General features: G+C 39.1%; 2 protein-coding genes and 2 pseudogenes across 2 annotated transcripts; 2 read left to right on the top strand and 2 right to left on the bottom strand.

The window, feature by feature from the left end:
* Positions 1 to 13,002: 13,002 nt before the first annotated feature.
* Positions 13,003 to 13,719, bottom strand: LOC119803810 (annotated as a pseudogene).
* A 22-nt stretch (positions 13,720 to 13,741) lies between these two features.
* LOC119803837 (zinc finger protein 431-like) lies at positions 13,742 to 16,715 on the top strand. The gene is made up of 4 exons (XM_042054266.1): positions 13,742 to 13,753; positions 13,795 to 13,918; positions 14,118 to 14,178; positions 15,761 to 16,715. Exons 1-4 carry the CDS (start codon positions 13,742 to 13,744, stop codon positions 16,713 to 16,715), a joined length of 1,152 nt encoding a protein of 383 aa, XP_041910200.1.
* Positions 16,716 to 26,220: 9,505 nt separating this feature from the next.
* LOC119803843 (60S ribosomal protein L27a-like) lies at positions 26,221 to 26,715 on the bottom strand. Its single transcript, XM_038315274.1, has one exon. It carries the CDS (start codon positions 26,708 to 26,710, stop codon positions 26,264 to 26,266), a length of 447 nt encoding a protein of 148 aa, XP_038171202.1. The 5' UTR covers positions 26,711 to 26,715; the 3' UTR covers positions 26,221 to 26,263.
* A 33,835-nt stretch (positions 26,716 to 60,550) lies between these two features.
* LOC119803809 lies at positions 60,551 to 121,302 on the top strand (annotated as a pseudogene).
* Positions 121,303 to 132,464: the final 11,162 nt, after the last annotated feature.

Here is a 132,464-nt window from a genome sequence, read left to right as displayed (position 1 = left end):
CTTGCCCTTGGCTACAAAACCAGACAACGTCACAATCTTGCACTCCACAGGAACTTTCCCTTTTTCCTTCAGAACACACTGTGGCTCGCTGGCTTGTACTGTGCACTGTGCTTCTCTAGGTGGGTGTAGTGATTTCCTGTTCCAGAGGGAAAAAGATGTCCAGAATATTAACAGCTAAAGAGAATTTTAAGGTAACAAAAAATGATTGTCATGGTGTTAAAAGTGTGCACTGCCACCAAGCAGTTAAAGATGGTCATATCGTCTCAAATTATACAGATTAATGGAGGTTAGGCATGGTGATACCTCCAGAAGTTTCATTACTGTACAGGATATTTTGGCTATCCTGGGTGTTTTGTTATCCACTTCCTTCCCTGATATTAATTTGAGTAGTGTGCTTTCAAGGTCTGTGAAGATGTTGGGATGTTTTAAATTATTTATGGCTATTGTAAATGGTTATGCTCCTCTGATTTCTTTCTCGGCTTCTTTATTGTTTGTATGTAGGAGGGCTACTGATTTTTTGAGCTGATCTTGTATCCTGATACCTTACTAAAGGTATTCATGGCTTGTAGGAGTTCCCTGATAGAGTGTGTGAGGTCACTTATGTTACTATTATTTCATCTGCGAATAGCAAAAGCTTGACTTCATCCTTTCCAGTTTGGATTCCCATGACCTGCATTTATTTTCTCTTTGCTCTAGCTAGAGCTTCAAGGACGATGTTTACTAGGTATGGTGAGAGTAGACAGCCTTGTATTGTTCCTGATTTAGTGGGATCATTTTGTGTTTCTCCCCATTTTTTTACGTTTGCTGTAGACTTTCTGACTATTCCTTTCATTATGTTACGATACCTTCCGTGTATCCCTGATCTCTCGGGGACCTTTATCATGAAGGGGTGTTGGATTTTGTCAAATGCTTCTCAGCATCTAATGAGATGATTATATTTTTTCTTTCAATTTATTTATATGGTGAATTACATTGCCAGACTTTCATATGTTAAACCATTCTGCATCTCTAAGATGAAGCCAGTTTCATCATGGTGAATAATTTTTTTGGTGTATTCCTAGATCCAGTTTGTCAGTATTTCACTGGATAATTTTGCATTAATGATCATGAGGGAGACTGGTATGTAATTCTCCTTTTTTATGCTTTGTGTGGGATTAGTATCAGGGTAACTGTAACATCATAAAATGGATATGTTTGTATGGAAATGTTCCTTTTCTTTTTAATTTGTGTTACAATTTGAGGAGTACAGTTGTTTCCTCTTCTTTGAAGTTCTGGTAGAATTCTTCACTGAAACTATCAAGTCCAGGATTTTTTTGGAAGAAGGCTGTTGATGTCTAATTCTATTAACTTGAAGGTTACAGGTGTATTTAAATTGTTCACTGTGCCTTGATTTAATTTTGGTATGTGGTACCTATTCAAAAAATTGTTCATTCACTTTATATTTTCCAAGTTTGTGGAATACAAGTTTTGAGGTATGATCAAATGACTCTCTGAATTTTCTCAGTGTCTGTTGCTCTGCCCTCCTTTTTATTTATGATTTTGTTAATTTGGATGTTCTCTCTCTGCCTTTTGGTTAACTTGTATAAGGGTTTGTCTATCTTCTTGATTTTTTTATAGAACCAGCTCTTTTTTACATTAATTTTTTTATAGTCTTTTCCTTGTTTCTATTTTATTGACTTCACACCTAAATTTGATTATTTCCTGTCATCTGCTCATCCATGGTGAGTCTGCATCTTTTGTTCTGGATTTTTCAGGTGTGCTGTTAACTCACTAGTGTGAGATTTCCCCACTTTCTTTATGCAGGCACTTAGTGCTATGACCTTTCTTCACAGCACTGCTTTCGTAGTGTCCCATAGGTTTGGCTATGTTGTGCCTTCATTTTCATTGTATTCTAGAAAGTCTTTCATGTCTTTCCTTCTTTCTTCTTTGACCCATTGTTGATTCAACTGAGTACTATTTACTTGCCAAGGGTTTGTAGACTTTCTGTGATTAGTGTCCTTGTTGAATTCTAACTTTAAAACATGGTGATCTGATAAGACACAGGTGGTTATTATAATTTTTTGTGTCTGTTGAGGTTTTCTTTTTTTTCTTTTTTTTTTTTTTGGTTTTTTGAGACAGGGTTTCTCTGTAGCTTTGGAGCTGGTCCTGGAACTAGCTCTTGTAGACCAGGCTGGTCTCGAAATCCCAGAGATCCGCCTGCCTCTGCCTCCCGAGTGCTGGGATTAAAGGCGTGCGCCACCACCGCCCGGCGAGGTTTTCTTTATTACCATGTATGGGGTCAATTTTAGAGAAGGTCCATGAGGTGCTGAGAAGAATGTATATTCTTTTGTGATGGGGAGGAATGTTCTCTAGATGTCTGTTAAGTCCATTTCAGTCCTGACATCTGTTAGTTGTCTTATTTCTCTGTTAAGTTTCTGTGTGGTTGACCTTGCCACTGGCGAGAGTGGGGTGTTGAAGTCTCCTACTATTAGTGTGTAGGGTTTGACTGTGATTTAAGCTTTAGCACTGTTTCTTTTACATATGTGTTTTCTCTTGTATTTCAGGCATAGATGTTCAGAATTGGGATTTGGTCTTGATGGATTTTTTCCTGTGATAACCATGAAGTGTACTTCCCCATCTCTTCTGATTGATTTTAATTTGAAGTCTGTTTTGTCAGATATTAGGGTAGCTATATCTGCTTGTTTCTTAGGTTCATTTTATTGAAAATCATTTCCCAACCCTTTACTCTGAGGCAATGTCTGTCCTTGAGGTTGAGGTGTGTTTCTTATATACAGCAGAAGGATATATTCTGTTTTCATATCCATTCTCTTAGCCTGTGTGTGTCTTTTTATAGGTGAATTGAGTCCAATAATATTTGGAGATATTAATAACCAGTGATTGATAATTCCTGTTATTTTTGGTGGTAGTGCTTGTGTTTCCTTTCTTTGGGGTTTGCTGATAAGGGGTTATCTGTTGCTTGTGTTTTTGTGGGTACAGTTAGCTTTCTTGAGTTGGAGTTTTTCTTCTATTTCTTTCTTTATGGGAGAATTTGTGGATAATTATTGTTTAAATCTGGGTTTGTCGTGGAATATTATGTTTTCTCCATCGATGGTGATTTAAATATTTGCTGGGGCTAATTGTCTGTGTTCTATCCATGGTCTCTTAGTGTCTACAGCACATTTGTCCAGGACCTTCTGGCTTTCATGGTTTCAATTAAGAATTCAGGTGTAACTCTGATAGGTCTGCCTTCATATATGACTTGGCCTTTTTCTTTTGCAGGTCTCAATATTCTCTCTCTATTCTGTATGCTCTGCATTTTGATTATTATTTGGTGAGGGGAATTGTTTTTGCTTCAGTCTATTTGGTGTTCTGTAAGCTTCTTCTACCTTCATAGTGATGTACTTCTCTAGGTGGGAAAGTGTTCTTCAACGATTTTGCTGAATATGTATTCTGTGCCCTCGAGCTGGAGAAGTTTTCCTTCTTCCTTCCCTGTTATTCTTAGGTTTGAATTTTTCACGATGTCCCAGATTTCCTTGATGTTTTGTGATAAAAATTTTTGAATTTAAAATCTTCACTGACCAAGGTTTATATTTCTTTATTAGTACCTTCAGCTCCTGATATTCTTCCATCTTTTCTATTTTGTTAGGTATGTGTGCATCTGTTGTTCCCATTTGTTTAAATGGATTTTTCATTTCTAGAATTCCCCTTTTTGGTGTTTTCTTTATTGCCTTCATTTCAGGTTTCAAGTCTTGAAGTGTTTCACCTCTTTGCTTCACATGTTTGATTATTTTTTTCTTGGTTTTCTTTAAGAGCTTTGTTGATTTCTTCCATTTTTGTTTGCCTTTTCCCCTGTTTCTTTAAGTGAATTTTTTATTTCTTCTTTAAATCTGTCCTTCATCCTCTTAAAGTTATGTTTAAAATGATTTCTTTCTGCCTCTTCTGGGTTAGGCTGGTCAAGTCTTCCTGTAGTATTTCTATTGGGTTCTGTTGTTACCATGTTGCTTTTTAGGTTGTTGAATAAGCTCTTCCATTGGTACTTACTCATCTCTTCCTCCAACTGTTGCTAACAGAGTCTTTGCCTCTTGGTACAATCATTGCAGTTACTGTCTGTGTCTTTGGGGGCTGTTTTTACATGCTCTGTACTGACATTGTTTGTGTCTTAGGGAGTGACTTAGGACTCTCTTGGCCTTCTGTCTTGGTCCACTGTCTTGGTCTGCTCTCTTGATATTCTCTGTGCAGTAGTAGTCTCTGTTTCAGAGTTCCTCTGAGGCCATGCAGGACAGAGGTTTTGGGGCCAGAGGAGGACTTTTTGTTTGAAGGCTCCTACTCTGAGAGTTTTGGAGCAGCCAAACTGCTAGAAGTTTGTCTGCTGACTGGATGGATGACAAGAACCTTACTGTACTGGGGGCTTAGAGAGTGGGGTATCTAGCTGGGTGGGTGTTCACTCACCTCTTTGCCTGCTGGACACTGATATGAATAACTGGGAAAAGAGGCTGACTGTACACGGAAGAGTCATCCTGTCTGATTGTGTCTTGACCTCCTCCTCAGCTGAATCCACCTTTTGATCAGCATTTACATGGAATACAAGGATCTTTATACTCCTTTTCCCATTTGCAGAGATTTTCACATTCTCCTTCCTCAGATGTCTTCTCTCACCAATTTTCTAATCGTGCTCTTTACTAATCCCTCAGCATCCAGTCAACCCACTGGATAAAGTTCATCAATCAGTTCATCGCTAGTTGTAGATTAGACCATTTCTCCTTCCAAATAAACTGCATTCAAGTGTGCATTGCTTGATTTTCTGCCCACTGCGGACATTTCCTTTCACAAGCATCTTTCAGGGTTGTCCCAACCAGGAATTGTAATCCTGCAGCTGCCTAATTCTGGGTGGTTCGTGCATGATGTATTGAACCATCAGCCAGGGCCTAGTCATCTATTTCTCATTCAACCAATCATAGGGAATAGGCTATAGGTGTATTATTGACAGCAGAAGGCATTGTAACATGAGTAGAAACCATTGGAAGTTGGGCATCTCTTCATGTAGCTTCCTTGTGTCTTCAGGACCGACTTGGTCCTGATCTCTAATATCTAATAACCACTTCCATTGGATAACAGGTTGAAGCTGTAAATGTCCTACTTTATAACTTGATAGATCCAGAAATACCCAGCTCATGATGGGCATTTCACATCACTTGGTATGGTGGTGACTGTAACGATTTCAGCCACATATGGTTGATACTCCTAGGTTCTAGGGGTCATGTAGGGCCAGACAAGCCCTCAGGCACCCGGGGATATTAAAGGCTCCCTCCTGCATGATCCACATATAATTCAGCTAAGCCCTTGCCCGCTTACATGAGCCCCATCACCTGCATATGATGTAGCCATGCCAACCCCTGTGTGCATGCACCGGGCAGCTTTTAAAAGCTGGGTGAGCCATCTTCCTCCCTCTCTCTGCACACTGACTTCCCACGCCTGTGCACGTCCCCTCTAATAAACTCCTAAGAGTGTTTGATGTGTGTTCTGTGTTTCCTTCTTCTTAAGACAAAATCCTAAGATTGCGCAGCTCTGCTAGCACATAGAAGTCCAATCAATTAGGTGAAATGAAACCAAATCAAAATGCCCATCATTTTATAAAGTACAGTGTCCTCTGGTGGCCGATCCCATGTTGGAAGACAGGACAGAGGGGAGCCCATGCAAACTGGGAACCAAGTGTTTCTCCTCTAGGATCCCACCTAAATACGCTGTGGGAGTGGTCCTGACTCCTCCCTGGGGGGGGGTTACCTGGCATGCTGGGATTTGTAGTCCAGGCTAATGCAGCTCTTAGTCCAGGGAGTGTGGGGATGAATGCCAGGGGCTGGAGGCTAAGCTCCAGACTTAACACTTCTCATTTGTGCCAAGTAATTTCAGTGACCCCCCTGTCAAATGTTCAGTTTTTTCCCAGTGAATTCAATTAATTGTATGTGTTTGCATATTTGACTATATTTATTTTTGCAAATGATTTTATGTTCAGCAGTGGCAGACACTTGGAATGAATTTAAAAGCTGATATTGTTCCAATTCTCCAGTGATCCTTTTCTTGAATGTTATTCAGGTTTCTTGTTCTCCTGGGTTGTGTGATTTTTTTTTTTGTTTGTAGACTATGTAGCAGCTGTGGCCTTTGCCTAGTCAGCCTGTTCAAAGCAAAATCAGCTTTCCCTGAGAAGAATAGAGATCATCATAACTGTTCCTCCAGAAGCACTGTCTAGAGGGCTGTTAGGTGACTTTCCCTTGATGTTTTCTGGTTTTGTGTTCTCTATCTTCTGTGTTTGTGAAAATTATGGTGTTGGTGAAGTTATCTTTTAGAATAAGCATCAAGATTGATAATTGACTTTTCACAGTGTCATCCACTTGAATTTCAAGCAAGACCTTATGGTACAGTATGAACATGCCAGAGGCATTTCTTCCCATCGTCTGTCTCATTTACATTTGTTCCTACATGATTTTGAGGTAAGAACGTCCCTAAATGTCTCCGCTTTTACATTGCGATTATTGTTAACGTGGATTTGTTAACTGAGCATGCTTAAGGAAAGGGAGAACATTGCATGAGCAGGTTCAGACTCCCTATGTAAAATCTCCATGCTTCATTTGTTGAGGAAAAACACTGTTTTGAAAACAACTCCTACGCTCTTTATGCCTCCAGCAGGCAAGAATTTTTTCTCATTTCATCTGTCTTGGCTGTTGAAATGTCTGGCTATTTTTGTTAGTTAAAACTGACTACCTCTGGGATCATCTGATACACAAAGAATTGATTATACCTGAGAGAGATTTTACTTAAAGGTTTTTGAAATGGGAAAATCCTCCATTAATCTGTATAATTTGAGATGATAGGACCCACCTTAAGCTGCTTGGTGTCTGTGCACACTTAACCAGTGAGCCATCTCTCCAGCCCGTGTCTGTGCACAGTTTTAACACCGTCCCTCATGAGCAGAGGCAGTGGGGTTTTCTGCATTTGACACCAGTCTGGCCTACAGAATGTGTTCTACAACTACACAGAAAAATTCTGTCTTGAGTCACACAAACACACACACACACACACACACACACACACACAAACCCTGAATCAAACAAAGACTATGACCCAACTTTAATCAGCATCTTACATTCTGGCAGCAGCAGTCACATATAAAGTATTTTGAAAAAGAAAAGTCTTTTTTTTTTTTGCCTCTGTGCTCTAGCTCTGGCTGGTTACCAAACTCATTCCTTTACTAGCTCTAGCTCCTACTTCATTGTAATTTTGGTGAATACTTAAAACCAGCTGAGTCCCAGAGCCTTGTGGGCAGAACAGCTACTGGATTCTTCACTTGACCTTAGACAAAAGGCTGAGAAACAAGCTATTGGATTCTGCAATTGCCATTGGTCGGCAGCTGTTCGTAAGTTTCCTGGACCACAGCTTGTGAGACATTCTAATACGCCTACTTTTTACATACATGGTGAGATTCATTCTACCTGTCCTGTTGATGTAGAGAATCTTAAATACTGCAGCTGTATATTTTATTCACCTGACCATGGAGGAAGATGTGCTGGCTAACAATAGTGCTCACGAAGACATTCTTTCTAGCTCCATTATTCTCTACATATTCAAATTTCCATGAACACTACTCTTTTTATTATTATTCATTTGCCTGGAGTTTGCTTCGAATTTAAGGAATAAAACCCATAAAACAATGGAGCCATCATCCAGCTTTTTGATGGGGGGAAAGACCAATCATCTTGATTGAGATCTGGTTCCTGCTTTTCTTTTTCCTGTTGTGTGAAATCCCTGTGAAAACCTTGTAAAAAGTATCTTCAGTTCATCTGACCCCAGCATGAAGCCACAGAGCAAATATTTAATTTCGTAACTTTAAAACTCTCTTTAGTTGTTAGTATTCTAGGCATCCTTAAACAGCGGGACAGAAACTACTTCAACCACCTAGCGCAGTGCACCGTACAAGTCACGCAGTGTGCCTGAAGAAAAATAGAAAGTTCCTACGAGTGCAAGAAGATGACATTGATTGCTTTTGTAGGCAGGGGCAAGTGCTATTGAAATGTATATGTTCTCAGATCTGGAGAAGTTCTCTGTTGGTGTGAATGGAATGGACAGGAACCAGTATTCTGTCTCTTTAAGCACACTATAGCCCTATGGAAGGTGCTCTTGCCACTCAGGAATCTCTAGCCAATCATGCACTCCAGGTGACCTGCCAGTCAGAAGCAGGGCAGGTCTCTTCCGGGCAGCCGCCTTCAGTCTTGGCTTTGAAGAGGAGCTGGCGCCAGTGGATTCCTGTTCTCGGGTGCAGTTGCTGTTGCAGAGAGATGATGAGCTGAGAACTTTGGTAAAATGGAGAAGCACAACATGGTGAGTGAGGGAACGCTGTCTCCTGATGCGGAGGAGCAGATGGTGAGGTGCGGAAGACCCAGACTTGGGTCTGGGTGGGAACCTGCTGCCATGTTTCCTGTATTGTGAAGTCCCTCGTTGTCCCTGCTAACTCCTGGGCCTTGGGTCAGGCCTCTGAATAACTTTGCTCTGTGGCTTCATCTGCTTAGAGTATCGGGAGCAGAACGCTGTGTGTACAAACACCTTCCTAGTCAACTTCAACAGGGTTGATGCATTCATGGAAACAAGTTGCTAAACTCAGAGAAACCTAGTTTCTCCAATATCTTCTCAATCTTGAGCACTTTGCATTTAAGCTTTAGGTATAATCTGAATTTATATTTAAATTTGTGGAGGTTATCAATGGCATCTCACGTGTAGTGTAGCTCTCTCCACTATACCATAATGTAGAAAAGTAGAATTGGTGATACAGTAGATTGACCAATGCTTAAAAAATATTAAGTCTCACAAAGTAGAATTTAGCAGAGGGAGAACTGTGTCTAAAACACCCAAACTGTAAGTATATGCTAATGATGGCTGGTAGAGATTAGAATGCCCGGGTATATATTGTATACCAGGATTGTCCAGATATTTGACTCCAAACCATTTCAAAGAAGCCTTTACTGATTTAAAAATAAAGTCACTGCTGGGTAGTGGTGGTGCATGCCTTTTGTTCCAGCACTCGAGGCAGAGGTGGGTGGAATTCTGTGAGTTCAAGGCCAGCCTGATCTACAAGAGTGAGTTCCAGGACAGGCTCCAAAGCTACAGAGAAACCTTGTCTTGAAAAATAAAAAAAAAAAAATCACTAGGCCCATCCTAATATCAAAGAACAGGTCTCTTACCAAGCTGCTCAAGGAGGCACTACAGGGTCACAACCAACCTTAAGGCCTGGCATGTCATAAAGTTCCACTTTTATTTTTGAGGAAAGCATAGTTCTGTCACATGAGCAATATGACACCAGGTTACAGACATATATTTGAAATGTAAAACACTGTTGTGTGAATGACTCAATCAAGGCTGATCAATCAAGGCCTGATCAATCAAGGCTTTCATTTAGGACCTCAGGCAGGGAGGAGGGACATTCTTGCAGACCTAGTAACAGCCTGGGGCATAAGCCTTGTGCATTTCCCTAAAGACCTGATGTATTGATAATAAAACAGAGCTCCTTCTCTAACACCAGGACTATGCATTGGAGAGCCCATAATGGTCTGATGCCCAGGCCTTTGTGGAGGGTTGCTTCAGTTCTTGACAATTCACCCCTTCCCACCATATGGCGCTATGGTTTCAGTACCAATGTGCTCTGCAGTTAGCCAAGATTTCGAGATACCATATGTACCCTTTGTGTAGAATTGTTGGACTAGCCTCTTCCTAAATTTGTCTCATTGTATCATAGTTTCTGCTGACTTCATATAATTCTTTCATTTCCCCCTAGGAAGTAGTAGACCAGGCTGGCCTTGAATTCACAGAGAGGCACAGGGCTCTTCTCCCTTTGTCTTGGGATTAAAAGGCATATGCCACCACCACCTGGCAAGATGCTATTTTTCTTTTTTCTTTTCTTTTCTGGGTTTTTTTTTTTTTTTTTTTTTTTTTTTTTTTTTTTTTTTTTTTTTTTTTTTGGTTTTTCAAGTCAGGGTTTCTCTCTAGCTTTTCAGACTATCCTGGAACTAGCTCTTGTAGACCAGACTGGCCTTGAACTCACAGAGATCTGCTGGTAGGGATTAAAGGCGTGCCCCACCACCACCCAGCTAAGATGCTATTTTTCTTAAGAAACTTACTAGGCATGGGACATTCTTCTGCCACACCTCCCCACCCTATCTTTTTTACCTTTTACTTGTCCAGTCTTTCTCCTCCCATGTGATCTTCACATTAGAACCCTGTCAGTGAAGAATGACCTGCGGTAACAGGTCACTGGCATACTTGAGAAAATATTCTGAGAATATTTTTGCCTAAATATTTAGACTGGCAAGTTACCTGTTTCTATTTCAGTTGTTCAAAGTATAATCTGCACCATTATCCTAAGGGATACTTAAGGATAAGTGTAGTGATGGGAGCTGCAGGCTGCATTCCCGCCCGGCTCCTGGCTGCCTGGGTAGCTTATGCCCCGAAATAACAACACACAAACTGTATTCATTTAAACACTGCCTGGCCCATTAGTCCAGCCTCTTACTCACATCTTGATTAACCCATATTTAATAATCTGTGTAGCACCACGAAGTGGTGCCTTACTGGGAAGATTCTAGCGTACATCCATCTTGGGTTGGAGCTTCATCGTGTCAGACCCAGAGAAGAGAGGCATGGCATCTGTCTCACTTAGGAGAGGCGTGACATCTGACTGAGCCATCTACTTCACTTCCTTCTTCCTGTTCTGTCTACTCCACCCACCTAAGGGCGGGCCTATTAAATGGGCCAAGGCAGTTTCTTTATTAACCAATGAAATCAGCTCCAACAGAAATTCTCCCACATCAGATAACAGCATATATTGAATGCAAAATCTATCTAACCTAGAGCTCCCCTTGAGCATTGGACAGAGATCAATGCATAACATCATTAAAGAGACTTTTCTTTATTAATCTTCTAAGTGTGTGATGTTATTTCTCAGTGGAAAGACATATTAATTCTAGAAGAACTGCATTTCCATCCTGATAGAAATATTGTTTCTGAGACAACTTCTGTTAAATCCCTATTCTCTGGAGCACATGGCTATAAAGCCTATTTCAACTTTTCAAAATAATTTTTGAGATTAAAACTACATCATCTCTACATTGTCTTTGCTTCCTCCCAGCCCTAACATGATCCTGATTGTTTTCTAATTCATGGTCTGTTTTTGTTTAACAACAGTTACAAAGTAACCACAGTTACACAGGAACAGTGATTACTTTATGAATGTGACCCGTGTTTTTCTGCAGGATTTCCCATCTCTGAGCCGATGGGATGGCAGCACTGGAAAGTGAGTGTGCAATGGAATGTGCACCCTGTGCTTTGGATGAGTAACAGGATGTGCTCTAGGGGAGTGGAATAATGTGTACTAATTACAAACTTTCTAAACTGGGGCCCTGTCTGCTGGGCTGGGTGGGAGGGCAGAACTGGAAGGACTGTGCTGTCTGAGTCATTTGATCTCTGATCCTCCTATAGAGGAGCTGCTAATATTGTGAGACCAAGCTGGGTTGCCCTAGCCAGTGAGGGATTCTGGGAAGGGTTAGAAATGGGGAGTACTAGTGGCAGTTTGTGGGCTCTTTCCATGATTCTATTCTGCCTCTGCAGTAAGAGTAGTAAGGAAGATCATAAGCTATACCGTGGTGAGTGTTGGGTGTTCAGGTCTGTTGAACTGTCATTTCTGCTGTGACTTGGACTGATCATGAGCCAGAATGTAGTTATGTTGGTCCATGTGGTTCATGTTGGCAGTGGCCCTTGTCCTCTGAGCCTCCCCATGTATGAATTTACTGGGGCAGGGGAGACTCTGGAACTGGAGGATATGATGCTAATTGTCCAGAGTACACACATGGGCACTGCTCTTGGTGTGCAGTGGGAAGAGAGATTAGAAAACTGAATGTCTAAATTCCAGAAGTTCTCAATATTGCATTCCAATTTCAAATTTGTGTTATAAAGATTACAAATAGTTTAGGACCTGGTAGGAAATGATAATATTGATCTTCTAGCAATGCATGATTAGAATGCTTTTAATGTGATGCTGCCACTAGCTGCAATGGTGTGATCCAGTGAAGCTTAGTTCCAGGGGACAAAGGAGTTTCTGATCTGCAGAGATTTTTCAGGTGTGCATTGTGTTGGGCAAGTAGATAAAGCATAATCCACATCTTGGGTCATAATCCATGTAGCAGAAAATAAATTTTAAATCATTTTTCTTTTTTTCCATAAACAACTTTCTTCATGACACATTATTTTAAAAAACCTCATCCCTTGTAAATGAGTTTTAAAAAATAAACAAAATCTAGCTCCCACCTCATTTTCAGTTCTTCCCATTCTCTCTAAATAATAGGGAAAAATGCAAAGAAAAAATAAAGCAAGAACACCTGATAAACAAACAAACAAACAAACAAAAACCAATACTGCAAAACTTCCCAAAACAAAGTAGTGTATTTTTCCGGGGATAAGTGGAATTTACACTGAATCCACTGAGAGTGAGTTCTTTCTGCAACAAAATCCTGCAATGAAAGATACTCAAGACAGAAAAATAAACATAAAAGCAACAATAGTTCACCAGACAAATTGGAGAGGCAGGAGCCAGTATGAAAGAAAGGCAGAGTGTGCCTAGACCTGGAAGGACAGGAGCAGGCAGGCAGGTCTGCAAAAGGCAGGGAGAAGATAAGGGTAGGAAACAAGCTGAACAGATTGGTGCCCTTCCAGAGCTCTGGGTGAAAAAGCCCTCCTACCACCCATGCACACCTATCCAGAAGAGAGTGGAGTGGAGCAGGCAAACAGGGAGCAGGTTGAACATTTGAGAAGTGTCCATATCGAATCTCCAGAGGGAACATGTCACTGCTGCCCCACTCTTTGGGCCTACCCTACTACACAGAGCAGGTCCCTCCTAAGTTAGTTATGGGATTCTCCCCCTTCCACAGTATATTTTCCCATCTTCTGTTTTTCTTTCTTTTCTTTTAATTCTTGTTTTTGTTCCCAGAATCAAGACTGCGAGCTGTTGTAATTGGCAGTTCGGGCACAGTATTGGGCACATGGGAAACCCATCTGTTGTGCTGATGGGAATCACTTTGATCTGTCTCCCTCTAAACAGGGACTCATCTAAAAGCCAGGGAAGTCCTCACTGACTCTTTGTTTAACAATTCTACGTATGCAAACCCTTTGGCAAGGCCACTAAATTTGTCACAGACTGTAGTAACATGATCGCCTAAACACAGCCATGAAAGTGAGCTTCCAGCTCTTCTGCTGTTGCACCATAGTCCACATTGCCAACATAGATGGAACTGGCATCGGCCTGCATCTTCTCAAGATTCTTGATCACTGAGCCAGCGTTGCCTGGGGTTGTTCTCTTCTTCATCTGCTTCTCTATATCATTTTGTAGCTCCTTTAACTTCTTATCCTCTTCCTCTATCTCCCTGACTCCCTGAAGCTTTGATCACTTCTAGCTCTGGGTCCTCAATGATGCTGTCCCTGGGGTTCACCTCAACCAGTCCTGGCTCTTCCTCCTCCTTCTGGCTGCCAGGGACTCCCCAGGGTAATGTTGATCTTTCCTCTTTATCTCTCGCTGTGAATAGATATTGCTCTTATGAGGTGGTATCCCTTACAAAGGGCACAGAAATAACAGAATTGATTCTCCTTTTCAATTTCTTTCTAAAGTGATTGTTTATGTCATGGAACAAGAATGGGGAACACCAGAATCATAAAACTATACTTTCAAAGAAGTATGCATTTCACTGTCATGCTTACATTGTACACATGTGTGATATATTTACAAAGGCAGTGACCTATGATGATGTGCATATCAACTTCACTAAGGAAGAGTGGGATTTGCTGAATCCTTTCCAGAAGAATCTCTACAAAGATGTGATGCTGGAGACCTACAGGAACCTAACTACTGTAGGTAAAAATGAATTTCCTTCATGTTTCAAAATATGGAGACAACTTTTCCTTGGTTTATGATTTTGTTCTGTAATTTGTTTTAGAGAAAGAAGAATGAGGTGAATAACACAGTCATAGTTCTTATGTGCACTTAAGATAATAAGCCAATTTTTGCACAATGTTAAATAATATAACATACATATTCTCATACTGTATTTTAGGATACATTTGGGAAGACCTTAACACCGAAGAACATTGTCAATGTTCTAGGAGACATGCAAGGTAATTTTCTTTTGCAAGTTCATAACAATATCCCTTGGACAGTTTGTAATGTGTTCTGGAACTTTTAAACAAAAGCAACAGTATAAATAAGCACACCTTTAAATGCATTGATGGTTATTTAATTCTCACAAATCCATATACCTCAATTTCATGTATGTGAATTGCAAAAGCCTTCATTTAAGAAAAAGTCTCGGAAGCAATGCCTAAACAGATATCACCATTTGATTCATAGCACCATGAGAGCTATGTTGTAGAACTGCCGGTCCATTTGTTTCTAGCTACTCATGACAGAAAATGTATACACATTTCAGTGATGATGAGTAGAGCCGCAAACTTTCTACTAAAACAATAGCCCATGGTAAGCCTTTTATTACTCATATACTTTTTGTGACTGTGCTAAGTTTAATGAAAGCAGATGAGTCAAGGGTCAAGGGACAGTTGTTGTGGAGAAACCTTAATATCTATAGCACAAGTCTGTGAAAGTCAAACCTTGAGGTTTCATTGTGGAAATCTTTTATTCACTATTCTTCCTTTACTATACAAATGATATGTCACTCTTGACACAAGTGTATGAGCATAGGGATATGGAAAGGTGTAGCATCCCTCTCCTTAAGAACAATCAAGAAGAAAAACTGTAGTTCTCATGTAGAATGTACATGTTGAATTTGATCCAAAAATACAAAGTTGTTTTCTACCATCATGGTTAATACATAAATACAAACTTACATTACAAAAAAACCCCAAAACCATGAGTTCTAGGTCTATGCATATACTTCCGGATGTCTTAGTTCACTTGCCAAATGTATAATGATTCATAATATAGTAAAATTATGAATGCAGTAAAGTTGGTAAAGCACTCAGTATATGCAGTTCTCTTCAAAAATGTAAAAAATAGCCTAGAAAAAATATAGGTATAGTTATAGATGGAAAGATAAGCCATGACATAGAGGTATTTATCATCACAGATATTTTTCCAGATGCAAAATGACCCCTAATGAGACAACAAAACATGATTGTAAACAAAGTTATAAAACCTTGATATTTGATTCCTTTTTACAAGTGGAAAAAAATATGAAATTAATTCATATAGATATGAGGTTCAACAGTGCATTGAATGTGGTAAAGCTTTTACATGTGTAAATTATCCTTGCAGGATTGAAAGAAATCAAACTGCAATGATGTTTTCATTATATCCTTACTGTGCTAAAGCCCTATCTTATAACATTCATCTTCTAAAGAATGAAAAAACACATAGCGGAGAAAAATGCTGTGAAATTAAGCAATGTGAGGAAGTCTTTTCTTATCACAATCATCTTGAAATGCATAAAAAAACACACACTGGAGAGAAACCCTATGAATATAGTCAAGATAATAAAGACTTTGTTCTTTATGAAACTCATCAAAGTCATAAACGAACACATACTGGAGAGAAATCATATGAATGTAATCTGCATGGTAAGGTCTTTGCTGATCACAGTCATCTTCAAAAGAATAAAAGAATACATAATAGAGAGACACTGTATGAATATAATCAGGGTGGTAAAGCCTTTGCTCAATGCACTGTTTTTCAAACACATAAAAGAATACAAACTGGAGAAAAAGTCTATGAATGTAATCAGTGTGGTAAGGCCTTTGCTCATCACACTCATCTTCAATTGCATATAAGAACACACACTGGAGAGAAACCCTATGAATGTAATCAGTGTGGTAAATACTTTGCACGTCAGGATCATCTTCAAAGACATAAAAGAACACACACTGGAGAGAAACCCTATGAATGTAATCAGTGTGGCAAGGCCTTTGCTCAAAACTCTGTTCTACAAAATCATAAGAGAACACACACTGGAGAGAAACCCTATGAATGTAATCAGTGTGGTAAATACTTTGCACGTCAGGATCATCTTCAAAGACATAACAGAACACATACTGGAGAGAAACCCTATGAATGTAATCAGTGTGGTAAGACCTTTGCTGCTCAGAGTAGTCTTCAAAAGCATAAAAGAACACATACTGGAGAGAAACCCTATGCATGTAATAACTGTGGTAAGGCCTTTTCCCAATACACTCATCTTCAAGTACATAACAGAACACATACTGGAGAGAAACCCTATGCATGTAATCAGTGTGGTAAAGCCTTTGCACGTCTCAGTCATCTTCAAGTGCATAAAAGAATACATACTGGAGAGAAACCCTATGAATGTCATCAGTGTGGTAAGGCCTTTGCCCAGCACAGTTATCTTCAATTGCATAAAAGAACTCATACTGGAGAGAAACCCCATGAATGTCATCAGTGTGGTAAGGCCTTTGCCCAGCACAGTTATCTTCAATTGCATAAAAGACCTCATACTGGAGAGAAACGCTATGAATGTAATCAGTGTGGTAAGGCCTTTACCAAGCACAGTCCTCTTCAAGTACATAAAAGAACACATACTGGAGAGAAACCCTATGTATGTAATCACTGTGGTAAGGCCTTTTCCCAATACACTCATCTTCAAGTACATAACAGAACACATACTGGAGAGAAACCCTATGCATGAAATCTGTGGTAAATCGTTTTTTACAATCATCTCCAAATACATAATATGAGCCCTCCTGTAGAGAAACTCTGAAGTTAATTTGTGTATTCTTCAAAAACATGAGTAAAAAATCATTCTGTAGTGAAACTCTATAAATTAATTCAATGTCATAATGTTTTGTGCTTCATATTACAGTAAGGCTTTGTCTGTAATCATCTGAGAAAGCTTGTGCATATTATCATAATTTTTTGGACCTGAGGAAAAAACTGGGGGCTTATTTTAAATTGTTCTTTAAGATATGAAGCCACTTACAGTTAGTTAACCAAAACCAGTTATTGTGAAGAAAAACTTTTGATCGTGTCAACAATCTGTTTAAGCATCATGATACCTCTTTTTATTTTAGTTTGAACCAGAAAAGTAATGGATAAAACCTTATTGGTTACAGAAAGGGTATTCCAACCTTGGTCCTCAAACCAGAGCCAACGAAAAGAACTTTGCCTCTGAATCTAGAACTAGATTAAGAAACAACATCTCCCTGAAAACAGCCAAAACATTAAAAAGGCATAGTGAAAGAAACACAATTTGGCTCTCAAACAAGAACCATAATATCCTAAAAGTTTCAACAATGTTTTTAAGCCCAAAGGATAACATTAAGTGAAATATGAGAGGCATGAAGAATCAAATCTCTCATATGTTTACTTGAATGTTTTGTATAAAAGTTCCTTTAGAAGTTGTGGGTATAATTATGGTTATCAGAAGATTGGCGGTGGTCATAAGGAAGGTAAATAGAAGGTAGTTACAAGGAATATTTTTGAAAAAGAAAGATGGCTTGAATTGGTACTGTGAGAGATGGCTCAGCAGTTAAGAGCATTGCCTGCTCTTCCAAAGGTCCTGAGTTCAGTTCCCAGCAACCACATGGTGGCTCACAACCATCTGTAGTGAGGTCTGATGCCCTGTTCTGACTACAGGCATACATGCAGATAGCATATTGTATGCATAATAAATAAATATTTAAAAATAAGAAATCTTAAAAATGGCTTGAATTAATAAACATCACCATTAACAATAGCCACAAATAATATAAAATATTATGGAATAACCAACTAAAGAAGTGAAAGGACTGTAGGAAAAGAACATTAAATCTTTGAAGAAGACACCAGAGAATCAGAAGATGTCCCTTGCCCTTGTTAGGTAGAAGTCAACATAATAAAAGTGAAAACCTTTCCAAAAGCAATCTACAGGCTCAATACCATTCCCATGTAAATATCAGAAAAGTTCTTCACAGACCTCAAAATAAAAACTCAACTTCATATAGAAAAGCCAAAAAAATGCAGGATAGCCAAAACAATCCTATATAAAACATAATTTCTGGAGGTGTTGCATTCCCTGACTTCAGTCGACTACAGAGCTACAGTACTGAAGAGAGCCTGGTTTGGGCACAAAAACAGACAGGAGGACAAATGGAACTGATTCTAAGAGCCAGATATCAATCCACTCACCTACTACACCTGATTTTTGACAAAGCACCAAAAAATATAAAATGGAGAAAGAAAGCATATTTAACAAATGGTGCTAGCCTAAATGAATATCAATGTGGGGAAGAATAAAAGTAGATCCACATCTATCATCATGAACAAAACTCAAGTCCAAATGGATCAAAGACCATAACATAAAGCCAAACACACTGAACCACATAAAACAGAATATCAGAAGTACACTTGAACACATTGTTAAAGAAGACCACTTTCAAATTATCATCAGCATCACAGACACTGAGAAAAGTAATAAATAATATCTCCTGAAGCAAGTTTCTGTAATTCAAAGGACATGAACAGCAATACAAAACAGGCAACCTATAGTATGGGAAAAAACTTTCACCTACCCCACAATGGACAGAGGACTGATCTTCAAAACATACAAAGAACTAAAAAAAAAAAAAGGTCATTAAAAGAACAAATAATCCAAAAAAAATGGAGTACAGACCTAAACAAAAAACTTTCAACATATGAATCTAAAATGACTGAGAGACACTTAGGGAACTTTCCAAACTCCTTAGCCATTAGAGAAATGAAAATCAAAACAACTCAGATTCCCTCTTATATCTGTAACAATAGGCAAGATCAAAAACACTGATGACAACTTAAGCTGGAGGGGATGTGGGGTTAAGGGAACACTGCTCCATTGCTGATGGGGTTACAAACTCAGCTACCTTGGATATCAGTATGTTTATTCCTCAGAAAATTAGAAAGCAAACTGCCTGGTTGTGAGGCATGGCTTTAATCCCTGCACTTGGGAGTCAGAGACAGATCTCTGTGACTTCAAGGCTGCGTGGTGTACAAGAGCTAGTTCCAGGACAGGCTCCAAAGCTAAAGAGAAACCGTGTCTTGGAAAACTAAAAATTTTAAAAAAAGAAAAGAATGAAAGAAAATTAGGAAAAACCTATCTTAAAACCCAGCAATACCACTTTGGGTATGTACCCAATGGATGGTCAAACTTACCACAAGGACAAGTGCTCAATTATGTTCACAGCAACATTATTTGTTCAGAGCCACAACCTGAAAACATCCCCTCCACTGAAGAAAGGACAAAGAATTTGTGGAATATTTACACAATGGAGTACTACACAGTGGATAAAAACAATTACATTTTGAAATTTCTGTGCAAATTTATAGATCTAGAAAACATCATAAAAGAGTGAGTTAACCCAGACCCAGAAAGAAAAATATAGTGTGTACTCACTCCTAAGTGGCTTTTAGATATAAAACAGCACAGCCAGCCTACAATTCACAATGCCAGAGAACATATACAACGAAGAGGAAACAGAGTCATATATAAACCTATTCTGTATAGGACATAGAGAAAGACAAGATCTTACTAAACATGGAGCATGTGGATCATGGGAGAAGGGGAGGGGGGAAGAAGGGAGAGTAGTGGATAAATATACAGTTGAATAAAAACAGTTTAAAAAAATCCTTGATGCACAGCTGTTCATGGGTGAATTATACAAGGTGATAGTAAATGTATAGCTGAAATTTGGAACTTTGCTTAATTTTGTAGCTGAATAAAATACTTCCTATTGTTAAGGCAGATGGATTTATGATATTTAATTTAAAAAATCCACACATTTTGTGAAAGAAAATGAAAGATTTATACCATATCTCCCCATGTTCCTAAATCTATAATCACATATAAACACATGAGAGAGAAGTATTTGATTTTACTTAATATAGCTGCATTCATTCTAAATTCATCATTCAACATTGAGTTCATGTTTATATGATGACTTTTGAAGGCTGAGTTCCAGACCCTGAACTATGCGGGTACTACTTGAATCTTTGGTTTTTGAAAACGCCAAGTTAGAGTGTAAGAATATCTTGGGCTTTTATAGGTCCAATGAGCACCTACATAGTAATGGATCTTGTATACAATAAATCTAGCAGCCAGAATCATGAGCTGGATTCAAGAAAGTGACCACACACTTTACAGATTCATTTATAGTGTAAGAGACCATGCCCAAGTGGATTGGTATCTTAAAGCTGTTGACTCTCACAGCACCTACTACTTTAGCTTAAATAAGAAATTCCAAACCCAGTACAAAACTATGTACACAAGAAACAGATGTCAAGTATAAAGTTAGAATTACAACCAGCATAAACAATATTAAGGAAGGAATACATCCTAATGTTTTGATAAATATTCTATCCTAAGGAGTCTATGTCTTGTAGTAGGAATGATTTGGCTAGATCATAATAAGATGGTAACTAGGATTATCTGATCTTCAACCCCATCAAAGGCCTGAGAAGAGCAATAATATTACTTGAGTAGGCAGGTAGTGAAGTCTAGGCAGAGACAAATGACTGCCTGAGCAATCATCCAAAGTCTCATTACAATGTTGAAGATTAAGACTTCATATCAGAATATAAAACAATCTTTAAACAACCATGCAGTTAATCAGGACAATGACCTCAAAATGTAAACAATGTATAAGTATCTTGATCAGAGGTAGTTATATAATGCAATATGATAAATATACCATAAAATTGTATCAATAAAAAATGTTTTAAACATGTAGAATCATGCATATATACAGTCTGACAAAATAACTGCATAGGTGTTACAAATATTCTAAACAAAAATAGGCACATTTTCTATATAAGTTTAATTTGAATTTTTATCAATATACAAGATCTATACCAATGTAAATTATTCATAAAAGCTCACAGTCATTTTATTACTCACTATTATTATTAGTGTGAGTAGGTAATCTACCTATTATCCCATTCAATTTTCCCTCTTTTTTGAGATTTCTGGGTATACATAATTTTACCCAACCCCTAACCCTATATGAGTAATAATCAAGTCTTGTGCCTGACCGAAATGACAACTGTTGGGAGAGGGGATGGCGTCTTCTAGAATTGCTTCCAAATGTCATGGGGGCAATGTTCTTTCTATGGGATATTATAAAAGTAAAATGATGGTTAAATTTCAAGATTGCCGTTTTGCATAGTTGCAAATGGTTTCTGAGTATTTGATAGGGTTATTCTGAAGTTCTTATTTGGAATTCTGGCCAGAACGTTGTAAGAAGGTGTACCGTATCTGCAGCTTGTACCCATAAATCAGTCTCATATTAGTGGTATCAGCATCATGCCTTCATATCAAACAAGTAGAGACATTGTAGGGCTCCGATGTCTTCTTCTTGGAAGCTGGTCATTGTTGAAAATGTAAGCATTATTCACGTAGACATATATTCATTGAAAGATAAGATATAGACAAAATGGGCATGAAGGAAAGTAAAATATTCCTTTAAAATCTATCTTCTTGCCGGGCGGTGGTGGCACACGCCTTTAATCCCAGCACTCGGGAGGCAGAGGCAGGCGGATCTCTGTGAGTTCGAGGCCAGCCTGGTCTACAAGAGCTAGTTCCAGGACAGGCTCTTAAAAAGCTGCAGAGAAACCCTGTCTCGAAAAACAAACAAACAAAAAAAAAAATCTATCTTCTTTCTGACCCAAACCAGAAAGCTGATGACATGAGACAGAAATTCTGAATTTTTCTTTTAACATCATGCTTGGATTTAGAGAAGGATAGTCATTGTCTAATTCTAAAACCATTTCTGATTCTGAAGTCGAGATGTAAACACAAAGGAGACAACTTCTAAAGCTGTAGCCAATACAAAGCACCTAACAGATTATCTCTCTGGGGTGTGCCTACACATAGGTTTATAGGTCAGTAGCTGGCTCCCTTCCTGAGACACAAAGCGTGCAGTGTGGCAACCAGAACCTGAAGAGACAGATCAGCTACTACAGGTGAGGGAAAAATGAGAACATTCCAGATAGTCACAACAGTGTAAGCCATGGCTTAGAGGCTGCGGCAGAGTCAGGAGGACCTTTAGAGACATTCACCCCTGTGCTAGGAGAGCAGCAACAGCACACATCTGACCTAAACCAGAAGCTCTGGATGGAAAAAACACTGTGTTTTGACAGTCTTCCAAATAATTCCAGTATGTGTGTAAGTTTGAGGACCTCTCAAATGCTGTTTGCAGGTCTCTTGTCTGTGATACGTTAAGAGGTGAGGTGGATGTAGGTGCAGATAAATTTGGAAGTACATAATCTACATTGCTTTTCGAGAACTACCAATTAACAATAGCCATTTAAAGGTTTTAAGAAGTCCTACAGGGAGCTGGAGAGATGGCTCAGAGGTTGAGAGCATTGCCTGCTCTCCCAAAGGTCCTGAGTTCAATTCCCAGCAACCACATGGTGGCTCACAACCATCTGTAATGGGGTCTGGTGCCCTCTTCTGGCCTGCAGACATATAGGCAGAATATTGTATACACAATAAATAAATATTTAAAAAAAGAAGTCCTTCAGTAAAGACCTTCATTTCTCATTCAGCATTGGCTCTCTATAATTCTTCAGGCTGCCTATTTATACTTCCATAAATACCTTCTTAGGGATATCATCCTCAATATTCACATGGATGCGCTGTAACCTATAGAAGATGAGGAGACTGTCCCCAAGCCACAGAATGTGTTTCCATGTTGGAAAAGACCTTAACAACTTTTGTGTTCTCAATACCCTGCATCCTCTGTCCTTCTACTCTGCTTCGTATCCAAGCATAACTCTGCATTATGTAGCTCAGAAGCATGAGAAAAGTCTCTGAGTTTATCTTGAAGGAATTTTCTGGCTACTCATCCCTGGAGCCCCTACTCTTTCCTCTGTGCTCAGTTATGTTCCTGGCAACACTGCTTGGAACACTGCCTTCATGACCGTGTGCATGCTGGATCCCTGCCCACACACACCCATATACAATTTTTGAGTAATATTTCCTCTTAGAAAATCTGCTACACATCTACTTTTGTGCCTCTGATGCTGTTCCACCTACTGTCATCCCAGAAAACCATCTTCTCTAAGGCTGTGACATCCAGATACATTTAAGACTTTCCACGGGCTCCACAGAGTACCTGCTGCTTGTCATCATGGCCTGTGACCACTACCTTGCTATTTGTCAGCAACGCTGCTACCTGTGCACATGAGCCACAGGTTTTTCTTGATGCTTGTGAGAGCCTTCTGGGTATTCTGCCTCTTTAGGTTGTTGACAGAAATAGTCATTGCCATGAGACTGCCATTGTATGGCCACCAAGTATTCAGACACTTCACCTGCAAGGTCCTGAGTGTGCTGAAGCTGGCCTGTGGTGACACATCAGTCAGCAATGACTTTGTCCTTATGGGTGCCAGCCTTCTGTTGCCTCTACTCAAGTTCCTCATTTGCCTTTCCGACATGCCAATCCTGGTCACCTTCCTAAAGGTGCCCTCAGCCACCAGGCCCTGCAAATGCTTTTCCACTTGCTTGGAACACCTTGCTTTGGTCCTATTTTTCTATAGCATCATCGTGTTCATGTACGTAAAAACCTATGAACACAAAGGTCTATATCTCTAACATAGTCTTTACAGTCCAAGGCATTGTTGATGTGGGAGGGTCTTCTGTTTTAATAAAGAAACTGCCTTGGCCAGCCCTTAGGTGGGTGGAGTAGACAGAACAGGAAGAAGGAAGTGAGGTAGATGGCTCAGTCAGATGCCACACCTCTCCTAAATTAGTCAGACTGCCGTGCCTCTCCTCAGGGAGAGAGATGCGATGGAGCCAGCTACCAGGTCAGACATGCTGAATCTTTCCCGGTAAGACACCATTCATGGTGTTTCATAGATTATTAGATATGGGTTAGTCAAGATGTGAGTAAGAGCCTGAAAATAATGGGCCAGGCAGTATTTAAAAGAATACAATTTGTGTGTTGTTATTTCGGGGCATAAGCTAGCTGGTGGCCTGGAGCCGGGTGGCGGGAATGCGGCCCACAGCTCCACACTACACATTGTGGTCACACCCATGATGCAGGCAGTGATCTGCAAGGAAAGAGATCTTGACTTTCTGAGTCTCAGATGCCAATACCAATGCAGAATAAATTATAGAACTATTTGGATCTCCACTGCAGAGACACAGACTAAGTCTCACTAAAATTGTCAATGTGACTCCCCAATTCTTCTGTCCTGAACTTGTATGAGCCAGTGCCCAGCACCTTAATCTGATCTAATCTCAAGACTTCAGCCTTGGCCAGGTTCCTTCATCCACAACTATAATACCAGCATTTATGAGGCTAAGGCAGATTGATGGTTAAATTAATGTCATCCTGTGCTACATAGTATGACCAGTACCAAGAAAATAAATAGATAATAGAAATTAGTGTTGCTTTTCTTAATGTGTCGTCAGTGGGGCACTGGGAGTACCACTTTAAGAACTACTTAAGACTGCATCATTCCCTGACTGACAGTCACAAATGGCTCCTAACTACTCTCAAGATGAAAAAGATGCTCATCAGCAGGACCTCACAGATGTCTGCCTGCCTGCCTAGATCCCAGCCTTCCATAGCCACACACAATTGCCAAATGTGTGTTTCGATCTTCCCTAAACTCCCAACCCCACAAACTCTTCTTGTGAGGCAGTTATTTTCAGCCCTCACTCAAGAGCAGTTGAACTTTCGTTCCCCTTAGGCTCAAAGCCGTTTTCTCCTCTCATTAGCTCCCTCCTGTGTCCTTGGTTTCTGATGTTTTTTTTCTTTTTGCTCATTCCTTCTTTATTTCCTTCTTTTTTTTTTTTTTTTTTTTTTTTTTTTTTTTTTTTTTTTTTTTTTTTTGGTTTTTCGAGACAGGGTCTCTCTGTGGCTTTGGAGCCTGTCCTGGAACTAGCTCTTGTAGACCAGGCTGGTCTCGAACTCACAGAGATCCGCCTGCCTCTGCCTCCCGAGTGCTGGGATTAAAGGCGTGCGCCACCACCGCCCGGCTTATTTCCTTCTTTTTTTATTTTTCCATTCAAATATTTATACTTCCTTCCCTCCTCCCAATCCCCTACTGCTCCCCCACTCCTCCTCTTCCTTCCCCCTCCCTGCTTGAGAGGGGAAAGGAAGCCCTGCCCTGTGGGAAGTCCGCTACATCCAGGCCTAGCGAGCTGTGCATCCAGATAGACTAGGATCCTAAAAAGCCAGAACATGCCATAAAACAAGTCCCAGTGCCTTTACCAATGGCTTCTCAGTCAGCCCTCATTGTCAGCCACATTCAGAGAGTCTGGTTTGATCACATGCTCATTCAGACCTGGTCCAGCTGGATTTGGTGAGCTCCCATTAGAACAGGCACACTGTTTCAGTGGGTGGACCAACACCTCTCGGTCCAGACTTCCCTGCTCATGTTCTCCCTCCTGCCTTTCAGCTGGACCTTGGGAGCTCAGTCCATTGTTCTGATGAGGGTCTCTGTCTCTATCTCCATCTGTCTCCGGCCGAAGGAAGATTCTATGGTGATATTCGAGAAAACCATGTGTGATAGTTGGGTAAGGACAGTTCAGGCACCTTCTCCTCTGCTGTTCAAGGACCTAGCTGGGGACATCCCCATGGACACCTAGGATCTCCTCTAGAGGCAAGTCTTTTGCCACCCCTAAAATGGATTCTTTTTTTTTTTTTGACAGTTTTGCAATTTTATGTCAGACATAGTGGTTTTATACTCCAAAACTTAAATGAACCCTTTGGTCAGTTCAACATTCCAAAAGTTTTACAGGTATAGACAGTTTTAAGACCAAGGCACTCTTAACAAAAGCTCTCATCTTTTGGACAGTTTAGACTTTGGGAAGTGAGGAAGTGGCACCTGTGACACCTCCTAAGGGATGTGGCCATAATACTGTACAGAGCAGGCTGGCCTCAAATCCAAGACCCACCTACCTCTGCTTCCAGAGTGCTAGGATTAAGGCATGTGTTGCCATGTTAGAATTTTTCTTTACATTTTCAACTAAAAGTAATGGTGCTCAGGGACATAGGAATTTATGGCTGCTGGAATCTAAGCCACTTGAGTACACACACATACAGGCGTGCGCTTTGAGATGACCACACTGGGACTGTATGAAATCCATACCTCACATCTTCCTAGGACCTATTAGACAGGTCCCAGCATACTAACAAGGACGAATAGAAACGAAACCGAAGAACCTACACTCAAACCACCTGGAAAATGTTAGCATTTAATTGGCCTCCCTGAATGGCTTCAAGCCACCAGAACACAGGCACCTCCAACACCCTTTATCTTCTCTTCAGCTCTTCTGCTGAAAAATTTGGCTTTCACGATGACAGGCTGCTTAGGAAGCTTTCCCTTCCCCAGAACTTTGTAGTAGCCCGATTGCACGATGTCAATGATGGGAGCAACTCCAGTCTTGTTCTTGGCAGCGTTGACCCGGGTCTGCTCACTGACCAGTGTCCACAGTTTATCCAGGTTGACAGTCGGGCAGAAGCTCTGGTTCCTCTTTAAGTGGTAATGCCTCATACCAACTTTCCCGAAGTAACCTGGATGATATTTGTCGAAGTTGATCCTGTGATGATGCATGCCTCCAGCGTTCCCGCGTCCTCCTGGATGCTTGCGGTGTTTACCGATGCGGCCATGGCCATGGCTCACGTGGCCCCGGAGTTTCCGGGTCTTCCTCAGTCTGGATGGCATGGCGGTGGCAGAAAGGAAAAGCTAAAATGGATTCTTTAATGTAGATATCTTCTTCCCTGCTCCTATCCTTCATCCATCCATCCATGCCCTTCCTCCATCTCCACCCTTCCCCTCCCCCAAGTTCTTGCCAGTCCTTCCCTTCTCCCTTCCCTCTTCCCCTCTCTCCTTCCCCCAACCACACTCCCACCCCTGCCCCCACGCTCATCCTCACAACTTTTGCCTGGAAATCTTGTTTGCTTCCAATTTCCAGGAGGATCTATATATGTTTTTCTTTGGGTTCACCTTGTTATTTGGCTTCTCTAGGGTTGTGAACTATAGGCTTAATGTCCATGGTTTATTGCTAGAGTTCACAAATGAGTGAGTACATACCAAATTCATTTTTTTGGGTCTGGGTTATTGAGATAGTCTTTTCTATTTCCATCCATTTGCATGCAAAATTCAAGATGTCATTGTTTTTTACTGCTGAGTAGTACTCTAATGCATATATATTCCACACATTCTTTATCCATTCTTCCATTGAGAAGCACCTAGGTTGTTTCCAGGTTCTGGCTATTACAAATAGTGCTGCTATGAACATAGTTGAACATATGCTTTTGTAGTATGATTGGGCATCTCTTGGGTATATTCCCAAGAATGGTATTGCTGGATCCTGAGGTAGGTTGATTCCCAATTTCCTGAGAAACTGCCACACTGATTTCCAAAGTGGTTGCACAAGTTTGCATTCTCACCAGCAATGGATGAGCGTTTCCCTTAGTCCACATCCTCTCCAGCATAGGCTATCATTGGTGGTTTGATTTTAGGCATTCTGACAGGTGTAAGATTGTATCTCAAAGTTGTTTTGAATTGCATTTACCTGATCACTAAGGAAGCTAGACATGACCTTAAGTGTCTTTTGGCCATTTGAACTTCTTCTGTTGAGAATTCTCTTTTCAGTTCAGTTCACTTTTAAACTGGGTTAATTAGAATTTTAATGTCTAGTTTCTTGAGTTCTTTATATATTTTGGAAATCAGACCTTTGTCTGATACAGGGTTGGTGAAGATCTTCTCCCAGTCAGTAGGATGCCTTTTTGTCTTAATGAGAGTGTCCTTTGCTTTACAGAAGCGTCTCAGTTTCAGGAGGTCCCATTTATTCATTGTTGCTCTCATTGTCTGTGCTACTGGGGTTTCTAATATTTTTTATGGCCAGATGATATTTTTAGGAATGTATTTTTATTGATTTTTTTGAGATCTACATTGCTCTTTACCCCCCTTTCTGTATTTTCCCTATCCCTTTCAACACTCTCCCAATGTCCCTATGATCACAATTTACTCAGGACATCCTGTCTTTCTCTACTTCCCATGTAGATTAGATCTATGTAAGTCCCTCCTAATGTCCTCATTGTTGTCTAAGTTCCCTGGGATTGTGGTTTGTAGGCTAGTTTTCTTTGCTTTATGTTTAAAACCCACCTATGAGTGAGTATATGTGTTAATTTTCTTTCTTTGTCTGGGTTAATTTTTTTGTCTGGATGACCTGTCCAGTGGTGAGAGGGGAACACTGAAGTTTCCACTATTAGTGTGTGGGATTTTATGTATGTTTTAAGCTTTAGAAGTGTTTCTTTTACATATGAGCGTGGCCTTATATTTGGGACATTGATGTTCAGTAATGAGATTTCTCTTGATGGATTTTTCTTATGACTAATATGAAATGACCTTCTTGTCTCTTCTGATCAATTTTAGCTTGAAGTCTATCTTGTTAGATATTAGGATGTCTACAGCCATTTGTTTCTTAGGTCCATTTGATTGGAATACTTTTTTCCAACCCTTTACTCTGAGACAATGTCTGTCTTTGAGGTTGAGATGTGTTTCTTTTATGCAGGAGGAGGATGGATTCTGTATCTGTATCTAATCTGTTAGCCTGTGTCTTTATATAGGTGAGTTGAGTCCATTTATATTAAGAGATATTAATGACCAGTGATTGCTCTCTCCTGTTAATTTAGTTTTCATTGTTGGTGATATTAATTTGTGCCTTTCCCCTTCTTTTGGATTTACTGCTATGAGACCATTAATTGTCTGTGTTTTTGTTGGTTAACCTAACTTTCTTCAGATGGAGTTTTCCTTTTAATATTTTATGTATGTCTGAGTTTGTGGCTAGGTACTGGTTAAATCTAGTTTTGTCCTAGAATATCTTGTTTTGTCCTTCTACGGTGATTGAAAGTTTTTTTGGGTATAGTAGTCTGGGCTGGCATCCGTGGTCTCTTAATGTCTGCAAGATGCTTGACCATGACCTTCTGGCTTTTATTGTCTTTAATGAGAAGTCAGGTGTAATTCTGATAGGTCTGCCTTTATATGGTACTTGGCCTTTTTCCTTTACAGCTCTTAATATTCTTTCTTTACTCTGTATGTTTAGTCTTTAGATTATTATGTGGTGAGGGGACCCAAAAAGATAAATATGGTAAGTACTACCTCATTAATGGATTCTAGCCATGAACAAAGGTCATTGAGCCTATAGTTTATGATCCTAGAGAAGCTAAATAACAAGGTGAATCCAAAGAAAAGCATATAGATCCTCCTTGGAAATTGGAAGCAGACAACATCACCAAGCAAAAGTTGGGTGCATGGGGATGGGGTTGGAGTGGAGGGAAGGGGAGAGAGGAAGAGAGAAGGGGGAAGGGGAGGATTAGGGAGATCTTAGGGACTGGGAGGGTTTAGATGGAGGAAGGGTGGATATGGGAGCAGGGAAGAAGATATCTTAATTAAGGGAGCCATTTTAGGGTTGGCAAGAGACTTGCCTCTAGAGGGCTTCCCAGGTTTCCAAGGGGATGTCCCTAGCTAGGTCCTTGGGCAGTAGAGGAAAGGGTGCCTGAACTGGCCTTGTCCCACAGTCACATTGATGAACATCTTGAATATCACCATAGAACCTTCATTGGGCAATGGATGGAGATAGAGACAGAGACCCACATTGGAGCACTGGACTGAGCTGCCAAGGCACAGATGAAGAGCAGAAGGAGGAAGAATATAAGAAAGGAAGGCAGGACTGCGAGGGGTGCGTCCTCCCATGGAGACTGTGGAACCGATCTAGTGGGAGCTCATCAAGGCCAGTTGGACTGGGTCTGAATGAGCATGTTATCAGACCAGACTCTCTGAACATGGCTGACAATGAGGGCGGACTGAGAAGCCAATGATAATGACACTGGATTTTAAGTAAAAAGTACACATATTTCTATGATGACACTGGATTTTGATTCTACTCCATGTACTTCCTTTTTGGGAGCCTAGTCTGTTTGGATGCACACCTTCCTAGGATGGAGGAGGGGCCTTGGACTTCCCACAAGGCAGGGTACCCTGACTTCTCTTAGGACTGGAGAGTGAGTGGGAGGGGGAGTGGGGAGAGGAGGAGGGAAATGGGAAGATGGGAGGAGGTGGAAATTTTAAATCAATCAATAAATAAATTTTAAAAAATAAAAAAATAAAATGTTCTGTCAGTCTTAAAAAACAAAACAAAATTTAGTTAATTACTTAAGAACAGCACATCCCCATACAGGCTGGTTTTGGGCAGAATATCAAGGAACATAGAGCTTGCAGACAGCTGTGAGCCTTGAGGTTACAGAACAAAGCTTGGGCCAGGCATTCGCTGATCTAAAATGCAAGCTGGAGCAGCCCCTCCTCCCAGAGTCAGAGCTCAGTCTTATCAGAGTAGGGCTGGCAGAAGCCAGAGAAGCTGGAAGCTGCAGAGGAGTTTCAGCAAAAAGCCACAAGCAGCAGTAAGTCAGCCACTTAGTAGGAGGGACTAAGCCACGTGGGCATAGGAGGAAGGAAATTGTAAAGTTGTCTTCCAGGAGGCCAACTAAATGGTGCGCAGCTGTGTGCCAGAGGGGAGGTAGTTAAGTTGCATAGAGGTAGTTCAGCTGTGTGTGGTGGGAGAGGCGGCAGGAGAGACCCAGCAATAGTGAGGATTCTGGCCGTATGGTCACCAATTTGTTGCTGTACAAAGAGTTCCTAAGTAGTCCAGAATAGAGATAACAAAGGTTTACTCATCTGGAAATAAACTAACAGAAAATAATAGCAATCCAGAGCCTTCTGTGAGCAATGGGAATGGGAACCAAATCCAACAGCCAAAGAGGCTTTGTCTGTATTTATTGTACATGAAACTATGCCCAAGGTGGGCAGGTATCTTAAAAGCTATTGACTGAAGGAGTTCGCAAGTACAGGCTACCTCTGTTGCACATATTTTTTACACCACAGTAGATGGTAGTAGTATCTCTACCCATCCAAGAAATCGCCTGATGTCCACAGTCTTCCCTCTTCCTCACCCTTTTCTCAGATGGCAAATAGTAAAGGCAAATTGTATATTCTATCCCACATATGTCCTTCTCCCAACTATTTTATTTATCCCTGTCAATATTTCCTACTTTTATTTTTGACCCTCTCTCTCTCTCTCTGTCTTTCCACATGGCTGAGATTGCATCACCTTACACCCTAATGGAGCCCATAGGTCTGGAGCAAGGTGTCCCCTGCCTTCTTAAAAAGAATACCATCAGGGGCTGGAGAGTTGCTCAGAGGTTAAGAGCACTGCCTGCTCTTCCAAAGGTCCTGAGTTCAATTCCCAGCAACCATATGGTGGCTCATAACCATCTCTAATGGGGTCTGGTGCCCTCTTCTGGCCTGCAGGCATACACACAGACAGAATATTGTATACATAATAAATAAATATTTTTTAAAAAAGAATACCATCATTTCTTTGGTCCAAGGTCATATTTATTTAGAAATATCTAACATTACTAAAAAGGTGAAAAAGAAGAGTAGTTATCTGTAACCACACTGCCCAGAAAGGAAGCAACTATTAGTATCTCACCACAATTTTCCAGAATGTTCTAGACTTAAACATATATCCATAGGACAAATAATATTAAAAAATAAGATTAGGACAGAAGTGAATGCAATGTTTTATGGTCGGCATATTTACCCTCCCATTGATTACATCATGATAATTTCCTATAATCCAATATTTCTTTAAAAATGTTTTCTCATATCTATTGCATTTCACCATTGTACTGCACAGAAATTTATTTAAACATTTCTGTTCTACTTGAACATCAAGTTTGCAATGTTTTTGTAACTTGGATTAATGTATTTTGTGCTATAGGTAAAATTTGTACATATTACTCTTTAACTGTACCATATTTTTCTTATATCCTTGTGTGTATGTATGTTCACCTGTGGGTGTATGTGTATGTGAATGTATTGCATGTTTCCCAGGCTGATCTTAATCTTGCTTTGTGTTCGAGGTGTGCCTTCAACTTCTGATCTCCCTGTTTCTGTCTCCTAAGTGCTAGGATTGTAGGTATGCACCACCATGATATAGATGTGCCATTCATTTTTCTTAAACTAGATTCCTAGTGCTGGCAGTGAAGGATTAATAGATCTGACATTTAAGGACCCTGTTTCCAATTACTATATAAGAGGTTTATATTGATTTATTACCCCTCCAACTCCTTATTTAACAATATGCACAAGATCAAGAAAAGCTGATACACTAAGTGTAAGGGAAGATGATATCCTGTCAGAGATTGAATTAAAAGTAGCATAGCCAAACTGATGCCAGCCCTGACTCATGAATGCTCAGAAGATGTCTCTGAGCCCTGATAACTTCCCTTTCACCTCGGTTTGTATCAACTTCAGTGGCAGATTCAGTCCAGCATTGCTATCAATGCCTTGAGAAGAGTCCTATTTAGGAACCACCACTTGAGTAAAATTGAATCCTTGGCTACACCACAGAAAAATATTTCAGCAAAAGCCAAAGAGACATTGAGAGGGGAAGTCTGTACACCTTAAATAGGTACTAAATAGAGAGAGACACTGTGCTTAGGTGTCTTTACAAAAGATACATAAATACTTGTCACATATCTTAAAGGATGTAATTCATAGCTAAGCATAGTGGCATGAGCCTTTAATACCAGCACTTGGTGGTGTCTTTCTCCTGTGGTGGTTACAAGGCTTCTCTTCTGATTATGCCTACTCTCTATATATCTTTTCCAGTCTGGCTACATTCTGTTAAGCCATTGGCTGAAAGCAGCTTCTTTATTCATTAACCATCATAAGCAAAACATATACAAAGGGACTTCCCATACCACAGAGGCAGGCAGACTGCTGGTCAACATCGTGAGTTCCAGACAAGGCATAAGACCTTGTCTCAAAAAAGAATAAATAAAAATAATGTAATTTATAAGATTTAAAGATTTAGTATAAATTGAAAGTAGAAGTATATGATTTTAATATATATATATTGTTTTATGTATATTAATATTTGCCTGCTTATCTATATATTTATCCATATGTGTGCAGTGTCCATGGAGGTCGGAAAAAGGCATTGGGTCGCCTGGACCTGAGTTGTGAGCTGCCATGTGCATATGGATCCTCTGCACGAACAGTAAGTGCTCTTAACTGCTGAGCTAATATCCTTCCAGCTATTATTCTTCATCCTCAAGTATTTCCTTTGTAAATGAAATTGTAATGTGTATTATTTAGATTTAGAGATCAGTATGGTATGCTAACACAGTTGAATGCAAGGCACAGACACTCTGGCACTAATTAAATAGAATCGTTTATTGGGTTTTGGACAGTTTTTGTTCATTTATCATTTTCCCCAAGATTGGGTTTCTCTGTGTAACCACTCTGGCGGTCCCAAAACTTTCTTTGTAGAACAGTCTGGCCTCAAAGTCAGAGATTCACCTGCCTCTGCCTCCTGAGTGCTGGGATTGAAGGCATACACCCTTATTCCCCCATTGCCCATCTTGAGTTCTTGATCATTTTGAATATTCTCTTTGATATATCTTTGGGAAGATCTGCAGAAAACCTGTTGTTCTTTATCACTGTGTTGAAGTTTCTTTTTTAAAAAATATTTATTTATTCATTATGTATACAATATTCTGTGTGTATGTCTGCAGGCCAGAAGAGAGCACCAGACCCCATTACAGATGGCTGTGAGCCACCATGTGGTTGCTGGGAATTGAACTCAGGACCTTTGGAAGAGCAGGCAATGCTCTTAACCTCTGAGCCATCTCTCCAGCCTCGTGTTGAAGTTTCTTGAATCTTGGTGAGCCAGACATACCAATTAGACCTCAGGGGGCACAGCTTCTTTCACTTGCCCTCCTCCTTAATTTTCTCTCTTTCTAGTCTGTCTCACTGAGAGTCCCAGAGGAGACAAGAAGTTCCAATAGGGCAGAGAGAGGACATTTGTGGAGCTGTGGCCAGCAGTCAGCTAGCAGGAGGGCCAGACTGATGTTTTGCATTTAATCCAGTGACTGTACCTCAAGCAACTGCTGTCTCAACCCACGATTGCAACTCCACATTTGCCTGCAGCTGTTTGGCCCTTGGTCTCCAGCCTCACACTCATAGAGGCATGAGATAGGGATGCTGTGAAAGCGAGTAAGGAACTACATATCTAAGTCTCTATCCTTCTATAGAACTCAGGACAAAAGTTGAGGTGAAGTATTCAAAGACATTGACTAGCAACCTAATATGTTCTCATTGCTTGCATTCCCCCCAAAATGTGTCGTCCTTCTACTCAGCCCCCACTTAAGAACTCTTGCTACTTAGTTTCTCCCTACAACTTCTTGTCAGTTGATTGCTGATGCAGCCTCTTGACCCCAGGTTCATTCTATTTAATCAAAAACTACCATGCTTGCACCATTTTAGAAAGTAGTAGAAAAATGTAGCACACCTTTACAAAGTTAAAATAATATTCCACAACAGCAGACCACTGTTAGAGCTCGGGTCTACCTCACTATGATGGGGATGATGTGTAAATGGAGACTGCACTTGCTTCCTGACCACCCAAACGTGAATAATCACACAAAACAATGTTAATTACAACACCTATTTTGCCAACAGCTCAAGTTTATTCCGATCTAGTTCTTGCATCTTAAATTAACCCATTTCCATTATTTTATATTTTACCACGAGGCACATGGTTGGATACTTCACATCATGAGTATCGGGAAGATTGAAACTCACATTTGGTTAGTTATTGCATTAACTATGAACGTGTGTGGAGAAGCTGGGAGCTAGGGAGTCAGGCAGACAGCCGTGAGGCCCTGCTGATGAGCATCTTCTTCATCTCGAGAGTAAGGAGGAGCCATTTGTGGATGTCAGGCAGCAGACTGATGCAATCTTAATTGGTAATGAAAATGGTACTCCTGATGCTGGACTGAGGAGACACTGAAGAGAGCAATACTAATGAGCAGTATCTATTTATTTACTTGGTACTGGGTCATACAATACAGCACAGGCTGACATCAAGTTTGCCAACATCTTGCCTCAGCCTCATAAACACTGGTATTATAGGTGTGACTGAAGGCACCTAGCCAAGGCTACATGGAATTGTTTCAAAACACCAAAACCAAAGAGTGAGGCCAAAAACCTGAAGTTGTGTGGGGCTGGGAAGACAGGTGAGCCTGTCTTGTGAGCCTAAGAAAATCCATTTGAGGCCCAGAATCCATGCTGAAGAGAAAAAGAAAAAAAAGTATGGTCACAAGGACTTTTAATACTGTACTGGGACACAGAGAATATTGGGTACATAGTGCTTGTTGGCCAGCTAGCCTAGTCTACTTGGAAAGTCACAGAGTAATCAGAGACTCTATCTCAAAAGAAATAACAAATAAGTTTGGGAAAATCAGAGGAATAACACCAGAGTTTCTCTTGTATTCCACACATATATACATGCATGTTGTGAATTAGCTCGATATGGGAAATAACCAGGTCAGCTTAAGGATAAGAATTATATTTTTAATGGTTACAATGGGAAACTCACACCACAAGAATGGGGAGAACATCCTCTGTGTCGGTGAGAATTATGCAGAGAGAGCAAGCAGCTGGTAAGTCCCAGTTTTCTTCCTGGGTTCCAGCTAGCCATGTCTTAACTAGGCATGATTGGTTAATAGAGCTTCCCCATCATAAACACATACACAATCACACGCATACATACATCTTGCACCTACAAATATACATACAAATCAATACTAACTTTGCTTGTGTAGCTTTCTAAATGTTTACGTATGCCTATTTATATTTGTAACATGAACATTCCCAGCTATTGAGTAGGTTTTACAGAAAAATGAAGTCACAGTACCATGAGTACCAAATAATGCTTGCCTAGAGATGAGAGGCTGGAGGGTAACCACTAGTGGACCAGAGGATCTGGCAGGAAGTAGCTCATGCCTTTAATTCCAGCATTTGGGAGATGAGGACAAGAATATAAGATGGGTGGGGACAGGATCTCATCCCCCATTTGGTCCAAGGATTTGGAGAGCTAACAAGTGAATTTGGCTGCTGGATTGCTTCTCTGTTCTGTCCGATTTTCCCCAATATCTTACTCTGGAATTTTATTAATACTAATTTAGGATCATGCTTCAATCAATCTAATAGGCTCCTTATTTTTAATGTGGCTGCTTAGTTGCTTCTTTGTTCTGTCAGTTTTACCCCCATATCATATCTGACTCAGGAATTTTATTAATAATACTAATTCAGCTCACACTTTAATCAATCAACTTAACTACTTATTTCAAATAGGCACTACTTTCAAAAAAGGTAAGTTTTTATGCTCCTTCTTGTCTATGCCTTTTTGTGCTGGGACTTCATATGCTTTAAATTTGGCCATTGACTCAATTCTTACACAGGAGCACACTCATTTACTGCTCAATTTTTCCTTCGCACTGCTCAGTAAGGCCCAGCCTTGAAGCAGTTGCTGGGTTTTCTTTCTGGCACTGGGCATCTGAAGCAGGATTATGAGTTTAATGGAATTCTCAAACTGCTTAGTGTAAGACAAGCAGGAGACATTGCTCTAAACAGGAATAAATAATCAACATAACTTGAGAAAACAAGAAAGAAATTGTTAATGACCTGGAAACAATGGGTAACAGAAAGAAATAAGAGATTAGAGCAAGGATAAATTTAAAGGAATTCAGATTTAAAAATTGAAACTCATAATTGCTATTAAAAGAGCAAATATGACTTTGCAAAAGAGAAAATCATTCCCTGGCAGAGGGAATGGCTTTAATAAAATATTAATTTAACCTGCGCTTATATGTAATGTTAGCTGCTGAGACCTTTCACCTGAAATATGAAGTTACAGAAAATGGAAATAACAAGGACAGAAAGAGTGAACATATCTGTATATGAAAGTTCTTTCTTAGAAATTCCATATTAATTGGCTTAATTAACCTTCCCACATTGTATACAGAAATCTGGCCTGACTTCATTTACATGAAATGGATCAATACATGCTCAGAAATAACAAAATCATATATCTATCTACAGCCATATCAAACTATTTCAACTATTAAGGTCTGAAGGAAGAAATCATGCTCCACACACAAATGCTTTTTCTAATACTGAAATGGATAGTTGACCACATGACTCAAATTTGTAATTTTATAACTGAGTGGTGATTGAGTTATTTAATCTAAGAATTTAGTTGGTATAATCATGAGGAGAACAAGGTCATTTCCCTGGAGAACAATGCAGTGGGATCAAGCCTACATGATCCAACATAAGAACATTTGATTCAGAAACATTTTTCTACAAACTGGAGATAATGATGTTCTAGAATTAATATGCCTTCCTATGTATAAATCATTCCATAAACTTAACAGATTTGCATTCCACATAAGCTATCATCTTGAAGTCTCTTTTGGGTTTAGGCCAAAGGTTATACTGTGAACAATTTTTAAAATGATGGGAAAACCCAGGCAGTGGTGGTGCATGTCTTTAATCCCAGCAGCACTCAAGAGGCAGAGAGACTTCAAGGCCACCCTGGTTTACAAGAGCTAATTTCAGGACAGGATCCAAGGCTACAAAAAATGGGACAGGAGAAGGCATGTCTAACCATTAGGCAGATGGAGGTTTACAAAGCAAAGCTATCTTTTTGATCATGCATGATCAGAAATTCAAAAGGAACCAAGTTAGTTTCTGGTGCTATCAATCTTATTTCTTCTGGGTCATCAAGCCTGAGGAAAAGATGAACTTATTTATTATATCTGCCTTTTACACCTCACTGTTATTAATGACATGTTCATGAGGCTGAATAGAAAACTCAACACTTAGAACACCGATGACTCATCCACAGGGCCTAACATTGAGAACTCACAACTGTCTGTACTTCCAGTTACAGAGGATTAGATACCAACTTCTGGTCACCACTAGGACCTGGGATAACCTTGGTATACTCACTAGTCAAATTCCTACATCTAAATTAAATTTCATCCTTTTTGAAGATAACAGACACAGGAAGAATACCTGTTTAAAATACAAAGTCAAAAAAATATGTACCTTTCTTTTCAGCATTTGCATATCTGGTACTCTAGGAGGTCAGAATGATGTACCAGATCTTCAGGGTCTGCAATGACAGCGATTTCTGACCAGTCAGATGTGGTGATATGAATTGAACTTGAGTACTCGAGAGGATCAGTACTCCTGAGACAACTCTCCAGTTCCCACATGTCATTATAAAGCTGAAGGTGAAGGTGTCCCCCTGTTCCTTCTGTCTCCTAGCACTTGAAGGATCTAAATGTCCTCTAGATGGTTGTCAAATGATTTCATGTACTGAACATGAATGGAATTTCTATATTGCTTATGTTTATTGTTATCACAGTTCTATGTGAGTAAAGATAAAAAATTTTGGTTGAAATCAATCTGAGTCCAGCCAGATTTTATGAACATAAGATCCATAATTTAAGCTTTTTTTTTAATTCCTGAGACAGGATACCTCCACATAGCCATGGATGCCAGGAATTTATTTTGGGGAACAAGCTGGCCTCACTGAAATCAGCCCTGTGTGTTGTAATTATAGCCATGCAATTCTATGTCCAGTTACAATATGTGTTTTTAAATGAATTGAATTTTAATTTAATTGGATTGAATCAGAGAAATGATAAAATAAGATATAAAATGGAGCATCATTGTTTTGATGAATAGCAATGTTTCTTGAAATTCTATAATTTAAATGGCCAAATTATTTCATATGGTCTCAGTAATTTGATATTTTCTTTGCATTGTTAATTCCATCTATTTAAAATGTTTGGTGTGTGTTTGTGTGAATACCCCTGTGCCATGCTGGGTATGTAGCACTGACAGGAAAGCTAGCAGGGGTCAATGATTTACTTCTGCTTTGTGAGTTCTAGCGATTAAACCTATGGAGACATTTGACTACAAATGACCTCAATGGCACTTCTTTGCGTTTAAAAATTATTCATGGATGAGCTGTTAGAGGAGTGTGTATGGGTAACTGCTAAAGTAAAGAAATATGAGAAAATTTGTAAAAGTATTGTGCATAACCCAGAGATAGAGCCCAGGTCATCAGACTTAGCAGCAATGATCTTTACTAAATGAGGCAATTTCCTGGTGTTTAATTTTGGTTCTGAGAAAGTGTTAGAAATAAATGTCTACTCCTCAAAATGAACATATTTTACTATTGTAATATTTATTCAAATTGAATTTGAGCACCAGTGAAATGGTTCAATGGGAAAGGTCTGATGTGAGCAAGACTAAAAACGTTACCTCAATTCCTATAGAACATCAAGCTATGGTATTACATACACAGATGTTTGCTGATTCTCATAAATTATTACATTCATATCAGATAAATGAAAATACTTATTTGAATACACACATGGGGTATTTAATGTTTCATACAATTTTTATCAGTCTTTTAAACATAACATTGTTAAATTCTCTGGAAAACACAGCAAATTGGTAGTTCATCGTCTACCCTTGGACTTGTACTCAAGAGTAAGACAAATGAGCATCATTGAGTTCAAATGTATCCCTGAATCATTACTGACATCCAAGGTAAGATGGATATCAAACACCAAAATTTCAATGAAATGTGTGAAAAGATGAAAAATCAAAACCAGAAAGACAATCCACCACACATATGTGAAAAGTGAGATCAAACATGGCCTGATATTTCAATAACCACTGGGAAAATGATATGATAGAGGCTCCATTATATACATTACAGCAGAAAAACCTATCACAACAGAACATGAAAGATGAAAACAGAAGATGAAAAAAGTCATAGAAGGAATATAAGGACTACAAAATAAACTTCACTAAATGGATTTGCCACACATACAGCACATTCTAGTGACCACCTCAAATGTTTCAAAATGGAAACCACCATGCAATGATCTCCTCCATCAGTTTTGACTGAACATGGTACGTAATTTACTTCTTGCAAGGCTATGATGAAAAATTCTTTTTCTTGAAGCTAAAGAAATCTGTGATGTCTAAAGCCATTAACATTTTTTCATGAATAGGAACATCTTCACCATGAGTTAGTTCCTATTTCAGACTTAAAAGTGAGCTAAATGGAATTAAAAATATTTACAACACTAGAGTCATTGCTAGGTGACTAAGAAATGTTCATTCCCACGACTAAGGTCAAATTTTTAACAGCTTCGTGTAATTCCTGCTACAGGAAGATCCAAAGTGTTAATTTTCTCAGGATACAGAATGCACATTTAAATACACACACCCACACACCACATATTTACAATTTTAAACAACTTTTTGATCAAATTATTTTTTTACTCATGAACATTTTTCTCCTGTAAGCATTCATTACTGTAAAAGTAAAGTCAAGGCATCTGACAGCTCACTTAGAGTTTTTCTTCATGAACTGGTTCATGTAAAGAGACAGCAAATTTAAGCTTGAAGTAAGAAAAATTAGTCCTTCTATGTTGGTGATATCATTTGGGAAGGTTTAGGACATGCTGTCCTAAATAAATACAAAACTATCTCTCTTCATTAATGTCTTTTCGTCACAGAGATCAGCAGTCAATGGTGAGTTTGAAACTTCTTCTCCCTAGATGCCTAAGACAGGAGGCTTGCATATATAAATGTCTGTTCCATAAACGGGAAAATTTGGGTAAACCAAGAGTTCTTTGCCCAAGCCAGGCGTGTTCATTCTGTCCTGTTGCCAAAGCACAGGTTTCATTAAAAATTAGTAAGAGAGAGTGGATTGTAGGCCCCCATTTCTATATGGTGTGGCAGCTAGTCTTTAAAGCCACAGGCCCCACCTGACGTGGCCTCCAGACAGGCTATCACTGCCCTAACAAAGTTCTGCTCCTTTCTTTGTAATTTGGAGGATGCCTAATAGAGATGCTGATTCAAGCCTACGTGCAAGCAGAATAAAAAGCATGCAGGTAGTTGTGCTCATGACTAAAACCCATTCACCTTGTTACTTAGGAGACAGAATGCTAATATATTTACACCTCAGTTTATGTTTTTTTTTTTTTTTTTGGTTTTTCGAGACAGGGTTTCTTTTTTTGGTATAAAAGCTGTTTGTAGAATAAAGCAAGAGGAATTCTTCAGCACGTGAACGCAGGACTTCATGAGGGATCACTGAAATCGCCCTCCCAATACAGCCAAAAAAATGTGTTTATAATTTGAAATAGAGATTATATTAAAATAAAAAAGACCCAAAGGTGGGTGGTGGTGGTTCACATCTTTAGTCCCAACACTTGGGAGGCAGGGGAGGATGGATCTCTGTGAGTTCAAGGTGAGCCTAGTAGTTCCAGGACAGGCTCCAAAGCTACAGAGAAACCCTGTCTTGAAAAACAAAACAAAACAAAAGACCCGAGTACCTATCCATAAATATTTATACCTGAATTACTTTTGCCTTGCAATTGAAGAGAAGTATACAATCTAAAAGGGTTTCATTATCATTCAGATTCATAGCACAAGAGTTACAGTTCTGGAGGGAAAGGTACCCTTACTGCCTGAAGTCAGGACACACCTACAGTTGTGAAGAGAAGGGCACCCCACTAGATGAGGGAATAATGTTCCTCTCTGACAGAGAGCCATCACAGCTGAGATCTGCTCCATTCTTCTAAGAGAGTTGCCCAGCAGACATGTCTGTTACTGATCTGCTCCACTCCCCTAACGGAGTGCTTCAAAAGAGGTGTCCATTGCTGCTGTGCTCCTCTGGGTTAAATGAGTTTCCAAGTAGAAGTATCAATTATATCTCAATTCAACTCCACTAGGGAGTTTCGGATCCATTCCAGTGAAAGAAGGTCTTCACAGAAATCTCAATCAAGAGCTTTATTTGGGTGGGAAGAGAGTGACAGCCTCTGCCAGGGTGGAAAGGACCAGCTGCCAACTGAATGAGCATATGGCTCATATAGGGCTTCTTAAAACCAGATCTAAGGAGATTTTGAAGGTGGGAATTGGTCAGATTTCAGTCCCTGAGTTTGAACAAGCTGAGACATGGGCAGAATTCTGTGCTCAGAGATTGGTTGCTTTGGTGCTCAGTTGAACAAGGAAAGAGTGTGTTTCTTTGGCTCTGGATTGAGAGCACAAGTGTGTTTTCTTCACTGGCCCTTTTATCTTTTTGGTTCTCTTTTCAGGGTGATGTTGTTTCCATAACCAGTTCTAGATTTAGGGCCAAAGTGTTTTCCTTTGGATCTCATTTCAGGATCAGGGTGTGATTCTTTGACTGGGAATTTCTCCTCCCCATAGGACTTCATAAATTCAAGAATTATGTTTGTCCATTAGTTTGCTGGTGCAAACAAAATAAAGAGGTATCATACTGAACAGATTATTGACACTATCAAATTTTTTTCTACAGAATGAATGCTGTTAGTTAGCTGACTGTAGGGATCTTGAAAAATAATTTTGAATAAGCCCTCAGGTTTTTCTTTAGGTAACCAAAAGATACTGTAATTTGCAGAAGCTTTATCAGATTGACTATACACAAAAAGATTTGCTCCTGCATAAAATACAAAACATTAGCGTAATGGATTTATTCAGAGAGTTTCACTGCAGTATGACTTTTAAAAATCTTTTTGAAGACTGTACTCATTAAATTCATAGTTTCATTCCGGGATGGTTTGGTTAATGTATTTTGAGATTATTGTGACAAAGGATTTACCACATAGATTCCACTCATGGTTTCTATCCTGTAGGTGCACATATATGCATTTGAAGAGGAATAAGACATGAAAAGGCTTTATTATGCTGATTTCATTCAAACAGTTTCTTGTTCTTTTAAGCCTTTGAAGATTACTGAAATACATCCATGGGGTTTCTCTCTTTTGTGTGTGCTTTTATGTGTTTGAAGATGACTCTGCTGTTCAAAGCTCTTACCACACTGATTACGTTCATAGAGTTTCTATCTAGAGTGACATCTTTTATGCCTTTTAAGAGTACTGCCATCTGCAAATGCCTTACCACACTGATTACATTCATACGGTTTCTCTCCAGTGTGTGTTCTTTTATGGTATTGAAGAGCAAAGTACTGTGCAAAAGCCTTACCACACTGACTACATTCATAGGGTTTCTCTCCAGTATGTGTTCTTTTATGGTTCTGAAAACAACTGTGAGCAGCAAAGGCCTTCCCACACTGATTACATTCATAGGGTTTTTCTCCAGTATGTGTTCTTTTATGGGTTTGAAGAGTACTGTGGTGTGCAAACGCCTTACCACACTGACCACATTCATAGGGTTTCTCTCCAGTATGTATTCTTTTATGGCTTTTCAGACTACGGTGGTGTGTAAAGGCCTTGCCACACTGATTACATTCATAGGGTTTCTCTCCAGTATGTGTTCTTTTATGGTTTTGAAGAGTACTGTGAGCTGTAAAGGCCTTACCACACAGATTACATCTATAGGGCTTCTCTTTGGTACGTGTTCTTTCATTCCATTTAAGGTGACTGTCATATGTCAAGGGTTTACCATGTTGAAAATATACTGAAGGTTTCTCTCCAGTTTGAATTCTCTCAATCCTGCAAGAATAATTGGCACATGTAAAAGCTTTGCCACATTCAACGCACTGTTGTGCCTACACATTTCTATGAATTTTATATTATGTTCCAATTATAAAGAGGAATCAGATACTAACTTTTTATAACTGTGTCTAAACTCATGTTTTGCTCTTTAATTAGGCACTGTTTTGCAACTTAGAAGATACCTCCGATGGTCAATTCCTTTCTATTATGGCTTACCTTTTTACCCTCACAGAAACTTTTTTATATGATATTTTACACATATGTGAAGAAAACTGGATAAACCCAGAGCTTTAACATTCATGAATTCTCCTATACTGTGAATCATATTGCATATGCAATGTGAACTAGGACACCTAGAATCATTAGCACAGTTCTAGAACTCATAGGGCTTTCTTGTAGTGTGAGTTTGTTCATGTATTAACAATGATGGTGGAAAACCAATTACTTGTATACTTGAATCAAATTCAACAAGTATGTATGCGTATGTATGAGTAATACAAGATTTACTATGGGCTATTGGTTTAGTACATAACTTTGCAGAAATACTTATCATCTCTTCAATGTTATACTTTTGTATCATGAGTAGCAAGAAAGAAATTTATTTGCAGATCTACAACAAAACTCTCATGGTGCTATGCCTTAAAAGGTGATATCTATTATCAGCTTGCACATGAAAATTACCTTTCATGTCTTCTAGAAAATTGACAATGTTCTTCACTATTATGGTCTTCCCAAATGCATTCTAAAATATAATACCAGAAAATGTATGTTATATTATTGAAAACTGTACAATATTTAAGCTGTTATCTTAAGGGACCCTTAGAACTATGACTGCTTTATTCAACTCATTCTTATTCTTTCTACATGATACACGTATCATGTATCAAATTACAGAAGAACATCATTAACCAAGAAAAAGTTGTCCCCTTATTTTGAATCATGAAGGAAATTCATTTTTACCTACAGAAGCAAGGTTCCTGAAGGTCTCCAGAATCACATCTTTGTAGAGATTCTTCTGGGAAGGATCCAGCAAATCCCACTCTTCCTGAGTGAAGTTGATGTGTATATCATCATAGGTCACTGCGCTCTAAAATATTTCATTCATGTGTATAACAGAAAACATGATGGTGACAACATTGTAAATGTATACTTCTTTGACAGTATAGTCATAAAATTCGGGTATTATTCCAAGACACAATCACTTTAGAAGGAAATTGAATAGAAGAGTCACCTCTGTCATTTCTGTACCCTTTGAATGGGATATCACCTCACAAAAGAACTGTCTATTTTAATAGAGAGAGAAAGGAAACAGATCAACAGGACATAGTACACATGAGAAAATTGTATAAAGAAATACTAATCACAAAAAAAATCCAGTGGACAAACTGCGTGTATTGACTCAGGCCTTTAAGCTCAGAAGTTCAAAACTAGAGGTGGGTATATTTTTCTCTGATTTGAATGTCATCCAAGTCTACAGAATCATGTCCAGGACAGGTGGAAGTATATATTAAGACACTGTATCCATTGAAAAAAATCAATGAAAGAAACAAATCAGGTAGAAAGAATTCAGAGATGTTTACTGAAGTTCCTACAAAGAATTATGCATGGCCTTTTTGTCTGTGAGGTCCTTGAGGCCTGGCAAGAGGCCCTGTTCCCATACTGAGGATAAAGGTCTTGGAGAAAATAGTGATACAAGGATCATATCTGAATATAATAAAAGCAATATACAGCAAGTTGACAGTTAACATCAAATTAAATGGAGAGAAACTCAAAGCCATTCCACTAAAATTTGGATCAAGACAAGGCTGTCTACTCTCACCATATCTCTTCAATATAGTGCTTAAAGTTCTAGCAATAGCAATAAGACAAGATAGGAGACCAAAAGGATTCAAATTGGAAAGGAAGAAGTTAAATTTTCGTTATTTGAAGACGATATGATAGTGTACATTAGTGACCCCCAAAACTCTACCAGAGAATGCCTACAGCTAATAAATACCTTAAGTGATGTGGGAGGATACAAGATAAACTCAAAAGAATCAGTAGCCCTCCTATACACAAAAGATAAAGAAGTGGAGAGGGAAATCAGAGAAACATCACCTCTAATGATAGCCATATAATATATAATATATATTATATAATATATAATATGTAAATTATATATAATATAATATATAATATAGAAAATAATGATAGCATAAAATATCTTGGGGTAACTCTAACCAAGGAAGTGAAAGATCTATTTGACAAGAACTTTAAGTCTTTGAAGAAAGAAATTGAAGAGGATACCAGAAAATGGAAGGATCTCCCCTGCTCTTGGATTGGTAGGATCAATATAGTAAAAATGGCAATTCTACCAAAGGTAATCTATAGATTCAGTGCAATCCCTATCAAAATCCCAACAAAATTCTTGAGAGAACAATAATCAACTTTATATGAAAAAAAAAAACCAGAATAGCCAAAACAATCCTATACAATAAAGGAACTTCCAGAGGCATGAAGCTCTCTAACATCAAAATCAAACTCTACAGTAATGAAAAAACCTTGGTATTGGCCGGGCGCTGGTGGTGCATGCCTTTAATCCCAGCACTCGGGAGGCAGAGGCAGGTGGATCTCTGTGAGTTTGAGGCCAGCCTGGACTACAAGAGCTAGTTCCAAAGACAGGCTCCAAAGCTATAGAGAAACCCTGTCTCAAAAAACAAAAACAAAAACAAAAAAGCTTGGTATTGGCATAAAAACAGAGATGTTAACCAATGGAATTGAATTGAAGACACAGATATTAATCCACAAACCTATGAACACCTGAGTTTTGAAAAAGAAGCTAAAATTATACAATGGAAGAAAGAAAGCATCTATAACAAAAGGTGTTGGCATAACTGGATGACAACCTGTAGAAGAATGAAAATAGATCCATGTTTGTCACCATTAACAAAATTCAAGTCCAAATGGATTAAAGATCTCAATATCAATCTGAACACACTGAACCTGATAGAATAGGAAGTGGGAAGTAGCTTGTAATACATGGGCACAGTAGACGATTTCCTATGTAAAACCACAGTAGCACAGACAAGAGCAACGATGAATAAATAGGACCTCCTGAAGCTGAGAAGCTTCTGTCTCTTGACAGTAACATCTTGTAAAATATGAAAACTAGTTACATCTTCCCAACATACAATGGCACAAAATACCATTAACATTCCAAAAGAAAAATGGAGACACAGTGAGGGAAGGTTGGACCAAGGCAAGACTGAAGCAGAGCAGGACAAACATCAAATCCTGTAGCTCGCTTTATTTTTAATATCTATCTATCTATCTATCTATCTATCTATCTATCTATCTATCTATCTATCATGTATGCAATATTCTGTCTGCGTGTATGCCTGCAGGCCAGAAGAGGGCACCAGACCTCATTACAAATGGTTGTAAGCCATCATGTGGTTGCCGGGAATTGAACTCAGGACCTTTGGAAGAGCAGGCAATGCTCTTAACCGCTGAGCTATCTCTCCAGCCCCCTCCTGTAGCTCTCTTGTCAGATGTATGGGCTTCAGTTTCAAATGACTTAAATGGTCCTATCCTTGCAACTTCTCATGCATTTCTCTCCTTGGTAACTTCCACTCACTATAAGCAGCTAGGTTTCCATGGAAGTTGTGTCATAACTTAGTTATCTTAACAACTTTGGGTTCAAAATGCCACCCAGTGTGTTGTGAAATAACAGTTCTAAATGTGTTATATTTGTTTATGCTGTCGAACTTTTGATTTAATGACGCAAAGAAGTGCTGCATTCTTTTATGCTGCATTGGTTTAGCTCTGTGAAGTTGTGATACTTTGCCTATCTAAAATACCTGGCTGATATGAAAAAGAGCTGAGTGACCAATAGCATGGCAAGAAAGCATAGAGAGGGCTGGCCGCCAAAGAGAATAAAAGAAAGGAGAACTCTGGGAGGGAAAGGGGAAGAAGAGGCAAGAAAAGGAGAGGACAACAGGAGACATTCACCTAGCTACACAGCAAACCCTGGAGTAAGAAATAAAGAAGGGAATACAGAATAGAGAAAGATAAAGACCAGAGGGAAAAGGTAGAGAGAAAAATTAAGTTAAAAACAACCTGCCTTGAAAGAAGCCAAAGCAAGTCAAGGTCAAGCATTTACGAGAAAATATAAGCCTCCATGTGTGAGATTTATTTGATAAATGGGTAGCAGGTTCTCTATAGAGAAAGAAGTAAAAGAAAACAACCAACAACATCCAGCCTCAATCCTCAGAGCTTCATGCAATGAACTCTCACTGTCTCCTCTCTGGGCTTCTGACTCTGCCAAACATAGATGATAAACTGTAACCATAAACTAAAAATCCATGATCTTAAATTTTGATTCTTTTCTGTTTCCAAGACCGACACATAGGGGTGATGCTGAGAAGCGTGGTTTCTTAATTGTGAAGGACACTAACGAGCTTGGACCACAGGTGCAGAAGGTTTTGAAAGAAGTAGCTTCACGAGACTATGAATCACTTTGCTCACGCCTTCCCTAAATTGAAGTTTTCTGTGGCCAGAGTCTTACCCTTAGGGCACCTTGATAAGCTTCCATTCCATAGCATGGGCCTTCTCTATAATGGTGATAAACACCCTGAAAATTCCTGCCTATCTCAACACATAACTGCTGAAACTACCTTCTTGTTTTTATTTATTTTTGCTCCACTTGTTTTTCCACTGAGCACCTCAATGAGCCATCAGTGATAACCTTTGAACAGATTCAATGTTCAAAGAACATTAATTAAGAAATTAGCTCATTATTTTTTAATTCTGTCTTACTAAATTTGTAGAGCATAGGCAGAGGAAGAAAGATTTGAGCCAAAATATCACACAAATGATCTCAGGATTAATTTTTTTATGGCGTTTATCTATTTCCAACTGAAATCCTATGATCTCAATACCCAATTTCTGCCATTACGTCTAACATTTATTTCCATTTTCCTGGTCCTACACTAACAGCTAATTATGTTCAGGATTTTAAGCTTCTGTGCCCTTTGAATAAGATGTCACCTTATGAGAGAAATGTCTATTAACAGAGAGAGAGAGACAAGGACGCAGATCAACGTACATAGTACACATAGGAAAACTGAATGAAGAATTAGTAACTACTAACAGGAAAATGAGCACAGTTAGGGTATTTGACCAGGGTAAGACTAAAACTTATCAGGACAAACAACGAATCATGTCTATCTCAGGCTGTTAGGACTTCATTCTCAAATGAAAAGTCTTACACGATTATATTCCTGTAAACTTTTATACATGTCTCTCTTTTGCTGCTTCCACTCCCTGTATGAAGCTCTTTATGGCACATGTCTCATAGCTTGGGTATCTCAACAGCCTATCATTGCAACATCTAACTGTGGCTTCATTTTTACAAATTCATTCAGTAAACTCTCACAGAATCTCCTCTGAGTTTCTGACTCTGCCAAAGAGATTGGTGCAACAGTGCTGAGCTGAAACCACAGAAGAAGATTCTATGACTTGGAGATTGTGCATCTGTTTTGTTTCCAGTACAAGTATAACATGTGTTATCACCCAATTTTGGCTTCTAACTTGTGGTGGACACTACCACACTTGAACCAATGCTGATCGATGCTGGTAGCAATGGCTTTATCAGAGTTGCAGCACATGGCTAAAGTTTAGATGTCACCCCACCAGATGAATAATTCTCTGATGGATGGACCCTGTTTCAAGGAAGGCTTATAATGCTATAGACTAAACACACTGTTTGCTTCTGTTTGTGATTTATCTGTCTAAAAGAGCTGTGGAAAATCCCATTAACGGGGCTGGAGAGATGGCTCAGAGGTTAAGAGCATTGCCTGCTCTTCCAAAGGTCCTGAGTTCAATTCCCAGCAACCACATGGTGGCTCACAGCCATCTGTAATGGGGTCTGGTGCCCTCTTCTGGCCTGCAGGTATACACACAGACAGAATATTGTATACATAATAAATGAATAAATACTTAAAAAATCCCATTACCATGGATTTTCATATAGGCTGTACATGTAATCTCAAGATTACATCTCAATCTTGTGGGTATTTAGTCTGAATTATCAAAAGATGATCCTCACCTAAATTATCTAATTCTTAATCAATAGAAAATATACTGGGATATGCTTCATAACCAGATCTAGTCTTCCACATAGACTGTAATGCATAGGCCCTGATTTCTATCAATGACTCAGGCTAACATAGGAGAATGGCGATGTCTCTGCAATTCCAGACAGCTACATACAATTCACATATTTTAGACCTCAATGCAAAACCAAGTAGACTAACTGCCACTATCAATTAAATGCACAAGGACAAATACCTTAGAGGCTGACTTGTCGAGCCAAGATCGAGCATAAAGCAAGTTTGCATGCCAGTTCCTTACTTGCGAAGTCAGGCTGATAGCATGAAGACATAACTCCCCACGCCAAGGCACCTGCCTCCACAGCACCAGAGCCTGGCTCACAGCAGTGTGTTGCCATGGTTACTCACTCACAGTCTGTCTGGACATGCAGTGTAAATGAGAGTTTTCTGTTGGGTATATACATAGACATATAACTGTATGGAAAATAAGAGCAGAGAGATTTCATGATGCAGTAATGAGAAAGCTACCAATAGAACATGTGTGCTCCTTTCCTACCCAACAGATAGAAATGTTTAGTTCTGACCAACATTCGTGGACATTCTTCTTCTTCTTCTTCTTCTTCTTCTTCTTCTTCTTCTTCTTCTTCTTCTTCTTCTTCTTCTTCTTCTTCTTCTTCTTCTGATGATGATGATGAAAACCTTAGTACAGTCTTGGAGCTTGGTCCCCAAAGACCACAGTAGACCAGAATTACAGAAGGTTCTGTATGGAGTCGCTTCTTTGAATTAGGAATCAGGTTGCCTAGGCCTACACAAATTGAAGGCTTAGATGGATGGAGTCTTACCCTTAGGATACCTTCCTAGGCATCAAATGCTAAGAAGGGCCTTCTCTTTAATGGTGCTAAACTTCATGAAATGTTCTCCTTCTTCTTCACCACAGGACTGCCCTTTAAACTACCTCATGCTGGTTTTCTCTATTATACAAATATTCTCTAACTAATTTTTTCAAGGATTCTTTTTCCCAACTCAAATCCTATGAGCTCAAGCTCCACTGTCAGCACTGATTTCAATCCTCCCACATTCCTAGTCTTACAACAACAGCTAATTAAGGTGCTCCCGGTACACCTTCTATGCCTTTTTCCATCTAAAGTCCTAATATCGTTCACATTCCTCCAAAAGACAACGTTCCCATGTCCTACCCAGCAATAAATACTTCTTTATATCACCTGTTGATCTGACTAGCCTGTTTCCTGCTGCTATTAAATTCTCTCTAACTAAAATCACCTCAGGTAATGAATAGGTTTATTTGACTGATATTGCCAGATCACAACCTACAATTGTGTGACCTTAGGGTTGAAACTCAAGCTAGGAATGAAAGTCAAAAACCACAGAGGAACATTGTTACTGACTTTTGCTCTCGCTTAGTCACTGCTCCTAAGCTAGATTTTTTCATTTTTTTTTTTATTTTAGGGGGGTGGTTAAGTGATTTATTTTCTTTGTGATTCTTTTTTTTTCCTTGATTTATTTCTGGCTTTATTTATTAATTTTTTAAAAAAACAAGATATCTTATATCATTATACATACCAATCCAAGTTCACACTCCCTCCCCCTCCTCCTATTCCCTCTATATACCCTCCCACCCCACCCCATCTAATCCTCAGAGAAAGCCGGGTGGTGGTGGTGCACGCCTTTAATCCCAGCACTCAGGAGGCAAAGGCAGGTGGTTCTCTGAGTTTGAGACCAGCCTGGTCTACAAGAGCTAGCTTCAGGGCAGGCTCTAAAGCTGCAGAGAAACCCTGTCTCGAAAAACAAAAATAAAATAAAATAAAATAAAACAATCCTCAGAGAGGGTGAGTTTGAAGACCCTCCCTGCTATATCTAGGCTGAGCAAGGTATCCATCCAAAAAGAATAGGTTTCCAAAAAGCCAGTACATGCAGTGGGGATAAATCCTGGTGCCACTGCCAGTGGCCTGTCACTCTGCCCTACTCATGCAACTGCCAACCACATTCAGAGGAACTAGTTTGGTTCTATGCTTGTTCCTTCCCAGTCCAGCTCGTGTTGGTGAGCTCCCATTAGCTCAGGTAATGAGCTAATGATGGGTGAATCCATCAAGGTCTTAACCTCTTTGCTCACATTCTCACTCCTCCCACTCTTCAACTGGACTTCGGGAGCTCAATACATTTTTCCAATGTGGGTCTCTGCCTCTGTTTCCGTCAGTTGCTGGATGAAGATTCTTTTTTTTTTTTTTAAAGATTTATTTATTTATTATGTATACAACATCCCTTCCATATATGCTTGCTGCTTGCATGCCAGAAGAGGGCACCAGATCTCATTACAGATGGCTGTGAGCCACCATGTGGTTGCTGGGAATTGAACTCAGGACCTTTGGAAGAGCAGCCAGTGCTCTTAACCTCTGAGCCATCTCTCCAGCCCCCTGGATGAAGATTCTTTAGTTCTTATCCTTCTCAGGCCCACTTGCTTAGTGTAATAGGAGACTCTGTTTTCATTTCTCAACTGCCAAGACCCAATGAGTAACACAGAAACTATATTAATTATATTACTCTATAATAAATGGCTTAGGCATATTCCTCATTAGCCCTTGCATGTTAAATAAACCCTTTTCTATTAATGTATATATTGTCACAAGGCTGTGACTTACTGGTAATGTTCTGGCTTCTTCTCCTTCAGTGGCTATGTATATCTCTTTGACTCAACCAGTTTTCTCTCTTTGTTCAGATTTCCCATCTGCCTTTAATTGGCTAAGCCATTGGCAAAAAACAGCTTTATTCATCTACCAATGAAGCAAGATACATACAGATGGACATCCATATCATCTCCCCTTTTCTGTCTGACTTAAAAGGAAGACTTTAATTTTAACATAGAAAACATTACATATACAAAACAGTAATCAAACAACAATTATAGCTACAATATTTAGTCAACTTACACTTTCCAAATTAAGGTAAATAATCTATCATCTTCCTATCTTCATGTATCTAAACTTTTATATCAAATTTATTTTTTACCATATCTAAGGAAAACTATAATTATAACTATTTAGTTCTCAACTCCATGAAAGAACCCAGAAGGATATATCACTAGCCTAGATTGTCTGTGGAAACAAAAGCAGAGCCTTTTTCCCAAAGTAACAAACCCTTACTCTAATTTTGAAGTCAAGATACTTTGAGATGGAGGAAGGACAAATGGGATCAAACTGGACCCTCTGAACATGGCTGACAATTTGGGCAGATTGAGAATCCAATGATAATGGCACTGGGATTTGTCTCTACTTCACGTACTGGCTTTGTGAGATCCTAGTCTATTTGGATGCACACCTTCCTAAGCCTGGATGGAGGGGGGAGGGCCTTGGATTCCCACAGGGCAGGGTACCCTCCCCTCTCTTAGGACTGTAGGGGTAGGGGGGAGTGTGAGTGGCAATGGGAGGGAAATGGGAGGGGAGGAAGTGGAAATTTTGAATGGTATTATTTATAATATGAAAAAAAAGGAAGACAAAATAATATATGTAACCCAGACTCTTTGTATATTTTCCATATATTTGATGCCCCTTGATTTATTCATTTTTTCCTTTAAGAACCCCAGTGTAATATCCTTAAATTATTTTTTAATCTATGACTCTGTCTGTAATTATCCTTTGTCTCAAGCCCATGTAAATTTATCCAATTGTGACCCATTCAGAGGCATTTTTTAAAAATCTATCTTTACTGCTTATCTGAAAACCTTTTCTGATCAGGACCATTTTTTAAATGTTAAATGGGCATGGTTAAGAGAAACACTGTGGCTTTGCCTTTTGGCTCCACCTCATCCAACATGGAGGAATGTTCACCACCAGGTGTTCATGCAAAGCCTACTCCAGGGACATAGCGGGGGGTCTATGTCACCACTAAGCAACTTGTAGAACTCTGTTCACAAACCCCAACTAAGTGTTCTGTAGCAGAAACTCCAGAAAGAGCCACAACCATTCTACCATTCTTGCTGACTGCATGAAACAGAAAATCATCTCATCTCATAACAAAACTACACCTCTGCTTGCTGCCTATGAACAGAGCTCATCTGAAATAATCCTGCTACCAAAACGCTGTAATTGACTCCCATTTTTGTGCTTTTAGATGCCCTTGTTTTAAACTTTCTTAGGCTTTATGTGGATACATGTTGTCAAACATTAGGTGCTATAATGTATACAGAGACTACACTTTTCTCTTCTGGCTTCCTAGACATGAATAATCACCTCAGAATATATAATTATAATGGTGTTTGGCCAACACCTCACATATATTCCGAGTTATCTCTTATTTGTTAAATTCATCCATTTCTATGCATCTATGTATCACCATGAAGCTGTGGATTATAGGTAATATTCTGGCATTTTGCACCTTCAGCATCCACATGGCATTTCTTTGACCCTATCTTTGTTCAGACATTCCGCGTGGCTGTACCTTACTAAGTCATTGGCCAAGACAACTTTACTTATCAACCAATAAAAGCAAAGCATATACAGATGGCCATCACATATCAACTATGGTATGGCTTCTGGTCTCCCTCACAGTTCCTTAAGGAAGAGCCAGAGGAGAACCCTATAAAGAATCTGCAAGCTACATCCAACTGATATGCATTCCCAGGGTGCCACAATAGCTAAGACTGCCCAGCTGGGACTCACAGCAAGAGCAGCTCCCTCTTCTGGGTTACCAGAATATACAGGACAGACAAAAGAAGCCTTCCCAGCTCTGCCTTTCTACCCTAGGGGCATATGGACCTAATCTGGTGTAGGGGCCCTGGTCTACCCTTGTTCCTGGGGCTCATCTTGAGGACAGTTTCCGGTCAGCTAACTAAGCATCCTGTTTGTTCCTGTGCTCTCTCTGCCCCGCCTGGTGATTAGCTGTAGGGCATTGTTGACTCCATCATTGGTATGGTAATTTCCCACCTTCCTGGGCGGAAATCCTTGTGCAGCAGCGAGGTATGGTAATTTCCCAACTGTCTGGGTGGAAATCCTTGCACAGCAGGGAGGTATATAAGGATTTCCCCAAAATTAAATAAATGGCATTTAGCTGATCTCCTTTCGAATGACCCAGGTCTCTTTGTGTGTTCTTTCAATCTCCAGGCCCTTGCCTGACTCGCATATGGTACAATGGCATGCGAACAGTACCCGAGGGGGTAACACAGAATCGGGTGTTACAATCTGGGAAATAGGAATTTTAGTAAAAATACTTCTAAGATTCCTAGTGAACTTCCTGTTCCTCTTTTAAGGCACACTGTCCTTCTTCTGTGAATTCCAATAGACATTGTCCAATCCAGCCAACCCGTTCTTTCATAGCTGGGAAGGTCTGTAGTCAAAAGCAGGTCACATGCAAACAGTAACTGTTGTTACTGTGTAACTGCTGTTAAAGAAACACAGACCACAAGGGGCTGGAGAGATGGCTCAGAGGTTAAGAGCACTGGCTGCTCTTCCAGAGTTCAATTCCCAGCAACCACATGGTGGCTCACAACCATCTGTACTGAGATCTGGCACCCTCTTCTGGCGTGCAGGCATACATCAAGGCAGAATGTTGTATACATAATAAATAAATAAATCTTAAAAAAAAAAGTCCACAAATTAGAAAATAGTGAGGAATCAATGAAAGAGATTGTAGGCAGGAAAGAAACTGTGGGCATGATCATAATTTGAGTCATAATCTCAAATAATTATTCCAAAAAATTGAAAGACAATCTATGGCAATGTCTCCCAGAGACTAGGGGTTTGTATGAGAGCAAACCAAGGATTACTCACATCCTTTTCCTGTGGCTATACATCTTAAATGATGAAATTAATAGTCCTGTCAGGCAGGGCCACACTATTCTACCCAGACTTTCTATATTGGTTGAACTAGTATCACTTCAGTAATTTGATTTTGTGGTAAATCATTCCTGTATCCAGATTAATTTCATTATAAAATTGATCCTTTATCCAGATTATTGAAAGTGCTGTTCTATGGACCCCAAGTAATGGTCAGCCAGGACATTGATGAATCATCAAATGTTAATTAAATAACTCTGCATTGATACTCTCAACTAATATTGAAGCAGGAAATTGCTTCCCCATTATTTTCTCCCTCTTTTCTGCCCCTCCCTTTCTGCTTTGCCACTACTCCAGAATCAAAGGTGGTCAATGAACTCAATTCTTACACAGGCCTCACATCATTTGCATGTCCAAAAACGAGACACAGAGAATAATGGACACTCATTAACTGGTCAAATTTCCCATTATCACTGTGCTGCCATGGCTTAATATTGAAGGATTTGCAGGGCTGTCTTCCCAGTGCTTGGCAGCAGAGGTGGGATTAGGTGTTCAAGCAATTCTCAATTACTTAGCATGATGCAAGCTTAAGCCACAGAAGACAATATTCTACAAAGACATCAACAATCAGCATCACTTCAAAAAATGGACTGAAACTATTAATGACATAGAAACATTGGAGAAGAGAAAAAATAGAGATAGTTGCTTCTATTCTGGTCTGAAGAGAGAAACCACTCTCCACATACAAACCCTCTTCCTGCAATGGATATTCAGTTTCATGACTCAAATGTGTAACTTTGAAACTGAGGTGCTACGATCACTTAATTTAAGATTTTGAAGGTGTCATACAGGACAACAAAGTCATTGCCCTGAAGAGGAAAAGACTGGGACCAAAGCCACTTATGTCAGGCTAAGATAGCTAGTCTCAGAAAGGAATTTCTAAAAGCCTGAAAGTACGGCTGTCTAGAACTGATAGGACTTCCCCAGAGAGAATTCACTCTACAAATTTGAGAGATTAATAAAGAAAAATCTCTTTAATTATATGGTACACCCACCTCTGGCTACAGCTCAGAGAGCAGCCAGGCTAGAAGGGATTCTGCATTCCACATGTTGTCATCCTGGCATCTTTTAGGTTCAGGCTCCACACTGTGAAGACTTTAAATAGGGACAGAAGACTGCAAGCCTATACCAATCCCTCTTCATTTCTAAGTCCCCAATAAAAGTCAGAAAGATTAGCAGACAGCTATTAACTACTCTATTTTTCTTTTTCATTGACAAGTCAAGGCCAAACCTGGAAGGAGTTAGTTGCAACTTGTTTCCATGAATGCATCAACCCTGTTGAAGTTGACTAGGAAGGTGTTTGTACACACAGCGTCCTGCTCCCGATACTCTAAGCAGATGAAGCCACAGAGCAAAGTTATTCAGAGGCCTGCCCTAGGCCCAGGAGTTAGCAGGACCCACGTGGGACATCACAATACAGGGAATATGGCGGCAGGTTTCCATGCAGATCAAGGAAGGACCCACCATAGGGTGTTCCGCACCTCACCCTCTGCTCCTCCGCATCAGGAGACAGCGTTCCCTCACTCACCATGTTGTGCTTCTCCATTTTGCCAAAGCTCTCAGCTCATCATCTCCCTGCAACAGCAACTGCACCCGAGAACAGGAATCCACTGGCACCAGCTCCTCTTCAAAGCCAAGACTGAAGGCGGCTGCCCGGAAGAGACCTGCCCTGCTTCTGACTGGCAGGTCACCTGGAGTGCATGATTGGCTAGAGATTCCTGAGTGGCAAGAGCACCTCCCACAGGGCTACAGTGTGTGCTTAAAGAGACAGAACACTGGTTCCTGTCCAATCCATTCACTCCAACAGAGAACTTCTCCAGATCTGAGAACATATGCATTTCAATAGCACTTGCCCCTGCCTACAAAAGCAATCAATGTCATCTTCTTGCACTCCATAGGAACTTTCCTTTTTTCCTCCTGGATGCAACGTGACGAGCTAGCCTGTACAGTGCACTGTGCTAGGTGGGTGGAATAATTTCCTGTCCCGCAGGGGTAAGGATGCCTAGAACACTAACAACTAAAGAGAGTTTTAAAGTTACAAAATGAAATATTTGCTCTGTGGCTTCATGCTGAGGTCAGATGAACTGTCGGTACTTTTTACATGGTTTTCACAGGGATTTCACACAACAGAGAAGAGAAAAGCAGGGGCCAGATCTCAAACAAGATGACAGGTCTTTCCCCCATCAGAAGGCTGGATGATGGCTCCATTGCTTTACAGGTTTTATTCCTGACATTCAGAGCAAACTCCAGGCAAATGAATAATAATCAAAAGAGTAGTATTCATGGAAATTTGAATACGTAGAGAATAATGAAGCTAGAAAGAATGTCTTCATGAGCAGTATTGTTAGCCAGCACATCTTCCTCCATGGTCAGGTGAATAAAATATATAGCTGCAGTATTTAAGATTCTCTACATGAACAGGACAGGTAGAATGAATCTCACCATGGATGTAAAAAGTAGGCGTATTAGAATGTCTCACAAGCTGTAGTCCAGGAAACTTACAAACAACTGCCTACCAATGGCAATTGAAGAATCCAATAGCTTGCTTCTCAGCCTTTTGTCTAAGGTCAAGTGAAGAATCCAGTAGCTGTTCTGCCCAAAAGGCTCTGGGACTCAGCTGGTTTTAAGTATTCACCAAAATTACAATGAAGTAGGCGCTAGTGCTGGTAAAGGAATGAGTTTGGTAACCAGAGCTAGAGCACAGAGGCAAAAAAGAGACTTTTCTTCAAAATACTTTATATGTGACAGCTGCTACCAGAACGTGAGATGCTGGCTAAAGTTGGGTCATAATACCTTCAGTAAGGTATCAAGATACAAGATCAGCTCAAAAAATCAGTAGTCCTCCTATATACAAATAATAAAGAAGCTGAGAAAGAAATCAGAGGAGCATCAACATTTACAATAGCCACAAATAATTTACAACATCCCAACATGATTCTTCGCGGACCTTGAAAGCACACTACTCAAATTAATATCAGAAAACAAAATAGTGGAAAAAACACCCAGGATAGCCAAAATATCCTGTACAGTAATGGAGCTGGAGGTAGCACCATGCCTAACATAAACCTGGATTATAGAGCTACAGTAATGAAAACAGATTGGTATTGGCATAAAAGTAGGCAGCTTGACCAATGGAATCAAAACAAAGACTCAGATATGAATCCATAGACCTATGAACACTTGATTTTTGATAAAGAAGCTAAAACTATACAATGGAAAAATGAAAGCATCTTCAACAAATGTGCTGGCATAACTGGATATCAAAATGAAGAAAAATGCAAGTAGATCCATATCTATCCCCATGCACAAACTCAAGTCCAAATGGATTGAATACCTTAATACAGATCTGGCCACACTGAACATGGTAGAGGAGAAAGTGGGAAGTAGCCTTCAGTGCATGGGCATAGGAAACTACTCCCTAAATATAGTGTCAGTAGCATAGACACTAAGAGCACTGATCAATAAATGGGACCTTCTGTAACTGAGAAGATTCTGTAATGCAAAGGACTCAGTCAATAAGGTAAAAAGGCATCCCACTGAAGGGGTAAAGATCTTGCCAACCCCAAATCAGACAAAGGACTGATCTCCAAAATATATAAACTACTCCAGATATTAGACATCAAATTCTAAATATTCCAAGTAAAAGTGGGATACAGATCTAAATAGAGAAATTTCAACAGCAGAATCTCAATGTCTAAAAGACACTTAAGGAAATGTTCAACATCCGTAGTAATCATTAAAATGTAAATCAAACTGACTCTGAGATAGCATCTTACAATAGTCAGAATGGCTAAGATTAAAACCACCAGTGATAACTTACTTTCTTACAAGACTTTGAGGTAAGAATGCCTTAGCCGGGCGGCGGTGGCGCACGCCTTTAATCGCAGCACTTGGGAGGCAGAGGCAGGCGGATCTCTGAGTTCGAGGCCAGCCTGGTCTACAAGAGCTAGTTCCAGGACAGGCTCTAGAAACTACAGGGAAACCCTGTCTCGAAAAACCAAAAAAAAAAAAAAAAAAAAAAAGAATGCCTCTAAACATCTCTGTTTTTACAATGTGAACATGTTCAGAAGTGGATTTGTTAACTGAACATGCTTTAAAAAGGGAGAACTTCACATGAGCATGTTCTGACTCCCTAAGTAAAATCCCCATGCTTCCTTTGTTGAGGAAAAACACTGTTTTGAAAATAACTCCCACGCACTTTGTGCCTCCTGCAGGCAAGTATTTTTTCTCATTTCTTCTCTTTTGGCTGTTGAGATGTTGATTTTGGGTAGTCAAACTGACTACCTCTGGGATTATCTAATAATTGATAATACCTGAGAAAGATTTTACTTAAAGGTTTTGAAATGGGAAAAACGTTCATTAATCTGCATAATTGGAGATGATATAACCACCTTTAACTGCTTGGTGGCAGTGCACACTTTTAATAGCATGACAATCATTTTCTTTTGTGACCTTAAAATTCTCTTCAGCTGTTAATAACTTTTCCTTGGTGGGACAGGGAAACACTGCATCCACCTAGCACAGCACAGTACACAGTACAAGCCAGCTGGCCACATTGTGTCCTGGAGGAAAAAGGGAAAGTACCTGTGGAGTGCAAGATTCTGACGGTGTCTGCTTTTGGAGCCAGGGGCAAGTGCTTTTGATATTTTTTTTTTTTTTTTTTTTTTTTTGGTTTTTCGAGACAGGGTTTCTCTGTGGCTTTGGAGCCTATCCTGGAACTAGCTCTAGTAGATCAGGCTGGCCTCGAACTCACAGAGATCCGCCTGCCTCTGCCTCCCGAGTGCTGGGATTAAAGGCGTGCACCACCACCGCCAGGTGGCAAGTGCTATTGAAATGCATATCTCGACCAATCTAGAAAAGAGCTTTGACTGGGGTGGGAGAAATGGTCAGGAAGCACTCTGCTGTGTTTTTAAGCACACTACAGCCCTGTGGACAGTGTGCTTGTCACTCAGACCACACTAGCCAATCAGGCCGTCCAGGTGACCTGCCAGTCATAAGCAGTGCAGGGCTCTTCCGGGCAGCCACGTTCAGACTCGGCTTTGCAGAGGAGCTGTCTTAAGTGGTTTCCTGTGCCGCGGTGAATTTGCCGCTGCTGGCAGGTGATGAACTGAGAGCTTTGGCGAGCTGGGAATCAACAACATGGTGAGCGGGGGAATGCTGTCTCCAGATGGGGAGGAGCAGAGGGTGAGGTGCGGGAGACAGAGTGGTGCGTCCTCCCGGGATCCGTGAGGGAAGCGGCCGCCAGATTCCCTGTGTTGTGAAGTCCCATGTGATCCTTGTTAATTCTTAGACCTTGCGACGGGCCTCTGAATAACTTTGCTCCTTGGGCTTAAATTGTTTAGAGAATTGGGAGCAGGGTACTGTGTGTACAAACATTTTTCTTGTCAACTTTAATATGTCATACTTAGAGAGGCCTGGTTTCTCCAGTATCTTCTCGAAATTGAGCACTTTACATTTAACCTTACATACAATCTCCATTTATGTTTAACTATGTGGACGGTTTCAAGGCAGCTCACCCGTTGGGTAGCGCTGCACTTCTAAGCTGCAACATAGAAGAGTTGAATTGCTGATATAAAGGATTGGCCAATGCCTTGGGAATAGTTCAGTCTCACAAAGTAGAATTTAGCTGAGGGAGGACTGCCTCTAAATCACCCAAAAGATAAATGTGTTTTAATCAGGGCTGTTAGAGATTAGGATGCTAGGGTACACATTGTTCAACTGGATTGTCCAGATATTTGGCTCCAAATGATTACAAAGAAGCCATCACTGATTTAAAACCAGACACCAGACACATCCCCATATGAAAAAAAAACCAACCTCTAACAAGCTTTTCAAGGAGGCCTTACAGGTTCCTAACCTCCTTTAAGGCCTGATGTCACTTAACGTTCCAGTTTTCTATTTGTGAAAAACCCAGTTTTTCCATATCGGCAATAAGACACCAGGTGACATATACCTATTATACAGTCAAAAAGTTTTATCATAATTTAGTGTATTGGATGTATCTCCACTAACAAATATTTAACCCTTAAAGCAGCTGTCATTTATAGCAACTCTGGTACCAACATCAAAGGGGAAAACTCGTTTAAAAAATGGTGCAAAAGCCATTCTGGACTGTAGAACAACATATCACAGAAAGAGAATGAATACAAGTTTGTGATTTTATATATACATACTCCAAGAAGTTTATCAGTACTCAAATTATTTTTATTGCTGTATTAGCAATGAATTTTGGGGGATATATTCTCAAGGGCCATATAAAAATAGATTCAAAAAACATATTAAATTGAATTTCTAGATTAGATGTTTCATTTAAAGAATATCTACAACAAATTCCATGTTTATATATGAAAAGTTATATAACTTTATATGAAAATGTCATGAAGTATTTTTCTACACTATGCTAAATGTATTTCCCAAGAGGGAAAAATTAAAGTTTCTAAAATATGTTAGATTAAATTACAAGACCATTATAGATATTATGAACATGCATCAGTTTACAGAATTAACCGTATACAAAATGTATTTCTCAGTAGAGATCATAATGAGTTGGGGACAACCATCCTTTACAGCACATTATCAACTCACTTTAACCACAAGTGTGTCCTTGGTATGTGAGCACAAGAAACAGGTTCATTCCCTCCTCATCAATCCATCCACAGATTTACTTAGAAGGTGAAGGTGTAGAAATGTGAAATATGTTACATGTGTTTTTTTTTTCTTTCTTTCAAACCACATTCCAAGCATGACATAGCAGCCTGAAATTATAAAATACTTAACTGAGCTTTAGTAATCTATACAGACTGTGTGAATGTGAATTAAGTTCTCAAATTAGTACATCAAATAACAAAACCAGCATAAAGCAGGCTGAAAGCATTAAACATTTTATATATGAGTTTTAAATCATTTAATTTCTATAGAACAATGTTATTCACAATATAATATGACAGAAATCACCACAGGAATGATATACTGATTGCTATAGGAGTGTATGGAGCAGCAGCTTTGCATTTTTATAACTATTATTTGTTTATAAAAATAAAGCCTCTCCAGTCATGCCTACCACATTTTTAGGTTTGCAATGTAAGTTAGCAGGGAATACCACATAGTTCAAAGAGAAAATGTCTCGTCATTTTGAATGTGGATTATCTGTCTGAAAAATGAAATATACTACTAAACCCTGAAACATGCATGTCTAGATTTACTTTTGTCCAGTTTCAGGCCATTTGCAATCACATTCTGTTTATATAAATACCAAGAGGATCTGTCTGCGGCTGCGGTTGAATGAGCTGCGGTTGCAATGGTGGTAGCAACTGAAGCGGCTCCATTGGCTCCACCAAGTGTCCTGGATTTGTGGGTGGGGGAGGAGCCACAGTGTTCGTAGTTTCTACAATGTCTCCATTGTAAAAGAAAAACTAACACTGTGGAATGAATGTTTCAAGGACAGATTGATGGCTATAGCGGTAGACAGAAACTCCCGAGTTTCAAAATCAGGCCTCATCAAAGTTGGCCAAAAACAGATGGATAAGTTGTCTGCTGTCATTAGGTTGATTTTATTTTGCTGACTAGCCCTGTCCAGATGTGTTTAACCTTTTCAATTTTGTGGAGAACAGCTTTTTTATAGTATGTCTTTATTTCTTCCTTGACCCAGGGGTAGTTTAATAGAGCACTGTTCAATTTCCATGAGTTTTTAGGCTTTTTGTGGTTAGTGTTGTTGTTAACTGGTAACTTAAACCACAGTGATCTGATAAAACACAGGGGTTATTCCAGTTTGTGTGTGTGTCAAGTGTTGCCTTGTTACCATGTTTGTGGTCCGTTTTAGAGCAGATACCACGAGGTGCTGAGAAGAAGGTATATTCTCTTGTGTTTGGGTGGAATATTCTGTAGATGCCTGTTGAGTCCATTTAAGTCAAGACATCTGTTAGTTGTCTCATTTTTCTGTTAAGTTTCTGTCTAATTGAACTGTCCATTGGGGAGAGTAGGTTGTTGAAGTCTCCTACTAGTAATATGTGGGATTTGATGTGCATTTTAAGCTTTAGTAATGTTTCTTTTACATATGTGGGTGTTCTTATATTTGGGGCATAGATGTTCAGGATTGAGACTTCATCCTAATGGATTATTCCTGTTATGAATATAAAGTGTCCTTCATCTATTCTGATTGTCTTTACTTTGGAGTCTATTTTGTTCACTATTAAGATATCTATACTTGTGTGTTGCTTAGGTCCATATGATTTGAAAAACTTTTCCCAACAGTTTACTCTTAGGCAATGTTTGTCTTTGAGATTTAGGTTTGTTTCTTTTATAAAGCAAAAGGATGGATCCTGCTTTTGTATCCATTCTCTAAGCTTGTGCCTTTTTATAGGCGATTTGGATCTATTGATAGTAAGATATGTAAATGACCAGTGACTGCTAGTTCCTATTATATTTCAGTAGTAGTGTTTGTGTGTTTCCCTTTTTGGGGTTTGTGGATGTCAAGTTATCTGTTTTCTGTGTTTACAGTTAGCTTCCTTGGTTTGGAGTTTCCCTCTAGTACTTTCTGTATAACTGGATTTGTGTGGATAAGTATTGTTGAAATCTGGCTTTGTCATGGAATATCTTGTTTTCTCCATTGATGGTGGTTGAAAGCTTGGCTGGGTATAGTAGTCTGGTTGAAAGCTTTGCTGTGTATAGTGGAGTCCGTGGTCTCTTAGTGTCTTCAGCACATCTGTCCAGGACCTTCTTGCTTTCATGGTTTCCATGGAGAATTTGGGTGTTATTCTGATAGGTCTGCTTTATATTGTACTTGACCATTATCCTTTGCAGCTCTTAATATTCTTTCTTCATTCTCTATGTTTGGCATTTTAGTCATTATATGTTGGGGGATATTTTTTTTTGTCCAGTCTATCTGGTGTTCTCTAAGCTTCTTGTACTATCATAGGTATATCCTTCTTTGGGTTGGAAAAGTTTCCTTCTGTGATTTTTTGTTATTGTTGAATATATTTTCTGTGCTTTGGAGTTAGTGTTCTTCTCTTTCTTCTATCCCTATTATTCTTAGGTTTGGATTTTTTTCATGGTGTTTTATGTAAGGCATTTTTGGATTTATTGTTTTCTTTGACCAATGATTCGATTTCCTCTATAGCATCTTCAGCACCTGAGATTTTCTCTTCTATCTCTTGAATTCTGTTGGTTACACGTCTCGCTGTAGATCCCATTTGCTTACCCAGATTGTCCGTATACAGCCATTCCCTTTGTCTGTGTTTTCTTTATTGTCTCTATTTCAGTCTTCAAGTCTTGATTTGCTTCTTTCACCTATTTGATTTTTTTCTTGGTTTCTTTGAGAGATTTATTGATGTCTTCCAATTTTTTGTTTGTGTTTTCCTCAATTTCTTTAAGGGAATTTTCATTTCCTCATCATCCTCACAAGGTTACATTGGAAATCATTTTCTTTTGCCTCTTCTGGGTTAGGATGATCAAATCTTCCTGTTGTGTGACCACTGGGTTCTGGTGTTACCATGTTGCTTTCTATGTTGTTGGATGAAATCTTTCATTGGCGCCTACCCATCTCATCCTTCCGTTGGTGCCAGCAGTGTCTTTGCCTCTTGGCCTAATCCTTAAAGTAGCTGTTTTTGTTTTTGAGACCTGTTCTTGGCCTACTCTGTGTTTCAGAGAGCCACGCCTCTGAGGTCTGTTTTTGCCCTCTGTCTTGGCCTGTTCTTTTGGTCTGCTCTCCTGGGTCACTCTCTTGGTCCAGCCTGTGCAGCTCATTGAATGAACAGTTTCCCAGAAAAGATCATGTTTCGCGCCTTGGTGGGCTTTCAATTTCCTATGTACCTTTAGTAGGAAAGGCCTTTCTAGATGAATTTCCTCATTGTATGTGATGAGTCTCAATATACTTAACTAATTTTCTGACTTTTATGTCTACTGTGTTGTGGTTGGAATTAATCACCCAACTTCCCACTCATACTGAAATGTATTTATCATCATTATAGGCTTGATCTGTAAATCACATAAAATATAGAAGAAACAGTTGCTGTTCAGTGCTAAGGAGTTTGGTAGCCTGCAGGTTTTGTTTGTTATTTTTTTTTTTTTTTTTTTTTTTTTTGGTTTTTCGAGACAGGATTTCCCTGTAGTTTCTAAAGCCTGTCCTGGAACTAGCTCTTGTAGACCAGGCTGGCTTCGAACTCAGAGATCTGCCTGCCTCTGCCTCCCGAGTGCTGGGATTAAAGGTGTGCGCCACCACTGCCCGGCTGGTAGCCTGCAGTTTTAATTGTTTTGTTTGCTTGTCTGTGTAACCTTTGCTGCGTGGCTCCAAATTCCTGAAAGTAAAGCGAGGGCGGCTTCATTCATGGCTTTATTTGTTTTTATGTTGTTGGATGATGACCCTGGAAGGTAGGCTTTTTACATGTCAAGCACATGCTGCTGTGCTCAGCTTCACACATATCTTGAATTTTAAATTTGACAGAGGGTTTCATTCTGATTCCCAGGATGCCATGTATTCATGTCATTACTACTGTCTGAGCATTCTGAGTCATTGAATTGCAGGAGCATGAACTTCTTTCTGCTTGTTATGCTTGCTTTTAATTTTTCACTCAATGTGACTATCTTATGTGTCTGCACGGATATGCACCATATGAGTACCCGGTCATCAGAGTGATCAAAGTTTCTCAGAAATCCTGAACTTGGGATTATAAATAGTTGTGATCCCCATGTAAGTACTGGCAATTGTGCCCACCTCTTTCCAAGACCAGGAAGAGCTCAGTAGTACTCAGCCATATTTCCGGAACTGTGTCAATTTGTTATGCCCAACATTAATATTGCTAATGTTTTCATCTGTCCATTTTTAACTATTTTAAACATGAAGTGCCTTTCCATAAAATGTTTTTGGTATTACACTATTAAATTGGACACTTTAGCTGTCTGGAATATGAATACAGAACTGGAGTGAATGCATAATTCTTTGTAGGAACTTCAGTAAACATCTCTGAATTCTTTCTATGTGATTTGTTTGTTTCACTGATTTTTTAGGTTTATTCAATTATTATGTATACAATTTTCTGCCAATATGTCTGCCTACAGGCCCGAAGAGGGCACCAGATCTCATTGCAGATGGTTGGAGCCATCACATGGTTGCTGGGAACTGAACCCACGACCTCTGCAAGAAGGAGCAGTGCTCCCAACCGCCAAGCCATCTCTCCAGCCCTGTTTCACTGATATTTACAATGGAGATGGGGTCTTAATATGTACTTCCACCCGTCATGGTCATGATTCCATAGACTTGGCCGGCATTCAACTCAGAGACAAATATACCCACCTGTGCTTTCTGAGTGCTGTGCTTAAAGGCATGAGTCAATACACCCAGTTTGTCCACTGTATTTTTCTTCTTTGTGATTAGTATTTCTTCATACAATTTTCTCATGTGTACTATGTCCTTGTTGATCTGTTTCCTTGGCTGTCTGTATTAATAGACAGTTCTTTTGTAAGGTGGTATCCCATTCAAAGGATACAGAAATGACAGACATGACTCTTGTATTCAATTTCCTTCTAAAGTGACTGTCCGTGTCATGGAATAATAGTGGGGAACACCAGAATTTTATGACTATACTATCAAAGTACATATTTACAATGTTGTCACCATTATGCTTTCTGTTATACACATGAATGAAATATTTTAGAGCACAGTGACCTATGATGATGTGCATATCAACTTCACTCGGGTAGAGTGGGATTTGCTGGCTCCTTCCCAGAAGAATCTCTACAAAGATGTGATGCTGGAGACCTACAGGAACCTCGCTTCTATAGGTAAAAATGAATTTCCTTCATGATTCAAAATAAGGGGACAACTTTTTCTTGGTTAATGATGTTCTTCTGTAATTTGATTTAGAAAGAATAAGAATGAGTTGAATAAAGCAATCCTAAGGGTCCCTTAAGATAACAGCTTAAATATTGTACAATTTTCAATAATATAACATACATTTTCTGGTATTAAATTTTAGAATGCATTTGGGAAGACCATAATAGTGAAGAACATTGTCAATTTTCTAGAAGACATAAAAGGTAATTTTCATGTGCAAGCTAATAACAGTATGCCTCTGATGAAATTTTTTAAATATTTATTTATTATGTATATAATATTCTGTCTGTGTGTATGCCTGTAGGCCAGAAGAGGGCACCAAACCCCATTACAGATGGTTGTGAGCCACCATGTGGTTGCTGGGAATTGAACTCAGGACCTTTGGAAGAACAGGCAATGCTCTTAACCTCTGAGCCATCTCTCCAGCCCCCTCTGATGAAATTTTTATGTGTCCTGAAAGTTTTAGTCTAAAGCAATACTGTTAATATAAGTACAGTTTTATCCAATTCTTACAAATCCATATTTCATATATGTGAATTACATTTGAATGACATTCTTTCAAGAAAGAAGTCAGGAAAGCAATGGCTAGAAAGATATCATCTTTTGAGGCATAGCACCATGAGAGCTTTGTTGTAGATCTGTAAATAAATTTCTTTCTTGCTACTCATAATACAAAAGTTAAACACATTAAAAAGATGATAAGTATATCGGTAAAACTTTGTACTAAACCAATAGCCCATAATAAATCTTGTATTACTCATATACTTCTTGTGACTGTGCTAAGTTTAGTGAGAGAAGCATGTAGAGTTGAGTCAAGTGGCAGTTGATCAACACAAACCTTGATATCTATACCACAAGTCTGTGAGGGATAGCAAGTCAAATTCTGAGAATTCAATGTGGAAATCTCTTATTTGTTATTCTTCTTTACTATGTATACCATACGTTACTCTTGATACAAGTGTATGAGCATAGGGATATAGAGAGATGTAGAATACCACTCTCAAGAACAATTAGATAACCAGTAGTCCCCATGTTGAGAATACTTGTGGAATTTGATTCAAGTATACAAGTAATTGGTTTTCCATCCTCATTGTTAATACATGAACAAACTCACACTGCAAAAAAAGCTCTATGAGTTCTACAACTGTGCAAATAATTTTGGGTGTCCTAGTTCACATAGCATATGCAATATGATTCACAGTACAGGAGAATTCATGAATGTTAAAGCTCTGAGTTTATTCAATTCTCTTCACACATACACACACACACACACACACACACACACACATATATATATAATATCATATAGAAAAAAGATTCTGTGAAGGTAAAAGGTAAGCCATAATAGAAAGGAATTGACCATTGGAGGTATCTTCCAAGTGGCAAAACAGTGCCTATTGAAAGAGCAAAACATCAGTTTAGACACAGTTATAAAAACTTAGTATCTGATTCCTCTTTATAATTGGAACATTATAAAATTAATTCATACAAATGTGTAGGCACAACAGTGTATTGAATGTGGTAAAGCTTTTATATGTGCCAATTATCCTTGCAGGATTGAAAGAATTCAAGCTGGAGAAAAACTTTCAGTATATATTCAATGTGGTCAACCCTTGACATATGACAGGCACCCTAAATGGAATGAAAGAACAGACACTGGAGAGAAACCCTATGAATGTAATCAGTGTGGGAAGGCCTTTGCAGCTCAGAGTCAACTTCAAAACCATAAAAGAACACACACTGGAGAGAAACCCTATGAATGTAATCAGTGTGGTAAGACCTTTGCAACTCAGAGTAATCTTCAAGTGCATAAAAGAACACACACTGGAGAGAAACCCTATGAATGTAATCAGTGTGGTAAGGCCTTTGCAACTCAGAGTAATCTTCAAGTGCATAAAAGAACACACACTGGAGAGAAACCCTATGAATGTAATCAGTGTGGTAAGGTGTTTGCATGGTACAGTGCTCTTCAATACCATGGAAGAACACATACTGGAGAGAAACCTTATAAATGTAATCAGTGTGGTAAGGCCTTTGCTCAACACAGTAATCTTCAAACACATAAAAGAGCTCATACTGGAGAGAAACCATATGAATGTAATCAATGTGGTAAGGTGTTTGTAGATCAGAGTAATCTTCAAAAGCATCAAAGAACACATACTGGAGAGAAACCATATGAATGTAATCAGTGTGGTAAGTTCTTTGCTCGGTATAGTACTCTTAAATCCCATGGAAGAACACATACTGGAGAGAAACCCTATGAATGTAATCAGTGTGGGAAGGCCTTTGCACAACACAGTAGTCTTCAAAAACATAAAAGAACACATTCTGGACAGAAACCATATGAATGTAATCAGTGTGATAAGGCATTTTCAGCTTTAAGTAATCTTAAAAGGCATCAACGATCTCACCCTCAATAGAAACTCTTTGAATGTGATCAGTGTGGTAAGAGCTTTGCACAGCACAGTGATCTTCAAAAGCAGAAAAGAACATACAAAAGAGAGAAACTCCATGGATGTATTCAGTGTAGTAAAGCCTTTGCAGATCACAGTAATCTTCAAAGGCTTAAAAGAATAAGAAACAGTATGAATGAAATCAGTGTGATAAAGCCTTTTCATGTCTTATTCATCTTCAAATGCACGACTGTACACATACAGGAGAATAACCATGAATGGAATCTGTGTGGTAAATCCTTTGACACAATAATCTCCAAATATATTAAATAAACCATCCAGGAAAGGAACTTTGAGTTTGATGAATGTAGACTTCAAAAACATGACAAAAATCATACTGCAGTGAAACTCTATGAATAAATTCAGTGTGGTGATGTTTTGTAATTTATACAGGAGTAAAACTTTTTGTGTGTAATCAATCTGATAAAGCTTTTGCAAATTACAATAGCCTTTGGGTACCTAAAGAAGAACCCGAGGGCTTATTCTGAATTATTTTTCAAGATCCTAAGCCAATACACTTACAGTCAGATAAATAACAGCATTCATTCTGTAGAAAAAAATTGATAGTGTCAATAATCTGTTCAATATGATAACACTTCATTTTGTCTGCACCAGCAAACTAATGGATAAAACATAATTTTTGAAGTTATGAAGGCAGGAAAATCAGCCAGTCAGAGATACACACCCTGTTACTGAAATGAGATTCAAAGGAAAACACTTTGTCCCTGAATCTAGAGCTAGTTATAGAGACAACATCACCCTGAAAACAGATCCAAAAAGTTAAAAAGAGCCAGTGAAAGAAACAGTTTGGCTCTCAAACCAGAGTCAAAGAAACACACTCTACCCTTGTTCACTGAGCACAAAACCAGCCAATCTGAGTACAAAATCCAGCCCATCTCTCTGGTTGTTCAAGCTCAGGGATTGAGATCTGACCAATTCCCACGTTCAAAATCTCCTAAGAAATCTGGTTTTAAGAAGCCCTATATGAGCCTTATGCTCATTCAGTTGGCAGCTGTTCCTTTCCACCCTGGCAGAGGCTGTCACTCTCTTCCCTCCCAAATAAAGCTCTTGACTGAGATTTCTGTGAAGACATTCTTTCACTGGAATGGAGTTGAATTGAGATATAATTGATACTTCCACTTGGAAACTCATTTAACCCAGAGGAGCACAGCAGCAATGGACACCTCTTTTGAGGCACTCCGTTAGGGGAGTGGAGCAGATCTGTAATGTATAGAATGGAGCCTCCATCATAAAATTTTCCTATTGGCTATTGAAGCATCAGGCCATGTTTGAGCATGCTTTACACATAAGGGTGGTGGTTTGTGTTCCTGGTTTGATTTTCATGTTTTCACAAATTCTCTTGAGATTTTGTTGTTATTCATCTGACTTTGGATGTCAGTAATGATTCAGGGATACATTTGAACTCATGGTGCTCATTTGTCTTACGCTTGAGTACAAGTCCAAGGGTAGATGATGAACTCAAGTGTGCTGTGTTTTCCAGAGAATTTAACAATGTTAATAATTAAACGACTAATAAAAGAAATCATAAGAAATATTAAATACCTCATGTGTGTATTCAAAGATTTTCATTTATCTGATATGGATGTAATAATGTATGAGAACCAGCAAACAACTGTGTATCTAATACCACAGCTTGATGTTCTATAGAAATTGAGGATAGGTTTCTAGTCTTACATACAACATGCCTTTCCCCCTGAGCCAATACACTGGTGCTCAAATTCAATTTGAAGAAATATTACAACAGGAAAATTTGTTCATTTTGAGGACTACACATTTAGTTATAACACCTTCTTAGAACGAAAATTATACACCAGAAAATTGCCTCATTTAGTAAAGTTCATTGTTGCTAAGTCTGACCTGGGTTCTATCTCTGGGTTATGCACAATACTTCTACAAATTTCCTCAAATTCTTCACTTCACAAGAAGTGCCATTGAGGTCATTTGCGGTCAAATAACTCCAAAGGTTTAATCACTAGAACTCACAAAGCGGAAGTAGATCATAGACCCCTGTTAGTTTTGCAGTCATGCTACATCATGGCACAGGTGTATTCACATGGTCACACCTCAAACATTTTTAAATTGATGGAATTAACAATGCAAAGATGAGAACATATGAAATCATTTGGCCATTTAAATTATAGAATTTCAAGAATCATTACTATTCATCAAAACAATAATGCTCCTTTTTAAATCTTATTTTATTATTTTTTTCTGTGATTCAATGATAAGTCCTTTAAAAACACATATTTCAACTTGACTTACAGGTGTATTGCTATAATTACGGCACACCGGAGTGTGGGTGGGCCTGATCTTAGTGAGGCCAGCTTCTTCCCCATAATTCATGGCATCCATGGCTACGAGGGAGTATCCTGTTTCAAAAATTTAAAAGAAAGAGCCTATCTCAAATAATGTAACTTTTGCTAATAAAATCTGGCTGGACTCAGATTGATTTCAACCAACTTTTTATTATCTTTACTCACATAAAAAAACTGTGATGATAATAATAACATAAGCATTATAGGTATACCATTCACATTCAATCCATTGAATCATTTGACAACAATCTGAGGGCATTTATGTCCTTCGAGTGCTCAGAGACAGAAGGAACCGTGGGACACCTTCACCTTCCACATTATAATGACATATGTGGAAACTGGAGAGTTGTCTCAAAGTACTGCTCCTCTTAGGTACCCAAGTTTGGTTTATAGCCCCGCACCCCAGGTACCAGTGGTAATCAAAAGATGGTGTCTTTGACTGGAGGTACAGACAGTTGTGGGTGTTGGGTGTCAATGTTAGGCCCTAACATTATTAATGAGTATCTCATTAATGAGTATCTCATTAATAATGGTGAGGTGGGAAAGGCTGATATCTTTTCCTAAGCCTTCATGACCCAGAAGAAATAAAAGATTGACAGCACCAGAATCTAACTTAGTATTGGTTCTTTTAGAATTTCTGATTATTATGCATGATCAAAAAGATAGTTTTGCTCTGTAAATCTCCATCTGCCTAAGTGGTTAGATGTGCCTTCTGTCTTTATTTGTTATTGTTGTTGTTAGTTTTTTGTTTTGTTTTGTTTTGTTTTTCAAGACAGGATTTCTCTGTGGCTTTAGATCCTGTCCTGAAACTAGCTCTTGTAGACCAGGCTGGCCTCAAAGTCACAGAGATCCACCTGCCTCTGCTTCCCGAGTGCTGGAATTAAAGGCATGTGCAACGACTGTCTAGGTTCTCCTGTTCCTTTTTAAACTGTTCACAGTATAACCTTGGGCCTGAACCCAAAATAGACTTAAAAATGACATTTTGCCGGGCGGTGGTGGCGCACGCCTTTAATCCCAGCACTCGGGAGGCAGAGGCAGGCGGATCTCTGTGAGTTCGAGACCAGCCTGGTCTACAAGAGCTAGTTCCAGAACAGGCTCCAAAGCCACAGAGAAACCCTGTCTCGAAAAACCAAAAAAAAAAAAAATGACATTTTATGTGGCATGCAAAATTTTTTCCAGGCTGGCTCCTCTTTTTCTAATCAACCACTCCAGATGCATGCAATTTTTTACAGAAATTTTGTTTATTAAACTTTTAATTTTGTGGAATAATTTATCCAGAGGAAGGCATATTAATTCTAGAACATCAGTATCTCCAGTTTGTATAAAATTTTTCTGAATCAAACGTTCTTATTTTGGATCAAGTACCCTTGACTCTACTCCATTGTTCCCCAGGGAAATGACCTTGTTCTCATGATTAAACCAACTAAATTTTTAGATTAAACAACTCATTCACAGCTCAGTCATAAAATTACAAATTTGAGTCATGTAGTCAACTTTCCATTTTAGTAATAGAAAAAGGATTTGTGTGTGGATCATGGTTTTTGCCTTTATACCACAATAGGTGGAATAGTTCACTGTGTACACTGTAGGGGAAACACTGTAGGCAAACAGTTGTGGAGGCACCATTGTGAAATAAGACATGATTGTAAATGGATATGTGATTTTATTTTTTCCCAACATGTATTGATCCATGTCATGTAAATGAAGTCCAACCAGATTTCTGTATACAATGTGGGAAGGTTAATTGATCCAATTAATATGGAATTTCTAAAAAAGGTGCTCTCATATACAGATATGTTCAATCTTGCTGTCATTGTGACATCCATTAGCTGTAACTGCATGTCAGGTGACAGGTCTCAGCAGCTAACATTACACATAAGCACAGGGTGAAGTAATATCTCACTAATGCCATTCCCTCAGTGCAGGAATTATTTTAACTTTTGGAAAGTCAATATAGCTATGTTTTTTTCAATTATTTTTTTTAAAAAAATTATGACTTTTAATTTTTTTTAAATAATTTATTTATTTATTTATTATGTATACAATATTCTCTCTGCATGTATGTCTGAAGGCCAGAAGAGGGCACCAGACCCCATTACAGATGGTTGTGAGCCACCATGTGGTTGCTGGGAATTGAACTCAGGACCTTTGGAAGAGCAGGCAATGCTCTTAACTTCTGAGCCATCTCTCCAGCCCCTAATTTTTAAATTTGAATTCCTTTAAATTTATCCTTGCTCTAATCTCTTATTTCTTTCTGTTCCCCATTGCTTCCAGGTCATTAAGTATTTCTTTCTTGCCTTCTCAAGTTATGTTGATTATTTATTTCTGTTTAGAGCAATGTCTCCTGTTAGGCTTGCCTTACACAATGCAGTTGAGAATTCTATTGAAGTCATTATCCTTCTGCTGTCCAGCACTGGAAAGAAAGTCCTTCAACTGCTTCAACACTGTGCCTTATCTGGTCAGTTAGAAAGAAATCTAGACCAGTAAATGAGTGCCCTCCTGTGTAAGAATTGAGTTCAGATGTCATCTTTAAACCATGTGCAGTCCCAGCACAAAAAGTGAGAACACAAAACTTTCCATCTTTTGAAAGTAGTATACTTTAGAAATAAGTAGTTAAGATGATTGATTGAAGCATGATCCTAATTAGTATTGTTAATAAAATCCCAGAGTCAGATATTGGGGAAAAGCTGACAGAACACAGAAGCAACCTAGCAGTCAAATGCACTTTTTACCTCTCCAAGTCATCTGACTGAATTGGGGATGAGATCCTGTCTGCACCCACATTATATTCCTGTCTTCATCTCCCAAATGCTAGAATCAATAGCACGAGCCACTTTCTGTCAGATCCTGTCATCCAATAGTGGCTACATCTAGCCTCTAAATTCCAGGCAAGCTTTATTTGTTGGAACAAACACAAGCTATCATATTGTAATTGATATATGTTCTGACTGGTCATTTCTAGATTACACAGACCAGGGACTCGAGAATTTAGATAAAGAATGGAACTTACTATGGAACCAAATTTCAGAAGGAACACTAAAGAAGGAACAAAGTAGAACTGGATAAAACGGTATGATCCTGCCTAAAAGAACTCTTATGTTACAGGTTGAAGATGAACATCCTGAGAGAAAATGTGTGGCTAAAACTTGTTGTGCTCTAATATGAATCTTTCAACTCAAGAGCCCATGGCCATAAGGCCTATTTTAACTTTTTAAAATAATTTTTGGGGATAACAATTGCCTAATTTCCCTTTACTTTATCCTTCTAAGCCTTTCCATAGCTACTTCATTGTTTTCTAATTCATGGCCTCATTTTGCTTTAACAGAAGTTACTGTTTAAACGTGACCTTTGTTTGGCATCAGGATTTATGAGTTATTATGCAGAGAATAATCTGCACTGGACATTGAGTGTGTAGTAGAATATGCACACAAGGGACACTGTATCTTGAAAGAACAGGAAGTGCACTGAGAGACTGACAAGAGTTTCTACTAAAATACAAACTTCCTTGATGAGACTCCTGTCTTCCCCTAGGTGGAAGGCCATAGCTGGGAAACCTGCGCAGTCTAATTATTTGATCTCTGCTCATCTCGTAGGGGAGCTGCTATTATCCTGAGGCCCATGAGGGTGATAGTAAGGGGCACCATTGGGAGGTAGATTTGGGGATTATTCTAGTTTTCTCTTCTTATGATGCTCTGGTTATGATGCTCTGGGGAAATGGGAGGGAGACCATAAGTCATGCCTTGGGAAGTGGAGGTACATTGCCTTCTGAACAGGAGGAGCAGGTTGGTTGAGCTGTCAGATCTGGGAGTTTGATGGACCAGGAGACAGAGTGTGGTTCTGTTCATTCATGTGTTGATCATGCACCCTGGACTCTAAACATTCTTGCGTGTGGATTTGGAAAAGAATGTAAAGAGACACAGAAAGAAGACCGCAGTATAAGATAGTGACAAAGAATACATTGTTATTTTCATCTAAAAGCGTCTACACTCAGTATTATGTAAATGAGAAAACAGGCAGTGAAAATAATGCACGTTCCAGAATTCAACAATGAACCTGAATGTGACGTGAGATTGTGTAGTATCATGGGAAATAGACTCTGATAGCAGGAGGTTGGGATTTCCCACCGATCGCAACTAAAATTAAACGACAGCATGTTGTATTGTGAGAGCTGATGGAAAATGGCACATATTTAGTGTGTTTGTTCTGGTGCACGAGCCAGCACCATTACCACAGCGGACACAGTAAACTGTAATGCCCAAGCATTCTCTTTCTATTCCTGTTCTTTTTTTTTTTTTTTTTTTTTTTTGGTTTTTCGAGACAGGGTTTCTCTGCAGCTTTTAGAGCCTGTCCTGGAGCTAGCTCTTGTAGACCAGGCTGGTCTCGAACTCACAGAGATCTGCCTGCCTCTGCCTCCCGAGTGCTGGGATTAAAGGCGTGCGCCACTACCGCCCGGCTCTATTCCTGTTCTTATGTTGTCTTCACAATATACAGAGTACTCATAAAATGACACCAAAGTTCTATAGATCCCAGCAATCTCCTCAGCATAGTTTCCACATTATGATAGGATTCTCATGTTTATGACAGGTATTTTCTTGGTGGCTTAAATGTACAAACAACCTAAATGTTCGCATATGGAGGAACAGTGCCGAGCCTCATGAGGCCACTGGGCTAAAACAAAATGAATGAGGGCAACAGTGGTCAAAAAAGCCCATGCACTCATAAAGGACTGTCAATGTCAGTATTGTGTTCATCATAAAACAAAATATAATTACAGCTTGGGCTACGTCAGCCCACCTGTTTCTCCCATCTGTTTTTAACCAACTAGTGCAGCCTCATAAATCAGATGGAAGTGAAAGCTTCAGCAATGAAGAATGAGGGGCAGAAAAAAATGAATCTGGCTGCGGCGATCACTTTTAAATGGTTCTCTAAATGTTCGTTTAGTTGGTATGTGAAGAACAAAAGTATCGAGCTTTTTGTAGAAAGGTTTGTTGGAAAGATGAGCTGCCAATGTGCTAGTATAATGTAAAAATGCAGGAAATTGCTTCATTTTGTTAGTTTGAGAAATTTTTGCCAATGATTTATACTACACAAGAAGTAAAAACAAAGTTAAGAAACAGGCCGCCTGTTTTATTTGAATTTAAATAATGACAATTTAAATAATGACAATAATTATAGTTTGACAAAAATATGCTAATCGTATACAATTGAGTCTTTGTTTTCTTTTGTTGAAATAACCCACTTTAGACAGTAACCCTTTCATTTTTGCTTTGCATACTGTTTAAACAATATTTTAATATATGAGTTAATATATGATTAAGATATAATTAACATAGCAATACATAATATCATTACACATGCTTTTATATTATGTAAAAAGTTACTCAAATAGTATTTCTCCTTAAAGGGAGGCAAGAGTATTCTTTTTTAAAAAAATATTTATTTATTTATTATGCATAAATATTCTGTCTGTGTGTATTTCTGCAGGCCAGAAGAGGGCAACAGACCCCATTACAGATGGTTTTGAGCCACCATGTGGTTGCCGGGAATTGAACTCAGGACCTTTGGAAGAGCAGGCAATGCTCTTAACCACTGAGCCATCTCTCCAGCCCCCAAGAGTATTCTTTTGGAATTAAATGAACAGTGACCTCTATAATATTCCACAGTTCAAACGAGTAGAAGAGAACCCATGAAAATGGCCTTGGGTTTGTTTCCTACATGATTTAACCTTCACATTGCTGAATTTGTACAAAGATATTACATTTGGCGGTGGTGCTTGTTTAAGAAACAAATAACTTTCACTGATTGTTCTTTTAAAACATCTTCAGTTCTCCAAAGGAAGCTTTCTTATGCAGTCATTTCAGACTACCAACTGATTTGCAAGCCTTTGGGAGTTCTTGCTGTCTTACTTCAATCCCTTGCCTCAACGAATGTCTTTATCTGCACAGTACACTTTATGTCACATTGTGAAGACTAGTGAGATCATTTCTTTCATGTGCACATATTCTTGGATATATGCACTTATTCGATCATGTGCCACACTAGGTTGTGGGCAGTTTGTCATTGGCTAGTCAGAACGGCCACATTGTTTTCATGTATTGGTGGCGCCACCTCGTGGTGTCAGTAAAGAAATCACTTTTGGCCGGGCGGTGGTGGCGCACGCCTTTAATCCCAGCACTCGGGAGGCAGAGGCAGGCGGATCTCTGAGTTCGAGGCCAGCCTGGTCTACAAGAGCTAGTTCCAGGACAGACTCTAGACACTACAGGGAAACCCTGTCTCGAAAAACCAAAAAAAAAAAAAGAAAAGAAAAGAAAAGAAAGAAATCACTTTTGTAGGCTGACACATCAAAAATTTCTTTTACCCTGACTTTTATTTATAGACTATAATTAACCACCATGCATTTAACTAAGTCATCATTTTGAACTATCAATAAATTGGACACAAAATTAGAAGTGCAAGAAATACTATTCCACAGTAGAAGTCAGCAATCCTATCTTTGGTCCCAGAACTTTGTGGTAAATTTCAATAGGTTATACTGAATGTAACAAAGTAGATTGGTGTACTGACTAAGGAAAGACATTTCTGGAAAGGATTTGAAGGTAATTCCCCATAATGGTGCCCAGAAACTATTCAAGAGGCAGCCATATTGAACAAAAGACCAGAGAGGGGCAGCCGCCACATGTAAATTAATGGCCTCCACACTGCAGAGAGTCTGTCTTAGAGAATCGAATCAGGTTCCACACATTTTTTCAATTACAGAAATACAGGGAGAGTGGCCAGCAGGATCGTAGCCTGGGCCCTCAGGTCAGGTGGAGAAAGAAGACACATAATCAGCAAACTTAGGATCTCTTAAAAGAGCTGCTTTATCTGTCACCAATGCCGAGACAGGAAGCCCTCTGTTAAAGGAGACAAGCCTATGGTCACTGCTAGCAAACACAGCCCACCAAAAAGGCAGTTACAAAGATGCTGTGTTTGACTATGCTTTTTGGGTGTTTAGAATCTTTTCCCAAGTTATTTCAGATTTTATGTGAAAATTTTGCCTATGCATTGAACCATCACTTTTTTATCTATTTTTATTGAGCTCTACATTTTTCTCTGCTCCCCTCCCCTTCGACTCTCTCCCAAGATCCCCATGCTCCCAATTTACTCAGGAGAACTTGTCTTTTTCTACTTCCCATGTATATTTCTCTTAGGTATGAATGCAAGCTGGTACAGCCCCTTTGGATGTCAGTGTGGCAATTTCTCAGAAAATTAGGAAACAACCTTCCTCAAGACCCAGTAATACCACTTTGGGGTATATATCCAAAGGATGCTCAGTCGTGCCACAAGGACTTGTGCTCAGCTATGTTCATAGCCATCATTGTTTGTAATAGGCAGAACCTGGAAACAACCTGAATATGCCCCTTGGCTGATGAATGGATAAGGAAAATGCGGTACATTTGTACAATGGAGTACTACACGGCAGAAAAAAATAATGACATTTAATTTTGCCGGGAAATGGATGGAGCTAGGAAACATCATTTTGAGTGAGGTAACTGAGAAGCAGAAAGACAATTATCACATATACTCACTCATAAGTGTTTTTTTAAATATAAAGCAAAGAAATAATCAAAACAGAGCTGCAGAGAGGGCAGAGTAGTTCAGAGTTCTTGCTGGTCTTGAATGGAGGTGGGCACATTTTCCAGTACTTACGTGGGGATCACAACTTTCCACTGTTCCATGATGAGAAGTTCTGAGATCTTTTGATCACTTTGATAACCAGGTACCCATGTGGTGAATATCCATACAGACATATATAATAGTCATATTGATTTTAAAAAATCAAATCAAGCATTACAAGATGAAAGAAGTTCATGTACCTGCAATTCAATGACTCAGAATGCTCAGGCAGTATTAATGTCATGAATACACGGCATCCTGGGAATCATAATGAAACCCTCTGTCAAATTTAAAATTCAAGATATGTGGGAAGCTGAGCACAGCAGCATGTGCTTGACATGGAAAAAGCCTACCTTCCAGGGTCATCACCCAACAATATAAAAACAAAGTCATGAATGAAGTCCTCCTCCCTTTACTTTTAGGAATTTGGAGCCACACAGCAAGGGCTACTCAGACAAGCAAACAAAACAATTAAAATAGCAGGTTGCCAAACTCCTTAGCACTTAATTGCAACTGTTTCTTCTATATCTTATGTGATTTAGAGATCAAGCCTATAATGATGGCAAAAGCATTTCAGTATAAGTAGGATTTTGGCTGATGAATGTCAAGCAAAACACAGTTATAAATGTCAGGAAATAGGTTGAGGGTATTGAGACTCATCACATACAATGAGGAATTTCATCTAGACAGGCTTCTCCTACTAAAGATTCACAGGAAATTGAAAGAAAGCCACCAAGGAGAGAAACTTGTTCAAATACATGATCTTTCCTGGGAGGTTGTTCATTCAATCAAATTCATTCTGACCCTGGTCACTATTGGTTCATGGTCAACAATGGAAAAATTGTATTTAGTCATTTCAAGGATAGACATTTAATGATCCTCACGTGCAATGGTCCCTACACGGTCCAAATGTCTAATGTCTCCTCTGGCACTCAAGACAATCTGTTGACAGCAACATCTTGTAAAACCTGAAAACATACAATGGCACAAAATACCATTAACATTCCAAAAGGGCAAAATGGAAACACTGTGAGGGACAATTGGGCTAATGCAAGACTGAAGCAGAGCAAGACAAACGTCAAATCCTGTAGCTCTCTTGTCAGATGTATGGGCTTCAGTTTCAAATGACTTAAATGGCCCTGTCCTTGCAACTTCTCATGCATTTCTCTCTGGTTACTTCCACTCACTATAAGCAGCTAGATCTCAATGGAAGTAGTATCATAACTTAGGTATCTTAACATCTTTGGGCTCCAAATGCAGCCCAGGCTGTTGTGGAATGATATTTTAAAATGTGTTATTTTTGTTTATGCTGTGGAACATTTGTTTTAATGATGCAAAGAAGTGCTGCACTATTTTTTATGCTGCATTGGTTTAGCTCTGTGAAGTTGTGATACTTTGCCTAACTAAAATACCTGGTTGGTCTAAAAAAAAAAAATGCATGACCAATCACATGGCAAGAAAGGATAGAAAGGGCTGGCAGGCAACGAGAATAAATGGGAGGAAAAATCTGGGAGGATAAAAAGAAGAAGCAACAAAAGGAAAGAACAACAGGAGCCATTAATCTGGTTACGCAGCAAAGCCATGGAATAAGAAATAAAGAGAGGAATACAGAATAAAGATAAAGCCAGAGGGAAAAGGTAGAAAGAATAATTGAAAACAACCTGCCTTGACACACGCCAAAGCAAGCCAAGGGCAGGCATTTATAAGAAAAAAATAAGCCTCCATGTGTGAAGTTTAATAGAGAACTGGGTGGCAGTGTCTAAAGGAACAAAAGAGTAAAAGAAACAACCAGCAACACCAGGCTTCATTCATTCATTCATTCATTCATTCACAGCTTCATCCAATAAACTCCCACTCTGTCCTCACTGGGCCTCTGACTCTGCCAAACATAAAGGCCTGCAACATGACAAACTGTAAGTATAAACTAAAAATCCATGATCTTAAATTTTGATTCTTTCTTGTTTCCAAGACCGACACATGACTGGTGGTGCTGAGAAGTTGTTTTTTTTTTTTTCTTTTTTTTTTTTAATGCAAAGGACACTAACGAGCTTGAACCACAGGTGCAGAAGGTTTTGAAGGAAGTCGTTTCCTGAGACTATGAATCACTTGGCTCATGCCTTCCCTAAATTGAAGGTTTCTGTGGATGGAGTCTTACCCTTAGGGCCCCTTGATAACTTTCCACTCCAGAGCAATGGCTTTTTCTGAAATGATGATAAACTCTTTGAAAATTCCTGCCTGTATTAACACAGAAATGCCCTTTGAAACCACCTTTTATTTTCATCTATTTGTCCTGCTGGTTTTTTTCCCACTGTGCACCTAAACGAGTCAGCAGTGATAACCACTGAACAGCTTCAATATTCCATTTAAGACATGAGCCCGTCACTTTTTAATTTGGCATTACTACATTTCCAGAGCACAGGCAGAATAAGAAAAAATTTGGAGATAAAATATCACACAAAGAGCTGGGCGGTGGGGACAAACACCTTTAATCCTAGGACTTGGGGCAGAGGCAGAGTTTGAGGCCTGCCTGGTCTACAAGAGCTAGTTCCAGGAGAGGCAGGACTGTTACACGGGGAATCCCTGTCTTGGAAAAACAACAACAAATCAGACAAAAGACCTCAGGCTTAATTTTTTTATTTATTTATTATGTATACAATATTCTGTCTACATGTATGCCTGCAGGCCGGAAGAGGGCACCAGACCCCATTACAGATGGTTGTGAGGCACCATGTGGTTGCTGGGAATTGAACTCAGGACCTTTGGAAGAGCAGCCAGTGCTCTTAACCACTGAGCCATCTCTCTAGCCCAGGCTTAATTTTTTTTTATTGAGTTTATTTTCAACTGTAATCCTATGATCCCAGTACCCACTTTCTGCCATTACATTTTCCTGGTCCTACAAGAATAGTTTTATGACTTTCTTTCTTTCTTTTTTAATTCCTCTCTTTTGTTTCTTCCTTTGGTGTGTAGGTATGAAAATTTTTCAAATACAGAAAAAATAACTTGAGATAAATCTACAATAAATAGCTGTAGTGGTTAGATTTCAATGACGGTGACAAAGAAACCCATGAGAACAACTCAAGAACAGAGAGAAATCAGAGGTTCAGTAGGTCCAGTCAAAGATTATATTGATGCAGAAACACAACTCCACTGCGGAAGGCTTTTTTGAACTTCACAGAAACTCTGTGCAGGGGTGACTTGAGGTGGCACTCTTGCTGACATGCTTGGCAGGCCAAGTAAGGAGGAAACGTACCTGCTCTATCAGTAGAATGCCGACAATAGTCAGTCCTTGAGTACACAGAAGTGCACTGTAGTTCACTCGCTATGATTAGGTTGTGGTTTGTCTCCTGATGAAGTGTTTTTATATATTATATTACAACTAAAGTTATTTCCATAAGAACAGCCTTCTTGTTTAGATTAAGTAGGGCACAAAACTCTTGAAATAATTTGTACCAAAGTTGGTAGTTTCTGCAACTATTTCAAGTATTACCAGAACCGAGCTTGGATTGTGATTTCAGTATTATGAGAGAGCACTGGCTTTGCAATAAAGTATGCCATTGTATCTTCTACTATACATCCCTTGTCTTCTGATTTCTGTGGTACTACCCAGGGTCATCCATATCTGAGGTAGTTGGGGAAGGGACCCCAACTATTGGTGCCTGAAACAGGGACCCTGAAAGAATGTAAGGAGTGTCGGATAGTAAGAAAAGTCCCATACAGGGTATGGGACAAGGTAACTTTTCTCTGCTGTTCTGTATGCCTAAGCATTTGCTGGAAACTCACGGCACCCATGTATCTTTCTTTATCAGCCTTAAAGATGTGTCTTGAAACTATCAAGGAATATATTCCTTGGTTTTCCTCAGATGAGAATTTAAGGGATATGGAAAATTGGGATTGGGTTCAGATAAATGTGGATAGGAGGCTAATAACTCAAGGACAGCAATGACCTTGTGGTCAGATACTGACTGACCATCTGTGCTGTGCTTTCTTCTGCTTTAGTATTTAAGGAAGTTCTGAAAGAAACCCTGCGGTGTTTGGCTGCTTCAGCATGGCTGGATACAACTCCCAATTCTATCCTGTCTTCTGTTTCTTCTGAATTTAATTTGGCCTCGAGGATCCCCTATCCAGAAACCCTAGCTGACCTTGTAGGAGCAGCTCCTACAGGTGACATCCAGCTGTGCATCTTTCTGGGGAGGGGCGTCTTCATAGGGACACCGCAAATTCCAAGGGTGCTCTGAGGTGCATTAAGGATATCCCGGGAGTATCAGCAGTTGTAAGGTGTAAATATAAAAAAGAGGTTAGCAAGGTAGCATGAAATACAAGTAAGAAGTAACTCGAGTATAATTGTAAAATAAGTAATCGTAAAATAAGAAGTAACCTGTATATAATTTTTAAAAAGGTAAATATAGGCCAGGAAAATAGCAAACAGCTGTTTGTACATTACTTATACATATTTTAAAGGTCAGGGGTACTAAGGAAAGACAACAACAATTGCTTCAGTTTTTGAAATGTATATTTGATGTGTGCTCCTGGCTCCTACAGAATGGAGTATACTCCTATAGAATCTAGAGCTTTAAGGAAAAAGGTGTGTGAATGAATGAGTGCACGTTTTCTTGGTCTGTGTTTTGATTGTTACTACGTTGCTGTTTTATGTGATTATATTTCTAAAAATGTTAAGTGGTACCAGTACCTGCTTGTATGTCATGACTGTACATTTTTGCCTATTCATCTCCTTTTTTATCCTGAAAGAGATGAGGCAGGCACCTCTGCCTTTAGCCTCCTGTGAATTTTTATTGGATCAGTTCCAGAACTTCGGGTACCAAAAGAAAAGCTTCTCTAAGGAGAGGCTGACACTGACCACCTTCCTTTGTTGTTCTCTGGACCACAGCCTGCCAGCAGCTCCTGCAGAGGGCAGGGGTGCATGCACATGCTCACGTGGGCAGAGATTCTACAGGGAGTCATGCTTATGTGAATGGGGCAGCAAAGAATTGTCTGCTTGCAGTTAAAGAGCTGCAGGGATGTGAAACAAAAAAATCTTTGATTGTGGCCAGAGAAGTTAAAAGTGATCCACACATCTGGGATAAGCTCAGTTCTCATAAGGGTTTCAGAACGGAAGTAACAATTGTATGTCGGCACAACTCGAGGAGTTTTTGAAACATTCCAGTGAAAGAATGTCTTCACACAAATCTCCAATCTAGAGATTCATTTGAGAGGGAAGAAACCAGGAGTATAAATACCCCCACCAGTGTGGAATGGGGCAGCTGCATACTGAATGTGCATATGGCTCATATTGGGCTTCTTAGGAACACGGGGCATCAAAGGAGATTTAAATGTGGGAATTTGTTAGGTTTTAATCCCCGATCCAGAACAAGATCACAGATGGGCTGGATTTTATACTTAGGGATTGGTTGCTTTTGTGATCAGTTGGACAAGGGTAGAGTGTGGGTTTTTTCTTTTTTTTGGTTTTTCGAGACAGGGTTTCTCTGCAGCTTTGGAGCCTGTCCTGGAACTAGCTCTTGTAGACCAGGCTGGCCTCGAACTCACAGAGATCCGCCTGCCTCTGCCTCCCGAGTGCTGGGATTAAAGGCGTGCGCCACCACCGCCCGGCTAGGAATATTTCTTAATACTAGCCCCTGCCAATGCAAAATTCCCAATCAAGCCAAATCAAAACAAGCCAAATTAAGAAATATCCAGGTTTAATGGGAGATCTGTGCTCTTGGGTGGCCCTGAGGGGGAACCGGGAAGCTGCAGAAATGTAACCCCCAGGAGGAAGAGAGGGAGACCACGTGTTCCTCTTTGGGGGGGGGGATCACTTAAATACCACCCCCAGGGAGGGGTCAGGACCTGGCCAGCTGGGATTTGTAGTCCAGACCAGGCCTGGGAGCTGGGATAGATGCGAGGGACTGGGGCCTATGCTCCCAACTTGACAGTTGTGTTTTGAGAGTGTGTAAGGCACTTTTTAATATTTGGGCTGTTTTCAGGGAGAAGTTGTTTCTTTAACTACTTTGATTTTGTTTTTTTTGGGTTTTTTTTTGGTTTTTGAGACAGGGTTTCCCTGTAGTTTCTAGAGCCTGTCCTGGAGCTAGCTCTTGTAGACCAGGCTGGCCTCGAACTCAGAGATCCGCCTGCCTCTGCCTCCCGAGTGCTTTAACTACTTTGAGATTCAGAGAAAAAGTGCTTTCCTTTGGCTCTGCTTTCACATCCAAGGTGTATTTCTTTGACTAGCCATTTCTCTTACCCATAAGGCTTCAAAAAAGGTTTTGCCCATTAGTTTGCTGGTTCAAAAAAAATAAAGAGATATCATAGTGCTTGAACAGATTTTTACACTATCTATATATTACATTTTTTTCTACACAATAACTGCTGTTGGTTAACTGACTGTAGGTGTGTGTTGGCTTAAGATCGTTAAAAAGTAAGTTATAATAAGCCCTCAGTTTCTTCCACAGGTTCAAATGATTGGGGTAAGATGCATAAGCTTTACCAGATTGATTACACACAAAGTCTTACTACTCCTGTATGAAGTACAAAACATTAAAACACTGAATTCACTTAGAGTTTCACTATAGTGTGATTTTTCTCGTGGTTTTGAAGAAGACACACATTAAATTCATAGAGTTTTTCTGCAAGATGGTTTTATGTATTTGCAGATGATTGTGACAAAGGATTTACCACAGATTCCATTCACAGTTTTCTCTCCAGTCTGTGTTCTTTTATGCATTTGAAGATGAATAAGATGTGAAAAGGCTCTCTCACACTGATATACACTCATAAGGTTTCCCTCTACTGTGTGTTCTTTTATTACCTTAAAGAGTACAGTGGTCTCCAAAGGCCTAACCATACTGACTACATTCATAGGGTTTCTCTCTAGGCTGTGATACTTTGAACCTTTGAAGATGACTGTTTTGTGCCAAGGTCTTACCAAAAATATTACAATCGTAGGATTTCTCTCTAGAATGTGTTCTTCTATGCAATTGAGAATTACTGTTACGTGCAAAAGCCTTACAACACTGATTCTATTTATAGGGTTTCTTTCTCTCCAGTATGTTTTCTTTTATGAAATTGAAGACTACTTTGATATGCAAAGGACTTACTACATTCATCACATTCATAGGGTTTCTCTCCATTATGTGTTTTCTTATGCAATTGAAGATGACTACGTCGTGCAAAGGCCTTACGACACTGATTACATTCATAGGGTTTCTCTCCAGTATGTGTTCTTTTATGCAACTGAAGATAAGTGTGTCGTGCAAAGGCTTTACCACACTCATTACATTTATAAGGTTTCTCTCCAGTATGTGTTCTTTTATGCTTTTGAAGACCACTGTTGTCAGCAAAGGCCTTACCACACTGATTACATTCATAGGGTTTCTCTCCAGTATGTATTCTTTTATGCTTTTGAAGATTACTCTGATCTGCAAAGGCCTTACGACACTGATTACATTCATAGGGTTTCTCTCCAGTATGTGTTCTTTTATGCAACTGAAGATGAGTGTGTCGTGCAAAGGCTTTACCACACTCATTACATTTATAAGGTTTCTCTCCAGTATGTGTTCTTTTATGCTTTTGAAGACCACTGTTGTCAGCAAAGTCCTTACCACACTGATTACATTCATAGGGTTTCTCTCCAGTATGTATTCTTTTATGTTTTTGAAGACCACTGTTGTCAGCAAAGTCCATACCACACTGATTACATTCATAGGGTTTCTCACCAGTATGTGTTCTTTTATGCACTTGAAGATGACTGTGCGTGGTAAAGGCCTTACCACACTGATTACATTCGTAGGGTGCCTCTCCAGTATGTGTTCTTTTATGCACTTGAAGACTACTCTGAGCTACAAAGGCCTTACCACACTGATTACATTCGTAGGGTTTCTCTCCAGTATGTGCTCTTTTATGCACTTGAAGATGACTGTGCCGGGCAAAGGCCTTACCACACTGATTACATTCATAGGGTTTCTCTCCAGTATGTGTTCTTTTATGACTTTGCTGAGTTTCATAAAGAACAAAGTCTTTATCACCTTGACTATATTCACAGGGATTTTTTTCAGTGTGTTTTCTTTTAAGCACTTGAATATGACTGTGATAAGCAAAGGCTTTACCACACTGCTTACTTGTAGACTGTTTTTGTCCAGTATCTCTTTTTTCATTTCTTAGAAGGTGAGTGTCATAAGACAAGGCTTTAACACAGTGAGTATACACTGAAAGTTTCTTCTCACCATTTTGATTTCTTTCAATCCTGCAAGGATAATTGGCACATTTAAAAGCTTTACCACATTCAATACACTGTTGAACTTTATATCTATATGACTCAATTCATAACTTATTCCAATTCTAAATAGGAATTAGTCATTAAGGTTTCATAACCCTGTTTAAAATCATGTTTGCTTTTTAATTGGGGGTCAGTTTGCATCTAGGAAAATAAGTATAATGATAAATTTCTTTGTTTCATGGTTTACCCTTTCACAGCTACAAAAATACCTTTATATATTATTTACATTTTTGGTAGGCCACTGAATACACTGAGAGCTTTTCCAACTTTACTGCATTCATATTTTACTATACTGGGAATCATATGCATTTGCTAAGTGAACTAGGACTTTCAGAAGTATTTGCACAGATCTAGAATTCAAGGGGCATTTTTGTAATGGTTATATTTTGATAATGATGGTAGCAAACCATCAGGATTGTATACTTGAATCAAATTCAACAAGTATACTCTACTTGGGAACTACTGCTTATCTTCTATTTGTTCCTAAGGAGAGGTATGTTAAATCTTTGCATATCCCTATGCTCATAAGCTTATATCAAGGGTAGTGTATGATACACATAGGAAAGGAAGAATAATTCACATACATGAAATTTAGGAATATGGATTTGTGAGGATTTAATATCCATCTATGCACTTAAAGCCGTGCTTATTTGCATTGTTGCTTTTATTTAAAAGTTCTAGAAAAAAGGGCAATCTTATTAGAGGCACATTGTTATCAACTTCCACATGAAAATTACCTTTCATGTCTTCTAGAACATTGCCAATGTTCTTCAGTGTTGTTGTCTTCCCCAGTGTATCCTAAAATACAGGACCGGAATATATGTTATACCCTTGAACAATGTGCAACTTTTAGCTTATTATCTTAAGTGCACCTAAGAACTATGACTGCTGTATTCACCTCATACTTCTTTCTAAATCAAATGGCAGAACAACATCCTTAAGCATATTTTTGTTTCCATATTTTGAAACATGAACGAAATTCATTTTTACCTATAGAAATGAGGTTCCTGTAGGTCTCCAGCATTACATCTTTATAGAGATTCTTCTGGGAAGGATTCAGCAAATCCCACTCTTCCCGAGTGAAGTTGATACGCACATCATCATAGGTCACTGCCTTCTAAAATATACCACACATGTGTAAAATGGAAAGCATGACAGTGACAAAGTTGGAAATGCATACTTCCTTCAGAGCGTAGACATATGGTTCTGCTGTTCCCTAGTCTTATGCCACGACACAGACATCACTGTAGAGGGAAATTGAAAAGCAGAGTGGACTCTGTAATATCTGTACCCTTTGTATGGGATACCACCTTACAAGAGCAATGTCTATTGAGAGGAAGAGACAACAAAAAAGATCAACAGTATGTAGCATGCATGAGAAAATTGTATGAAGAGTTACAGACCACACAAAAAGAAAGGGTATATTGGTATATTGTGCCTTTAACCACAACACTCAGAAAACAGAAGTGGGTATATTTTTCTCTCAGTTGAATGCCAGTCAAGTCTAAGCAATCCGGTCCAGGACAGGTGGAAGTACACAGTAAGCCGCTGTCTCCATGGCAAAACTCAGTGAAACAAACAAATGGGATAGAAAGCACTGAAAGGGTTGTATTGAAGTTCTTACAAATAATTTTGCAGTCACTCCAGTTCTGTATTTATCTTCCAGACATCTGAAGTGCCATAGTTGAAACTGTAGTTCCAATAACATTTTGTAGAAAGGAATTTCATATATAAAGCAGTTAAAAGAGACAGATGAAAGCACTAGAAATATAAATGTTGGTCATTAATAATCAACACAGGGTTGGAGAGAGGGCAGAATAATTCAAAGTTCTTGCTGGTCTTGAATGGAGGTGGGCACATTTTCCAGTACTTATATGGGGATCACAACTTTCCATTGTTCCATGATCCGGAATTCTGAGATCTTTTGATCACTGTGATGACCAGGTACCCATGTAATGAATATCTATGCAGACTTATAAAATAGTCATATTGATTTAAAGAAAATAAATCAAGCATAACAAGCCCGAAGAAGTTCGGGCACCTGAAATTAACTGGCTCAGAATGCTCAGGCAGTATTAATGTCATAAATTCATGGCATCCTGGGAGTCATTCAAATTTCAAAATTCAAGATATGCGTGAAAAGCTAGCGACAGCAGCATATACTTGACATACAAAAAAACCTATATTTCAGGGCTATCACACAATAATATAAAAATGATTAGAGCCAGAAATGGTGCCCCTCCTTTTCTTTCAGGAATTTAGAGCTACACAGTAAAGGCTACTTAGACAAGCAAACTAAACAATTAAAATAGCAGGTTGCCAGACTCCTTAATAGCAACTGTTTCTGCTATATCTCATTTTTAGCTATAGAATATAGGTAAGATATAGAATGTAGAGATCAAGCCTATAATGATGGCAAAAGCATATCAAAATTGACTACAGGTTCTGTGTGATGTTGCCCTGAGATAAGGAATTTTGTTGCAAATGCCTTCCAGAAATTAAGAGATTACCTGGATACATTCTACCCTGCAGGGTACATTGATTGGCTTTCAATGCAGAGCAAGGATGTTCCCTTTAATGGTACAAATTCCTTGAAAAACCCTCTTTTTCACCACTGGACTGCCATCTGAAATTACCTAAGACTTTTCTTTTCCTTCATTCCTTTCTATGTGTTTCTTTTTCACTGTAGACCTAAAAGCACTCAGCAGTAATAACTATCCAACAGAAATAATATTTTTTCTACGATACCAGTCTAGTACTTTTTAATTCTGTCTTAACAACCTTCTACGCACATGGAAATATTAAGAAAGCTTTGGGGCCAAAGGATCACAAAAATAATCTCGAGGAAAATTTCTATAAAGTCTTCTAAGCACCTATAGTTACTTATCAGACCAATGTTACCTAATAGAGCCACAAGGAAAGAGGCCAGGCTTGGGCTGGAGAAACCAGAGCTAGATGAGGCTATGAAAGCTTATTGAGAGCAATCATAATTTTTATATATTTATCAGAATCAGAAGTTAATGGCCATTCCTAGGCTCAATAAAGTTTTAGTTCCCCGGATGCCATGAAGATTGTGAGCTATACAGGAATACAAGTTCATTGTCTCAGACCAGTTGCCCTGTAAAGCTTCCAAGCTTCCTTCACAAGTAAGGGATTATGAAGAGAAACACAAATTAGCCTGACTGTCTCTGCCTGAGTGAGTCCATCAATCTGTCAGGAACTGGAAGTCACACTGTGCCCCAGTAGCCATCGACTTAACCTGAAAACCCTGAGACACAGATCTCTCAGGAGGGATAGGCCAAGTCAACTCCTTGTTTCCCTGTAGGGCATTTCCCCCTCTAACATCCTATGACCTTGACCTCCAATGCCTGCCAATACAGTCAACATCCCATGCTTTCAGGTGCTAAAAGAACAGTCAGTTATGCTCTGTGTAGAGCTTTCTGTGACTTGGATTTTTGCCATCTAAAGTCTCGATGTCTTCAAAATTCTTCCAAAGTCCATATTTCCAAGTCCATTGCAGCAACAAAATCAATTTTGAGTTACCATTTTTATACCAACTTTCATCTCCGTTGCTGTGAGTAAATTATCTAACCAAAAGGAACTCTGGAAATGAACAGGTTTATTTGGTTAAGCCTAAATCAGAGTCCACCGCTGTGGGAGCTTAGGATCGAAACTCAAGTTAATCACTGAAGACAAAACATGCAGAACCATTGTTGCCTAATTTTCTCTTGTGCCTTGTCACTGTCTTGTGCTCAGCTAGCTCTCTTAGTCAGCCCAGGCCCACTTGCTTAGAGACACTGCCAACTCAGGGGAAGATCTTCCAACATCAACCGTCAATCAACACAATGTCTTTCAGACAGAGATCAGACATTCTCATCTAAACACCTAATTGATGTGCTCTCAGATGAACCTTGGCTTTGTCATGTTGACAGCTGAGGCTAATTAGCACACAGACACAGTAACATATGAGGTTTTAGAGAACCAAAGACAATGTATTAGTCTAGTCAATGAGCTAAGCAGCAAAGACTCAAACATGAAGACAGCAACAATCAGAAAGCACAGACATGCCAGGAAATGGAAAGGGGCAAGCATCTAAGATCATTAGGACAAAACTAAAACTGTTCAATCCAGAAACTATTACAAATGAACAATTAAGAATCAAATAGAATAAGCAATATTCTGAATACAAATTGGAGGTCTATAATTTTCAAGAAAATGAATTATGTAAATTAAGTTTATGATTCAAAAAATCAAAAATATAGATCACAAAAATATAGGACAAGACAAAAACACAGATCTACATTAAACAAGAACCACAAGATACCCATCAAAATCAAACTCCAAGAAGTCACGGGCATAACCATCTGCTGGCCTGCAGGCATACACACAGATGGAATATTGTATACATAATAAATTAAAAAAAAAGAAATCACGGGCATCCTATCCACTCCAGTTCTCTCCTTTAGCAAGGACAGAAAATGGCTTGGGTGAGGAGGGCTGCTCTAAAAACGTCACAGGATTCAATTGAAGCCTTCTGATGGTTGTACTTTGTAGAAAATAGTTCTGATTACTAAAACATTCCATTCTCTTATGCTAAAAAATAGTGTGTCTCTGGATAACTTAGATAACATTTTGTTACCTACTATCGGTGATTGAATCTAAGTCTGCATCACAGAGAGGAAATGAAAACTTTTTAATGAAGGAGTTCCTACAGCAGGGGAGCTTCTGAAGAGACTGTCAACATGTGAACTTCTGCTGGCATTCACCGCTTTGAGATTACCTTGAAACTGCAGGAGAACTCGCTTACAGGTGGAATTTTTCCATCCCAAAAGCTGCCTTTTCTGCCCAATAAAAGCCTAACCCACCCGTGCCACACACTTCTACAGAGAGACTGGAATTCTTCAGTTGTTCTGTGGCTACATTTAGTTTCCTGTGACGACATTGGATACTCAACTACATGACTCAAATGCATAATTTTAAAGCTATGAGGTGGTACAGTCTTTTTATTTAAGAATTTTGAAAGTGTAATATAGAGGACAGCAAGGTCATTGCCCTGGACAGCAACAGACCAAGGCCACCTAAGTCAATATAACAGAAGTTGTTTCAGAAACAAGATGGAAATGCAGCTCTTCTAGAACTGATATGCCTTTCCATTGAGAAACCACTTCACTCACTTAGGAAATTAATAAAAAAAAAAAATCTGTTTAACGGTGGCATGCATCTATCTTTGGCTAATGCTCAAAGAGGAGCAAACTAAGATTTTGAGTCCCACACATGCTATTATCCTTAAGTGTCCTTTAGGTTCAGGCTCCATGTTGCACCCTGAAAAACTGAAAAAAAAAAAAAAAAGACAAATGCCAGGCTAGACATTTAGGCAGACAGGAGAGCTACATGAAAAAGTTATTCTCAGAATCATTTCTTAAGTACAAGGGTGACCTGAAACAGCAGGGCATTCTTCACTGACAGGGTTCTGAGGTGAAGGGCACAGGGAATGAGAAAGACAGGACAAGGAAAATGTAAAAAGCATAGAAGCTAGGTTAAGGTGCTCTTGGAGAATATATGTCCTATGCTTTGTAAGCTTCTTAAGAAAAGTAGCATCTTGCCAGGCAATGGTGGCACAGGCCTTTAATCCCAAGACTAAAAGGGAGAACCAAGTAATCTCTGTGACTTTAAAGCAATCCTGGTCTACAGAGAGAATTCTAGAATAATCAGGACAGTCTAGGATGGTCAGGTCAGTCCTACAGTGAAACTCTGTCCCAAAAAACCAAAACCAAAATAAAAAAGAAAGAAGAAAAGCATCCTGTTTCTTGTATACTTCCAGGAAGTAAATGGAAAGAAATGGATTAATTTTATGAAGTCAGTAGAAACTATTACACAATGCAAAAAATTTAGGAGGAGGCCAGTCAAACAATTGTACACAAGGGGAACACAGGGTATCTCAAGAACTTTCCTACGTGCAGAGTTGGCTTTGGGACTGAAAATCATAGCTCCATATGCTGGGAAGAGTTGGTTTCTCAGGACCTGAAGAAACTTCTCTACAAAGGGCTTATCCCCAGACCATTACCAGCTCTTCCAAACATATTCCTGGTTTTAGAGAAGGAGTTCTGCTTTATTATCAATACATCGGGCCCTTAAGGAATGCTCCCAGGAATGTTCTTTCTCCCTGCCTGAGATCCTAAATGAAAGCCTTGATTCATCAGGTCAGTCCTCACCAAAACAGTATTTTGCTTTTCAAATATTTGTCACCTGATACCATGTGGCCCATCTGACTGAACTATGCTTTTCTCAGAAAGAAAGAGGAACTTTAACGCACACCAGGCCTTAAGGTTAGTTGTGACCCTGTAGTGCCTTTTTGAGTTGCTTGTTAAAGGCCTGTTTTTTGATATGGGGAAGGGCCTAGTGACTGGCTTAAATGGCTTCTTTGTAATGATTTGAAGCCAAATATCTGAACATTTCGGTTGAAAAATGTGTACACGCGCAGTCTAACAGCCCTGGCTGACATATATTTAGGTTTTGAATGTTTTAGATGCAGTAGAATTTGACCTAATTCTACTGTGTTAGCCTATGTATTAAGCATTGGCAGTGGAGTGCTACCCAACACATGAGAAGCCGTTGATAACTTCCACACACTTAAAATTAATGATGACTATATGTGAAGTTTCAATGAAAAGTACTGAATGTCAGGAAGAGACTGGAGAAACTAGGACTCTCCACGTCTGCCAACTGGTTTCCATGAATGCATCATGCCAGCAGAAATTGACTAGAAAGAGGATTGTACACACAGCTCCCTGCTTCCCAACTCTCTGAGCAAATTAAGCCCACAGAGCAGAGTTATTCAGAGGCCTGCCAGCAGGTCCACGAATTAGCAAAGACCGCATGGGACCTCACAACACAGGAAAAATGGCGGCAGGTTCCCACCCAGGTCCAGGGAGAAGGCAGCATCATACTGTCTCCCGCACCTCACCCTCTGCTCCTCCTCATCTGGAGACAGCATTCCCTCGCTCTCCATGTTGTGGTTCCACCGGGTCGCCAAAGCTCTCAGTTCATCACCTCCCTGCAGCAGCAAAGGCACCACAGCACAGAAAATGGCTGGCAGCAGCTCCTCTGGAAAGCCTAACATGGAGGCAGGTCGCAGGAAGAGCACTGCACCACTTCTGACTGGCAGGTCGACAGGAGGGCCTGATTGGCTAGTGAGGCCTGAGTGGGATGAACCTTCCCAAAGGACTATAGTTTGCTTAAAGAGACAGCACAGTGGTTCCTGGCCATTCCTTTCTGCTCCCATCAAAAGTCTTTTCTAGAACTGCCAAGATAGGCATTTCAAAAGCACTCGCCTGAGCCTCGAACAGCTGACACTGCCACAATCCTGCACTCCATAGGAATCTGGCCTTTTTCCTCCAGGACATAATGTGGCTAGCTAGCTTGTACAGTGAACTGTGCTAGGTGGGTACAGTGATTTCCTGTCCCACAAGTAGAAGGCAGCCCAGAATATTAACAACTAAAGAGAATTTTTAGATCACAAAAGGAAATGTTTGTTGTGTGATTTCATGCTGAGGTCAGATGAACTAAAGGAACATTTTACCTGGTTGTCACAAGGATTTCAGACAATCATGAGAAAAAAGCAAGAACCAGATCTCAAAAGAGATCTTTCCCCCATCAGAAGGCTGGGTGGTGCTTCCATGGATTTACAAGTTTTAGTCCTGAAATTCAGAGCAAATTCCAGGCAAATGAAAAATATTAAAGAGAGTAGTGTTCATGGAAACTTGAATACATAGAGAATAGTGGAGCCAGGAAGAATGTCTTTATGAGCACTGCTGTTAGCAAGCACATCTCCCTCCATGGGCTAGTGAATAAAATATACAGCTGCATTACTACATGAACAGGACAGGACAGGACAAAGTCTCACAAGCTGTGGTAGAGGTCATCTTAAAAATAGCTGTCTGCCAATGGAAATTGGAAGAATCAAGTAGAATTCTGCACAGCCTTTTGTCTATGATCAAGTGAAGAAGCCTGTAGTTGTTCAGTCCATGACGCTCAATGTCTCAGCTGGTTTTCAGTATACATCAAAATTCCAAAGAAGTCAGCTCTAATGCTAATAATGGAATGATCTCCGTAGCTAGAGCTTAATACCAGAGCAAAAAGAGAGCTTCTTTCTTCAATATCCTTTCTATGCTTCGGCTGCTACCAGAAGGTGAGATCTAGGTTAAAGGTGGATCATAGTCTTTGTGTGGTTTTTGTTTGTTTGTTTTGTTTAGTTTGGTGTTTTCAAGGTAGGATTTATCTGTGTAGACCTGAAACTCATTCTGTAGGCCAGACTGGTCTCAAACTCAAAAAATCCCACTGCCTCAGCCTCTTGAGGGATAGTGTTAAAGGTGTGCATGGCCACCAAGCAGCTAAAAGTGGAGCTTGCTGGGTGGTGATGGATTCCTTTAATCCCAGGAACTGGATGCAGAGGCAGGTGGACCTCTGTGAGTTCAAGGCCAACCTGCTGAACAGGAGCTAGTTCCAAAACAGACTCCAAAGCTACAGTGAAACCCTGTCACAAAAAAAATGTGGAGCTTAACACCTCAGATGATTTTGGTACCAAAGGGGAAGGGCTCCTGTCAAGGCACAGCAAATATTCTATTGAACTTTAAAAGCAGACTTCCCTCTGGTAATATGTGCTTCAAATGTGCTTAAGTCCACAGACAAAGAAGGGAAAAACAACCTTAGGCATGGTAATATAGCCAATTTACCATGGGGAAAGTGAGTTACCTCTGCACAATGGAGGTAAGAAGGATTATGTCTGGAGTGCAGGAGATCCTTTAGGACATCTCTTTGTGGTACTGTGCCTTGTGATTAAAGTTAATGGGAAACTACAACATCTTATCCAGGAAGGATGAAAAAGGTCACATATCCATCAGACATAAAGGTATGGGTCACTTCTTAGGAAAAGACCCAAGACTATGTGATGTGCTAGCAGAGGGTGAAAGAATGTATAATAGAGAATGGCCCAGCATTCTGCATCATCCTGATGAAATTGACCTCAGAGAAAGATTGAATAAACTTTGTTCTTTTGAAGAAACAGATACAGCACCAATTAGCTTTCAGCATCGTGAGGACTGGGGCAAGTTTCTCCAGAAAAAGCCCTATAAGCTCTGAATCTGCATGCACTATATGGTATGGTTTTTCTTATAGGCAGGATCGATGGGTCCAGGAATGAAGGGCTGAAAAGGGAATATTTCCACTCACTGTTGCCACCAGTGACCATCTAGGAAAATTTCTGCTTCCAGTTTCTGCCACCCTAAGTTCTGCTGGCCTGGCCTAGAAGTGTTGTTGCCAAAGTGGAGGGACTCCTGTCAGGAGACACAGCAAATATTGTATTGAACTTTCAATGCAGACTTCCCTCTGGTCATTTTGGCTTCAAATCCTCTTAAACCAACAAACTAAGAAAGGAATAACTACTTATGGCAGGGTGATATATCCAGATTACTTTGGGGGAATTGAATTGTCTCTGCATGATGAAAGTAAGAAGGATTATTTCTGGAATGCAGAATATCCTTAGGGGTGTCTCGATCTGACATACTACCTTGTGATTAAAGTTAATGGGAAATGACAACAATCTAATATGAAGGTATAAGAAGCTTAGAGAACACCAAATAGACTGAACCAAAAAAAGTCCCGGCCAACATATAATGATCAAAATTTAAAACATAGAGAATGAAGAAAGAATAGTAAGAGCTGCAAAAGATAATGGTCAAGTATAATAAAAAGGCAGACCTATCAGAATAACACCCGAAATCTCCATGAACACCATGAAACCAAGAAGGCCCTGGAAAGATGTGCTCAAGACACTAAGAGACCACAGACACCTGACCTAATAAAGCTTTCAATAACCATAAATGGAGAAAACAAGATATTCCATGGCAAAACCAGATTTAAACAATACCTATCCACAAATCCAGTCATACAGAAAGTACTAGAGGGAAAACTCCAACCCAAGGAAGCTAACTGTAAACACAGGGAACAGATATTCTCACACAAACAAACCCCCAAAAGAAACACACAAACACCACTACTGAAAAATAACAGGAACTAGCAATCACTTATTCTTTACATCTCCTTTTTATTTTATTTATTTATTATGTATACAATATTCTGTCTGCATGTATGCCTGCAGGCCAGTAGAGAGCACCAGAACCCATTGTAGATGGTTGTGAGCCACCATGTGGTTGCTGGGAATTGAACTCAGGACCTCTGGAAGAGCAGGCAGTGCTCTTAACCTCTGAGCCATCTCTCCAACCCCTCTTATTTACATCTCTTAATATCAATAGACTCAATTAACCTATAAAATGGCCCAGGCAAAGAAAATGGATACAAAAGCAGGATCTATCCTTTTGCTTTATTAAAGAAACACTTAAACCTCAAAGAAACATTGCCAAAGTGTAAAGTGTTGGAAAAAGATTTTCAAATCAAATGGACCTAAGCAGCACACAAGTATAGGTATCCTAATAGCGAACAGAATAGACTTCAAAGTAAAGACACTTCATACCCATAACAGGAACAATTCATGAAGATGAAGTCTCAATCCTGAACATCTAGGCCCCAAATATAAGAACACCCACACACGAAAAAAGAAACATTACTAAAACTTAAATTACACACCACATTCCATACAAGAATAGTAGGAGAATTCAACACCGCACTCCCCCAGTGGGCAGGTCTTCCAGACAGAAACTTAACAGAGAAATGAGACACCTAACAGATGTCTTCACTTAAATGGACTCAGACATCTACAGAACATTCCACCCAAACACAGAAGAATATACCTTCTTCTCAGCACCCCATGGAAGCTTCTCTAAAATGGACCACAAACATGGTAACAAAGTAAACCTCAACACACACACACAAAATGGAACAACCCCCTTTGTCTTATCAGGTCACCATGTTTTAAAGTTAGGATTTAACAACACTAATCACAGAAAGCCTAAAATCTCATGGAAATTGAACAGGGCTCTATTAAACCAGCCATAGGTCAAGTAAGAAATAAAGAAAGAAATGAAAGACTTTGTAGAATTCCACAAAAATGCTGGCACAGAATACCCAGGTCTACGGGACACTAGGAAAGCAGTGCTAAGATGGAAGTTCATAGCACTAAGCGCCTACACAAAGAAAGTGGAGAAAACTCACACCAGCGCCTTAACAGCACTCCTGAAAGCTCTAGAACAAAAAGAAGCAGACACACCCAGGAGGAGTAGAGGATAGAAAATAATCAAATTGAGGGTAAAGTCAATAAAATACCAAAATTAAATCAAGACCAGATGAACAATTCAAATCAGCTTATAACCTGCAAGGAAAGAGAAGAAGTCATCAAAAGCCTTCCAACCAATAAAGCCCATGGCAAGACAGTTTCAGTTCAGAATTCTGTCAGAACTAAGAGCTAATAAGTATACTCCTCAAAGGGTTCCACATAATGCAAACAGAAGTAAGATTGCCAAACCCCTTTTATGAAGCTACAGTTACCCCTATACCAAAGCACACCAAGATTCAACCAAGAAGGAGAATTCCAGACCCATCTCACTGATGAACATAGATGCAAAAATACTCAACAAAATACTAGCAAATCAAATGGAAGAACACATCATAAAAATCATCTACCATGATGAAGTCAGCTTCATCTCAGAGATGCAAGGAAGGTTCAACATACAAAACTCTATTAAGGATCCCGCCCTCTTTAAGTTCCTTCCCTGACATCCTTTAATAGTGAACAACAATATAGCAGTATAAGCCAAATTAACGCGTTTCTCCCAGTCTTGTGTTTTTTCCATTGTGCTTCATAGCAACAACAGAAACCCAATTAAGACACCATGTTTGGTTGATATGTATGAGAGACCTGCTCTTTTCTAAAGTTAAACAAAGAAGAGAGATTTGGGGGAAGGTTGGGACAGAGAGCAATGGTGGGAGGAAACACTGCAGTCAAGATGAAAGGAGAAAAAATAAAAGATAAATGAAAGAGAGGAATGAGGAAAACTGAGGGAAGATTGGGCCAAGGAAAGATGAAAATTCAGCAGCGCAAATGACAAATCCTGTGGCTCTATCTCAGGTTCATGGGCTTCATTTTCAAAGGGCATAGAACGTTCTATCCCTGCTGAAGCATTAATCTAATTGACATTTAACAGTAAGAAATCAGGAGTCAGAGAGCAGGGTAAGAAACTGAAAGATCAGAGAAGCAGTTCACCAGCAAATAGTGACTACCACCTCTTCAGTTTCTCCATGTTAGTAACGTGCTAATATTCTCTTAGGCCTGGCCGTAGGAATCCTGACTCCTATCTGTCCAGAGTCCTCCAAACCTCTATGGTAAATTTTGGTCTGGTAGTGATTAGCTCTGCTGTGACAATAAGCAAGCTTTATTATCAGAATATAATCAAAATATCACACATTTCCCTATTTGTCTAATTCAAAAGTGAAGGTTTTAACTAACACGGTAAAGCTATATATACACTAAATACAATAACTATATATAATATATAGAGGGGAGAATTATACTAACAATGTCCAATCCATTTGCATTTGGTAAATTTATAGCAAATGTTTGATCATCTATAATATCTTAGTAAGCCCAAGTGTTGTACCTAAATTACTTTTTACCTAACTGGTATTACCAACCTTAAATAATGTTTCTAAGTCTCTCAACCTTATATACTTTATACATTTTTAGTTCACTTTTTGCAATTTGTTAACATGCATAATTACAATTATCGAGTTTTTAGCTCTATCAGAGAACCCAGAAGGATATAATATTACCTGAGTAAACAGGAAGAATAAAGCAAACAACATTTAAAATGAAGAAACAACACCACCTGTCTATTTAAAATGAATTTTTGTCAGGCTGTAGTGGTGCACGCCGTTAATCCCAGCACTTTCATAGCAGAGGCAGATATATCTCCTGAGTTAGAGACCAGCCTGTTCTACAAAGTGAGTTCCAGGAAAGCCAGAGGAACACAGAGGAATCTATCTTAAAAAAAAGGAAACAAAATGTCTTTTTGTTTCACTTTGAAAACACACCTAACATGATTATAATAAGTGACTGTTAGGCCAATTTATTCTGTTGAAGGGGGATATTTCATTTGGATGATGTCTTATTTTTTCGATATCTCAGTTGTTTTATTAAAATCTACTGGTTTTTAGATTCCTTAGTTCGAAGTTTTCATGCTTTTGTAAAGACAAAACAAAACTCTGCCTTAACCCTAACTTTATGAAGATTTATTGTTGGAAATTATATTTAATCCAAAGGAAAACATCTGTTAGTCTTAAAAATTAGTTAAGATTGAATGGTAATGCTCTCTGATGAACTATTCTCTCTTTTGCTCAAGAGATCTTTTTGTTTGAAACTAATCTTTAAGGATTTAGGTGGTCTCTATAATTTTATTCCCCAATTTTATACATATCTTGGTTTTTATTCTGAATGCAATGTATCTTTAAAGCACATAGGTTAATTTAATTTAGCAGGGCTTTTTTGGTATTTTTTCAAGACAGGGTTTCTCTGTAGCTTTGGTGCCTGTCCTGGAACTAGCTCTTGTAGACCAGGCTGGCCTTGAACTCAGAGATCTGCCTGCCTCTGCCTCCCGAGTGCTGGAATTAAAGGCGTGCACCACCACCACCCGGCTCTAGCAGGGCTTTTTTTTTTTTTTTAATCTAATGTCTCCCCACAGCTGTTGTTTCCCTTTTCCTAGCATTTAAAAATTAAAAAGTTAATAATATATTCTGTAACCTATCTCTGTGGTCTTAATTACTCCTTTCTATTAAGATGCCTGATGAGTGTTAATTAATTAATCTTTTCCAATTCCAAAACAACCTAAAAAATGGTTTAAAATCTGCTTCCTTCTACATGGCATATAGCAGAATATGTGGATTGTGCTGTATCTACCTGTCTAACACAAGGCACACCTAAGAAACTCTGCAATCAGAAACTCCTTTTGTCTCCTGGAACTAAGCTTCACTGGATCACACCATTGCAGCTAGTGGCAGCACCATGTTAAAAGCACTCTACTCAACTATTGCTCTACCAGGTCCTAAACAAATTGTAATCTTTATAACACAAACCTGAAATTGGATTGCAATATTCAGAACTTGTAGAAACTAAACCTTCGGTTTTCTAATCTCTCTTCCTACTGCACAACCAAACAGTGCCCATGTGTATTCTCTGGACAGAGATACAACCGGCATCATTTCCTTCCATTCCAGGGCTGCAGAGTCTCCCCTTCCCCAGTGATTCATTACACAAAGAGGCTCAGAGAACAAGGGCCACTGCCACCATGAACCACATGGACCAACACTACAGTCTAGCTCATGGTCCTTCCAAGTCCCAGCAGAAATGACATTTCAACAGACCTGCTCTGAACACCCCCCACTCATTACAGGATCGCTTATGGTCTTCCTAACCATCCCTACAGCAGAGACAAAAGACAATCATGAATAGAACCCACAAACTGTCTGCCACTAGTACTCTTGAGTGCTAACCCTTCCCAGAATCCCTCACTGCCTAGGGCCACCCAGCTGGGCCTCACAATAATAGCAGCTCCTCTACTGGAAGATCAGAGATCAAATGACTCAGACAGCACAGTCCTTCCAGTTCTGCCCTCCTAGCCCAGCAGACAGGTGTCAAGGCCCCTGTGGGCTCCAACATAGATAACTATCTTCCCTAACTTGACTGGAACAGACGTGACACAATTTACATGGTCATCCTTGAAGGGCCAGATCCCTCGTTTATTCTCCAAACAGTTTATATATCATCCCATCAATTGAGTGGGGAAAATACTTTAGGCTGTCTCCTAGGTAACCAGGTGAATGGCCTTTTGTCACTTCTGCACCTACCTGTTTGTGAGGATGCTAGCTGTCACTTAGGCCATGAATTAGCATCTCTATAAGACATCCTCCAAATCCGGAAAGGAAGGAGCACCAAACATCCTGATCAGCTTCAGCCAACACCTCTCCTCAGGTGATCTACATTAATAACAAAAGAAAAGAGGAGCAGCACATCCTGCTGTTGTTAGGCTGAGACAGTTTGTCTGCAAAGCTACCTGACTGCCTTAGGCAGGGCCTATGGCTGTTGTGCCATACTGAAATATGGGCCTACAGACAGGGCCCCAGTTTAGACAGTTTGTGTTTATTTTATTTTATTTTTTTAAATATTTATTTATTTATTATGTATACAGTATTCTGTCTGTCTGTATGCCTGCAGGCCAGAAGAGGGCACCAGACCTCATTACAGATGGTTGTGAGCCACCATGTGGTTGCTGGGAATTGAACTCAGGACCTTTGGAAGAGCAGGCAATGCTCTTAACCTCTGAGCCATCTCTCCAGCCCGACAGTTTGTGTTTAGTACACATTATTCCACTTCCCTAGAGCACACCCTGTTCCTCATCCAAAGCACAGGGTCCTTTGTGTGCACATTCCATTGCACACTCACTTTCCAGTGCAGCCATCCCATTGGCTCAGAGATGGGATTTTGCAGACAAACAGGTCACATTCATAACCTAACTATTGTTGCTGTGTAACTGTGGTTACTTTGTAACTGTTGTTAAAGAAAAACAGAATAGGAATTAGAAACAATCCAGGGATCTTATGGCTTGGAGGCAGCAAGGAGAATGTAAATATGATGTAGTTGTCATCTCAAAAACTATTTTGAAAACTTGGGACAGACTTTATAGTCATGTACTCCAGAGATTAGGGATTTGTATTAGAGCACATTAAAAATTTTTCAAGTATTTTCTCGAAAGAAATACGTCTTAATAGGGAAAAGTCCTCTTAAGTAAGACCACAACATTTTACCCAGATCTTCTATTTTAGATGAACTACTGTAAATATAGCAATTAGGTCTCAAGATAAGGTCAGTCCCTTTCCCAGATTCCTTTTTGTGCTGGTCTGTGCACTGCAAACAATGGTCAATCAGGACCTTCATAGAGCATCTACAATTGACTACCTGATTCCACATAGCTAACCTCAACTACTGTTGAAGGGGGAAAGCTTTCACCCTCAGTCCAGCCTCTCCTTTTCTGCACTGTGTCTCCACCAGCTTCAATAAACTCTTCCTCCTATTGTGGTCTGAGGACAGAAGGAAAGCTCCATATGCAAATCCTTTCCGTGCAACTGCAATGCATAGTCAACTGCATGACTCAAATGCATAATCTTAAAACTGTCAGGTGGTACAGTCATTTATTTTTAGGAATTTTGAAAGTCTAATGTACAGGAGAGCAAGGTCATGCCCTGGACAGCAGCAAACCAAGGCCACGTGGGTCAACATAAGAGAACTCGTCTCAGAATCTGTTTTTCTAACGGGATGGAAATGCAGCTGTTCTAGAAGTAATATACCTTTCCATTGAGAAATCACTTCACACACTTATGGTGCCAACCTGTAGTGCCTCCTTGAAAGGTTTGATAGAGGTTGTTTTTTGATACGGGGACATGTCTGGTGTCTGGTTTTAAATCAACAGTGGCTTCTTCGTAATGGCTTGAAGCCAAATATTTGGACAATCCAGTTGAACAATGTGTTCCTCAGCATCCTAATCTCTAAAAGCCCTGATTAAAACACATTTATTTTTTGGATGATTTAGAGGCAGTCCTCCCTCAGCTAAATTCTACTTTGTGAGACTGAATTATTTCCAAGGCATTGGCCAATCCTTTATATCAGCAATTCTACTCTTCTACATTGCGCCTTAGAAGCGCACTGCTAGACAAAAAGCCAGAAATGTTACCGAAGTTCTTAGCAATTTCATCATTGATAGGAGACCAAAAACATCAAAAGTATTTTAGGAGGTATGATCAAAAAAATAGAGAACACAAAACCAGAAAACTTCAAGGAAAAGTCACCTAACAGCCCTCTAGACAGTGCTCCTGGATGAACAGTTATGATGATCTCTATTCATCTCAGAGAAAGCTGCTTTTGCTCTGAGCAGGGTGACTAGGCAGAAGGCCACAGGTGCTACATAGTCTACAAACAAAAAAAAATCACACAACCCAGGAAAACAAGAAACCTGAATAACACACAAGAAAAGGAGCACTGCAAGCCGGGCGGTGGTGGCGCACGCCTTTAATCCCAGCACTCGGGAGGCAGAGGCAGGTGGATCTCTGTGAGTTCGAGGCCAGCCTGGTCTACAAGAGCTAGTTCCAGGACAGGCTCCAAAGCCACAGAGAAACCTTGTCTCAAAAAATCAAAAAAAAAAAAAAAAAAAAAAAAAAAAAGGAGCACTGGAGAATAGGAACAATATTACCTCTTAAATTCATCCAAATATCTGCCACTGCTGCCCATAAAAGCATTTGCAAAAATAAATATACTCAAATACGCAAGCACATACCATTAATTCAATTCATTGGGAAAAACAGAACATTTGACAGGGGGTCACTGAAATTACTTGGCACAAGTGGGAAGTGTTAAGTCTGGAGCTTAGCCTCCAGCCCCTGGCATTCATCCCAGCCCCCCTTGGCCTGGGAGTTACAATAGCCTGGACTCCAAATCCCAGCATGCCAGGTACAGACCCCCCCTAGGAAGGGGTCATACCCACTCCCATAGTGTATTTAGGTGGGATTCTGGAGGAGAAACACGTGGTTCTAGGTTTGCATGGGCTCCCCCCCCCCCCCCCCCCCCGTCCTGTCTCTCAACATGTGCTCAGCCACCAGAGGGTGCTGTATTTAATAAAATGATGGGCATTTTGATTTGGTTTTATTTCACCTAATTGGACTTCTATGTGCTAGCAGAACTGCCCCTTCTAAGGATTTTCTTAGCAAGAAGGAAACACAGAACACAGAACAAACACTCTTAGGAGTTTATTAGAGGGGACGTGCACAGGCGTGGGAAGTCAGTTTGCAGAGAGAGGGAGGAAGATGGCTCACCCAGCTTTTAAAAACTGCCTGGTGCATGCACACAGGGGTTGGCATGGCTACATCATATGCAGATGATGGGGCTCATGCAAGCGGGCAAGGGCTTAGCTGAGTAATATGTGGATCATGCAGGAGGGAGCCGTTACTATCCCCGGGTGCCTGAGGGCTTGTTTGGCCCTACATGACCCCTAGAACTTAGGAGTATCAACCATATGTGGATTAAATCATTACAGTCACCACTATACCAAGTGATGTGAAATGTCCATCATGAGCTGGGTATTTTTGGATCTATCAAATTATAAAGTAGGACATTTACAGCTGCCAAATCTATGGGACACTACGAAAGCAGTGCTGTGAAGAAAGGTCATAGCACTAAGTGCCTGCATAAAGAAAGTGGGGAAATCTCACACTAGTGAGTTAACAGCACAGCTGAAAAATCCAGAACAAAAGAAACAGACTCAGCCAGGAGGAGTAGATGACAGGAGATAATCAAATGTCGGGCTGAAGTCAATGAAATAGAAACAAGGAAAAGACTATAAAAAAAAAGAGCTGGTACTATGAAAAAAATCAAGAAGATAGACAAACCCTTATCCAAGTTAACCAAAAGGCAGAGAGAAAACATCCAAATTAACAAAATCATAAATGAAAAGGTGGGCAGAGCAAGAGACACTGAGAAAATCCAGAGAGTCATTTGATCATACCTCAAAACTTGTATTCCACAAACTTGGAAAATGTAAAGTGAATGAACAATTTTTAGAATAGGTACCACATACCAGCATTAAATTGAGACACAGTGAGCAATTTAAATACAGCTGTACCCTTCAAGTTAATAGAAGCAGACATCAACAGCCTTCCTTCAACGCCCTCCAAAAAAAAAAACCCTCAACTTGATGGTTTCAGTGAAGAATTCTACCAGAACTTCAAAGAAGAGGAAACAACTGTACTCCTCAAATTGTAACACAAATTAAAAAGAAAAGGAACATTTCCATACAAACATATCCATTTTATGATGTTACAGTTACCCTGATACTAATCCCACACAAAGCATAAAAAAGGAGAATTACATACCAGTCTCCCTCATGATCATTAATGCAAAATTATCCAGTGAAATACTGACAAACTGGATCTAGGAATACACCAAAAAAATTATTCACCATGATGAAATTGGCTTCATCCTAGAGATGCAGAATGGTTTGACATATGAAAGTCTGGCAATGTAATCCACCATATAAATAAATTGAAAGAAAAAATATAATCATCTCATTAGATGCTGAGAAGCACTTGACAAAATTCAACACCCCGTCATGATTAAGGTCTTGGAGAGATCAGGGATACACGGAAGGTATCGTAACATAATAAAAGGAATAGACAGAAAGCCTATAGCAAACATCCAAAAAATTGGGGAGAAACACAAAATGATCCCACTAAGATCAGGAACAATACAAGCCTGTCCTCTGTCACCATACCTAGTAATCATAGTCCTTGAAGCTCTAGCTAGAGCAAAGAGAAAACAAAAGATCATGGGAATCCAAACTGGAAAGGAAGAAGTCAAGCTTTTACTATTCGCAGATGATATAATAGTAACATAAGTGACCTCACACACTCTATCAGGGAACTCCTATAACCCATAAATACCTTCAGTAAGGTATCAGGATACAAGATCCACTCAAAAAATCAGTAGCCCTCCTACATACAAATAATAAAGAAGCTGAGAAAGAAATCAGAGGAGCATCACCATTTACAATAGCCACAAATAATTTAAAACATCCCAACATCTTCACAGACCTTGAAAGCACACTACTCAAATTAATATCAGGGAAGGAAGTAGATAACAAAACACACAGGATAGCCAAAATATCCTGTACAGTAATGGAACTTCTGGAGCTATCACCATGCGTAACCTCCATTAATCTGTATAATTTGAGACGATATGACCATCTTTAACTGCTTGGTGGCAGTGCACACTTTTAACACCATGACAATCATCTTTTTGTTGTTGTTGTTGTTACCTTAAAACTCTCTTTAGCTGTTGATACTCTGTGCACCATTCCCGGAGTGGGACTGGAAATTCGTGTCCCCACCTAGCACAGTGCACTGTACAAGCCAGCTGGTCACGTAGTATCCTGGAGGGAAAGGCAAAGGTCCTCTGGAGTGCAAGATTCTGACGGTGCCTGCTTTTATAGCCAAGGACAAGTGCTATTGAAATGCACATCTCGACCAATCTAGAAAAGAGCTTTGAATGGGGTGGGAGAAATGGTCAGGAAGCACTCTGCTGTGTCTTTAAGCACACTACAGCCCTGTGGACAGTGTGCTTGTCACTCAGACTGCACTAGCCAATCAGGCCGTCCACGTGACCTGCCAGTCATACACAGTGCAGGGCTCTTCCGGGCAGCCACGTTCAGACTCGGCTTTGCAGAGGAGCTGTCTTAAGTGGTTTCCTGTGCTGTGGTGAATTTGCCGCTGCTGGCAGGTGATGAACTGAAAGCTTTGGCGAGCTGAGAAACCACAACATGGTGAGCGGGGGAATGCTGTCTCCAGATGGGGAGGAGCAGAGGGTGAGGTGCGGGAGACAGCATGGTGCGTCTTCGCAGGATCCCTGTGGGAAGCTGCTGCCATATTCCCTGTGTTGTGAAGTCCCATGCGGTCCTGTTAATTCCTGGACCTAGGGACAGGCCTCTGAATAACTTTGCGCTTTGGTCTTAATCTGCTTAGAGAATTGGGAGCAGGGTGCTGTGTGTACAAACATCTTTTTTGTCAACTTCGATATGCCAAAGTCAGAGAGGCCTAGTTTCTCCAGTATCTTCTCGAAATTGAGCACTTTGCATTTAACCTTACATACAATCTCCATTTATATTTAACTATGTGGACGGTATCAAGGCAGCTCACCTGTTGGGTAGCGCTGCAGTTCTAAGCTACAACATAGAAGAGTTGAGATGATATGACCATTTTTAACTGCTTGGTGGCAGTGATATAAAGGATTGGCCAGGGGCTGGAGAGATGGCTCAGAGGTTAAGAGCATTGCCTGCTCTTCCAAAGGTCCTGAGTTCAATTCCCAGCAACCACATGGTGGCTCACAACCATCTGTAATGAGGTCTGGTGCCCTCTCTGGCCTGCAGGCATATACACAGACAGAATATTGTATACATAATAAATAAATAAATAAATAAATAAATAAAGGATTGGCCAATGCCTTGTAAATGGTTAAGTCTCACAGAGTAGAATTTAGCTGAGGGAGGACTGCCTCTAAAACACTCAAAAGATAAATGTATTTTAATCAGGGCTGTTAGAGATTAGGATGTTCAACTGGATTGTCCAGGTATTTGGCTCCAAACCATTACAAAGAAGCCACCACTGATTTAAAACCAGACACCAGGCACATCACCGTATCGAAAAACAACCTCTAACAAGCTTTTAAATGAGGCATGACAGGTTCCTAACCTACTTTAAGGACTGATGTGGTATAAAGTTCCAGTTTTCTGTTTGAGAAAAGCACAGTTCTTCCAGATGGGCAATATGACAGCAGGTGACCTATAATTGAAATGCAAAACATTGTTGTGTGGAGGAGCAACCTGATCAATCAAGGCTTTTCTTTTATGCTCTCTTGAGGAAGGAGGAACAATCATGGGAGACCTAGTAACAGCCTGGGGCCTAAGCCTTGTGAGTTTCCCTAAGGACCTGATGTATTGATAATAAGACAGAGCTCCTTCTCTAAAACCAGAAATATGGTTTGGAGAGCTGCTAATGGTCTGGTGCCCAGGTCTTTGCTGCTTCAGATCCTAGGAACCCAACCCTTCCCACCATATAGAGCTATGGTTATCAGTCCCTAGGCCACTCTGCTTTTAGGAAAGTTCTTGAGATCCCCTGTGTTCCCCTTGTGTAGAATTGTTTGCTAGCCTCCTAAATTTATTTAATGTTTCTACTGACTTATAAAGCTTCCATTTTCCCCCTAGAAGTATACATGATGCTAGCTTTCTTCTTTTTCTATTTTTTTTAATTTTAATTTAATTTTTTAAGACAGTATTTCTCTGTAGGACTGTCCTGACTATCCTGGAACTCACTCTTTAGACCTGGCTGTCTTTGAACTAACAGAGAGCATTTGACTCTGCCTTCTGAGTCCTGAGATTAAAGGCATGGGCCACTACCAGCAAGACGCTTGTTTTTATTAGGAAGCTTACTAGATATCTGCAAGACCTCCCCACCCTAGCTTCTTATCTTTTTTACATTTTAATTTTCCTATCTTTCTCATCCCCTGTGACCTTCACCTCAGGACCCTGTCACTGAAGGAATCACCTGCTGATTCCTGTTACCAGTGTAATGAAGAAATTATCTTGGGAATCTTTGCTCTGTAACTCTCCTGTCTGCGTAAATGTCTAGCCTGGCAAGTTGCCTCTGTTTCTATTTCGATTGTTCAGAGTGTAACCTGGAGCCTGAACCTGAAGGACACATAAGGACAACAGCAGACGTGAAATCTGTCTAGCTGGCTCCTCTTTGAGCGTTAGCCAGAGATCAATGTCTACCATCATTAAAGAGGTTTTTCTTTATTAATCTCCTAGGTGTGTGAAGTGTTTTCTCAATGTACAGGCATATTAACTCTAGAACAGCTGCATTTCCATCCTGTTAGAAAAATAGTTTCTGAGACGAGTTCTCTTATGTTGTCTCAGGTGCCCTAGGTCTGCTGCTATCCAGGGCAATAACCTTGCTGTCCTGTACATTAGACTTTCAAAATTCCTTGAAAAAAAAGACTGTACCACCTCACAGTTTTAAAATTATGCATTTGAGTCATGCAGTTGACTATGCATTGCAGTTTCAGGGAAAGGAATTGCATATGGGTTGTTCCTTCTGTCTTCAGACCACAATAGGAAGAATAGTTTATTATGTACACTGCAGGAAAAACAGTGGAGGTAATCAACTATTAGAACCACCATTATGAAAAAGTTCCTGGCCGGGCAGAGGTGGCACAGGCCTTTAATCCCAGCACTAGGGAGGCAAAGGCTGGCTGTGAGTTCAAGACCAGCCTGGTCTACAAGAGCTAGTTCCAGGAAAGGCAATTAGGCAACAATTCTATGCAGATATGGTTGATCTTGCTTAACACAGTTATGTCTGCTTAGAGATTTGAAAAACAGGCCATTGACTAACTTTATGTGTCAGGTTACAGATCTCAATAGCCAACATATGTATATGGAAACCATTAATCTATCTCTTATTAATGACATCCCCTCTCCTATAGAAAGGCCTACTCTGTTTCAAAGTTAATATAGAAAGTTTTATTTAATCTCCAGAGTGCAGGATTTTTATCATTTTAAAATCACTTATTGGTCTCGTTTGCAGATATTTTCTTTAAGTGTATTGCTACATTTGTCTCTATTTCTGTTCTCCAATGTTTCAAAGTTATTAATCGTTGCACTTTATTTCTCTCAAGTGCTGTTGATTATTGATTTCTGTGTAGAACAACGTCTCCTCTAGTTTAGGCTTGCCTCATACTATATAATTGAGAATCATTTTGAACACCTAATCTTGCCTCTGCTGCCCAGTGCTGGGAAAACAGTCCTGCAACTTCTTGTAGGCTTGGCCTTGACTTGTCAATGAAGAAGAAATGTGGAGTAGTTACTGAGTGTCTGCTGATCTTTCTGGCTTTTATTGGGAACTTAGAAGAAGAGGGACCTGTGCAAGAATTGGGCTCATTGACCAACTTTGAAGCTGGTGGAGACACAGTGCAGAAGTGGAGAAGCTGTACTGAGGGTGAAAGCTTTCCCCCTTCAGCAGTAGTTGAGATTAGCATTGTGGAATCAGGTAGTCAATTGTAGATGTTTTATGAATGTCCAGATTGACCTTTGTTTGCAGTCCACAGACCAAGGCAATCAAGAATCTGGGAAAGAAACTGACCTTATCTTTAAACCTAATTGCTATATTTAAATTAGCTCAGCTAAAATACAAAATCTGGGTAAAATGTTGTGGCCCTGCTTAACAGGACTGTTACATTTCTGCATTAAGATGTTCATCTTTAGAGAAAATATGTGAGAAATCTTTAATGTGCTCTAATAGAAATCCCTAGTCTCTGGAGCACATGACCACAACGTCTATTTCAAGTTTTCAAAATAATTTTAGAGATGAAATCCATACTATATTTACATTCTCCTTGTTGACTCCAAACCCAAATATGCCTGGATTGTTTTCTAATTCATGGTGTGTTTTTCTTTAACAACAGTTACAAAGTAACCACAGTTACACAGTAACAGTAGTTTCGTTATGAATGTGACCTGTGTTTGTCTGCAGGATTTCCCATCTCTGAGCCAATGGAATGGCTGCACTGGAAAGTGAGTGTGCAATGGAATGTGCACACAAAGGACCCCGTGCTTTGGATGAGGAACAGGGTGTGCTCTAGGGGAGTGGAATAATGTATACTAAATACAAACTTTTTAAACTGGGGTCCTGTCTGCTGGGCTGGGAGGGAAGAACTGGAAGGATTGTGCTGTCTGAGTCATTTGATCTCTGATTTTCAGTAGAGGAGCTGCTAATATTGTGAGTCCCAGCTGGGTGGCCCTAGCCAATGAGGGATTCTGGGAAGCATTAGCAATCAAGAGTACTAGTGGAAGAAAAGGGTTAATTTGGCTTATATTGTCATATTGTTCACTACTAAAGGATGTCAGGAAAGGAACTGAAAGAGGGCAGGATTTCTTAATGGCTTTTTGTATGTTAAACCATTCTTGCATCTCCGAGATGAAGCTGACTTCATCATGGTAGATGATTTTTTGATGTGTTCTTGGATTTGATTTGCTAGTATTTTATTGAGTATTTTTGCGTCTGTGTTCATCAGTGAGATGGGTCTGTAATTCTTCTTTGTTGAATCTTTGCGTGTTTTTGACATAGGGGTAACTGTATCATCATCAAAGGGGTTTGGCAATGTTTCTTCTGTTTCTATTCTGTGGAACCCTTTGAGGAGTATTGTTATTAGCTCTTAGTTCTGATGGAATTCTGCACTGACACTCCCTGGCCCTGGGCTTTTTTTGGTTGGAATGACTTCTCTTTCCTTGCAGGTTATAGGTTGATTTAAATTATTCACCTGGTCTTGATTTAAGTATGGTATGTGATACCTATTCAGAAAATTGTTCATTTCTTTTTTTCTCAAAATCATTGATTTACTGTAATACAAATAAGGAAACCTTAACATTGAAATACAAAGATTACAATATTGACCAAAGAATATCTTCTTTACTACACAAAACATGACCCAGCATTAAAAAAAAAAAAACATTTTCCTTTTTCTAATAAAACAAATGATATAATTAGGGCATTAAAATAATTTTGAATATAGCCCAACTATATTTACCTATTATCCAGTCAGAAAGTTTTATCATAATTTAGTGTATTGTTTGTATCTCCACTAACAAAATATTTAACGCCTAAAGCAGCAGTCATTTATATCAACTGTGGTACCAACATCAAAGGGGGAAACTGGTTTAAAAAATTTTGCAAAAGCCATTCTGGACTATAAAACAACATCACAGAAAGAGAATGAATACAAGTTTGTACTTTTATATATAAATACTCCAAGAAGTTTGTCAGTACTCAAATTCTTTTTATTGGTGTATTAGCAATGGATTTTTTGGGATAAAATCTCAAGGGCTACATAAAAATAGATTCAAGGAACAGATTAAATTGAAGTCCTAGATTAATTGTGTCATTTAAAAAATTTTCTACAACAAATTTCATGTTTATGTATGAAAAGTTATATAACCTTATCTGAAAATGTCATGAAGCATTTTTCTACACTATACTAAATGTATTTCCCATGAGGGAAAAGTTAAAATACCTAAAATATATTAGATTAAGATTACAAGACCATTATAAATATTATGAAAATGCATCAGTTTACATTACTAACCGTATACAAAATGTATTTTTCAGTAGAGATCATAAAGAAATGAGTTGGGGACAACCATCCTTTACAGCACATTATCAACTCACTTTAACCACAGGTGTGTCCTTGGTATGTGAGTACAAGAAACAGGTTCATTCCCTCCTCATCAAATCATCCACAGATTTAAGAAGATGAAGGTGTAGAAATGTGAAATATGTTACATGTATTTTATTTTTTTCTTTCAAACCACATCCCAAGCATGGCATAGCAGCCTGAAAGTATAAAACACTTAACTGGGCTTTAGTTATCTATGCAGACTGGATGAATGTCAATTAAGTTCCCAAATTAGCACATCAAATAACAAAACCAGCCATAAAGCAGGCTGAAAGCATTAAACATTTCATATATGATTTTTAAATCATTTAATTTCTATAGAACAATGTTATTCACAATATAATGTGACAGAAATCGCCACAGAAATGATATGCTGATTCAATAAGGCTGCATGCAGCAGCAGCTTTGCATTTTTATAACTATTATTTGTTTATAAAAATAAAGCCTCTCCAGTCATGCTTACCACATTTTTAGGTTTGCAATGTAAGTTAGCAGGGAATACCACATAGTTCAATGAGAAAATGTCTTGTCATTTTGAATGTGGATTATCTGTCTGAAAAATGAAATATACTACTAAACCCTGAAACATGCATGTCTAGATTTACTTTTGTCCAATTTCAGGCCATTTGCAATCACATTCTGTTTATATGACATCAAGAGGATCTGTCTGCGGCTGCGGTTGCAATGGTGGTAGCAACTGAAGCGGCTCCATTGGCTCCACCAAGTGTCCTGGATTTGTGGGTGGGGGAGGAGCCACAGTGTTCGTAGTTTCTACAATATCTCCATTGTTAAAGAAAAACTAACACTGTGGAATGAATGTTTCAAGGACAGATTGATGGCTATAGCGGTAGACAGAAACTCCCGAGTTTCAAAATCAGGCCTCATCAAAGTTGGCCAAAAACAGATGGATAAGTTGTCTGCTGTCATTAGGTTGATTTTATTTTGCTGACTAACCCTGTCCAGATGTGTTTAACCTTTTCAGTTTTGTGGAGAACAGCTTTTTTATAGTATGTCTTTATTTCTTCCTTGACCCAGGGGTAGTTTAATAGAGCACTGTTCAATTTCCATGAGTTTTTAGGCTTTTTGTGGTTAGTGTTGTTGTTAACTGGTAACTTAAACCACAGTGATCTGATAAAACACAGGGGTTATTCCAAGTTTGTGTGTGTGTCAAGTGTTGCCTTGTTACCATGTTTGTGGTCCGTTTTAGAGCAGATACCACGAGGTGCTGAGAAAAAGGTATATTCTTTTGTGTTTGGGTGGAATATTCTGTAGATGCCTGTTGAGTCCATTTAAGTCAAGACATCTGTTAGTTGTCTCATTTTCCTGTTTAGTTTCTGTCTAATTGAACTGTCCATTGGGGAGAGTAGGTTGTTGAAGTCTCCTACTAGTAAAATGTGGGATTTGATGTGCATTTTAAGCTTTAGTAATGTTTCTTTTACATATGTGGGTGTTCTTATATTTGGGGCATAGATGTTCAGGATTGAGACTTCATCCTAATGGATTATTCCTGTTATGAGTATAAAGTGTCCTTCATCTATTCTGATTGTCTTTACTTTGGAGTCTATTTTGTTCACTATTAGGATACCTATACTTGTGTGTTGCTTAGGTCCATATGATTTGAAAAACTTTTCCCAACAGTTTACTCTTAGGTAATGTTTGTCTTTGAGGTTTAGGTTTGTTTCTTTTATAAAGCAAAAGGATGGATCCTGCTTTTGTATCCATTCTCTAAGCTTGTGACATTTTATAGGCGAATTGGGTCTATTGATAGTAAGAGATGTAAATGACCAGTGACTGCTAGTTCCTATTATATTTCAGTAGTAGTGTTTGTGTGTTTCCCTTTTTGGGGTTTGTGGATGTCAAGTTATCTGTTTTCTGTGTTTACAGTTAGCTTCCTTGGTTTGGAGTTTCCCTCTAGTACTTTCTGTATAACTGGATTTGTGTGGATAAGTATTGTTGAAATCTGGCTTTGTCATGGAATACCTTGTTTTCTCCATTGATGGTGGTTGAAAGCTTTGCTGGGTATAGTAGTCTGGTTGAAAGCTTTGCTGTGCATAGTGGAGTCCGTGGTCTCTTAGTGTCTTCAGCACATCTGTCCAGGACCTTCTTGCTTTCATGGTTTCCATGGAGAATTTGGGTGTTATTCTGATAGGTCTGCTTTATATTGTACTTGACCATTATCCTTTGCAGCTCTTAATATTCTTTCTTCATTCTCTATGTTTGGCATTTTAGTCATTATATGTTGGGGGATATTTTTTTTTTGTCCAGTCTATCTGGTGTTCTCTAAGCTTCTTGTACCATCATAGGTATATCCTTCTTTGGGTTGGAAAAGTTTCCTTCTGTGATTTTTTGTTATTGTTGAATATATTTTCTGTTCCTTTGAGTTGGTGTTCTTCTCTTTCTTCTATCCCTATTATTCTTAGGTTTGGATTTTTTCATGGTGTCCCAGATTTCCAGGATGTTTTGTGAATTTGTTGGAGTTATTGTTTTCTTTGACCAATGATTTGATTTCTTCTATAGTATCTTCAGCACCTGAGAGTCTCTCTTCTATCTCTTGTATTCTGTTGGTTACACTTCCTGCTGTAGTTCCCATTTGTTTACCCAGAATTTCCTTCATTTGTGTTTTCTTTATTGCCTCTATTTCAGTCTTCAAGTCTTTTCTTGGGGGGTAGAGGGGTTTCGAGACAGGATTTCTCTGTAGCTCTGAAGCCTGTCCTGGAACTAGCCTTTGAAGACCAGGCTGGACTCGACCTCACAGAGATCCGCCTCCCTCTGCCTCCCAAGTACTGGGATTAAAGTCATGCATGTCACCACCGCCCGGCCCCAGTCTTCAAGTCTTAAGTTGTTTGCTTCACCTGTTTGAATTTTTTCCTTGGTTTCTTGGGTTTCTTTGAGAGATTTATTGATGTCTTCCAATTTTTTGTTTGTGTTTTCCTCAATTTCTTTAAGGGAATTTTTATTTCCTCATCATCCTCACAAGGTTACATTGGAAATCATTTTCTTTTGCCTCTTCTGGGTTAGGATGATCAAATCTTCCTGTTGTGTGACCACTGGGTTCTGGTGTTACCATGTTGCTTTCTATGTTATTGGATGAAATCTTTCATTGGCGCCTACCCATCTCATCCTTCCGTTGGTGCCAGCAGTGTCTTTGCCTCTTGGCCCAATCCTTAAAGTAGTTGTTTTTGTTTTTGAGACCTGTTCTTGGCCTACTCTGTGTTTCAGAGAGCCACACCTCTGAGGTCTGTCTTTGTCCTCTGTCTTGGCCTGCTCTTTTGGTCTGCTCTCCTGGGTCACTCTCTTGGTCCAGCCTGTGCAGCTCATTGAATGAACAATCTCCCACAAAAGATCATGTTTCTCTTTTTGGTGGGCTTTCAATTTCCTATGACCCTTTAGTAGGAAAGGCCTTTCTAGATGAAATTCCTCATTGTATGTGATGAGTCTCAATATGCTTAACTAATTTTCTGACTGTTATGTCTACTGTGTTGTGGTTGGAATTAATCACCCAACTTCCCACTCATACTGAAATGCTTTTACCATCATTATAGGCTTGATCTGTAAATCACATAAGATATAGAAGAAACAGTTGCTGTTCAGTGCTAAGGAGTTTGGTAGCCCGCAGTTTTAATTGTTTTGTTTGCTTGTCTGAGTAACCTTTGCTGTGTGGCTCCAAATTCCTAAAAGCAAAGTGAGGGGGACTTCATTCATGGTTTTATTTGCTTTTATGTTTTTGGATGATGACCCTGGAATGTAGGCTTTTACATGTCAAGCACATGCTGCTGTGCTCAGCTTCACACATATCTTGAATTTTAAATTTGACAGAGGGTTTCATTCTGATTCCCAGGATGCCATGTATTCATGACATTAATACTGCCTGAGCATTATGAGTCATTGAATTGCAGGTGCATGAACTTCTTTCTGCTTGTTGTGTTTGCTTTTAATTTTTCACTCAATGTGACTATTTTATGTGTCTGCATGGACATGCACCATATGGGTACCTGGTCATCAGAGTGATCAAAGCTTCTCAGAAATCCTGAACTTGGGATTATAAATAGTTGTGATCCCCAAGTAAGTACTGACAATTGTGCCCACCTCTTTTCAAGACCAGGAAGAGCTCAATAGTACTCAGCCATATTTCTGGAACTGTGTCAATTTGTTATGCCCAACATTTACATTGCTAATGTTTTCATCTGTCCATTTGTAATTATTTTAAACATGAAGTGCCTTTTCATAAAATGTTTTTGGTATTGTACTTTAAAATAGGACACTTTAGCTATCTGGAATATGAGTACAGAACTGGAGTGAATGCATAATTCTTTGTAAGAACTTCAGTAAACATCTCTGAATTCTTTCAATCTGATGTTTTTTGTTTCAGTGACTTTTGCTATGGAGACAGGGTCTTAATGTGTACTTCCACCTGTCATGGATATGATTTCATAGACTTGGCTGGCAATCAACTCAGAGACAAATATACCCACCTGTGCTTTCTGAGTGCTGTGCTTAAAGGCATGAGTCAATAACCCAGTTTGTCCACTGTATTTTCCTATTTTGCAATTAGTATTTCTTCAAACAATTTTCTCAGTGTACTATGTCCTGTTGATCTGTTTCCTTGGCTGTCTCCATTAATAGACAGTTCTTTTGTAAGGTGGTATCCCATTCAAAGGGTACAGAAATGACAGACGTGACTCTTGTATTCAATTTCCTTCTAAAGTGACTGTCCGTGTCATGGAATAATAGTGGGAAACACCACAATTTTATGACTATACTGTCAAAGAAGTATACATTTACAATGTTGTCACCATCATGCTTCTATTAAACACATGAATGAAATATTTTAGAAGGCAGTGACCTATAATGATTTGCATATCGACTTCACTCGGGAAGAGTGGGATTTGCTGGATCCTTCCCAGAAGAATCTCTACAAAGATGTGATGCTGGAGACCTACAGGAACCTCGCTTCTGTAGGTAAAAATGAATTTCCTTCATGATTCAAAATAAGGGGACAACTTTTTCTTGGTCAATGATGTTCTTCTGTAATTTGATATAAAAATAATAAGAATGAGTTGAATAAAGCAGTCATAGTTCTAAGGGTCCCTTTAGATAAGATCTTAAATACTGCACAATTTTCAATAATATAACATACATTTTTTGATATTATATTTTAGGATGCATTTGGGAAGACTGTAATACTAAAGAACATTGTTTATTTTCTAGAAGACATAAAAGGTAATTTTCATGTGCAAGCTGATAACAATGTGCCTCTGATGAAATTTTTATGTCCTGAAAGTTTTAGTCTAAAGCAAAATAAATAAGCACAGTTTTAAATATACTAACAGTTATCAAATTCATACAAATCCATATTTCATATATGTGCATTGCATTTGAATGGCATTCTTTTAAGAGAGAAGTCAGGAAAGCAATTGCAAGAAAGATATCATCTTTTGAGGCATATCACCATGAGAGCTTTGTTGTAGATCTGCAAAAAATTTCTTTCTTGCTACTCATAATACAAAAGTTAAACACATTAAAAAGATGATACGTATATTTGCAAAACTTTGTACTAAACCAATAGCCCATAGTAACTCTTGTATTACTCATACACTTCTTGTGACTGTGCTGAGTTTAGTGAGAGAAGCAGTTCGAGTTGAGTCAAGTGGCAGTTGTTCTGCAGAAACCTTGCTGTCTACACCACAAGTCTTGAGGAACAGCAAGTCACACCCTGAGAATTCAATGTGGAAATCTTTTCTTTGTTATTCTTCTTTACTATGTATACCATACATTATTCTTGATACAACTGTATTAGCATACGGATATAGACAGATATAACATACCACTCTCTGAGAACAATTAGATAACCAGTAGTCCCCAAGTTGAGTAAAGTTGTTGAATTTGATTCAAGTATACAAGTAATTGGTTTTCCACCCTCATTGTTAATACATGAACAAACTCACACTGCAAAAAGTCCTATGAGTTCTAGAACTGTGCTAATAATCCTGGGTGTCCTAGTTCACATAGCATATGCAATATGACTCACAGTATAGGAGAATTCATGAATGTTAAAGCTCTGAGTTTATCCAGTTTTCTTCACATATGTGTAAAATATCATACAGAAAAGTTTCTGTGAGCGTAAAAAGGTAAGCCATAATAGAAAGAAAATGACCATTGGAGGTGTCTTCTGAGTTGCAAAACAGTGCCTAATGAAAGAGCAAAACATGAGTTTAGACACAGTTATAAAAACTTAGTATCTGATTCCTCTTTATAGTTGGAACATATTATAAAATTAATTCATACAAATGTGTAGGCACAACAGTGTATTGAATGTGGTAAAGCTTTTATATGTGCCAATTATCCTTACAGGATTGGAAGAATTCAAACTGGAGAGAAACTTTCAGTATATATTCAATGTGGTAAACCCATGACATATGACAGTCACGTAAAATGGAATGAAAGAAAACAGACTGGAGAGAAACCCTATGAATGTAATCAGTGTGGTAAGGCCTTTGCACAACACAGTCATCTTCAAAACCATAAAAGAATACATACTGGAGAGAAACCATATGAATGTAATCAGTGTGGTAAGGCCTTTGCAGTTTACAGTAATCTTCAAAAGCATAAAAGAATACATACTGGAGAGAAACCATATGAATGTAATCAGTGTGGTAAGGCATTTACAGCTAACGGTAATCTTCAAATCCATAAAAGAATACATACTGGAGAGAAACCCTATGAATGTAATCAGTGTGGTAAGGCCTTTGCACAATATAGTCCTCTTCAAAGGCATAAAAGAACACACACTGGAGAGAAACCCTATGAATGTAATCAGTGTGGTAAGACCTTTTCAGTTCATAGTACTCTTCAAAACCATAAAAGAACACATACTGGAGAGAAACCCTATGAATGTAATCACTGTGGAAAGGCCTTTGCACAGTACAGTGCTCTTCACTGCCATAAAAGAACACACACTGGAGAAAAACCATATGCGTGTGATCAGTGCGGTAAGGCCTTTGCAGCTCACAACAATCTTCAGATCCATAAAGAAACACATACTGGAAAGAAACCCTATGAATGTAATCACTGTGGGAAGGCCTTTGCACAGTACAGTGGTCTTCAACATCATAAAAAAACACATACTGGAGAGAAGCCCTATGAATGTAATCAGTGTGGGAAGGCCTTTGCAGTTCACAGGACTCTTCAAGTGCATAAAAGAACACACACTGGAGAGAAACCGTATGAATGTAATGAGTGTGGGAAGGCATTTGCAGCTTCTGGTAATCTTAAAAAGCATAAAAGATCTCACCCTAGATAGAAACACTTTGAAGGGTATCAGTGTGGTAAGAGCTTTGCACAGCACAGTGATCTTCAAATGCATAAAAGAACATACAAAAGAGAGAAACCCCATGGATGTATTCAGTGTGGTAAAGCTTTTGCTGATGACAGTAATCTTCCAAGGCCTAAAAACAGTATGAATGAAATCAGTGTGATAACGCCTTTTCATGTCTCATTCATCTTCAAGTGCATAAATGTACACATATAGGAGAAAAACCATGGATAGAATCTATGTGGTAAATCCTTTGTCACAATAATTTACAAATACATTAAATAAACCATTGAGGAAGGAACTATAATTTTAATAAATGTAGTCTTCAAAAACATGACAAAAATCATAGTGCAGCGAAATTCTATAAATAAACTTTTTTGTGTAATCAATCTGAGAAAGCTTTTGAAAATTACAATAGCCTTTATGTACCTGAAGAACAACCCGAGGGCTTATTCTAAATTATTTTTCAAGATCGTAAGCAAATACACTTACAATCAAACAACTAACAGCATTCATTCTGTAGAAAAAATTTGATAGTATCAATAATCTATTGAATATGATACCTTTTTTTTGCACAAGCAAACTAATGGACAAAACGTAATTATTGAATTTATGCTGACCTGTGGGCAAGAGAAAGAGCCAGTCAAAGAATCACACCCTGGTACTGAAATGAGATCCAAAGGAAACACTTTGTCCCTGAATCTTGAGCTACTTATAGAGACAACATCACCCTGAAGACAGAGTCAAAAGCCAGTGAAAGAAATACACTTTGGCTCTCAAACTAGAGCTAAAGAAACACACTCTACGAAAAACAAAAACAAAAAACAAGAAGCCGGGCGCTGGTGGCGCACGCCTGTAATCCCAGCACTCGGGAGGCATAGGCAGGCTGATCTCTGAGTTCGAGGCCAGCCTGGTCTACAAGAGCTAGTTCCAGGACAGGCTCTAGAAACTACAGGGAAACCCTGTCTCGAAAAAAACAAAAACAAAAAAAGAAACACACTCTACCCTTGTCCAACTGAGCACAAAACCAACCAATCTCTGAGCACAAAATCCAGCCCATGTCTCAGCTTGTTCAACTCAGGGATTGAGATCTGACCAGTTTCCACCTTCAAAATCTCCTTAGAAGAGATTCTTTCACTGGAATGGATCAGAAACTCCCTAGTGGAGTTGAATTGAGATATAATTGATACTTCTACTTGGAAACTCATTTAGCCCAGAGGAGCACAGCAGCAATGGACACCTCTTTTGAAGCACTCTGTTAGGGGAGTGGAGCAGATCAGTAACAGACATGTCTGCTGGGAAACTCTTAGAAGAATGGAGCAGATCTCAGGTGGGATGGCTCTCTGTCAGAGAGGAACATTATTGCCTCATCCAGTGTGGTGCCCTTCTCTTCAGAACTGTAGGTGTTTCCTGACTTCAGGCAGTAAGGGTACCTTTCCCTCCAGAACTGTAACTCTTGTGCTATGAATCTGAATGATAATGAAACCCTTTTAGATTGTATACTTCTCTTCAATTGCAAGGAAAAAGTAATTCAGGTATAAATATTTAAGGATGTGTAATCACTCCTTTTTGTTGTTATATCTCTATTTCAAATTATAAATGCATTTAATTTGGCCCTTGGTCCTTGAAGATAAAAGGATCACCATGAAAGTTCCATGGCAAAAATTGGCAGACATGGCACCTGAAGCAGGAGCTAAAGAACTCACATCCTTAATCTCCTGCATGAAACAGAGAGTGGGAACTGGTGTATGGATGTAAATTCTCGCAGCCTACTCTCAGTGACATATTTCCTTCAGCATGTCCTAAATCTTCCCAAATGATACCACCAACTTAGAAGGACTTAATTTCTCTTACTCCAAGCTTAAATTTGCTTTCTCTTTCATGAACCATTTCATGAAGAAAAACTTTGTAAGTGAGCTGTCAGATGCCTCAACTCCTCATGTAGAGTGATGAATGCTTACAGGAGAAATATGTTCATGAGTGAAAACTGATTAAAAAGTTGTTTTACTTGTAATTATGTGGTTGTGTGTGTATGTGTGTCTATTTGAATATGCATTCTGTATCTTGAGAAAAGTATCACTTCTTGTAGCAGGAATTACAGGAAGCTGTTAAAAATTTGACCCTAGTCTTGGGAATGAACATTTCTTAGTCACCTCGCCATGACTCTAGTGCTATAAATGTTTTAAATTCTATTTAGGTCAGTTTTAAGTCTGCAATAGGAACAAACTCATAAAGAAGACATTCCTATTCATGAAAAAATTCTGTTAATGACATTAAACATCACAGATTTTTTTAGCTTCAAGAAAAACTGTTTTTCATCATAGCATTAAAGGAAGTAAATTACATACCATGTTCATTCAAGACTGATGGAGATCATTGTATTGTGGATTCTATTTTAAAATATTTGAGGGAGTCACTAAAGTGTGCTGTGTGCATGGCAAATCCATTTAGTGAAGTTCATTTTGTAGACCTTATATTCCTTCTATGACGTTTGTTCATATTCTGTTTTGTCTGTACCTAGTGGTAGGTATTTTTCTTCTGTAATGTATACAATGGAGCCTCCATCATAAAATTTTCCTATTGGCTATTGAAACATCAGGCCATGTTTGAGCATGCTTTACACATAAGGGTGGTGGTTTGTGTTCCTGGGTTGATTTTCATGTTTTCACAAATTCCCTTGAGATTTTGTTATTCATCTGACTTTGGATGTCAGTAATGATTCAGGGATACATTTGAACTCATGGTGCTCATTTGTCTTACGCTTGAGTACAAGTCCAAGGGTAGATGATGAACTCAAGTGTGCTGTGTTTTCCAGAGAATTTAACAATGTAAATGTTAAAATGACTGATAAAAGAAATTATAAGAAAAATTAAATCCCTCATGTGTGTATTCAAAGATTTTCATTTATCTGATATGGATGTAATAATGTATGAGAACCAGCAAACAACTGTGTATCTAATACCACAGCTTGATGTTCTATAGAAATTGAGGATAGGTTTTTAGTCTTACATACAACAGTCCTTTCCCCCTGAGCTAAGACACTGGTGCTCAAATTCAATTTGAAGAAATATTACAACAGGAAAATTTGTTCATTTTGAGGACTACACATTTAGTTATAACAGTTTCTTAGAACCGAAATTATACACCAGAAAATTGCCTCATTTAGTTAAAGTTCATTGCTGCTAAGTCTGACCTGGGTTCTATCTCTGGGTTATGCACAATACTTCTACAAATTTTCTCATATTCTTCACTTCACAAGAAGTGCCATTGAGGTCATTTGCGGTCAAATAACTCCAAAGGTTTAATCACTAGAACTCACAAAGCGGAAGTAGATCATAGACCCCTGTTAGTTTTGCAGTCATGCTACATCATGGTACAGGTGTATTCACACGGTCACACCTCAAACATTTTTAAATTGATGGAATTAAAAATGCCAAGCAAATAACCCATTATTGATAACATGAAATCATTTGGCCATTTAAATTATAGAATTTCAAGAATCATTACTATTCATCAAAACAGTAATGCTCCTTTTTAAATCTTATTTTTTTTTCTCTGATTCAATGATAAGTCCTTTAAAAACACATATTTCTGGGGCTGGAGAGATGGCTCAGAGTTTAAGAGCATTGCCTGCTCTTCCAAAGGTCCTGAGTTCAATTCCCAGCAACCACATGGTGGCTCACAACCATCTGCAATGAGATCTGGTGCCCTCTTCTGGCCTGCAAGCAGACACACAGACAGAATATTGTATATATAATAAATAAATATATATATAAAACCCGCATATTTCATCTGGACTTAGGTGTATCACTATAATTACAGCGCACGAGATTGTGACTGGGCCTAATCTTAGTGAGGCCAGCTTCTTGCCCATAATAAATTCATGGCATCCATGGCTATGAGGAAGTATCCTGTGTCAGGAATTCTAACACAGTCTATCTAAAATTATGTAACTTTTGCTAATAAAATCTGGTTGGACTCAGATTGATTTCAACGAACTTTTTGTTATCTTTATTCACACAAAAAGCTGTGATAACAATAACATAATCATTATAGATATTCCATTCACATCCAATCCGTTAAATCATTTGACAACAATCTAGAGGGCATTTATGTGCTAAGAGACAGAAGAAACCGTGGGACACCTTCACCTTCCACATTATAATGACATATGTGGGAACTGGAGAGTTGTCTCAAAGTACTGCTCCTCTTGGGTACCCAAGCTTGGTTTATAGCCCCACATCCCAGGTATCAGTGGTGATAAAAAGATGGTGTCTAATCCTCTTTGTCTGGAGGTACAGACAGCTGTGGGTGCTGGGTATCAATGTTAGGCCCTGTGGATGAGTATCCAGTGTTCTAAGTGCTTAGTCTTCAGCCTCATGAGCATGTCATTAATAATAGTGAGGTGGGAAAGGCTGATAAAAGTTTATCTTTTCCTCAGCCTTCATGACCCAGAAGAACTAAAGATTGACAGCACCAGAATCTAACTTAGACTTGGTTCTTTCAGAATTTCTGATCATTATGCATGATCAAAAAAATAGTTTTGCTCTGTAAATCTCCATCTGCCTAAGTGGTTAGATGTGTCTTCTGTCTTTTTGTTGTTGTTGTTGTTAGTTTTTTGTTTTGTTTTGTTTTTTAAGACAGGATTTCTCTGTAGCTTTAGATCCTGTCTTGAAACTAGCTCTTGTAGACCAGGCTGGCCTTGAAGTCACAGAGATCCACCTGCCTCTGCTTCCAAAGTGCTGGGATGGAAGGCATATGCAACCACTGCCTAGGTTGTCTTGTTTCTTTTTAAACTGTTCACAGTATAACCTCGGGCCTGAACATAAAAGAGACTTAAAAATGACATTTTATGTGGCATGCAAATTTTTTTCCAGGCTGGCTCCTCTTTTTAAAAGTAACCACCCCAGATGCATGCAGGTTTTAAAGAGATTTTGTTTATTAAACTTAATTTTGTGGAATAATTGATCCAGAGGAAGGCATATTCTAGAACATCAGTATCTCCAGTTTATAAAAACATGTTCCAGCACTCGGGAGGCAGAGGCAGGCAGATCTCTGAGTTCGAGGCCAGCCTGGTCTACAAGAGCTAGATCCAGGACAGGCTCTAGAAACTACAGGGAAACCCTGTCTCGGAAAAAAAAAAAAAAAAACATGTTTCTGAATCAAAAGTTCTTATTTTGGATCAAGTACCCTTGATCCCACTCCATTGTTCCCCAGGGAAATGACCTTGCTCTCATGATTAAACCAACTAAATTTTTAGATTAAAGAACTCATTCACCCCTTAATCATAAAATTACCTTTGTATTGCAATAAGTTAAAGAATACAGGAAACCATGAAGCATAGTGTTAAGTGTTATTTCTGATGAAAAAGTTATTAAACTGTAAGAACCATTAGATCCATGACAAGATTTGGTTAATTATTTTGATCAAGGTAATTGGTTCTAGTTAGTGGAAAGATTTTTTTTTTTTTTTTTTTTTTTTTTGGATTTTTCGAGACAGCGTTTCCCTGTAGTTTCTAGAGCCTGTCCTGGAACTAGCTCTTGTAGACCAGGCTGGCCTCGAACTCAGAGATTCACCTGTTTTGCCTCCCGATTGCTGGGATTAAAGGCGTGCGCCACCACCGCCCGGCTAGTGGAAAGATATTTATCCATTAATTTAATCTTGCTGTCATTTGTTCAAGTCTATTGAAATTTAAAATTAAGCAAATTGATGCTTAAAAGGGAAATACCACCATTAAATCTCCAACCACCAAGAAATGAGAAAGTAACTTCTGTCCCCATTTCTAAAGCCGCATTTAGAATTGTACTTGATTGATGGGGCTGGAGAGAAGACACTGTGGCTAAGAATACTGACTGTTCCTCTAGGGACCTAAGGTCACTTGTCTGCACCCACATGGAACCTCACAGCTGTGTTTAGCTCCAGTTCTAGGGGACATGACACCATCACACAGACATTCATGCACATGTAGCATGAATGCACATAAAATAAAAATAAATCAACTTAACTGAATAAACATACTGAATGGAATTCAACATCACTTGCTAAATGGAAGGATCTTATTCTAGTATCATCTCAACTAAAGTGATTTTTAGAGGTATGTGTGTATGCTTTAGTTGCTAAAGGCGAAGCTATAAAATTAGAATCAGAGTTGATCATTGGAGTTACCAAAGATCTTCCAATCAGAGTTTAGGGCCTGTTTCTATCAGATGTCCAAATAATTCAGCAATAACAGTTGTTTCAATTTCCCCTTTAATAAAGAAAGCTATCTTGGCAGGTTAAAAAAAAGCTTTTAAAGGTTAATGATGTTAGACTCTAAAAAGCAATATGAACAAGAAAGTTTTATTGGCTTTTTGGAAGTTAATGGATTAATGAGATTCATTTTACATAGCACTGTAGCACAAATTCCAATTGTTCCCAATAATAAAAAGCCATTGTCAGATATTAAGAAAGATCAGAGAAATAAAGGAGCCAGTCACTATAAAGCTCTTTTTACCTCTATAGAATTCTTAGACACAAATGGTAAAGATCCTGTCTCCATGAATCCTCAGACTGAATGCTGTGGGTTCCATTTCCCTCCCACTTTAATAATACATAACCCACTGGACACCAAAACCACCTGCCCCACTCTAAACAGCACTGCACTTTCCATTTCAGGCCACCCATGATGAATAATCACACTGATTATATTAATTTCCACACAGTTTCGTCAATAACTCAGGCATATTTCTGTTAACGCTCACATCTTAAATTAACCCATTTCTATAGTCTATGTATTGTCATATGGCCACGGCAATACCTCATTTTCTACATGTCTTCTTTCCTTGGCACCTGACTGGTGTCTGCTTGACTCCACCTACTCTCTTCCTATATTTCTGTTCAGATTTCCTGCCTGGTTTTACTCTACTCAGCCATTGGCCAAAGAGCTTTATTCATCTACTGATTAAAGCAACACATATACAAAAGCATATCCCACATCACTCATCTACTTGGGAATATGACTGTTTCGTTCTTAAATTTATTTCCTGCTGCCTGAGGGTGATGATATTTTCATGGGATCCTTAAAAGAAAAATGTGGGTTAATCATCACATTTTGGGAGAAGTAGCTATATCACTTTATGTCCAGTCTCTGTGTAAGGGGACAGTGTAGGACTAGTCTCAAGCCCTGGCTAAAGTAGACTGAGAGGCTGGGTCATCTCAGCTAGGTACCTCAAAATCCTCCTGAGCAGTTTGTATTCCAAATCAGATCTTTAGGTGGTGTTTTTCAGCTTTGTGCTCTTATCAGAGTCCTTGTGGAATCTTCCTTGTGGAGAGTCATCATTCTTTTGAAGACTCCAAAGGCTGCTGTTAGGCATAGACATGGTTCACAAGAGAAAAAAGATAGACTCAAACTCGAAATCATGTACAGGGAGGTAGATGAAGCCTTTTTCTAGAGTTACTTAGCACTCAAGATGACCATTAATATCATGATAAAAATTTTAAATATATACATGTATATACTAATCTCAACAGTTTTGAGATAATATTTATACCTTAAGAACCACTTTGAGGAATCAAAATATAATGAAGATTAGGAAGTTAGTGGCAATAAAATAGTCCCTAAATTTTTGTTTTTCTTTTGTCCCATGCCTGGCCTCTGTAGTTAATTTTTAAAATTTTTTTCCACATTCTGATCTTCAGGCAAGCTTTATTTCTTAGATCACAAAGAAAATTTCATCTCATTTTTTTTTAACTTTGAAAATATAAAGCAACTTAGACATCTTCAACCCACAATCTGTACTATGAACTCTTTCTTACACAAAGCTTGTTATTTAATGGATATTCACTGACATTTTCCTTTGTTTAATGTTTGAAATATTTGCTGTTTCTAGGATTTTTTTGAGTGAGCATAAATTTGTAGTTGCTTTTTATTTAATCTTTGGGGACCCACCACCCAGCTCCCCAATAAATACACAGAGACTTACTTTTAATTATGAATACCCAGTCTTGGCTTTGCTTGTTACTAGGCAGATTTTCTAATTTAAATTATCCCATTTCTCTTTAACTACTTTTTTCACAGGGAATTTTACTATTCCTTGTTCTATATATCTCTCTTTCCTCCTGAATCTGCAGCTGGCTGGATGGTTGGGGTGCTGTCCCGTGGAGTCTTCTTAATTTCTCTCTGTTCTGCACTTTTAGATATCTCTTCCTCTTCACTCTCTCTGCCCAGCATCCCCACATATTTCTCTCTCTTGCATAGCTATTGACTGATAAGCTCTATTTTAGACTAATCAGGTGTTTCAGGCCTGCAAATTAACAGCATTATAGACTTAAACATATGAAGGAAAAGAACACATGTCTTCATCATTAAAGCAATATTCCATATCATAAATGCATGAAACACATCTAAAAGTATAACTCATAACAAATTAATCCATAATGTAGTGTAAGAAATATCTTTGATTTCTGTGAAATTTAGAGTTGACTGAGCTCTGCTAATGTTAAGATACATATGTTATACAGTGAGATGTAAATCAGAGTCTCAGAAAGAGCTAACTATAAATAATTGCAATGATTGATAAACAATAATAGAAGGTAAAAATAATTGTAATGGCATTCTATTCTTTTCTGTGAAGATGAATGTGTCCTGCAAACTGTTGATATCTTCCAAGTGGAAATTTAATAGCTTGTGGCAAGGACAGTCTGTATTGCAGAAATGATGAACTGACTACCCGGGATCAGTAGATGAGATGGTGCTGGCTCCCAGAGTGTATGTGGTGGATTCAACCTGTGAGGAATTGGGGCTTGTCTCTGTAGTTACTTAACTAGAAAAAGGTAGAGTATCCAGTATGCTTTTGCTACTAAGTGCAGTATTTGGGAGGATAACTTCTATTGTGTCTTTCAATAAAATGTAAGCATTTGTGAATGAAAACTTATATATCAAAAATTACATCTGAGAGTGCATATGTATTTAACAAAAAAGGACTTCGTACTCTACTACCTAATTGTTTTGTAATACTTGTGTAATATACATCAGTTAGACAAATATTAATTCTACAAATGAAAAATATTTTTACCAAGATATCATTTTTCTGATGTAATGTATAGAATGGCATCCCCATCATTGAAGTGTCCCATTGGTTATTAAAATATTAGAACATGTCTGATCATACTTTTCATGTCAGGGTGTCCGTGAAAGCGTGGTCATTGCTGTTCCTGGTTTTGATTTTCATCTCTTCACAACATCCCTTGAGGTTTCGCTGTTTGTTATTCATCCTGGCTTGGATGTCAGTGATGATTCAGGGATACATTTGAACTCATGATACTCATATGTCTGACTCCTGAACACAAGTTCAAGGGGAGATGATGAACTCCCAATGTGTTCTGTTTTCTCAACACAATTTAACAATGTTAATTTTAAAATGACTGGAAAATGCGATTGTAAGATACATTAAATACCTCATGTGTATATTCAAAAAATATTTTCATTTATGTGGTATTGATATAATAAATTAAGATAATCAGCAATCAGTTGTGTATCTCATACCATAGCTTGATGTTCTACAGAGATGAAGGTTAGGTTTCTTGCCTAGTATACAACAGTTTCTTCCCACAGAACTATATCAGGATGATCAAATTTGATTTGAAGAAATAGTACATCAGTAAATTATTGTCTTTTTTCAAATTGTAAGTGTAAATTTATTCAGGGGTATAAGGACCCAGGACATCTTGAATAATAAGTCTTCTTTGCATATGAAAATATTTATACCATCATACATTTCTAATAGGGCTAAATATTTATAACATTTTCTTAAAACATAAATTATATGCCAGAGTATTGCCTCATTTAGTAATGTCCTGGAGCTAGCTCTTGTAGACCAGGCTGGCCTCGAACTCAGAGATCCACCTGCCTCTGCCTCCTGAGTGCTGGGATTAAAGGCGTGCGCCACCACCGCCCGGCCAACCAACATTTTAAATATTCCATCACATAGAGCTGTCTTAACAATGAAAATGAGCAATATACCAATTCCACCCATTGAATCCTTTGCCAACCATCTGTAGTGGACTTTATCCTTCAAGTGATAAAAGACATAAGGAACAGTGAGACTCCTCTACCTTCAGCGTTATAATGACATGTTGGACCTGGAGAGTTGTCTCAGGAGTACTGCTCCTCTTGGGTACACAAGTTTGATTCATCGCATCTTATCTGATTGGTCAGAACTCCCTGTAATTGGAGGTCCTGAAGATCACGTGCATTCTTCTGGCCTCAAAGGGTACAAGATGTGCAAATACTGAAAAGGCAGTTCTGTATTTGATTCTATATTAAGTAGATTTTGTTCATGTGTTTATTACCTTAAAAAGAAATGAAATTCAATTTAGATGTAGGAGTTTGACCAGTGAGTGTAGCAAGCATATCTCAGGTACTAGTGATGACCAGAAGACAGTGTCTACTCTCCTGTGACTGGAGGTACAGACAGTTGTGAGCTGTCTTGTGGGTGCTGGGTATCAAAGATTCTCTGGATGAGTCACCAGTGTTCTAAGTGCTGAGCCTTCTTTTCAGCCTCATGAACATGTCATTAATAGCAGTAAGGTATAAAAGGCTGATCTAAGTTCATCTTAACTCATCCTTGGCCCAGAAGAAATAAATGACTGATAGTATTGGAAACTAACTTAGACTTAGTTCTTAAAGAATTCCTGAGCCCAAATCTTCCCCAAATGAGGGGAAAGTACAAAAAAAAAATCAGGAAACAAACTGACCATAAAAGTCTTTAAAAGATATTTGGATATTTAACCAAAGCAGTTGGCCATAATTGGAACTTAAAAACTCAGTTATCAGGTGTAGCCTTGCTTGAGTTCATTCTACAAGGTTGTGGATCATTCTTGGTTGGCCAGAAAGAGCAATCATGTTTTCATTTATTGGTGGCCCCTCCTACTAATGACAGTAAACACATCACTTTTGTATTCACAGTTTAAAATTTTCTCTTATCCTGACTTTTGTTTGTAGACCACAATCAACATGCATTTAAGTAACTCAAAATTCTGAACTATCAAGAAATTGGACACAGAATTAAAAATGGGGAAATTACTATTCCGCTGTAGAAGTCAGCAATCATATCTTTGAACACAGAACTTTATGGTAAATTTTTATATGATATAGTGCACAGTAGCAAAGTAGATCCGTGTCCTGAGTAAGAAAGGACATTTCTGTGAAGGTGTTGAAGGTAATTCCAAATAATGCTGTCCAGAAACTATTCAAGATGCAGTCATGTCAAATAAAAGACCAAAGGTGGGCTTCAGCCACAAACACAATACATTGACACCTGAGCATGTCTGTCCTGGAGCATCAAGTCAGGGCTCCACACAATCTTTGATTTGCAGAAACACAGGGGGAGTGGCCAGCA

Source organism: Arvicola amphibius, chromosome 18 (assembly GCF_903992535.2).
Source record: "Arvicola amphibius chromosome 18, mArvAmp1.2, whole genome shotgun sequence".
Lineage (NCBI taxonomy): Eukaryota > Metazoa > Chordata > Mammalia > Rodentia > Cricetidae > Arvicola > Arvicola amphibius.
The sequence above is the reverse complement of the archived record's forward strand: the minus strand, read 5'-3'. Positions and strand labels throughout refer to the sequence as shown.

Bases quoted from the DNA above. Each gene is read 5' to 3' on its own strand.
- LOC119803837 (XM_042054266.1), top strand. The intron at 13,919-14,117 runs GTAAAAATGAAT...ACTGTATTTTAG, and splicing joins CAGGAACCTAACTACTGTAG to GATACATTTGGGAAGACCTT. The intron at 14,179-15,760 runs GTAATTTTCTTT...AACACATAAAAG, and splicing joins TGTTCTAGGAGACATGCAAG to AATACAAACTGGAGAAAAAG.
- LOC119803843 (XM_038315274.1), bottom strand. From the start codon at position 26,710: ATGCCATCCAGACTGAGGAAGACCCGGAAACTCCGGGGCCACGTGAGC.